This window comes from Megalobrama amblycephala, linkage group LG4, assembly GCF_018812025.1.
Source record: "Megalobrama amblycephala isolate DHTTF-2021 linkage group LG4, ASM1881202v1, whole genome shotgun sequence".
In the NCBI taxonomy this organism is placed as follows: Eukaryota; Metazoa; Chordata; class Actinopteri; order Cypriniformes; family Xenocyprididae; genus Megalobrama; species Megalobrama amblycephala.
Genome location: NC_063047.1, coordinates 31,320,982 through 31,443,481, shown reverse-complemented (window position 1 = coordinate 31,443,481; position 122,500 = coordinate 31,320,982). Strand labels below are relative to the sequence as shown.

The following is a 122,500-nucleotide window of genomic DNA, read 5'->3' as shown; positions in this document are numbered from 1 at the left end:
TCCCTATAAAATAATTGCAAAATATTATTTCAACCTATCCAAATGTATCTCTGCTTTGAAAAGAATTGGTATAATGTTAATAAATTACTCAAGAAGTTTTTTGTAATCTATTAATCATTTAACCTAAAACTAATGATAAATAGAAAGCTCAGTTTTTGTAGATGACACGTATTAAGGTCTTACCTAGTTGTTTCTCTTCCTGATTAAACAGGAGCTCTAATCGTGTCTCAGGATTGGTTAAGAGGGATTTTACATCATGACTCAGTCTTGTTAGTCTTCAGGTCTCCACATGTTTGATTACAGAGCCTTCAGATTGAAGTCACTCTGGAACACTGATCACGGACCAATTTTTCTGAGCTCTTTTCATCATCATCTTATGAGAAACTCTCTGAAACAGCTCCTATTTCAGGCCGACTGAGTTGAAGCTGGAAGTGTAGCATTTACATCCTGAGGCACGATGACACAACACTGCTCTAGTGGGCTGATTTTAGTCCAGATGAGTAATGGACAGGTGTGAGCGGAGGTTCAGACAGCCTAAGGGGTTAAAAAGACTTCAGTTAAGCTGAGCAGTTTTATATAATTTCAGCATGCTGTGTTTTTTTTTTTAAAGGCATTAAAAGGCTTCGAAATATTCTACAAGTTTATAACATTGTATTTCCCCCCTATTTATTATTACGGAGTGTCTATTTACACTAAGTGCAAATAGCATCCCTTGCTGGCAAATGTTATTTACACTAGCTCTGCCCACCAATGTCTGGTTGGGACACTCTTTTTAAAAAAGACGCGCAGAATTCATTGTCTTCAGTGGCGCAGCAGTAGCAAGTAAGGCTCACAGATATGGCTTTTAACGCGAGCTCGCATTTATTTTCAATAAAAATGAAAATAGTGTTCTAAAAGTGGAAATAAACTGTGAACGAGTGTTTAATAACATTAAAAGTGTTTATTGGGTAGAGTTAGGGGAAGATGTAGGTAGGGTTTTTATTCTCCCAATAAGGCAGCATCCATTTAATAATTTTAATAAATATAATCATTTACACTCTATGATATTATTGCACCATGTTAATGTACAAAAATATTGAGGTGCAAATAGTATCTGCCAATATAAAGTATAAATAGCATCTAATTACTATTTACTCTTATTGCAAAGAACTGATACTTTTACATAGTGTAAATAGAATCTATCCCTATTTTCACCTAGTGTGAATAGCATATCGCTAAAAATATGCTGCTAATGTCACTTAGTGTAAATAGAATATACTGCTATTTTCACTTTAGTGTAAATAGCATCGCTAAGAAAATGCTGCTATTGTCACTTAGTGTAAATAGAATATACTGCTATTTTCACTTTAGTGTAAATAGCATCACTAAGAAAATGCTGCTATTTTCACTTAGTGTAAATGGAATATACTGCTATTTTCACTTTAGTGTAAATAGAATATACTGCTATTTTCATTTAGTGTAAATAGCATCACTAAGAAAATGCTGCTATTTTCACTTAGTGTAAATGGAATATACTGCTATTTTCATTTAGTGTAAATAGCATCACTAAGAAAATGCTGCTATTTTCACTTAGTGTAAATAGAATATACTGCTATTTTCACTTTAGTGTAAATAGCATCACTAAGAAAATGCTGCTATTTTCACTTAGTGTAAATGGAATATACTGCTATTTTCATTTAGTGTAAATAGCATCGCTAAGAAAATGCTGCTATTGTCACTTAGTGTAAATAGAATATACTGCTATTTTCACTTTAGTGTAAATAGCATCACTAAGAAAATGCTGCTATTGTCACTTAGTGTAAATAGAATATACTGCTATTTTCATTTAGTGTAAATAGCATCACTAAGAAAATATGCTATTGTCACTTAGTGTAAATAATATACTGCTATTTTCACTTTAGTGTAAATAGCATCGCTAAGAAAATATGCTATTGTCACTTAGTGTAAATAGAATATACTGCTATTTTCACTTTAGTGTAAATAGCATCGCTAAGAAAATATGCTATTGTCACTTAGTGTAAATAGAATATACTGCTATTTTCACTTTAGTGTAAATAGCATCATTAAGAAAATGCTGCTATTGTCACTTAGTGTAAATAGAATATACTGCTATTTTCATTTAGTGTAAATAGCATCGCTAAGAAAATATGCTATTGTCACTTAGTGTAAATAGAATATACTGCTATTTTCACTTTAGTGTAAATAGCATCGCTAAGAAAATGCTGCTATTGTCACTTAGTGTAAATAGAATATACTGCTATTTTCATTTAGTGTAAATAGCATCGCTAAGAAAATGCTGCTATTGTCACTTAGTGTAAATAGAATATACTGCTATTTTCATTTAGTGTAAATAGCATCGCTAAGAAAATGCTGCTATTGTCACTTAGTGTAAATAGAATATACTGCTATTTTCACTTTAGTGTAAATAGCATCGCTAAGAAAATGCTGCTATTGTCACTTAGTGTAAATAGAATATACTGCTATTTTCATTTAGTGTAAATAGCATCGCTAAGAAAATGCTGCTATTGTCACTTAGTGTAAATAGAATATACTGCTATTTTCATTTAGTGTAAATAGCATCGCTAAGAAAATGCTGCTATTGTCACTTAGTGTAAATAGAATATACTGCTATTTTCATTTAGTGTAAATAGCATCGCTAAGAAAATATGCTATTGTCACTTAGTGTAAATAGAATATACTGCTATTTTCATTTAGTGTAAATAGCATCGCTAAGAAAATGCTGCTATTGTCACTTAGTGTAAATAGAATATACTGCTATTTTCACTTTAGTGTAAATAGCATCATTAAGAAAATGCTGCTATTGTCACTTAGTGTAAATAGAATATACTGCTATTTTCATTTAGTGTAAATAGCATCGCTAAGAAAATATGCTATTGTCACTTAGTGTAAATAGAATATACTGCTATTTTCATTTAGTGTAAATAGCATCGCTAAGAAAATGCTGCTATTGTCACTTAGTGTAAATAGAATATACTGCTATTTTCACTTTAGTGTAAATAGCATCATTAAGAAAATGCTGCTATTGTCACTTAGTGTAAATAGAATATACTGCTATTTTCATTTAGTGTAAATAGCATCGCTAAGAAAATATGCTATTGTCACTTAGTGTAAATAGAATATACTGCTATTTTCACTTTAGTGTAAATAGCATCGCTAAGAAAATATGCTATTGTCACTTAGTGTAAATAGAATATACTGCTATTTTCATTTAGTGTAAATAGCATCGCTAAGAAAATGCTGCTATTGTCACTTAGTGTAAATAGAATATACTGCTATTTTCACTTTAGTGTAAATAGCATCATTAAGAAAATGCTGCTATTGTCACTTAGTGTAAATAGAATATACTGCTATTTTCATTTAGTGTAAATAGCATCGCTAAGAAAATATGCTATTTTCACTTAGTGTAAATAGCATCTATCACTATTTGCACTTAGTGCAAAAAGCCGCTGCCTTATTATTATTTTATAGTCATATTGATATATACTCAGAAAATATATGGCCAAATTGTGTAGCCCTATAAACAAGCACAGTAAACCTGGAGCTTATTTTTTGTTTGTTTAAAAAATAGCACTTTAAATCACAATTTTTATCAGAAAAAATCGCAATTTGATTAGCCCCACTATGATATCTTAAAAATGGCGGTTTCTAAATGGTCTATTTTTGTAGCTTAACTTAAGTACATGGTCTGTGAAGTGGAGTGGACTAGTGAAGGAGTCTGTTTTGTCAATACAAGTATATGCTTACATAGTAGATTATAAGCTTTTAACTCTTTCCCCTCCAGTGTTTTTTTTTTTTTTTTTTTTTTTTTACAAAAATTGCCAGCCAGCGCCAGATATAATTTTCCCAAAACTTTCAAGCCCCCCAGGATATTTTGTTGTATGAATATCTGAACATACAACATATCAAAAAAAAAAAAAGAAAGAAGAGAGACTACCACCGGATTGGATTGAGAATGATAATATAAACATAGACCAAGTAGATCACTTCCATCAACACCACCAAAGCTTGCACAGTCATATACCTCTTCATGAGTCCAACATTTTATTCAGTAACGTTTGGCAGTTTTGATTTCATATGCTGTTTAATGTTTGATGACCGCGTTAGCTTACATATGCGTAAGCAACGCTTGTTTCTGCTTCTTCTTTGCTTGTTTTTGGATCGGGAGATTCTTTACTCTTTCAGAAGATGCATAATAGCGCCCCCTACCGTATAACAGTGAAAACATGGATTGCCGGAAAATTCCGTCAATGGTGGGGAAAGAGTTAAGAGCATGAAAAATCCAGTTTTTTCATGACATTTCTGCGTAAACAAAAATATTTTCTGATTTCAGTAGTGAAAACTGCTTAGTGTTCGTTTTTCGGTTCTAACATTTCGTCTGTTTTTGTCTGTTACAGGAGCATGCGTTTGAGAGCAGTCAGAAATACAAAGAAGGCAAGTTCATCATCGAGCTGGCTCATATGATCAAAGATAATGGCTGGGAGTGACCTCGGCCTACTTCCGCTCTGCTCAGTGACCTTTGGGCTGCTCTGTTGTGGACTTTGCCGAGTGACACCACCACACGCACACGTACACAAACAAAAATAAAACGCACAGACACGCGCGCACACACACGCCAACGTCAACCATGACACATCCAGACATCTCTACTGGGTCATCACAAAACTCAAAGGCAGAGTGACGGAAAGCGCATCAAAGACATCTACGGTCACTGAAAGACTCTCTAGGACCTTTTCGGAGATGTACATGTCAACACTTTGGGATCCGAACCTTCTCCCTTCCTGTTCGACTCAGTTTCCGCCCCATTAACTGGTTTCGGTGTGCTCGGGCCCCCTCATGTGTAACCGCTCCTCGTAAGCAGTATCCAGAAGACAGTCTCACTTTTTTTTCATTTAACACCCTCCACTCTTTTTGCGAATGAGCGGGAGGCGTGCGTTTTAGTGTGCGTACTTTCTTTTTGACGGGAATCTCGAGTCCTTTTCTGGCTGGACTGATGTTACTGGTTAGCATTGTTCTCCTTCTCCGAGTCCGGCCCTTTCCGACCGTCTTTCCGTTCACGTCGGGGTAGCGACCGACACGATCGACATACGTCATAGGAGGTGGGGTTGGTTACGGGGTTAGGCTATGTAGCAGTATATTTCGGATGGGGTCGGGCGTTCGGCATTGCAGTGGCATAGCGTTTTTGTATTTATGATCTCCCTTGCGTTTTAACCGTTTTATTTCCGAATCGAAATGTTTTTCTTCCTCGGATGACTTCACTGTGCAATTCGTGGGACACTCTGGTACAGCAGTAGCGTCTGACCCCTGCAGGAGCTTTAGTTGCCTCTGGTGCTTTTGGTGAGATTACGCAAACACCCGTCTTTGAGTTGGCATTTGTGGCAGGTTCCATTTTTGCAACCGCACTATAGGCGAGAGAAAAACACAAGACAAGCGACAGCCGGTTGGATGCACTGGACATTAGGGGAAAACTGAAACTAGTGTCCTCCTCTGAACAATGTTTGCATTACGTTTTCATCCCCCTTCACGCCAAATGATTTTACAAAACTATTGTTGTTGATATTACAATCATGTGTATGTTCATTGCTATGTGTAATTTATGTGTTAAACCACATGTTAGGACATGCACACGCATGTTAGCTCTGTGTGTTTTACGCATTATGTTTATGGCATACTTGAATGCAGTTACTTTGTTTGCACTTTGCAGAGGCCTTGTTCATGGGTTTAGAGGCAAAAGTCTGTCCATTGTATGGCCTTTTTTCATTGATAATAATGGAATGATTGTATTAGATGCTTGGAATGGTTTGCAAGGGTTGGGTGGTTGCTGGCTTGATCATCTCCCTCCAGTTTTAAACACACAAAATCTGCTGCTTTCGCTTTCTTCCGCAGGCTGGCAGACCTGTTCGCCACGCTCGTAATTCGTCCGATTGGATGCGCGCATCAGAAACAGGTCTCAAATTTTACAATCGGACACCGTTCAAAGTGGCGTTACGTGATTCTTTTGCTGCTAATAGAGAGAAATGCAATCCAGAGCTTTCACTTTTTAAACCTTCTGCACTTTACCCGGACTGTCTGAGAGCATGCGAGCCCATGCGTTCCTTTTGTAGCTTTTCTCCACATCTTTGCCTCTAAGCAGCATGAATCTTGTGCCTCTTCAAAAGATATATATATATATATAAAAAAAAAAACAAAAAAAATCTCCCTTCTCCTGTGTTGTGCGGCGCATGACTCTGAGAACCCAGCACATCTACTAGAAGCTCTGCGGGAGCTCGAAAACGACACAAACTTGGAAACGAACCTCACAGAACCTCTATCCACTCGAAAGTCTATACCGAAGCATAATATAATCCAGTATTTTTTCATAGTTCTATGTCAAAGCTAGAGATGTTATGAAACAGTGGTTGTATTCTGCAAAGTATATTATAAAAGGGGGCGGGGTGGTTAGAGCGGGAGGGGGCGGAGCTTGCTTCCTGTAGAAGTAAAGAGGGGCATTTAATGTAGATTTCTATCAAGTATAAATATATATTATGAATAAATATCGAGGTTTTGTCGTGCTTAAGGGCGGGTGGGACGGCGGGCAATAGTAGAACGAGTGGCGAACCAACCCTCAGTCGGAGTTCGTCAACGATAAGGTCAGTCAGGTCACGTGACCTTCGAATCAGTCAAAGACAATGCAAACAAAATAGTTGTAGAAATATCTTACTTGAAAGATGATACAGAGTTACAGACAATTCATTGTCCCTCTCACACAGTTTTGTACATAAAGTAACATATTTAAGGTTTTATACATATTTCTACTGGGTTAGTTTCTCTACTTCCCCGACTTGAAGCACTTTTGTTCACTGTACCTCTGGCTTTATATTTGTGTGCGAATCAATGACGACAGAGAGAGAGTGAGTTGTGTGTGTGTGTGTGTGTCTGGATGCATGTATGCGTGTTCCCTAATTTCCCTCACTTTATTTGTAGCTGTTTTTGCTGTTGTTCACTAGTTCCTCTGTGCTGTTTCCTTTACGACACTTCTTTTGCTGTCTCACAGCGTGTTTTGATGTGTGCTTTCTTAGCTTGATGATAATGAGCTTTGTATCTTTTGTTTTTTCTTTAATATTAAAGTTGATTTTCATCCTTCGCTAGTTTCCTGTTGAGAGCCTAATAGCGGAATGTCTGCTGGTCGTGTTTTAGCATCATGGTCAGCGGTGAGCTGGATTCACCTGCCGAAATTTCGCAACAGAAACATTGGCCCAGACCGTTTTACAAAAAAAAACAGCTTTCCCTAAGACTTTCAGAAGCAGAACTAGATCAAAGCCAGTGTCACTGTCGGTGTGCACCAAAAAAATATGACATCGCTCAAACGAAACCTTTCAGCGTTGTTTTTAACATGTGATACCGATCTGGAAATCTGGTCAAACCAAAAAGTGAGTTTGTGGCCTCTCTGAATACCAAGTGTTTTTTAGTTGTTATTTGTCGTTTACGGCAACATATTCATATTGGCGGTAGAATAGACTGTTTACTTTCCTTTTTTGCTGTTTCTTTTGGTGACACTGGTTTCAAACATTTCTAGAGCTGTTAATCTGAGATTTGTCATTCAAACGACATCTAGTTTAGGCGACAGTGGTATGCAAAGGAAACGATTGTATAAGTTTGCAGAGTTCTTTTCTTAGGACTGTTAAAATATAAGGTCTAAAGCATGTTGTGTTTATAATGGCTATATTAAATCGTGCCTGGTTTTCTTTCTTTTTTTTTTCTTCAATGCAAAAAAAAAAAGCTTTTTCTTCTTTTTACTTGATTACATTGCTTTGCATTCTGTCCTAGTAAAGAAAGTCACATTTGTCTGTTTTCACTGTATTGTAAACTATCAGATATCACAATAAAGCTTAAATGGTATTGTGGCTTTGTTGGATTTGTTTTTGTATATATTTATTTTTATATCTTTAATAAAAATCCTTCAGCTGTCCTTCATAAAAATGATCAAAACGCAGTTATTTCATTACATTTTCTAGTCTTTTACTAGTCTGTATCCATTTCTGTTGTAAGACTTAATTCTCCTGTTGATCAAACTTCTTTACTAGGCAGTTTTTGGTCTTTTTGACACTCACCCACTGTGCATGTTGGCTTAAAAATCAAAAGTTGGGCATCGTGAAAGCTATGCGTTGTCAGAAACGATAGCAAATGCTTTTATCACCTTTGACTATTGCTGACATAGTTTCTGTAATATCTGATATCACAAAGGTCTATATTTATATCATGATCTCTCTTGCAGGCTATTAAATAAAAAGCTTAAGTTTCTTTTAACTTGTAATATTCCATCAATAGCATAAATTAAGTTTATGAATGCATTTACAGGGTCTATGGGTGATTGTAGCTTCACTATACAGTGAATGGATTTAATGATTTTTTTTGTATTATTTTAAAAAATAAAAGTTTTTTTAAGTAAATTAGTGCTGTATGCATAGTTACGTCACTTATTGTAATACTTGCACAATTTAAGGGGAAAGTTTCCATGTTTAATAGATTTGTGTGTGTGTGTAATGGAATGAATTGAAGGACTGATTCTCATCAGTTCTCATAGTAACAAATGTTTTAGTGCTAGAAATCATTAATTAAAACTAAATCAATGATTGGAATCCATGTCGTTCCAAACCTGTAAGACCTTTGTTCATCTTCGGAACACAAATTAAGATATTTTTGATGAAATCCAAGAGGTTTTTTATCCCCCATAGAAAGCAACATAATTACCACATTCAAGGTCCAGAAAAGTAGTAAAGACAAGAGAAGAAATTGTTGAATAAAGTTATTTTTGTTTTGTTTTTGCGCACAAAATGTATTCTCATTGCTTCATAACATTAAGGTTAAACCACTGTAGTCAAACTGAATATTTTAACAATGTCTTCACTACTTTTCTGGACCTTGAATGTGGTAATTACGTTGCTTTCTATGGGGATTGCTTTCTATGAATGCCTCTCGGATTTCATCAAAAAGATCGTAATTTGTGTTCCGAAGATGAACGAAGGTCTTATGGTTTTGGAACAACATTAGGGTGAGTAATTAATGACAGAAATTTCATTTTTGGGTGAACTAACCCTTTAAGGTTTTCTTCTAAGAGTGTGTGGTTGTGCAGTATGAAAGTTTCATATTTTAAACATTTATTGTGATCAACCTATAGCAAAATGTATTTACTTTAAAATCTTTTCTGCTTTTATAAATTTTCGAAATTATTTTCTGTAGTAATCAACAGCATGCTTTTGTTGTTGATGGTTATATTGAACCCCTTTAATATTCCTTTAAAGGTGCCCTAGAATTAAAAATTGAATTTATCTTGGCATAGTTGAATAACAATTCAGTACATGGAAATGACATACAGTGAGTCTCAAACACCATTGTTTCCTCCTTCTTGTGTAAATCTCATTTGTTTAAAAGACCTCCGACCAACAGGCGAATCTCAACATAACACCGACTGTTACGTAACAGTCGGGATCATTAATATGTATGACCCCAATATTTGCATATGCCAGCCCATGTTCAAGGCATTAGAGGGGCAGCCAGTATTAACGTCTGGATCTTTGCACAGCTGAATCATCAGACTAGGTAAGCAAGCAAGGACAACAGTGAAAAATGGCAGATGGAGCAATAATAACTGACATGATCCTTGATATCATGATATTTTTAGTGATATTTGTAAATTGTCTTTCTAAATGTTTCGTTAGCATGTTGCTAATGTACTGTTAAATGTGGTTAAAGTTACCATCGTTTCTTACTGTATTCACGGAGACAAGACTGTCTTTATTTTCATTTTTTAAACACTTGCAGTCTGTATAATGCATAAACACAACTTCATTCTTTATAAATCTCTCCAACAGTGTGTAATGTTAGCTTTAGCCACGGAGCACTATCAAACTCGTTCAGAATCAAATGTAAACATCCAAATAAATACAATACTTACATGATTAGACATGATGAACACTTTGTAAAGATCCATTTTGAGGGTTATATTAGCTGTGTGAACTTTGTTTATGCTGTTTAAGGCAAGCGCAAGCTCGGGGGGCGGGGAGCGTGAGCATTTAAAGGGGCCGTAGCCTAAATCGGCTCATATTTAATGATGCCCCAAAATAGGCAGTTAAAAAAATTAATTTAAAAAAATCTATGGGGTATTTTGAGCTGAAACTTCACAGAAACATTCAGGGAACACCTTAGACTTATATTACATCTTTTAAAAAGACATTCTACGGCACCTTTAAAGTCAAAGCATCTATCAAATATCAAATATGTTCTAAAACACTAAGGAAAATAAAGTATTTAATGATGTTTAGTCTGACCAGTAAAGTAGTTTTTTTCATTCTCATCTTCGGTAAAGCCTTTGACCTGATTCATTGACCTGAAACACCAGTCAGTTAGTGTGGACCATACGTCTGTATTCACACTAGACCTGTTTAGACCTGCAGGCTAATATAATAAGCATGTGTGTAATGATTAAGCTTGAAATGTACAACCACTGAAGTGAATATCCTGTAATCAAGGGAATCCTCCACCACTAATGCCAAACCGAAACTCTTAAATGCAAACTTTAGGCCCTTGAGGGTCTATATCTTTGCATATACTTGCTGAAGCGATTTTTGTTCTTTTGCAACAGAAAAGAAAAAAAAATCAACAGATCACCTCTGAAGTGTGTTCACAATGGAAAACTGAAACAGATTGAGGCCTGTGGTGAGAGCAAATCATCCAAAACCACCCAAGTACATTTTGAGCCAGTATCAGTACTAAACATTCACACAACATTTGAAAGCAAGTGTGTTTTTTGATGCAGGGTTAATATCACTATATCAAATGAAAACAGAACTTCTCTCTTACTATGTGTTTTTCTCCTTTTATCTTCAAGAAACGTCTGCTCTGAAAGTTTGAGGTTGACTGAACATCAGATTTTAATGTTCGACACAATAATATTCATGTCTACTAACTTGTAAGATAAAACATGGCATGAGTTCAATCATTTGACAATGGATCCTTTACGTCATCAAGTGACTGATTCCATTTACTTCTTTCGGCCATGGAAAAAACTGGCTCGATCTGACATATTCAGTTAACAGCCGAACACAACAATCAAGTGTGTAAATATGGTCAACTGACACACTAATGGAGGTCGCCTTTGTCTTATCAACGGCTGGCATGACTCCAGATTGGGGAACAAAGAACAGCGATGGCCGTTGGATAAGGTGCCTGGTTAAACCAGATAAGATGTGATTTTCTCTCCCTCGCCACTGAGGATGTTCAACCTCTCACTCCCTTTTTTGTGCTAAGAATATTCTGTGGTTTCCTAGCGACCGGCGCTTTATTGCCGTGTGGCTTAGAGGCCGTTTAAGTGTTTTTAGTTACTGACTAACAGATTTGCCAGTCTTTAAATAAAGACAGGTGAAGAGTTGCATGGATAGCTTAATCAAAACAATGACTTAATGTAGTTTGTGCACTCGTTTTGTGGCTAAAATTAAGTAAATGTTCAGTATCCTTATGCATTGTGGGTAAAGAAAGGCCTGTTTTATAGTCTTAATATATGCCTGTTTACGTTGAATTTAAATATAGGCCATTCTGTGAGAGACTTTTGTGTCTCTATGTAGTACCATGTGTGACATGATCTCCCTGTTTCCAATTTCAGCTTTGAATGATTTATTTCCAGGACCATGTGCGAACACGCACGCATTAATATGCACTCTAATGCATAATTATTATGTGTCTATGGGAAAGACGCTTTTCCTGTTGCCAGCAAACAGAGCACAATAGAGTGAGGGTGAGAAGGTGGATTTAAAAAAAAATAAATAAATAAATAAAAATATATATATAGCAACTCTATAAAACATCATCAGAGATCATGATTTGATTAGTTCTAGTCTAGTGGTTGCATTAGCTACACTGGCTTATCATCGTGAAAAAGCAACCATTAGATTGTGTTGCCTTGCTACACAGGGTGCAGTTTCCATGGTAACCTTCAAAAACCAAAATAATGGCCAAAATTTTTTTAGGTAATCCAGAAGGGACTGCGTTTTTAGAGCTTCGGGGCAAAAAAACATTCACATAAGTTCATAACTGTGAAGAACTTGGCTGTCTCCATTTGTTGGAAAATAATAAAGGGATATTCTGAGTTAAAACCCCTGGCTGTGTATACTGAAATTTTGTCTTATCCCTAAACAAAAAAAAAATGTTTATCGTAAAATCATTTAGATGATTTAAATCAGGCACATGAAGCTCAAATGACACTTATTTAGTAAAAAAAAATTATTATTTGACTGCAAAATGATCTAATTCATCATTTTAGGTAGGGACTACTTTTCTTGGCAGGTTAATTTCTATAATGTAAGAGGAGTTTGCTTCATGTAAACTGTATTTTTTGGATAGCCAGTGTACATTCTCGCTAGTAGGCCTATTCCTGGACATATCTTGACTAACTTTGTCTGTGTAAAGTCATATTTTCATAATGATCTTTCATGTCATGACTATCTAAACTGGTATCACATAATGTGTGCAACCCCTAGCTCATTTAAAGTCATAAAAAATTCAAACAAGATACCTTATTCAGAGAAGCACATATGAAAGCGAGGCTGTGAGGGATAGACTTGGCTTGTTTTCAATTGCATCTGCTACTAAGATGTTTTTTCATTGTTTCATTAGCAGAACAATCCAAAAACCCATTAAATAACAGTAACCACTGAATAGATGTATGTCTATCTTTACAGCCTTGCTTTCATTCCCGTTAAAAATCAAGATGGCGCTGCTGCGAATAAGGTCTATACTCTATAGTAGGCCTACGACTTGGTTAAGGTAGGCCTAAAAGTTTTTATTTTTTAAATTTCTTCCTTGATTTCTCATTTCTTCTTTTATTTCTTTTACAATCATGGGCTACGTTATTGACACTGTTTTGGGATTGACAACAGCAGCTCAAACGACTATTCTTGCTCTAGCCATGAATATCACACCTGAAACCATAGTGACGGTGACTGAAGTAAATATTAAATTCAAAGTTGACACGACATGAGTCCAATCGAGGCAAGCGGTGCTCGCTGCTGAGCAAAAAGAAAATCTTAATTAAATAACAACAGCTTTTATACGTGACTGGAGAGCGAAGCGTGCACGCGCAGTCAGTGGCGGGAGCAGCTCTGGTGGAAGACTAAAATCTTCAGATGACGAACAGCTCATATCTCTGTCTCTGTGTGAGCTATGGACGCACGAAAGCACGCAACACACACTATATAAACGCGTGTTCAGCACAGAGCACACGCTTGTGATGAGTTGGGTTAAAATGATGCGGTTGTCACTTTTTTAATCATACGGAAGAGGATTAGGGCCAAGCAATAATAAAAAATTAAAACCATCTCGAGATTAAAGTTGTTAAATTTCGAGAAAAAACTCGTTAAATTTCAAGAAAAAAGTCGAGATAAAATGTTGAGAATAAAGTCGTAATTTAATGAGTTTATTCTCAACATTTTATCTCGAATTTTTCACAAAAGTTAACGACTTTTTTTTCTCGTAATTTAATGAGTTTATTCTCAACATTTTATCTCGACTTTGTTCACAAAATTTAACGACTTTTTTCTCGTAATTTAATGACTTTATTCTCAACATTTTATCTCGACTTTTTTCATCAAATTTAATGAGTTTTTTTTTCTCGTAATTTAACGAGTTTATTCTCAACATTTTATCTCGACTTTTTTCTCGAAATTTAACATTTTTCTCATAATTTAACGAATTTGTTCTCTTAATTTAACAATTTTTTTCTCGTAATTTAACGAGTTTATTCTCAACATTATATCTCGACGTTTTTTCTCGAAATTTAACGATTTTTTTCTCGTAATTTAATGAGTTTATTCTCAACATTTTATTTCGACTTTTTTCTCGAAATTTAACGAGTTTTTTCTCGAAATTTAACAACTTTAATCTCGAGATGGTTTTATTTTTTTATTATTGCTTGGCCCTAATCCTCTTCCGTATAATCATAACAATCATATTACCGTTTTTTTTATACTTTGAAATATTACATATGACTTTACACCAACAAGGTAAGAAATTATATCACTGTAAAACATTTTTAGCTGGTTAAACTTAGAAATGAAAGTTCACCTGCTGCATTAAAAATGTGAGTTAACTCAACTAAACATAAGTTAACTCAACTTGAAGATAACCTTTGTTTCAGTTCACAAATAGTCAAGACAATGCATTACTTTAAGTTTAATTTTTAACTTAAAGTAATGCTTTGTCTTGACTATTTTTGAGTTGAAACAAATGTTATCTTCAAGTTGAGTTAACTCACATTTTCAAGGCAGCAGGTGAATTTTAATTTCTAAGTTTAACCAGCTGAAAATGTTTTAGGCTACCACACCACTTAACACCTTTAGTTTTTAACATTTATTCCATTTCAATGCCTTGTCCAAGGTGTTTTTAAAAAAATTGTCAACTGAACCCCTTAGACATAACCTAAAATGCACGTTATCATCTACAATTCCCTCACAAACCCATGATTTAAAAACCTTTCTTACCCATTGACCACCAAAAGTTCATTCACCTAGAACATGTGGTTTCATTTCAAAAGCCCAGTTTAGAAGAAGTCATGTAAATGCTTGGACAAAAATACAAGGTTCACATTTCTGCCTTTAAAGCTGAGGGACGAGTTGAAATTATTTTCAGAGATAACTGACATCATATGTCACAAATCCTGTAAATGAAGTGATATTAAACCCAGAATATAATAACAAAACCAGAAAAAGACTACATGCAGTTTTGAAAGAGCCTTGAAACCTCATTCTTGCATATTTTGATGACACAGATGCATTAAAATATCCCCTTAGATGTCCTGTGATTAGACACGTGTCTCATTGTGTATTGCTCTGACGTCACTGTTTTTTCCGCTTTTCTCACAGTTCACTAAGAGCAAAGTGAGAATAGTTTTGTTTTTATAACACTGCCTGGTTTGTGTAATGGTCTGAGGGAGGACATAGTCACATTTATTATTGACTGACAAAATGTTCCCATCACATGCTCTATTCTTTATGATTTCCCCTTTGTCCCTTAACTGGAAAGGAAATTGTAATTTTTCTGGCAAAGCTCAGTTGGGTAACAAGACAGACAGAAGAAACATGACTATTTCCTTTTTTTTTTTTTTTTGGATTCCTATAGAAAAGATTCTCAGCTATTTCTTACAGCAGTGAGATACATGGAGATAATTAGCAGATCCAAGTCTTCTAAAGAGATCTGATTGCTTTCTGTGACAAACAGAAAAAAGAGAGCAAGTCATACAGGTTTTGAACAACATGAGGGTGACTAAATAATGACAAAATGTATATTTTGGGGTAAAATGTTTCTCAGAATTACTTTTACTGAAGATCTCACTATTCTCAATAATGTCTTAAATTATGCTCATATTTGCCAAGATACTAACTCTGCAAACAAAAGTCAAAGACTTCAATATCAACTCAGATATTTATCCTCAAATTCTTCCAAGACCAAATAATCTGAAATATGCAAGTCACAATTCAAGTTTCATTTGTATGTCTCCTGTACTTTTAATGAAACTACTGAGGATCACCAAGCATTAGTTCGCTTCAAAATTAAAATTTCCTGATAATTTACCCACCCCTATGTTATCCAAGATGTTTATGTCTTTCTTTAGGCAGAAGTACCGTTCCAGTGTCTACAAAGTGAATGTGCAAACGACCTTTACAAAAAAAGGTAAAACAATTACATCAGATGATTTTGAAGATGGAGTTTTTCGCCCTTCCGCGGTACTTCTGCCTACGTCACGCGTGATCTTTCCAACATGATTACGTAATGTGTGGCACATCGCAGAGCAGTGCAAGAAGAGCATTTGTTGTTAAAAAGTAAATAATTTTTTTTTTTTTTTTTTTTAATGACAGATCGTTTCGCTAGATAAGACTCGTATTCCTCGTCTGGGATCATGTAGAGCCCTTTGAAGCTGCACTGAAATTGCAATTTGGACCTTCAACCCATTGGTAGCCCTTGAAGTCCACTATATGGAGAAAAATCCTGGAATGTTTTCCTCAAAAACCATAATTTCTTTTCGACTGAAGAAAGAAAGACATAAACATCTTGGATGACATGGTGAACTAATCCTTTCAGTATTGAAAAAGGGTTTCTTGTGTGTTAGTGTAAGTGGGACTCATACAGGCCTGCAAGCACAAAGTCAGCACACAGAGCAGAAGGTCACTGCAAAAACAATCAATGAAACATTGTCCACCCATCAATACAGCATTGACAGTGTACATATACACTCATTACACACAACAGCAAAGACTGTCACATGAACACCACAGCATTGCGTCAAATGTCACGTTACTGTGAACAATAGAGCTGCTTCCTGAAAACCTATAGATTGTAGGTGTTGAAACACGAGCATGTGCAGGCCTCACACGTCTCTCTTACCTGTGTTTTTCAGAAATGCCTGCAGCTAAAAAATACCCTTTAAAGGGTTAGTTCACCCAAAAATGAAAATTCTGTCATTAATTACTCACCCTCAGTGCGTTCCAAACCTGTAAGACTTTTGTTCATCTTCGGAACACAAATTAAGATAATTGAAAAAAAATCGAAAACTGCCACTTTGACGCTTCAAAAAGTTCACAAAATTAATTCATATGAATTGAGTGGTTTAGTCCAAATTTTCTGAAGAGATTCGGTCACTTTATATGATGAACAGATCTTAAGAACTCTTCATGAACTTTTTGTGTTCCGAAGATGAACGAAAATCTTATGGGTTTGGAACAACATGATGGTGAGTGAATGATGTCAGAATTTTCATTTTTGGGTGATCTAACCCTTTAACTCAGGTGTGGGGTCGACATATGGCAACATACTTTTCCTTCATTTTCTTGCTATTAAGAAAAAACTACAACATTTTGCATTGTTGGAATTATAAGATATGTCAACCTATAATATGTCTTTAAGAGATCGACAAACATTTGACATTTTATTTTATCTCCATGAATTTTTTCACTCTTAAGACACACTGATACGCTCCTCAGTTGCAATAAACACATTAATTTGTTTTTACCTAAATCTGGATTTTCTCATGGCATGCATCTTGCAAAATATAAATAGATGTTTTTGTTCACAGATAAACTTGTCTTATGGCAACTCTTTATCACAGTGGAATGTCTTCATTGGAAATTTTATAGACTGTGGCATCAATTATATTACTGAAGTTATTTATTTATAAATGTGTTTATAGTAATATAGCTGCATTTATTAGTAAATTATGATTTATGATTTTAGGAAATTCATATTTCATACTTCTAAACACACACACATACTCCTTATTTCTTTTTATAATAATCTTTTTACATTTGTAAGTGTAGTAATAAAAAATTATATGTAAAAAATACTCCTTTGTTAAACCAAAGACTATAGAATAACACAAGACGTGTCACTCGTATTGTTTTGAATGGGAAAAAGTGTAACGCGCAATATGGCGGAATAAGTCCCGCCTTCAAAATAAGAGCCAATCGCCGACTGGTAAAGTCATCGCGTCACTGCAGCGGCCGTTAGAAGCACCGGTTTCTATAGAAACAGTCAGACGCGAGCCTCCGAAATGAGGCACAAGAGACGCGCATTTAGGTCTGCGCATGCGCATTAGCTTGATCCAGCCTAAAAAATACAGTTTTTTGTCATGATTCGAGCGTTTGGAAAAAAAATTATGAGACAGTTGTTGTCAGATTTCATTGGTGATTTCAAATATGAAATTTAATCGAAAGCTTGGCAAACAGCTTTGGAGAATTTGATGTTTCCCCATTCAAAGAGATTGCATGATGCCCAGGATGCCTGAGAGGCGTTTAAAAGATGGCCGCCGAGTGAAATGACTTGTCTTAAAGGGACTTTGGTTAAACCAATGTGTACTATAGAGGGTTAACAGCTCAACTAGATTACCTGTGTCACTGGCCCTAAATCATTTACCAAAGCCATGATCATCCTTTTTAAAAAGGTGGATGGAAGTCATTTTGACGTCCACCGAAAAATGATAATTTACCCATTAAAAATGATAATCCCACACACTGACATCAAATCCATTTTCTCACCTGAAGATATTATGAATGATGAAATCTGCATAAATGGCCATTCCAGATCCACTGGTGCTAAAACACACTTTTCTGGTAAATCATTAGTAAATGTCACGTACCATTAATGTAAAAGAAAATGGTTCCTTCTAGACCCAAGGGATCCATAATGGCATGCTTGCTTATTTACTTTTCTCCATCTTGAATGTTTTTTTCTTCCCCTAGCTTAGTGCATTTCTTCAAACGTTGTGTATGTGTGTTGTCCTCATAAAACTTGCCCTCTACATCCTCTCAGATTAAGATCTTAATTAGAGCCATGTATGTCTAAACCCGAGTGTGTGCCTCTATTGAAGGGACTGTTCTTGAGGACATGCGCTGAGAGGTTGTGTGTGTAGTGGTTTCTACACAGATGCTAATGAATGCAGATGTTCCAAATGTGCATGAAGGTCAAAAAGATGAATGGCTTACACACACAGACACACACACACACACACACACACACACACATACACACACAGTTACATCTAAAGGACATCTGGATACTCAGGACATTCATTGCTTTTATTTTTAATATTTTGTTAGTATTATTTAAATACAAGCTCTATACTTGGAAAATACATGCAATTTAGCCTGTCCTCAGCATGAGGTCACAATGTAAAATTGCCAAACAAAGTCTTTAAAAATGCAACAAATTAAAAAAAAATACTGATCTGAAATTACTGATCTGTAATATATCAAACAATACAAAAAGTAAGTAATATATTTTTCATAAAAAATGGCTATCAAAGTTGTGTCCTCATTTTGCGTCAACAAATATATGTTTAATATTAAAAAGGAGGTTAGAGAATTAAGGAATTTAGGAACTGGATTGTTCATAATAACTTTAACCCAAGAAAAAAAATTTGAGAATTTTTTTTTTTTTTTTGTTCACTTAGCTCCTTTACTGAACACCATTATTACATAATTGAAGACTTTACACTGCTGTTGGATGGATCAAATTTAAATATCATGCTTTTTAATTCATCAATTTAATTCATTAAGTTCCGAAGTGAATAAATACATTTTTAGAAAAAAATCTTTTTCGGAAAAACCTGTTCACTTACATGGTTCATTAGCTGAGACCTTTGTCTACAAATATTATTAAATAATAAAAACTAACTTCTAAAACATGTTTCGTTCCTTATCTCAAGAATCAGTGATATATATGTGCAGAAAAACCTTTTTGAGAGTGTTGTCAAAAAGCTGAGGTTATTAATTTGACATTAATAAAAATTAGACTGAGGTATATTCACATCCCATTCAATAGGATATCCTGTCATGAGGGCTTACGTAACATCTAATTTGCACAAACCATATTTTCATATTTTGGATATGCATATATTCAGTGTTTTGACAGCTGAAGTATCCAGATAACAACAGTAAAACAACTGAACAGTTTGAACTTCAATTCCCCAGCCTCATTTTCATTCTCTTCAAATTAAATACGCGTAGTCTAACTGAGGTCCATAGCTTGCCACTAACAACAGCACAGTTAAAGCTGTAGATTGAGGATGTGCATGATTGTAAGAGACAAAGTCAGAGAGGCAAGGAAAGCAGAGTTTAACATTAGAAGATTCTTCATTCACAGATCCAGTCAACCATGCCTCACTGACCCACTTCTGCAGCCGCACATCTTCACAGGAAATACAACAATGGCAAAAACATGAGAGAAACATTTAATGCAATGTACCCTTCCCTCACATATGAGTGAAACTGTCTGCTCCATTACTTGTATCCTAAGGTGCATTCACATTAACAGACATTTGCAGTGATAAGGCATCCAAAAGTCATTTATTTTCAGTGAGAACTACCGGTTTCATCTGAGATGATTACAGTGATGACACAATAGGGCATGGTCAGAAAAGTTTAGCTTTATGCAAATAATAAGTGTCAGTGAGACAGACAACACATCTCATTATTAGGCGATTTTGAACTTAATGCCAGTTCTATCACATTAGTGAAACCAGTAGCTCGAACGCTTCTCTGTTAGTGTGAAGGAGGTGGTCAAACAGACACACTCAAACTAGTACACACTGAGGACATGAGATGATGTCTTCACCTAGATTTGAAGAGTCCTGATGACATAATTACTTCCTCCACCATAGCAGCAGTCTGGACATTGTGTCCCTGCAGAACAACTGTGCCAGAGTATCAGGAAACCAATTATGCCGGACAGGGGACTGTTAGTTTACTATAACAAAAAACAGGAAGTGTAATACAGTATTGAGAACAGTCTCATCTTTTGTTATTGGGATTTGTTGATTAATAGAAAGACAAAGCAAAAAATATATGCCATTCAACTAGTATCAGGCTCACAATGTAATCACATGAACTGGGCTGTCTGGTGCATACAGTATTGAACAAAACTTACAGGCTTTCTCAAAACGACAAGCGTTAATCTGATTGATGCATTTGGATGTGAAGTTTCACTATAAATCTGATTTTGTTTGAGACACTCAGTAGTATGGAAGTGCGTTTCTGTCTAAAAAGTTAATAATTTGGCCTTTATATCTCACAATTTGACTTTAGATTTCACAGTTGCAAACTCACAATTAACTTTTTTTTTAAAGGTGCCATCGAATTGAAAATTGAATTTACCTCGGCATAGTTGAATAACAAGAGTTCAGTACATGTACATGATATACATTGAGTTTCAAACTCCATTGTTTCCTCCTTCTTATATAAATCTCATTTGTTTAAAAGACCTCCGAAGAACAGGCGAATCTCAACATAACACAGACTGTTACGTAACAGTCAGGATCATTAATATGTACGCCCCCAATATTTGCATGTGCCAGCCCATGTTCAAGGCATTACACAAGGGCAGCCAGTATTAATGTCTGTGATCTGTGCACAGCTGAATCATCAGACTAGGTAAGCAAGCAAGAACAATAGCGAAAAATGGCATGATCCATGATTACATGATATTTTTAGTGATATTTGTAAATTGTCTTTCTAAATGTTTTGTTAGCATGTTGCTAATGTACTGTTAAATGAGGTTAAAGTTACCGCCGTTTCTTACTGTATTCACGGACACAAGAGCCGTCGCTATTTTCATTTTTAAACACTTGCAGTCTGTATAATGCATAAACACAACTTCATTCTTTATAAATCTCTCCAACAGTGTGTAATGTTAGCTTTAGCCACGGAGCACCATCAAACTCATTCAGAATCAAATGTAAACATCCAAATAAATACTATATTTACGCTATTAGACATGCTGCATGACGAACACTTTGTAAAGATCCATTTTGAGGGTTATATTAGCTGTGTGAACTTTGTTTATGCAGTGATAGAGTCGTGAGCTCGGGAGGGGGCGGAGAGCACGAGCAATTAAAGGGGCCGCAGCCTGAATCGCCGCATTTCTAATTATGCCTCAAAATAGGCAGTTAAAAAAAATCAATAAAAAAAAAATCTATGGGGTATTTTGAGCAGCAACTTCACAGACACATTCAGGAGACACCTTAGACTTATATTACATCTTGTAAAAAAACATTTGATGGCACCTTTAACTAGCCTTCCAAACAGTAATGTATCCCTAAACTTCACATAAAAATGGGTCGATCAAAAGTGTAGTTGGTCACTTCACATGTCGATCAAGCAGTCTAATCAAGTGGTTCTTGGCTAGAGTGAACTGTAATCTGGAGCATTTTTTTATGATGGAAGTCTGGTTCATCTCATCTCATCCATTTCTCCCAATAAGGGGGATTTTACGAGTGCTCTTCCTGTTTTCTCTCACTCTCTTGAGTATTTATAGGATGCTGTTCTATCTGCTGTATAACTGTTTATCTACCCTGCTCTCTTACTCTATGATTTCATTCTCACTCTTCCTCTCTGGAGTGTTTAAACAGATGAAGTGTCCAGAGCGCTTGGCTCCAACTAGCTTTTAGTACCACGGCTATTCTGGGCTGTTGATGACATCATAGGGAGGCCCAGGCAACAAGCTTCAAGATGTCATGACTCATAACCTGACACACACACACACGCACTTTAAAACAATTAACATGACTTCATTGCCTGGCCACTGCCCTGGCAAATAAAAGATATATAGACACTGATAACTTCCTCTTTAAAGGAATACTGCCATGCAAAGGCAAACACTGCAGCTTACACTATAGGGCTTTTCACACTGCGCCTTAACCCCGAATAATCGTTGTTCTAAACACCGCTTTTAACCCGGGTAAAGGAGCATTTAATTTAGAAGCGGGGTTAGCACCGCTTTTTATACTTGGTGTTATGAAACCCTGCTCTGGAGCAGGGTTAGCACTGATTTTTCTATGCCAAACTTGTACAGTGTGAGAGGATGTGGTGTTAGAATGTTACAACTATGCTTAGCAACCAGCAACCAATCACGTGCCTTATATTCACGCGCTTTGGACAGACATGGAAACACCGCGTAATATATATTAACAGTCGTTTCTGCGTATGATAGGAAAAAATATCAAATGGAGATGGAAAATGCATCAATTGGAATGAAGAAGAGACGGTTTCGTTCTTACCTTTATAGTTCGAAAAGTTCACTCAGAAAAATGTATATTACAGTCAGCAATGTGTAATATGAGGACGCGCAATGCTAGAGCCTTTATGTAAACAGATCACGTGCTGCATTTGTTCAATCCGCAAATATTCAAATAAGGACTTTAACCCGGGGTTTAGGAATGTGCGGTGTGAAATGTCAGTTTATGAATACCCAGGATTAATTATTAACCCCGGGTAAATTATGAGTGGTGTGAAACGTGGTGCAAGATAACCCAGGATTATGTTTAAAATGACCCAGGGTTAACTATTTCAAGTGTGAAAAGCTCTTTTGTGTTGTTAAAATTACAACCAAAATCAAGTCTCTTTAGGGCTTTTCACACTTGAAATAGTTAACCCTGGGTCATTCTAAACCCCGGTAAACGGAATCCTGGGTTATCTTGCATCACGTTTCACACCACTCATAATTTACCCAGGGTTAACAGTTAATCCTGGGTATTCATAAACTGACGTTTCACATTGTACATTCCTAAACCCTGGGTTAATGTTCTTATTTGCATATTTGCATTTTCAATGTCATTGATTGGATAAAGGCAGAATATGCGACCTGTTAACATTTAAAGCTCTAGCATTTCACATCGTATTGACGACTATACTATCGAGTTTATACTAAATGGATATTTCGGATGGATATTTTATTCCACCATATTGCACGTTGCACTTTCTTCAAAACAATACAAGTGACGCGTCTTGTGTTATTCTATAGTCTTTGAGTAACTGTTGCGTGATTCGTTGTCTGTTGCTAAGCGTCAAGCTGTAACATTCTAACACTGGCTGAATCTTTTCACACTGTAACGTTACAAGTTTGGCACAGCAAAAGTGGTGCTAACCTGCTCTGGAACAGGGTTTCATAACCCCAGGTAAAAAGCGGTGTGAACCCGCTTATAAATAACAAGTGTGAATTGTTCCTTTACCCAGGATTAAAAGCGGTGTTTAGAACGATGATAACCCGGGGTTAAGCGCAGTGTGAAAAGCCCTTTTGACTATGATCTGTCCTGTGAAAGATAGATTTGGCTCAACTAAATTTAAATAAAATAAAAGCCATTTTCTGTTTCAATGATGGTGTTGTAGTTACTACAATTTTCCATTCCAAAATAAAATATATGGGTTATGGTAGGCCTATATACTCATAGTCACTGCATCATATCACTGCTCATTTGCATTCAGTTAAACTTTTCTCACCTGTCACATTGTTAAAGTGCCAGAAATAACCCATGTTCATTGAAAGTGAGTGACTTCTGGTTGCTTTATCAATCCAAATGGCTCTATATGTGATCGTTCCTTTACACACACACTACAATAAACGTTTGTATTTGTATAGAAAGAACAGAAAAGCACTAAAAAGCACATATTCCCTAAACATTACAACTGAATAGTCACTATTTAATAGCGTTTGCTCCATAATGTTCATATTATCTGTATGAATCTTTTTTATATAACCCATAAGAGCTACATAATGGTGATTAGACCTGTGTGTCATTGATTTCGACCTGTATTTGAACAGGAAGTTGTCTTCCCCTATGATGTCACCACACTTTAGAATCCTACGCACTTCAGTGGGTCCAGCACTCAACATCTATTGTTACCATGGTGACAGCACTGACACATGTACTTGTTCTGTCTCACGCACAAGTATTAAATGATACAGAAATTATCTCGATTCAAGCTTACTCTCTCAAGCACAGGACTACGGTTATTGTTCAGTGAAAAAAGAGGGACAGAAATACCTTGCGTAACTTTAATGTCGTTTAACACCGGGTTATGGGGTTATTGAATGAGAGGGAACAGAGGGAAAGCTGGTGTTATAACTGTGCAGGGAAAGTAAAGAGATCTTTCACTCTGAGAGCAGCTGGTGGCGTCTCTCCTCTCCTCTCATCCACCCACCTAGACAAACACACACACACATACACAAGAGAGAGAGATGAAGGAAACGGACAACACCTTCCACCGTGTCTTTTTTATTAAAGGATTAGTTTACTCAAGAATGAATGTTCTGTCATTATTAACTCACCATCATGTTGTTCCAAACCTGACTTACTTTCTCCACTGGAACACAAAAGATGAATTTTTGAGGAATATCCTGGTCACTCTTTTCTATGAATGTGAATTAGGACTGGGGCTGACAAGCTCCAAAATAACCAAACAGAAATAATATTATAAATGTAGTTCTGTCATGACAATTCTCGCAGTGTTTGGCACAGTAAAGGATATGACAATATTGATATGTTTGGTCTTGGTGGAATAGATCTGCTACACTGCTGCTGGTGCAGCAGAGCAAGTACGGGAATTGGTACTGCTAATCCATTCATAACACACTACTGTGAGCAAGTAAGACATGCTGCTGCTGTACAATATTTCATACATGAATTACCCATAGCAGATCTATACAGGTGGAGCTGGGGAAGGTGGAGGGTTTCTGAAAGCACCCTGCACTGCTACAGAAAATGCTGACCAACAGTAAGGTTGAGCAGCGAGTTCATTGGTTACTGAAACAGCAGGAACCAATCAGCTACGCACTATAGAGAATGATGTGATTGCAGGCAGATTGAGTTAAGGACCTATCAGCATGCGCCATCTAGAGTTTCATGACAGAACTACAGTATACTGCAGCCATACAGTGGCTTTCTGAGAGAGAAGGAAAACATTTTTTAATTTAAATAATTATTCACTGAATAATCATCCCCTTCAATGTGCTGTTAACCACTGTGAGAAGACTAAGTCAGTGAGTACCGAATCAGATCGATTCATGAATGGATCATTCAGACCGGTTTTGTGAACTGAAACTACCAACGCTATCTCACGAGCAATTCGTACGTATTTTACGAGGTGGCTAATTCGTACGACCTCACTCGTACAAATTCATACAATTTGTCTAAACCCCAGTGACGGGTAGGTTTAGGGGCGGGGTTAGGGGTAGGTCATTCATAAGAATTTTTAGCAACATTTTTTTAGCAGAATTTTAAGCAAAAAACGTACAAATTTGGACGAATTAGCCACCTTGTAAAATACGTACAAATTGCTGTGACGTTACGTAGGAAAATTGATTTATTGAAAAAGAATGTGTTGTTATTATTGCTAAAATTAGAAACTGTTTCAGTTAATTGAAATAAAGCTGAAATAAAAAGCGTAAAAGTGTAAATTAAAAAAACGTAAATTAAAAAAACTTGGCAACTAACTGAAATAAAATGTTAAAGTACTAAAATAACTGAAGATGAAAAAAATAAAGCTAAAGAGAAAAAGTAATAAAAATGACAAAAGCACATAATACAATGAAACTGAAAATGTAAAAAATCAAATCTAATTAAAAAATTATGATAATAGTATATTAAAGGTCCCGTTTTTCGTGTTTTTTTGAAGCTTTGATTGTGTTTATAGTGTGCATTATAACATGTGTTCATGTTTCGCGTGTAAAAAAACACAGTATTTTTCACATAATTTACTTATCTGTATACCGCTGTTTCCACTGTCATAAAAACGGGCTGATGACTTCCTTGTTCTATGAAGTCCCTCCTTCAGAAATACGTAACGAGTTCTGATTGTGCCAGCGGTTCCTGTGTTGTGATTCGACAGCAGCTTAGCGAATCTTCCCCGGAAAGGTCACGCCTCTTACCATAACGTGGAGATGCACGCGCTCAGTGTTATTGTAAACATGTCTTTAATTTTACCCTATCAATTTGAGCCAGAATCAGACCCGGTGATTGGACTGTGGGATGAAAATAACAGCGTTTCGACGACATGGCGACAAACACACTCTACAAACGCAACTCTTGTGTATTCCTGTGGGCGGAGGTTAGTCAAAAAACTGTTTTAGTGACGTCATTAAAGAAGGAAGTAGAGGGATGTAGTCCAAACTGGCCGTTCGATGTAGGTGACTTCTGTTAAATAAAATATCTCGCTTGGCATTGAACTTTGAGCTTTAAAATTTTACAGATTTTATTTATACTCTAAGAACAACATTACACACTAACTAAAGTTTGAAACATGGGATCACGAAGAACGGGACCTTTAATAAAATGAAGTATATAATAATAGTAAAAATCATAAAGGGTGGCCAGGATATTTTGTGTTCTAAAGAAGACAAAGTCCTACGAGTTTGAAACATCATGAGTGTGAGTAAATGACAGTATTTTTTAGTTTTTGGCTGATTATTTTCCTTTCTTTAGTCTCCCACTCTTCATATTCTTAACTAATCAGTCTCATCAAAGTCTTGTTAATCTTCTCTCTCTGCCCTTTTTCTGTCCCTCAATCTGTTGTTTTGCTGTTTCTGGTTTAAAGCTGTTGGTGTTTGCTTTTGAAAAATGTTTGAAGGCTTTTTACCATTTTATTGATAGCAAAACTATTGAGATAACACGAAATGATGGGAGAACGGAATTGGGACATGACAAGAAATCTGAAACCTGCATCTCTCAAATGAGCACCATGACTCTATGTGTACAGTTGCAAAACCACTAAGCAGTGGCTCCAACTTTTTGTTGTTGTTTTAAACATTGTGACTCAGTTGTTCTCTTTACCAAGAAACATAGTCCATGGTACTACCATGGTATTTTAGATATGTATTATGGTATTATACAGTTTTCTTGGAATACATATGGAGTACCATGTAAGTACCATGGCATATTTTAGAGTACCATAGCGTTACCATAGATACCAGCAAATCAGCATATTAGAATGATTTCTGAAGGATCATGTGACACTGAAGACTGGAGCAATGATGCTGAAAATTAATTTACAATTAAATTATTAAAAATAAATGAGTTAAAAATGATCTATAGTTATTTTGAATTGTAATAATATTATTGCTTGTACTGAACCCCTCAGATTCAGAAAGAAAACAGTCATACTCTCACACACTCCTCCCCCGTTTGCTTCAATGTCAGGACAGAGGCCTGTGATCCAGTCAAGCCAAGCTACTGGCGTTATTCCAGATTCACAACACACACACACACTGCATAAACCTTCACTGCATTAGCTGAGAGAGTGGGAGAGAGAGAGAGAAATGAAAGGGAGGAATAAAAACAAGTAGCTAAACATCCCTCTGCAGATCTGCATCATATGAAGTCAGGCTGGTGTCTCAATGCTGCATTAGTGATCCATTAGAAGTCACTGCCTCTGGGGTCAGCGCTAATGCTAAATTTAGCTGAGTGTTTATTTCAAGACCAGCATGTGGTCCGCACACACATGCGCACACATAAAAGCCATACTGTCTGGAGACTGGTCTCTGCTGTAGCGGTAAAGAAAATATATCATTTGGCTGTGTGACCGAGCCAACAGAGAGGGCCGTTGAGAGACCCTCCCACTGACTGTGTACATATACTGTCATACAGAGGAAACACAGTCCCAGAGGCCCTCAGGGCAGAACTCAAATCCAGCTGCAGATCTTATGGGCCTCATTGATTTCAGTCATGTCCACACTGTTTGCTTGGAGAAATTATTTTTAAAAGACAAGAAACAAAAATAGAAATAAAATGGTAGCACTTAAAGGTGCCCTGAACCAACAAACTAGGTAAGCAAGCAAGAACAACAGCGAAAAATGGCAGATGGAGCGATAATAACTGACATGATCCATGATATCATGATATTTTTAGTGATATTTGTAAATTGTCTTTCTAAATGTTTCGTTAGCATGTTGCTAATGTACTGTTAAATGTGGTTAAAGTTACCATCGTTTCTTACTGTATTCACGGAGACAAGAGCCGTCGCTATTTTCATTTTTAAACACTTGCAGTCTGTATAATGCATAAACACAACTTCATTCTTTATAAATCTCTCCAACAGTGTGTAATGTTAGCTTTAGCCACGCAGCATAGCCTCAAACTCATTCAGAATCAATGTAAACAATATAACAGTATACAATACTCACATAATCCGACGCATGCATGCCGCATGCATGACGAACACTTTGTAAAGATCGATTTTGAGGGTTATATTAGCTGTGTAAACTTTGTTAAGGCACTGTTTAAGGCAAGCGCGAGCTCTGTGGGCGGAGAGCACGGGATTTAAAGGGGCCACAGCATTAATCGGCGCGTTTATAATGATGCCCCAAAATAGGCAGTTAAAAAAATTAATAAAAAAAAATCTATAGGGTATTTTGAGCTGAAACTTCACAGACACATTCAGGGGACACCTTAGACTTATATTACATCTTTTAAAAACATAATCTAGGGAACCTTTAACACTTTGTAAACTATTAGTCAACTTAAACTAACAATGAACAATTCATTAATCTTAATTTCATAAAATTCTATCTGTTTACATTATTTAATGCATTTTGAACCAACATGAGATGATAAATGAAACCTTAATGTAAAGTGTTACTGAAAAATATGCAAAAGACCTATACTACCTTCTTTTGGTTGAACTGTAAGGCAAATGTAACCTTCAAAGGCAATCCTAGAATGCATTGCGATGATCTATGTAAATACTTTTTAAATAGATTTCTATTTTTACATTTCATATACAATTTTTAGTGATCTTTACAATTAAAGTGTATCTTTGTATTGTTACAGTGTTGGTAGTATATGTAAATGAACAATATTTACTCTTTCTCGGTGTTACCTGGACTGAGATATTCATGTGTATTTGTCGGCAAAAGCTTTGCATCAGCTAGTGGACTTTTGACAGCTCTGGGGCTTTCATGAAAACTACAGATTATGCTTCCGCGTTTTTGCTTCCTTGCCCACGGACAGTCGGATTGACAGAGGGTTATTAACAGAACCGTTATTGTAAGGGTAAGTTTATCACTGAAAATTTTATCGTGCTTTGCCTACTCTTTAAACAGGATTATAGTATCATAGAACACTATGGCAACAGCTTTCTTACATGTGCGCCACGACATTTTGCTTTGTGCGGAACTGATAGAACGGCAGTTTCTTTCAGTTTTTCCCCCTCTGTTTGGCATAAAACACTGTGTTTATGGTCATACAGTTTGAAATGTTGACCACAAACACAGGTTTTTCAGATTTTCTCCATATTAACGATTATTTGCAGCCTTTAGCCACTGCCTACAATGCGCCGGATCCTTCACTGGAAACTAAAAGTTTACTCTTTGAGTTCTTGCTACTGGGAACAATACAAGTCGACACCATTATGACTAAAAGTTTGCTAAGAAGTATTTTCTACTAAAGGAAGGCGTTATAGCAATCTGGTGGGAGTGGCCTTGGACAGCAACATGCCCAGTGCATTATGGGTGTTTAAGGCCCCTTTTACACTAGTGCGTTTTCGTTTTAAAACGCTTAAGTTTTGCCTGTCGTTTACACTATGCCAGCGTTTTTTAACCTCAAAAACTGAGACTTTCGAAAATGCTGCAGACCCTGTTTTAGTTTGAAAATGCCGGGGTTGCGTTTCAGTGTAAACGGACCAAACGGAGACTTTTGAAAATGATGGCATGTCTGCCCACGTTCACCCTCCGTATCCTTCACGACCGTGTAAACAATAACATGGAGACTGAACTGCAATCTTTGCTGGCTTTATTGTCATTTGTGCATGCACAAGAGGCAACTGTTTACACTTGAACGAGCATGCCAAGTGTGCATAAACGGTCATGTGACATGTGTTTTCGGCCGTCTAGTGTAGGCCGAGATCGTTTCTGAAATACTGTGGAAAAGCCAGTGTAGATGAGGATCGTTTTCATTTTAAAACGCCATTTTAAAACAAAACGGGGCCTAAGTTTTCCTGTTTGGCAAAAGGGAAGGCAACAGCCTTTTTTCCTCGGTTTTCTCTAGTCAAGTAGCACAGATTTAATTTGTATTTCATTTTTCTACTGAATAGGCAGCCAAGATTTATTGAAAGCCCATTTTGCCAGTGGTCAAGTACCCCTTTAATTAATAATTAAAAAAAATAATAAAAAAAACCTGTAAGGCTTGTTCACATCAAGAACTTGTACGTTCTGAAGCTCGCATGAGAAATGATGCAAAAGTAGAGGACTGTCACTTCTCAATGTGCTGACATTTAAATTAAGCGTGAACTTATGAACCCGCATATGACTGTTGGAAGGAAGTGATGGTTTACAATTAAAAAAGTTTCATTTCTGTCCTTGTGAACATCACTACCACTAAAATGTTGTCATTTTTATGTTGCCATCATGTTTTAAAAAATGTTGCTAAAAAGGAATTCTGGAGGTAAAGATGTCATGTATTTGCTTCTGTTATTCTACGAATATGCTTTTTGAGGAACCTGAAACCAGAGCAGTGATGCAGGACAAACCCTATGCTGGCAATACACAAAACTCAAGTATATTGAATGCATTGACCTCAGATCCTCTCCTGGGTTCTGTACAAAAAAAAAAAGCAGTGTCCTGGCAGTGATGCGGTCGGGTCTCTGATTTATATGTAGGGAAAGACACGTAAACAGGCAGGAAAGCAGGCAGACAGATAGTGACAGCACCAGGGGTGACTCATCCCTTCAGAAGGATAATAACAGCTGAAGGAGGGGAACATGCAACGAGCGTGAGTGCTTTAGAACATCATGTTCTATGGCTTTCCATTATTCCAAAGTCCTGTATTTTACTCATTCATCCTCATTACAACATGACACATTCGTGCTAGAGAATATGAGCTTGTGATAGGTCTAAACACATTAGTGTTGGTGACTTTGGATTAATGTGACCAGGAGGAGTGCTAAGGAGTGAGTTTGAGCTGCAAGACACAGAGATCACAATCCACATGACCACTAAAAGTGTACAGCTGTTATCAGAGATATATAAGTAGAACTACTTCACTACTGTACTTAAGTACTAAAAGGCGGTATCTGTACTTTACTAGAGTATTATTTTTTTTCTCCTACTTCCACTTTTACTTCAGTACATATTTTCAAAGAGTTTAATACTTTTACTCCGATATTTTTTTATGTGCTGCATCGTTACTCGTTACAATTATAAAAATGTTACGAATCATTCCATTCCAAACCCACATTACCACTGCCAGAACGGTGGATGGCAGGTTTGATTAATAAGCTGGCACATCGAGCGAATCAAGCGATTAAGAAGACTGCGCGTGCTCCCGTTCTGCCTTTTGATCAGCGAAAAAGATGGACGAACCAAAAACACCACCTTCATCCCATCAGTAAGTTAAGCCCTTTTGCTAACTAGCGACATGCTGCGGTGTTCACTAAACAATAACTAGCTGGCTATCATAAAGGCTGTCACGCAGCGCGTTGAATGGTATTTTTGACCCATCACTAATGTCAACTTTCTCTTATTTTATGACAGCCTACTGTTGCCAAAAATAAATCGTAGAGCATGTCTCCTTTGGTGCTGCTTAATCACACGCCCGTTTTTATAGTGTAGTAGTGTTTTATAGGTTAATGGTAGTATAGATTTACACTGACATAACTAATGCAGGAGTTTTCCTGCACCTGTTTTATTTGTTTGGTGAGTGATGTAGAATAGAATGCACTTGTCAGGGCGCATATAAGAACGAGCAGCGAGAGAGAGAGGGAGAGAGGGAGAGAGAGAGCGCCCCGGCCGCGCGCGCGCATTCACCGTCTTAAAACAACACGAGCGCTGTCTTGCTCTCAAATTGCTCTCTATTTGTTTACATAGTTAATGTGCACTGTGAAGTAACATATACAAACAATGAACAGCTGTATTTTTATTAACTAAGATTAACAAAGATTAATAAATACAGTAACGAATGTATTGACCATGGTTAGTTCATGTTGGTTATTAGTCTAATACATTAACTAATGTTAACAAATCAAACCATATTATAAAGTGTTACAAACAAAACATTTACTCAGAACACCTCTTGAAATGAGAATATAAGTGTGCTTACCCCATTTTTTTTTTAGTAAGAGTGGTTAGTAAGATTTAATCTTAATGAACTACAGTATTTTCAGGTTATTTATATGACAATGTGTAGAAAAATTACCTAAAAAATAATTTAGCCTAGTTTAGACTGGAGTGAGGTGAAAACAGAAAAAAAGTGCAAAGCAAGTTGTTGTTAGCTATATCGGTTAATTTTATTCAATTGTATATGGTAGAAAATTACACTATTAGTCAAAATAAACTTTTTGGTAATGAAATCAAAGTGCTGACAACAAACAAAGCATCTCAACTTGTCTGCATCTCAAGTGGTACTTAATCACACTTAATCTATTTGTTTACAAAAAGTTACAGTCAAAGGAATCGTGATTGTCCTTTAGGTTTATCATTTGAAATAATAAAAACAATATTGAACTTTTGACTACTTTCTTTAATAACTACATAACACAATACTTGTACTTTTACTTTCAGTACTTTAGTAAATTTTAAAATAAACTACTTGCAATACTTAAGTACAAAAAATGTTGAATACTTTAGTACTTCTACTTAAGTGTGGTGCTTAAAGAGCACTTCAACTTCTACTCAAGTCACTTTTTTGATAGAGCACTTGTACTTTTACTCAAGTCTCAGTCTCTAGTACTTTATACATCTCTGGCTGTTATCCTGTTACTCAGAGACAACATTAAATGTGTATTTGCAATGCATTAAACTTCCATAATGAGACACATGCTGTATATTTCAAATAGAATACTTATGCATAGTGGGGCTTGATTATAATGGGACTTTGGTACACTATAGGCCAGATAAGAAGATTTTGTGAGCGAGGAAATACAACTTTACTACTTAAAATTTCAAATCCGATTTAGCATATATCCTTAATCAACCAAGCAAAATTGCAACAGATCTTGGCAGGAAGTGATCATGCATTTTCATTATATGGAAAAGAGCAGCTTTAACACAGTTTACACAAAAATATTATGCAGCTAAATTGTTTTAACAGTAACAATAATGTTTCTGTAACATTTTATTTTAAGGGTCCATAATCATGTGGTAGTTAGCATTAACACACCAGTAGTTAATGATTAACTGAACATATAGTAAAGGAATATTAGCCATTATTTATGCTGTAGTTGCACAAGAAAGTGTCTTTGAGTACTACTGTATTACTGGCAACTTAGCCATAATTACTGGCTTATTGGCTTATTCTGGTGAATAAACTTGAACATCGAGTGCCATATAAATCAATAATGATCATGGATATAGCCTACTTCTCACTTTAGAACAGGGGGTCAAATTGTAGTAATTTATCACTCAAAAAACTGTAAAACCAACACTAATTAAACATAATGATTCATATTGTTTAGTTTACTTAAAGCTGCAGTCCGTAACTTTTTTTGGTTAAAAATGAAATTTTTGAATCAATTTTTCAAAAATCAATTTTTGAGCAAGTACATAACCAGCCAATGTTCAAAACCATCTCCTTACCTGAGCCCGATTCACAAGGGTAAGCTTGTAATAATGTTTTAAAATTCTGGTGGTACTGGTGGGTCTTTGCGTCACATCTGTAAACAGAAAGAACGAGTCCCAGCTAGTAGGCTATATAGCATGTGAGGTGGATCATTTATAGCCTTTTCTCACCACAGCTGCAATAATTAAACTTATCATTTTGATGGCGGATTGTATGGTATGACAGATTAACATTAGAGATTAGACTGTACAGAAACTGAAATCTACAGGTAACGTTAATACACACTAAATAGACATAGTCATGCAATGCTGATGCTGTTAACATTAACAATTTGAGAACAAAGTATAACAATACTAATAATTTGCACGGTTTGGCATGATCCGAGCAAAGCGATCGTTAGATTTAATCACCAATGGCAGCGCGATTTATTGTAATGCTTTTTTTTCTCAGTTGGCCAGAACAAAAGTGGTAGATATGTTACTTCTTACTTTGGTCATACTTCAAGACTACAGTCTGTGATTCCAAAGTACAGTATACACACTGACTGCAAACATTAGATCCATCCGCATTGAGGAGTTGTGCCGAGGCACAACTCGTGTAAAAATGACAATTCCACAAACAACTGCAATTGCAGGTTTCAAACAGAGATGGCGACAAAGAGGCAAAACTTAAGGAATGCAGCTTTAATAGACGGTAAATCACAGAAATACAAAATTATGCAAATCATTTACTACACACACAAAAGTTTAAGTTGTAAATAATGGTTAAAAGGGTTGTCACTTTATTTCAATAGTCAACTTTAGACATTTTACTAACTACAGGTAACTTTGCAACAACATGTCAACTAACTCTCATTAGTATGGAAGCTTGTTTCTGCCACTTAAATTAAAAAAGGTAGCCTAATTGCAACTTTTTTTTCCTCACAACTGTGAGTTTACATCATGCAATTCTGACTCCTCCGAATTTTGAGATACAAACTCGCAATTGCGAGTTATAATGTCAGAATTATGTGAAATAAAGTAAAAATTATGAGTTACAATGTCAGAATTGTGAGTTATAATGTCAGAATTGCGAGAAATAAAATCAGAAATGTGAGAAATAGTCACAATTGTGAGAAATAAAGTCAGAATTGCAAGTTATAAACAACTGCAAGTTATAAAATCACAATTCTGACTTTTTTCCTGCAATTGTGAGTTTATATCTCACAATTCTGACTTCTTTTCTCAGAATTGTGAGATATACAGTGGTAGCCAATAATTCTGACCACCACTGTAAAATCACAATCGCATCTTATAAAGTCCAATTCTGAAAAAAGACTGACAATAACTTACAATAAAGTCAGAATTACAAGATATAAACTCACAATTCTGAGAAAAAAGTCAGAATTGAGTTTATATCTTGCAATTCTGAGTTTATAACTTGCAATTGCGAGTTTGTATAATGCAATTCTGAGAAAAGAAGTCAGAATTGTGAGATAAAAAGTCACAATTACTTTGTTTCACAATTACGCAATTATTCTGCTAACACTTTGATGCTCCCCCAACAGACATACAAGTAACTTTGCAAGTACATGTCAACTTATTCTACTTACCCAAACCCTAACACCTAACCCTAATTAGAGTTAGATGACATGTAGTGGTAAAGTGGACTATCAGTATCTAAATCAGTAGTGGACTATCAAAATAAAGTGTAACCCTAAAAAGTATTTATTGTACATTTGGTTAACCATATTGGCTTATTTCTGCTTATTTATCCTTTAAATGTTTAATCCTTCAAATGTTTGTTAAGTTTTAAATAATGTTAATATGCCCTTAATATATGTTCAGTTAATTATTAATTACTAGTTTATTAAAGCTTAACTACTGCATAAATAACAGTTTATTTTGCCTTTACTATTTGTTCAGTTATTGTGCTTAACTACCACATAATTATAGACCCTTAAAATAAAGTGTTACCAATGTATCATACTAGCATGTTAGAATGATTTCTGAAGCATCATGTGACACTGAAGACTGGAATAATGATTCTGAAAATTCAGCTTTGTCATTACAGGAATAAATTACATTTTAAAACATTCAAATAGAAAACAGTCATCTTAAATTGTAAGTAATATTGTGAAATATTATGTTTTACTGATTGAATAAATGCCTTGGTGAGCCTAGGCCTAATACTAATGACCAATTATCCAAATTATTTTTTCTTTAAAAAATGAAAAACATGTACTGAAGAATCACACACAGTAAGAGAGGATTTTTTTAAAGGTTGCAATAAACGATTTTGTGCTACTTAGAATAATGACTGTTCCCAAACACTCCCACCATCTACCATTGTTCAGCAAAGAGACAGTCTCACCCCAAACTCAAGCTTCATAGTTTTCAGACTGACTTGCACATTTTTTTGTCTAGTCTAGAGTCTAGAGCTGTCACAGGAACAGGTGTGATTTCTCAGGACACCTATTTCAGTCATCTGTCAAGTAAGACATTTTATGCAGAAAGAAAATGCTTACAGCAGCTACTGTATAAGAAACTAAGGTCGGATTTGTTTTTAAATGGCCTATGAAGTATTACTACCACATATTACGATCAGTTTGGAGATGCTATGATTGTTAAAATGACTGAGACTTATATCAGTGAGAGACACAATATATATACACATTTTGTGCCTCAGGCATTTTTTACAGCTGACACCACAATGCCAGCTGAGGCTCAACAAACTGATTCTGCCTCACTCGTCTCTCTTCATCCATCTAACTATCCAACACACGCTCCCTCTCTGTATTTAATATAATGAGTACGTGAGCACAGTCAGTCCGTCAGGCCCCTCCCACCTCTGAATCATAGTCACCTTGTGAAACACGCTAGCTGTGTCTCCATGTGTCTTACATTTGGTAAGTCGATGAAGCCCCAAAACAGCAGGTTTTCTATTTGTTGTGCTTTACTTGCGCATATATATATATATACACACACACATACACACACACACCAAATATATACCATATATAGTAATATATATACCAAAATAAAAGATCTAATTATAAAAAAAATAAAAAAATATTGAAATAAAACATTTCTAAAATAAATATTAAACAAAAAAATCTAAATCTTTTAAAGTAAATTAATTGAAATAAAACAAAAATAAAATATCACAATAAAATAAAATAATAAAATATATATCATAAAATAATAAAATCATACAATAAAAATCACAAAAATAAAAAAATAAAATATTTATTAAATAAAAAGTAATAAATATAATATTCTTCAATAAAATACCATTTAAAGTAAATGAAATGAAATAAAATAAAATACTAAAATAAAAGATCTAATTATAAAAAAATTAAAAAAATAAAAATATTGAAATAAAACATTTCTAAAATAAATATTAAACAAAAAAATCTAAATCTTTTAAAGTAAATTAATTGAAATAAAACAAAAATAAAATATCACAATAAAATAAAATAATAAAATATATATCATAAAATAATAAAATCATACAATAAAAAATCACAAAAATAAAAGAATAAAATATTTATTAAATAAAAAGTAATAAATATAATATCCTCCAATAAAATACCATTTAAAGTAAATGAAATTAAATAAAATACTAAAATAAAATAAATGAAATATTAAAATAAAATATTTATAAAATAAAATACAAATTTATAAAACAAAGTGAAAGTAACAAGTAAAAACTACAATAATTAAAAATAGTAAGTTAATAAAATAAAATACAAAAACAAAATCAAATAATATTTAAAAAATAAAATCATATATGTATATCATAAAATAATAAAATCATGCAATAAAAAAATCACAAAAATAAAAAAATAAAATATTTATTAAATAAAAAGTAATAAATATAATATCCTCCAATAAAATACCATTTAAAGTAAATGAAATTAAATAAAATACTAAAATAAAACGAAATATTAAAATAAAATATTTATAAAATAAAATACAAATTTATAAAACAAAGTGAAAATAACAAGTAAAAACTACAATAAATAAAAATAGTAAGTTAATAAAATAAAATACAAAAACAAAATCAAATAATATTTAAAAAAATAAAATCATATATGTATATCATAAAATAATAAAATCATGCAATAAAAAAATCACAAAAATAAAAAAATAAAATATTTATTAAATAAAAGTAATAAATATAATATCCTCCAATAAAATACCATTTAAAGTAAATGAAATTAAATAAAATACTAAAATAAAACGAAATATTAAAATAAAATATTTATAAAATAAAATACAAATTTATAAAACAAAGTGAAAATAACAAGTAAAAACTACAATAAATAAAATAGTAAGTTAATAAAATAAAATACAAAAACAAAATCAAATAATATTTAAAAAATAAAATCATATATGTATATCATAAAATAATAAAATCATGCAATAAAAATCACAAAAATAAAAAAATAAAATATTTATTAAATAAAAAGTAATAAATATAATATCCTCCAATAAAATACCATTTAAAGTAAATGAAATTAAATAAAATACTAAAATAAAATGAAATATTAAAATAAAATACAAATTTATAAAACAAAGTGAAAACAAGTAAAAACTACAATAAATAAAAATAGTAAGTTAATAAAATAAAATACAAAAACAAAATCAAATAATATAAAAAAAAAATAAAATCATATATGTAATGAAAATACTATTTAAATTCAAATTAAATAAAAAAATTAATTTAATTAAACAAACAAATTCTCTCACATTCTCAGTGGTGTCGTAATGCCACCAACTTGTCAAACAAGAAATCTGAGCTTAAATACAAGATATCCCAGCAGCTCTCTTTCACACTTGTGTGCGCTCACAAACGCATGTAATCTGGAGCAGTGCTGATGGTCGGCACTGGTGGGGTGGCAGGGGACCAGAAAGGGCTGGAAAGTTCCCAACTGTCAGCAGCTGCTCCTGCCTTTGTCACCTATTCTGTCAGCAAAACTGCCTGTGAGAGGTACAAACACACACATACACACACAGATAGAGAGAGAGAGAAAGCAACTGAACCAATGCCCCATATCAGCTGATTCCCTGAACAGATCTGCCAGTCTTCTCCCTCAGAAACACACACATTAGTGACAACCGCTGATCATATTTCATTGAACGGCTGTATCATCGATCCACAGAGTGCATCTGCAGAAATGATTCAACTCGCTGTCGAACAAATTCAAACACGCTGATCTAATATAAACACACAGATGCCCGTGATGACATCATCACAACAGTGTGCTGACACATCCGAGCCACACAACACGCTTCAGGATCATAAAGAGTCAGCTCATCGATAAAAATAAAAATTATGCCATCATTTATTCAGCCTTTTAAAAGGAGATTGTTCTGGCTGCTCTTTTCCAAACAATGAAAATGAATGGGAATGGGTGCTGTTGAGCTCCAAAAATGACAAAAAGAGCAACAACTGACACTGTTTGTAATAATAATTATGATATCTTTAATGATTTTGAAAGAAGTCTCTTCTGCTCACTAAGGCTGCATTTATTTGATCAAAAATACAACAGTAATATTGTGAAATATTATTACAATTTAAAATAACCGATTTATAATTTAATATATTTTAAAATGCGATCACAGCTGAATTTTCAGCATCATTACTCCAGCCTTCAGTGTCACATGATCCTTCAGAAATCATTCTAACATGCTGATTTGCTGCACAAGAAACATTTCTTACAATTATCAATGTTGTAAACTGTTTTTGCTGCTTAATATTTTGTGGAAACAATGATAGACTACTATTCAAAAGTTTGGGGTAAGCAAATTTAATTCAGCAAGGGCACATTAATCTGATCAAAAAGGAGAGTAAAGACATTTATAATGTTACAATGGATTTCTATTTCAAATAAATGATTTTTATTGAACTCTTGTTCATCAAAGAATCTTGAAACAAAAATGAACAATTGAGCACGAATAATAATTTATAATATTTGAACACCAAATCAGTTATTTTAAATTGTACTGTTATTTGACAATATTACTGTTTTTACTGATATATGCAGCCTTGAAAGAAGTCTTTTAAAAGACTTTTCAAAAACATCAAAAAAAAAAAAAAAATTAATTACTCCAAACTTGCTAGACTGGTAGTGCATCAAGTCATCTGAAGCCTATGATGTCTTAGTAGCAACCTACAACACATAACATAATCTGCATTTACTGTAACATGCCAGTTCATGTAGACTGTATGATTGAAAACTTTAAGGAAGCTGCTCAGGCCTTAAATAAGTGAAATCATTTGTCTTAATGCCAAAGTCAAGTCACATGCCGTCCATCATCACAGTTTAAACATAATCCAAAGAGACTCTGGCATTCAGACATCAAAGAAATGGCACAAACCATGACATTTTCCTGGATACTCTGTAAGGAACAGATGGTTACTGCTTCACTGAAAGGGTCTTTTAGAAATGTACACGCAATAACAGAAATGAGAACTATCTGATACTCTTATAAATGCAGAAGAATTATATAACTCTGAAACAATGCAACCTTTATCCCTTTTAAGATTAATCTGTTTCGTCAGTATGATTTCCACTGAACTAAGGCTGCCTTAAAGATGAAATCATGACTTCGAAATACTTTTAAAATCTTAAACTGGTTTAAGAACCAATTTCAACCATGCATGCACTGTATAATTATGTTATTAAAATGCTTCAACAATTATGACAACGATGAATGAAAAGAATGAAAAGTTCTATCTGTCTATCTATCACAATTCGGAAAAACATAAATACAACAAATTGCACACTTTAAAAATATCAGCTATGTTTTTTAGGCCAAAAGACTTTTCATTTTCTCTCCATGAACATATTACTGGGGCCACCATTAAAGAAATGACACATGCTGAATCCTCAAATTGCTAATAAACACATTTAATACAATTCTTCTATTTCTGCATTTTACAGCAACATTTTAAATTGCTGCAACTTGATCAAACATGTTTTATAGTAAATTGAGAAAGTATATACCACAATGTGACTGCAGTAATGCATATAAATTAAATCACATATTTAGTTGGTTATAATCTTTGCATAAATTAACACACACACACACACACACAGTCGATATGCATATGTGTGTATATATATATATATATATATATATATATATATATATATATATATATATATATATATATATATATATATATATATATATATATATATATATACATATATATACAGTGGTGGTCAGAATTATTGGCACCCTTGGTAAATATGCTCAAAGATGACTAAAAATAAATCTACATTGTTTATCCTTTTGATCTTTAATTCATAAAATTAGCAAAAATCATCTAACCTTTCATTGAAGGAAAATAATTGAAAGTAGGGGGGAAAAAACGCATTATGAAATAAATGTTTTTCTCCAAAACATGTTGGCCACAATTACTGGCACCCTTTTATTCAATACTTTTTGCAACCTCCTTTTGCCAAGATAACCACTCTGAGTCTTCTTCTATAATGCCTGATGAGTTTGGAGAACACCTGACAAGAGATCAGAGATCAATCCTTCATACAGAATCTCTCCAGATCCTTCAGATTTCAGCTCCATGTTGGTGCTTCTTCTCTTCAGTTCACTTCACTCATTTTCTATTAGGGTTCAGGTCAGGGGACTGGGATGGCCATGGCAGAAGCTTCATTTTGTGCTGAGAGACACATTTTTGTGTTGGTTTTGATGTTTGTTTTGGATCATTGTCCTGATGGAAGATCCAACCCATTATTGGATTTCTAGCAGAAGCGGTCAGGTTTTGATTTATCTGTTAGTATTTGATAGAATCCATGATACCAGGATCCAGGACCTCCAGCAGTAAAAAAGGCCCACAACAATAAAGATACAGCAGTATATTTAACCGTGGACATGGGGTACTTTTTATCCATGTGTGCACCAAACCCATCTGGTGGGTTTGCTGCCAAAAAGCTTTTTTAGTTTCATCTGACCATAGAAGCCGGTCCTCGTGTCTGACAGCTGAATATGCTGGAGTTTGTTTCTGGATGAGAGCAGAGGCTTTTTCTTGAAACCCTCCCGAACAACTTGTGGGGATGTACGTGCTGTTTGATCTTTTTTTTTTTAGGCTTTCTGAGACTCAAGACTCAACTAATCTCTGCAATTCTCCAGCTGTGATCCTTGGAGAGTCTTATTAAATAAATATTTTAAAGAACTAAGTTTGTACAAACCTACACAAATAGTTTATGGGAAAATGAGAAATGCTTATGTCAGAACAGTGCATTATTTGAACATGAATCTGTTGGCAAGTTGCACTATTCGGTAAACACTGACAGATTTCTGTGTTGCACTGGCAACGGCTTTCCTCCTGCACTCTGACACTAAATAGAAGAGCCTGCCTAACTGCAGCAACACTGTAAACCCGCCATCTGTGCCATGAGAGACTGACTGATGCACATCACACAGAGAAAACATGTGCCTGATCACTTCTAAACACACAAGAGCTGGGCATCCAGAAGACAGATGCCGGCTTACGTAATGGCCGGAGGAAAGCACACCTGCTCTGAAAGATCCACAAGTTGTTTACCAGGACATGATCACATCACCTGCCCACACACCTGCCTGTATCACTTACACAGAAACCTCATCTGCACTTCAGTGTCCTGAAAGACACGGCACAAACCAGCTAGTTTGTGCTTCAATCTCATAACAATTGGGGGTCTGTTACATTTTATGTTTTTTTTAAAGAATTCTCATCAAAGTTGCATTTATTTAATCAAAAATACAGTAAAAACAGTATATTGTGAAATATTATTTAAAATACCTGTTTTCTGTTTGAATACATTTAAAAAAAAAGTTTATTCCTGTGATGCAAAGCTGAATTTTCAGCATCCATGTCTCCAGTCTACAGTGTCACATGATCTTTCAGAAACATTTAAGCTCAAGAAACATTTCTTATTATTGTCAAGGTTGAAAACATCATGCTATTTAATATCTCTGTGGAAACTGAAATTTTTTTTTTTTTTATTCTTTAATGATAGAAAGTTCAAAAGAATAGTATTTATTCGAAATATTAAACGTTTATAAATTATAATACTTTTAAAAAATGTCTTTACTGACAATTTTAAACAAATTAATGTGTCCTTGCTGAATAAATGTATTAATTTCTTTCTTTAAATGTTACTAACCCCAAATTTTTAAGCAGTAGTGTATATGAGTCATATTTCAGCTGAAATAAATAAATACATTTTAAACATTTTCATGACAAATTCACAATGTATTGCAGGTGTTTTTTTTTTTTTCCAATTCTCACTGGTGAGTCTTATAACGAAGTTATTTTTAATGTGAACATAATTAATTTTCATCACAACAGTCACAAAAATTTAAATATAATTTATTTTGATTTTGAGGTGAAGAGCTTCACCTGACAGGTTTTGTGAGATTCATCCTTACACGTCAACAGAAGAAAGTAAAAGGTGCAATGAATTTCAGAAAAAATAAGCTTCTGTAATTGGCCCCCAGGGCCGTATGAAACACGCTTGGGTCATAGCAGTAGCAAAAAAAAAATAAAACAAAATAATAATAAACAAAACCTACACAGTCAGCAAGAACAGTCAAGGGCAAAGCAAGCAAACACAGGAAACTCCCCTCCAGGAAAAGACATTTATAAAAAAAAAAAAAAAAAAAACTGCAGACGCAACAACCACTGCTCTATTGTGTGAACTATAAAGATTTTCCAACCATGCAACATTCTGGAACATCCCATTGGAGGACTCCTGCTAGCTACAAACACAATGCCACAATACCTGCACTCATGACCAAACACTACAGGTAGAAGAGGGACAGACTGACTCACTGGTTCAGTTAGAAAACGTCATTTTCTTTAATACTTCGGTACGATCCCTTATTCAATGAATGAGACGTTTTAAGGAATGCTCTCATTATCAGTGTTGGGGAAAGTTACTTTTAAAAGTGACGTGTTACAATATTGCGTTGCTCCCTAAAAAAAGACATTGGTTAATAAAGTGAGATTAAATACATAAAGTACATTTGTGTTATTTAACATATTTGATTATTGCAGGTTTGCATAATATTTTACGTTTTCATTTCACTGTTTTTATTCATTTTGAGGAATACTGATTTTGTTTTTGTGCAAGTGTGATGAGTAAATACATGCTCACATTTAGACTATAACTACAATAACCATCATGTTTACTCTGCACTTACTCCAGATTTCTCTCAACATAGGGACAGAAGAGGTGTCAGTCAAATATATTATATATATATATATATATATATATATATATATATATATATATATATATATATATATATATATATATATATATATATAAAAATACAGTTGTGCTCAAAAGTTTACATAACCCTTGCAGAATCTGCAAAAATGTTAATCGTTTTAACAAAATAAGAAGATCATGAAAATTGGATGTTATTTTTTATTTAGTACTGTCCCGAATAAAGTATTTCACATAACAGTTGTTTACATAAAGTCCAAAAGAGAAAAAAATGACCCCATCCAAAAGTTTACATACCCTTGATTCTCAATACTGTGTGTGGTTACCTGGACGATCTACGACTGTTTTTATGTTTTGTGATGGTTGTTCATGAGTCTCTTGTTTGTCCTGAGCAGTTAAACTGAGCTCTGTTCTTCAGAAAAATCCTCCAGCTCCTGCAAATTCTTCAGTTTTCCAGTGTCATTTGCATATTTGAACCCTTTCCAGCAGTGACTGAATGATTTCAAGATCCATCTTTTCACACTGAGGACAACTGAGGGACTCAAACTCAACTATTAAAAAAGGTTCAATCATTCACTGATGCTCCAGAAGGAAACACGATGCATTAAGAGCCGGGGGGTGAAAACTTTTTGAATTTGAATATCAAGATAAATTTAACATGATTTGTCTTCCAGGAAACATGCGAGTATCTTCTGTAGCTTCCGATGAGCAGTACTAAATGAAAAAATTAGATATTTAAACAAAATAAGACAAATTTGGAAATCATCTTGTTCAAAAGTTTTCACCCCTGGTTCTTAATGCATCATGTTTTCTTCTGGAGCATCAGTAAATGTTTGAACCTTTTTTAATAGTTGTGTTTGAGTCCCTCAGTTGTCCTCAGTGTGAAAAGATGGATCTCAAAATCATATAGTAACTGCTGGAAAGGGTTCAAATATAAAAACGACACTGGAAAACTGAAGAATCTGCAGGACCTGAAGGATTTTTCTGAAGAACAGAGCTCAGTTTAACTGCTCAGAACAAACAAGGGACTCATGAACAACCATCACTAAACATAAAAACAGTTGTGGATCATCCAGGTAACGACATCAAGGGTATGTAAATTTTTGAACGGGTCATTTTTATAAATTCAGCTATTTTTTGACTATATGTAAACATTTCTTATGCAAAATATCTTACTCAGAACAGTACTAAATAAAAAATAACACATTTTGCATGATCCCTCTTATTTTGTTAAAATAATTAACATTTTGCAGATTCTGCAAGGGGTATGTAAACTTTTGAGCACAACTATATATAAATATATATATATTTAAACTAAAATTAACATGTAAACTAAAAGTATAAAAATAAAAGCCAATTCAAAATATTAATACAACTATATTAAAATTAAAATAACACTGGACCATACCAAAAAAAGAAAAAGAAAGCAAAAAAAAAAAAAAACCACTGAATGACAAACTTTTAGCAAAATGCATTTATTAATGCCTAGATGCAATCATTTAATATGCAAAAAATAACAATGATTATTTACAGGGCTCAATAGAAAGAAAGACTTGAACAAAACAACCCCTGCCACATCAATTACCAAAAAATACAAAAACTTTCAAAAGAGAAAACATAAAGGGGAAAGACCAAGAGATTTCCAAACACTGCACAGAATAAGATCAGTCCATTATCGCATATTTTACCCAGAATCAGCTGTTTGTGAGGAGGGACGGTACGGTAGTTCTACCAGGAACTGAAGTCTCCAAAACCTGTTCTGCCTTTGGGTTTCTTGGCAGGAGCTTCACTGGTGGAGGGTTTGTCACTATCTGGGTGGGAATGTTTCCTGATGAAGAAGAGTGAATAAGACATTAAAGTTAATTAGGTTTGTGTAATTGATTCAGTAGTGATTATGCGAGCCCCACCTCAGCAGTTTGTTTGGCACGTTTCAGAGCACAATGTTTTGTGAATCTGTCACAATGTGAATGCAGACCTTAAATCAATGCTTCGTGAAGGGTGAAAAAATGGTTATTTGCATTTTTAAAAAATCATGTATTTTATTTATCCATTTATTATATCTTCCCTTTATCATTTTCTCCTTTCATCTTAAAGAATCTCATTTGCCAGTTCTTTGAATTATTTTGAGCTTATTTAATTATCTGAACCCTGTTTGTATAAGTGAGAAGTGATAAGCAATAATTCAAAACAAATAAGCATATCTGTCATAAAACGCAAGGCATCGTGTGAGAGGTAGAGCCTTTTCCATCAGGTAGCAGGTGTGTGCGTGTGTGTGAGAGATCCAGATCTCGGGTGTGATCAGCAGGTGTTCACATGGCTCTGTATGAACGTGTTTGTCTCTTTAACAGTCAGTCCGTGTGTGTGTGTGTGTGTGTGTATGTGAGAAACAGTGGGGTTGTGAGGGATAATTAGAATGATCTCCTGCCGTTCTCAGTAAACTTTTCTCATATCCTGAGCCCTGCTGTGGTGTGGGACAAACCCCTCACCAGTGACACCCACAAACACGCTAATTTGCCATGATACCACTTTAAGCTTTAGTATAATAATGATTCTGCCATTAGTGATCAATCTATCAATAAAAACAATTTACCATGGCAAATACTGGCAAAAATACCATTTTTGTACCCATCCATCCATCCATCCATCCATCCATCCACCCACCCACCCACCCACAAAGCCAGCCACCGACCCATCCATCCATCCATCAAGCCAGCCACCGACCCATCCATCCATCCATCAAGCCAGCCACCCACCCATAAAGCCAGCCACCAACCCATCCATCCATAAAGCCAGCCACCGACCCATCCATCCATCCATCCATAAAGCCAGCCACCGACCCATCCATCCATCCATCCACCCACCCATAAAAATACCATTTTTGTACCCATCCATCCATCCATCCACCCACAAAGCCAGCCACCGACCCATCCATCCATCCATCAAGCCAGCCACAGACCCATCCATCCATCCATCCACCCACCCATAAAGCCAGCCACCAACCCATCCATCCATAAAGCCAGCCACCGACCCATCCATCCATCCATCAAGCCAGCCACCGACCCATCCATCCATCCATCAAGCCAGCCACCGACCCATCCATCCATCCTTCAAGCCAGCCACCGACCCATCCATCCATCCATCCATCAAGCCAGCCACCCACCCATAAAGCCAGCCACCAACCCATCCATCCATAAAGCCAGCCACCGACCCATCCATCCATCCATCCATAAAGCCAGCCACCGACCCATCCATCCATCCATCCACCCACCCATAAAAATACCATTTTTGTACCCATCCATCCATCCATCCATCCATCCATCCATCCACCCACCCACAAAGCCAGCCACCGACCCATCCATCCATCCATCAAGCCAGCCACCGACCCATCCATCCATCCATCCACCCACCCATAAAGCCAGCCACCAACCCATCCATCCATAAAGCCAGCCACCGACCCATCCATCCATCCATCAAGCCAGCCACCGACCCATCCATCCATCCATCAAGCCAGCCACCGACCCATCCATCCATCCATCCACCCACCCATAAAGCCAGCCACCAACCCATCCATCCATCCATCCATCCATCCATCCACCCATAAAGCCAGCCACCGACCCATCCATCCATAAAGCCAGCTGACCCATCCATCCATAAAGCCAGCTGACCCATCCATCCATCCATCCATCCATCTACCCACCCATAAAGCCAGCCACCGACCCATCCATCCATCCATCAAGCCAGCCACCGACCCATCCATCCATCCATCCATCCACCCACCCATAAAGCCAGCCACCAACCCATCCATCCATAAAGCCAGCCACCGACCCATCCATCCATCCATCCATCCATCCATCCATCCATCCACCCATAAAGCCAGCCACCGACCCATCCATCCATCCATCCATCCATCCATCCATCCATCCATCCATCCATCCATCCATCCATCCATCCATCCATCCATCCATCCATCCATCCATCCATCCACCCACCCATCCATCCATAAAGCCAGCCACCGACCCATCCATCCATCCATCCATCCATCCATCCATCCACCCACCCATAAAGCCAGCCACCGACCCATCCATCCATCCATCCATCCATCCATCCATCCATCCACCCACCCATCCATAAAGCCAGCCACCGACCCATCCAACCATCCATCCATCCACCCATAAAGCCAGCCACCGACCCATCCATCCATCCACCCATAAAGCCAGCCACCGACCCATCCACCCATAAAGCCAGCCACCGACCCATCCGTCCATCCACCCATAAAGCCAGCCACCGACCCATCCATCCATAAAGCCAGCCACCGACCCATCCATCCATCCATCCACCCACCCATAAAGCCAGCCACCAACCCATCCATCCATAAAGCCAGCCACCGACCCATCCATCCATCCATCCATCCACCCATAAAGCCAGCCACCGACCCATCCATCCATCCATCCATCCATCCATCCACCCATAAAGCCAGCCACCGACCCATCCATCCATCCATCCATCCACCCATAAAGCCAGCCACCGACCCATCCATCCATCCATCCATCCACCCATAAAGCCAGCCACCGACCCATCCATCCATCCATCCATCCATCCATCCACCCATAAAGCCAGCCACCGACCCATCCATCCATCCATCCATCCACCCATAAAGCCAGCCACCGACCCATCCATCCATCCATCCACCCACCCATAAAGCCAGCCACCAACCCATCCATCCATCAAGCCAGCCACCAACCCATCCATCCATCCAGTCACCCACCCACCGACCCATCCATTCATCCATCTATCCATCCATCCATCCCATGGTAAATATTGGCCAAAATTTGTAACAAAAGACAGAACACAAAGTTCCTCATGTTGCCGCAGCTTGCAAGATTCTTTATACCAATTTGGGTTAAATATTTTTGCTTGATGTTAGCAGCGACGTGAAAACACTTTTGTAATCATATAACCTTTTGATAAATAACAACAAATAACTTTTATTTTTAGAAATCAAACAGTGAAATATTGCTTTTAATAAATAGCTGCTTGTTGTAAAGATGAGGATTAGCAGAGTAAATTTCAACAGACTTCATGTATTCTAAATGAATCACTTGTGTGCTCGCAGGAAAGGTTCTGGTATTGTAACTCATATTTATTACCTCAATAATGATCCTTATTGAGGTAATAAATATGAGTTACATTGCCAGAACTATTCCAGAACCTCCTCACTGTTGTGAGGAAAAAATGGTGTGGATTTTCAACTGAAATTAATCATTGCAATATCTTGCAAGATAAAAAGATCAAAAAAAATATTATAAGGTTTTCATATTCAGCAACTGTGCATCATCACAGATGTGTGTGAACTCACGTGGCAACCATGTTGATGTATTTGCCCACTCCTGGTTTGAAGATTTTAGGCTTGTCCTCTGTTTTTGCCTTGTTGACTGAAGCAGAAGTTTGCGCTCTCTCTTCCTCCTGTTTCTGTGCTTCCTTCTCTCGCTCGGCTGCAATCTAAACACACACAGCATCACATCGAATGCACAGCATGAAAACAACAAATACAACATTGACTACATACATGCACACAAATGCTGACCTGTGCATCGGCTTCCTCATACGGGTCCACAAACACTGTAGCGCTCAGCAACTTTATCTCAGACTGAGAATGTGAAACAGAAACAGAGATTCAGACTGAGAAAACACATATTAGCATGCTGTTACCATTTAAGAAATTAAAAGGAAAAAGAAAAAAAGGAAAAAAAAGTACTGAAGTGTCAAAAACTCTGCTGCCTCAAGCTAAAATACAGTTTTCATTTTGCATGAAGCAGACAAAAATGCTTGAAAATAAAAAGGGAAACAAGTGTAAAGAATAAATGTGTCTTTTTAAATTGGACTATTTTCTCTTTTGGCATTCTGGGATTTGACAGCAGGTGAAAAAATATAAACAAACAGAAGGTATCATGAGTCAACAAAGCACACACACCCTTACATACTGACATGCACTTCTGCAACAGAATCATACATTTCTGATGCTACAGAAAGGGAATAAATGGCTTCAGCACCTTGGGTTTGTCTGTCTTTGGATCACTTTCAACATTCTCCATCGCTGTGAGAGCCTCTAAACCACCAACCACTCTAAAAGAGAGCAAGAGAGGGACAGAAATCCCATTAAAATCCTGCTGCAAAGAGTAAATGAGGTATTATTCAGTGCCAAGTGGTGATAACATCTCTAATGAGACTGGATCAAACTCTTTCACTGTAGCCAACAAGTTTGAACATTTTCTTAAAGGAACAGCGCAGCCCAAAATGAAAATTATGCTACTAATTTACTCCCATATTGAGCTGTTATGTTCCAAGAAGGGCGAAAACAACTAACTGAAATTAACTAAAATGAAAACTGAAAATATAAAAGCAAATTCAAAATATTAATAAATCATAGTAAATAATACTAAAATAAAACTCACTTTTAACCTGGTTTTCAGTGAAAAATGACTTCAGTCACACAAAGGTATCAAATGGCTTCAAAAGATTTGGAAAATTGTGTAAAAGTTGGATGGACCGCATTTATGATCATTTCTTGCATTTTGTCCTTTTTGGAGGATGTGCACTTTTATTATATTCCTCCTCTTGCAATTCACAGAATAGTTACATAGGTTTGGAACAACATGAGGATGAGTAAACAATATAAGAGTATTCTCATTTTTGAATGAACTGTTTCTTTAAGAAGTAGATGTACTAAAAAAAAGTTATGATTCACTACCAAACTGTGACAATACCTCTAATGAGACTGGATCAAACTTGATCACACTTTTCTACACTTTGGAGGATAGCAAACAAATCTATAACATGCAAATGATCAGTAAATGATGCCCCATTTGTCTTGTTTGTGTGTTAGATCTATATGCACACGTTCTGTGTACTTTCTCTCTTTGCACAGCTGTTCCTGTGGGACATTTCCTCTTTAAAAGGGGCTCAGGTTTCTAGGTGCCCCATAGGCTGAGGGTCGAGGGGTGTATGTGTGCATTCTCACTGCACGTGCTCAGTAAGTACACAGACTTTCTGCTGCTGTGGGGTGAGGGCTGCATGTGAGTGTGCACAGCAGTTTAGCCCAGGCTTATGCTGACAAGCCTCTGAATTCCACAGCTAGAGTCCAAGGATTTCAACTCAATGCCAAATGGGCAAGACTTTACCTCAGAGTGAAAGTGTGTGTGTTGGAATGTTCTGATTCAACAGAAGACGAGCTTTCCCCTAGGAAAGACTTCACACACACACAGAAAGCAGACCAAATGAAAATTATACCAAAATGGTATCCCAAAATGGCTGTGTATGATGTTGAGATCCAGCATTACCAATCAGGAAGAGTGAGAAACGCAGGTATTATGAAAGCCATTGATGCACTCATGTCTGAGTGTCAAATCTATTACTGAAGACAAATAAAAAAATCCATAAATAAAGTTACCTTCCAAACACAGTGTGTTTCCTGTCCAGGTATGCGCACGAGCGGAATGTTATAAAGCTGAAAGGAAACAGGAAAAATATTCTCATGTGAACCTAGAGTTTTCATAACAGGGTAAATTCATGAGATTTCAGAGATATCAGATTTGTATTTAATTCTTCCCATTTGTCATTGCTGGTTATGGAGGGTCAATGCAAGAAAGACCAATCACAATTCAGTATGCAAATACCATAAGAAAGAAAATCAAATACCAGAACGACATCATAGGTGTTGGTTAGATTTAGAATGCAGAACATTCTATCAATTTTCAAAACTGAATCTTTCTCTAAAACAGGTTTATAAAAACCAAAAGAAGACATCAAGTTAAAGAGCTTATGATACATTTTGAAGATTTTTGGCTTTTCATAACGTGTTTTATCAGACTATAGTGGAAAGAAAACATCCAAAATACACTTTTAAATGTATCTTTTATAGCACTTTATCTATTTGCGTCTGTAGATTTCAATTACAGTACTTATCTCAAAATGAGTTTTTTCTCCTGCACTGAGCTTCAGCTTCAGTAGCACTTGTATATACCAAACTTTACAGTTTTATTCCTATCTATATTCTTAAGGTTTTTACAGAGGGGTTTGTTCATATATAATTTGCCTGATTTTATACAACACTTTATTCCTAAAAATTGTGAAAATTATTTTTTTCTGGCTGTTGACAGTATTTTTTTTGATATATGATAAAAAGAGGTATCCAAAATCCCCTCAGTAAAAACCTTTAACTCTAATATATCAACAAACTGAAACATTTCTAGAAATGTATGCAAATTAGTGCATATATAATTAGATAATGCCTCATTTGAACATTTCAGAAAACTTGTGATACAAAAAATGTTTGCAATTTGTAATGTAATCAATCAGCTGGGGAAGTATGGTGATATCTATTACTTAATTTTTTTACCCTATTCACCTGGGGTGTCTTGCCTTAAAGGGTTAGTTCACCCAAAAATGAACACTTTCCCATGATTTACTCACCCTCCAGCCATCCTAGGTGTATATGACTATATTTTTTCAGATGGACACAACTGGAGATATATTAAAAAATATCCTGGCTCTTCCCAGCTTTATAATGGTAGTGAATGGGGCTTGAGATTTTAAAGCCAAAAAAAGTGCATTTATCCATCATAAAAGTAATCCATACGGCTCCAGGGGGTTAATAAAAGCCTTCTGAAGTGAAGCAATTTTTTAAGAAAATTTTTAAGAAAAATATGCATATTTAAAACTTTATAAATTAGTAACTGGTTCCGTACACAAGTCTAGTTCTGGCGGAAGAGTGACCTCTGACACTTCAGAAAGCCTTTATTAACCCACTGGAGTTGTATGGATTACTTTTATGATGGATGATGTGCTTTTTGGGCTTCAAAATCTCAAGCCCCATTCACTACCACTATAAAGCCTGGATATCCAGGATATTTTTTAATATAACTCTGATTGTTTGCCCGAAAGAAGATAGTCATATACACCTATGATGGCTTGAGGGTGAGTAAATGATGGGATAATTTTCATTTTTGGGTGAACTAACCCTTAAGGGGTTTAGAACAAACTCTAACCAGAATGTTTGATATCAATACAGTGCTGCCTGACAATCACTGTAATGAGCAGATGAAATATTTACTTACAACTGGGATTTATTTGTGTTGGGTCCTGAGTTAGCCATGCTCAGAATACCACGACCCGTGTGAGACAGATTAGGCCTGAATTCATCCTTGAATGGCTTTCCCCAAAAAGACTCGCCTCCTGATACACATAATGACAGAAAGAGAATTGACAGGAGGGAAAAACTATGAATATTAAAGATTCGTATGAGATTAAGAGTAACACATCATGACGCCTGGCCAATAACAACCCTGCTATATGTGCAATCACGTCTGGCATAATTGCACTGGAAGAACAAATCCAGCACAACACAAAAACAACAACTACATTTACACACACAAGTGTCATTTCTATAACACTAGCGGCACAAAATGGGATTGCAAAAACATATTTTGGTTCCCAGATATGGCCCAGGTCCCTCATTCAATGTCTTTGGGATTTTGTCCTGCCAGCTGAGCACACCTCTTAAACAAAGCCAAGCAATTTGAGGATAAATTCATGCGCACAGCACAAATGATGTTGTGACAATTTACGAACTGAATTTAATCAAGTTTAGTGGTTTGTGAAAATCTCAAATACTAAGAATCAGCAATTTGTACAATTAAAGAAAAATATATAGAAATCAATTAGCTGTGGAAAACATACACTACTTCAAAAGTTTGGGGTCAGTAAGATTTTTCTGATTTTTTAAAAGAAATTAATACTTTATTCAGCAAAGATGCATTAAACTGATCAAAAGTGAAAGACATTTATAATGTTAAATATTTATAATGTTAAAAGTTAATATTCATCAAAGAATCTAAATAAAAAATGTATCACTGTTTTCACAAAAATATTAAGCAGCACAACTGTTTTCAACACTGATAATAATAAGAAAAATTTCTTCAGCATCAAATCAGCATATTAAAATGATGTCATGTGATGGATCATGTGACACTGAATGCTGAGTAATGATGCTGAAAAGTCAGCTTTGCCATCACAGGAATAAATCAAATTTTAAAATATATTAAAATAGAAAACAGCTATTTAAAATTGTACTAATATTTCACAATATTGCTGTTTGTACTGAATTAATCAAATAAATGCAGCCTTGGTGAGCATAATTGACTTCTTCCAAAAACATTTTATAGGACCCAATCTTTTGAACATTAGTGTATAATGCAGTCCTGAAGTAGAGTGACTCTTCATTTCTTCCCACAGATTATACACTGAAATATTAAAGCAGTTCAACTGAACTTGACCCAAATTGTCTTGTTGAATCACTTCAAATCATTTAGAAAATGACTAACCCAGTGCTCCATGCACAGACATCATACCTCGTCTTCTGCCACCATAAACAAACACCTCATGCCAAAGACCTCCAAATCAGGTACACTAATTAACGCTTCATCACGCTCAATCAAAAGCTCTGCTGGATGCAGCTCTCTCAGCGAGTGTTCGTGTGCGTGCAGAGGCTGACATGAGACTTCGCTCAACTGCAATATTTCTGTCACACCTGCACCTACTGAGTTCACAGAGTCATGCGAGTTTTAAAACCTTTCTTAATAAAAGAGTTGATTCTAGATGTAGCAGAGCAGAAAGGGGTTTTAACGTCCAGCAGCTGTTGTCTTTGCGAAACGATGGCTTTACAGCGCACCAATCTACCTCTGAAAAATTGCACACCCTAATAAACATTCCCCAGGTGACATTTCTACATAATTTATGCCCTTGCTGACATTTCCTACCCCCATGCCACTGACTTGATTAAATAGGAAGAAAAAAGGGTTATGGGAAGTGGATGAAAATCTACCGGACAGGATAACAAGGCTGACGTGATTAAAAACAATGGCAAGAAAAAGTGATTTATTTAATAATTCTGAGCACCTAAGGGGCGACATTCAAGAAATATTAAAATCCAAAAGGTCGATGGTTAAATCCAAGGTTAAAACCAATAATCTGTGACATGCTGATGATTATTAGCACAGAAAATTTAGACAGTGAAAACCCTCTTTTGGTGTTAAAAAACTGCTGTCAGGATTTACTAAAGGCATGCTGAAAAGGTGTAGACAGTTATTTTGCAGCTGACCTTATTGCATATGCATTTGAAGGAGTTTCCCTTTCACAAGAAAAATTTATGGGAGGAGAGTATTTAAATGAATCATGCAAGGTGATTTACTAAGGTTTGCACTAGTCAATTTACTGGTATTTGTGCCATTACTTAACCAGACGCTAACTTGCTCTGCTCTCGGTAGATTGTGTTGGTCATTATAGAAATTATCCGGCTGCGTCTGTGCTCTTTAATTTGCGTGTCGTCAGTAGATCAGAAGTTTTCCACTCCCATCGGCACTTTTTTTGGAATTGTGCTCTCATGCTAATCTGCCGTTTAATAAATCTGGCCCTTGAAGTCTATGGGGCAAACATTTGACAGCTGTTGCCCCATAGACTTCTACTGAAAGTGCATTTCTGAACATGAGCTATTATTAACTTGTTTTTACAAACCAAATAAATGAGAGCAATGTATTGAAACTATAATATTCCTTTAAATGATTTGAAGACAGAGCTATAAAAAAAATGCAATAAACAATGAATCATGTCCACTGACCCATACACATAAAATATATTTCATACAAAGGCAATTGAGTAATTCAAGCTTGAAGTACCACCTTAATGTCTGGAGTCTGCAGTGAGAAATTAAAAAAATGATTTAAGATGGAAATATGTAATTAATTGTGATTAATATGATTAATTAAGCTTCAATTCATGTAACTAAATTGATTATAAATGCAATTGTATGACTGCCATAATTTTAACAAAGCAACAGCAATTAGACACTTTGCAAATAAATACAGTACATCACAGTCGATGACAGCCACCAAACTAACTGGAACTGTCTTCAGAGTTTAAGTATATGCTTTAAAACTCTATATTCTATAATATTTCTATACTATATTCTTTGAAAGATTTTATGAGCTTTTCCTTATTTCCTTGCCTTTGTCATTCATGTATACCTTTATATCTACACATTCATGCATGCATCTAAAAACGTCTGTGTATGTCAACATGAGTTGTGATGTTTTCTGCCCTACTGATACCAAACTGCTGCATACAAAGTCTTGATTTAATTTTGTAGACGAATTCTGCAGAATCATAATCATTGCACATTCATTCACAGCCTAACAGGGCACCATTATTACATTATTACTTCAAAGGAACATTGTGTGATTTGTCACACTCATGACTTCTTGTTGCAGCATCCAAAACACATTTGGATAATTTGGTTAATATTATGCATTTTTCAACTAAATGGAAGAAAACAGGATGGCTGAACATCAAAGCCTTCAAAATAATTTAACTAAGCCACGTTACATTCTCAGAAAGAAAAAAAAAAAAAAAAAAAAAAAAAAGGTACAAAAGCTGTCAGTGGGGCGGTATACCTTTGTACCTTATTTACCTCTAAATGTGCATATTATTACCTAAAAACTGCATATTAATACCTTAATGGTACATTTATAAGTAACATTTGAAAGGGTACCACCCCAGAGACAAATGTTTTTAACTTTTTTTCTGAAAGTGTATTATGGTTTTGTATAACGTCAATATTTATTAGTACATATATTTGAATGGTTCATAATTAAAGGGATATTTAGGAATATAGAAATGTACTCACACTCATGTTGTTCTAAACCTTTACGACTCCTACTGAAGCACAAGTTTTAATAATGACCTGGTCATTCTTCTATGCAATTCAAACTTGAAATCACTTTAAAAGTATCATAGATGTGTTCATTTAAATTTTGCATGTCATACAACACTTTGTATGAAGAACAGACCGAATTTTAAGTTGTTATTTGAGGCGACTGAATGACTGAATCGGTCAGTTGAACTCAAGAGCCGAATCAGTGAGTAAATCACATAAACCGATTCATTAAGATTCAAATGATTCATTCCCAAATTGGACATCGCTTCTTTTCAAAGAGTAACTAGGATGGATTTTCAGTGTACAATAACTAAAGTTTATTACTTCAGAAAATAGCACACAAGACATATGGACTAACGTTAGGATGGATTTTTTTTTTTGTAATTTTGTCCTTATTTGCTTTCATTATATTGAAAAGAGTAGCCAGGAAATTTGTTGAAAATTCTCCTTTTGTGTTTTATAGAAGAAAGTCATACGGTTTTGGAACAACATGATGGTATGAGTAAATAATGACGATTTTCATTTTTGTGTGAACCATTTCCTTACAAAAATTTATTTGTAAAATCACTGCCATTCTGCTTTTGCAAATGCATCATGGAGTGTCACATATAGAGAGGGATTGAGGACACTGCAAACCTTCTCTAACATCCGTGAACATTCAAGTGACTAAAAGCACATATTATGGACAGGCAATCAACAGTTCGCTCTGATGCAAAATCTCTCTCTATTTGCAACCTATTTTTAGGTCCAATGCAATAGCAAATCTTGTCTCAATGTGCATGATAATAAACGAGTGAGAATGGCTGGAAGATAGAAGTTGCTTCTGACCTTCCAGTCTAATACTCAACACTTTCAATTCACTCTCTGTTCATGAAAAATCATTCGGTCTACTTCCCTCTTCCCCTATTGCTCTCAATCTTTCTCTCTACACAAGAGTCTCAGGTGAGGCTGGTGCATTTTTTATGGGATTGAATTTTAGATACGTACAAGAGCATTCAAGGGAATAGAGTGCACAAGCTCTTTACCCTTTCTGTTCCTCAGTTAGACCTGCATCTTCTAACACTCACGACCACAGGAAAACATCCCTCGCAAATGTGCACCAAAATGGCATTCAGAAAGCTGAGGTGATATCGTCTAGACAGCTCTAGAAAGTCTGAGAAAGAAATAACATTTTCACCTTATCAACTGAATATAAAAAAGAAACTCAACCTAATTTGTTAGAGACATTTTTTTTTTTTTCATTTTATGAAAGACTAAACTTCCTGAAATTGCTTCCATTAGAAAAACCTTCTTTGATCATTTTAAGGAGAATCATAAAAATGTGCACGAGTCAACCAGTTGACTTAGATGCGTAACTGAAACGATGCATTGAATATATATTTTGCACTTTGGTGAGGGTAGATGCCAAATGTAATTTGATGCGAGAGTCTGAAGAGAGTAACCAGGGAGGACCATGTTGCAGCTGTTATACACAAAATGACAAGTGATTCTGAACAAATGTTAAAATGATTACCTGTACCCGTCCCTGTAGGGTCTCCTCCTTGAATCTGAAAACAAAGAATAACAAAAAACATTAACATGACATTTTCCTTTATAAAAAAAATTCAAGCCAATTCTATAGCTTTAAATGGCTAGCAATCGATGGGCATTCCAATGCCATGTCTGTTTGATGGTTCAATACAGACAAGCATCATTTTTACAGAAACAGCTGACGTAAAATAAATGATCAGGCTTAGTATAGCTGTCACCGATCAGTTTTTAAAAAAAGCTTAAACGGCCCCCATACCGATCCTTGAGGCATCCATATAAATTAAATTAATACAATGTAATGTATAATCGTTATAAAGATTCATAGTTATTTAATGCTAGCAAACACACACACTTTCATACAAACCCGATTCCAAAAAAGTTGTGACACTGTACAAATTGTGAATAAAAACAGAATGCAATGATGTGGAAGTTTCAAATTTCAATATTTTATTCAGAATACAACACAGATGACATATCAAATGTTTAAACTGAGAAAAATGTATCATTTTAAGGGAAAAATAAGTTGATTTTAAATTTCATGGCATCAACACATCTCAAAAAAGTTGGGACAAGGCCATGTTTACCACTGTGTGGCATCCCCTCTTCTTTTTATAACAGTCTGCAAACGTCTGGGGACTGAGGAGACAAGGTGCTCAAGTTTAGGAATAGGAATGTTGTACCATTCTTGTCTAATACAGGCTTCTAGTTGCTCAACTGTCTTAGGTCTTCTTTGTCGCATCTTCCTCTTTATGATGCGCCAAATGTTTTCTATGGGTGAAAGATCTGGACTGCAGCCTGGCCATTTCAGTACCCGGATCCTTCTTCTACGCAGCCATGATGTTGTGATTGATGCAGTATGTGGTCTGGCATTGTCATGTTGGAAAATGCAAGGTCTTCCCTGAAAGAGACGACGTCTGGATGGGAGCATATGTTGTTCTAGAACTTGGATATACCTTTCAGCATTGATGGTGCCTTTCCAGATGTGTAAGCTGCCCATGCCACACGCACTCATGCAACCCCATACCATTAGAGATGCAGGCTTCTGAACTGAGTGCTGATAACAACTTGGGTTGTCCTTGTCCTCTTTAGTCCGGATGACATGGCGTCCCAGTTTTCCAAAAAGAACTTCAAATTTTGATTCGTCTAACCACAGAACAGTTTTCCACTTTGCCACAGTCCATTTTAAATGAGCCTTGGCCCAGAGAAAACGCCTGCGCTTCTGGATCATGTTTTGATATGGCTTCTTTTTTGACCTATAGAGTTTTAGCCGGCAACGGCGAATGGCACGGTGGATTGTGTTCACCGAAAATGTTTTCTGGATGTATTCCTGAGCCCATGTTGTGATTTCCATTACAGTAGCATTCCTGTATGTGATGCAGTGCCGTCTAAGGGCCCGAAGATCACGGGCATCCAGTATGGTTTTCCGGCCTTGACCCTTACGCACAGAGATTGTTCCAGATTCTCTGAATCTTTGGATGATATTATGCATTGTATATGATGATAACTTCAAACTCTTTGCAATTTTTCTCTGAGAAACTCCTTTCTGATATTGCTCCACTATTTTTCACCGCAGCATTGGGGGAATTGGTGATCCTCTGCCCATCTTGACTTCTGAGAGACACTGCCACTCTGAGAGGCTCTTTTTATACCCAATCATGTTGCCAATTGACCTAATAAGTTGCAAATTGGTCCTCCAGCTGTTCCTTATATGTACATTTAACTTTTCCGGACTCTGAAAAGTTTCCTGTCCCAACTTTTTTGGAATGTGTAGCTCTCATGAAATCCAAAATGAGCCAATATTTGGCATGACATTTCAAAATGTTTCACTTTCAACATTTGATATGTTATCTATATTCTATTGTGAATAAAATATAAGTTTATGAGATTTGTAAATTATTGCATTCCTTTTTTATTCACAATTTGTACAGTGTCCCAACTTTTTTGGAACCGGTTTGTACAAACACTGAGTATACTGCAGGAAAAGGTTACATTCAAGGTAACATCTTAAAGTAAATGAATTAAAGGCAACATTTTAGGATGAATGAAGAGAATTTTATTTACCATGAAATTTCGAATAGAGCGGTGGAATATTGTGCCATCATAATATCCTTTCTTACACAGTTTAATAAAATTTTCTCCAGCCTTGGGGACCTGCAAGGAAAAAAACAAATATCAGTTTTAATGTCGGGAAATTAGATTTATGAAAACTGTTTGTCATTATGAAGACACTTGCATAGCAGCCCGCTAAACTGATAAAGAGTGTGAAGAAATTTTTAGACATTTACAAATACATCTTTGTGGTTGTGGGACACAGGAAACCATAGTATCACAGGACAATCAATAAAGACACTCTTTTGAAGCTCCTTTGACTTGTAGATGAACCTACTGAATCTATGGGAACTAGGAAAAAAGAAAAAGCTCTTGAAGTGGGTAAATCTCATGAAACCAGTCAAGAACATGTCCGGGTCATACTTAACCCTAAAATTAAAAGTAAACAACAAATTAGAAAATATTAAAATAAATTAGAAATTTAAAATGAAAAAGAAATCTATATTAGACAATAAGGATTTTTTTCATTGAGACATTGACAATTAAGCACATTTCACCCCATTTTTCATAAACATAATAAAAAAAATAATCTCATTACTGTAATTCAAGAAAAATTATAAATTATTTAAATTAATTATTAAATATATAAAAGTATTTATACATCATGGAACAATTCATTGCACCAAAGAAAAAAAAAATGTCAGGGCACAAGGATTTTCCATATTATATTACAGAAAATTTGCCTTCAATAATCATGAAAATCTTAAGGATCCTTAAATAGGATTAATTTTCTTTATGAAAAATATGACTTATTTTTTCTTATGATATTGGGGTGAAATACATGATATTTCTCCATGAGATTCAACCAAATTAAAGGACTGCAAGTCATTCACATTAATGAAACTACAGCTTGCAACTATAAATGTGACCCTGGACCACAAAACCAGTCAAAAGTCACTCGGGTATATTTGTAGCAATAGCCAACAATACATTATATGGGTCAGAATTATCGATTTTTCTTTTATGCCAAAAATCATTAGGATATTAATTAAAGATCATGTTCCATGAAGATTGTATTTTTGTCCTATCCTAACAAACCATACATCAATGGAAATCTTATTTATTCAGCTTTCAGATGATGTATAAATATCAGTTTAAAAAAAACTGATGCTTATGACTGGTTTTGTGGTCCAGGCTCACAAATCACTTTAAAGGAATTAAAGGAAGTGTGTCCACTGTAAGTTCAGATGATGACTTAAAATAATTAAGTCATCATCTGAAGCCTCTCAATCCCTTGTGTGCTACCAAATGTCCCATCTGTGGGCTATAAAGGTCAATAAACAATTACGCTTGTTTGCAATACATCTGGCAGCTTTGAATGTATTTTAAATCTTCTACGTTATTCGGGAAGTGAAAGGCTTGCTTACGTAAGATGCTGTTAAAAAAAAAAAGCACTGAAAATTTAAGGAGTTACTTCCTCTCCCGCTGTGTAAATGTTTATTTTTTCGTTTCTATGACGATCAGACATCCCTCTTTTCAAATAAAACCTCTGTGAGTCAATAAACTGATTTTGTACTCAGGAAAGACGTTGTGTGCCTTATTGGGAGATGCAGAAGCAAATTCCACATTAAAGTTTTATAAGTTACCCTGTGAGGAGGTCAAGCATGTCAGGACTTAAAAAAAACAGTCAGATTTCAAAGTCACACACTCATGCATGAAAAGCACAAAGACACAGAAAACACCTACAAAAATAAGTTGTCAAGTGAGATCTCAATCATCTGCTCCATCTAGACCTGACATTGTTACATAACTGCCTACAACGACATTCCAATCTAAATGCCACTGAAAGAATAGCTGTAAACTGTAAATCCTTGACAAGAGGGCATTTATATATATATACATAAATGAAAATGAGAAAGTAAGAAATCATATTTTTCTTACATAAATGAAGCCTACTTTAGGAACATTACGTTTTTTGCATTGACTATTTTCAAAATAACTATGCACATTTTCCTCAAAATGCTCATTACCACAATGCCAAAAAATCCCATTCTTATTATAGTAATGCTAAATAAATATTACTTAAACTGTAGTGTATGTAGGCTACATGTGGTATTTTTTGTTTAATTTTAAGAAGTCACTAAAGTCATTATTATATTTCTAACTGTAATACATAATAGTGCTTAATTGTTATAAAAAAAAAAATTATAACTGTAATAGTGCTTAATTGTTATAAAAAGCAAAATAACTTAAAAATAGGTTTATTTTTTAAAAATGGCACCACAAATAGAATCATCACAAATGCTAGCAAACCACAGGAGGGAGGGAGTGGAGGAGAGGAAGAAAAAAGGAGGAGGGTAATTTTCTTATCAATGTGACCTCTTCTCTTTATCCTGATTTGACCAGCACACAGCCAATGAAAAGACACAAAAATAGCAGCTAGTTACTAGGACTATGAAGGCCAAGAAATGCTGTTTCTGTGTCCATTAGGCAGTGTTTACCTTGGTTCCCAAGTCACAGTGACACACACACACGCTCCTAAAGGGTGTGTCTTATAGTTGTCTCTAAATTAAGCTGAAATAGGACAAAGTCTTCAAGGTCTTCAGCTCTAAACTCACAGTGTGTTCCCGAAATGTTAGTTAAAAGTAAATTTCAAGGAATTTTCTAACCAAATTAAGTTTATCATGTGGAGGCTTAAAGGGATAGTATGAATTTCTTTCTTGTGCTAAACACAAAAAGATAATATTTTGAAGAACATGGGTAATCAAACAGTTGACAGAGCCATTGACTTATGGAAAAAACTACAATGGAAGTCAATGGGGTCCATCAACTGTTTGGTTATCGACATTCTTCAAAATATCTTCTTTTGTGTTCAGCAGAAGAAAGAAACTCATACAGGTTTGGAACAACTTTAGGGTGAGTAAATGATGACAGAATTTTTATTTTAGTGTGGACTAACCCTTTAATGAATCTACTGCTTGTGTGCAAGACTGAGCCAAAGTGTTCATGAAAGTGATCAAATAGTGCTAAAATGCAAAAATAAATGTACAGAAACTTTTATATGTCCTTAAAATCAGTAAAGACCAAGCTCACCAGTTTCTCTGTACCGTGTTAAAGTGAAACACTAAATGATAGATATAAAGTGATTCATGTGCAGCTTTGACCCAGGAGTGAGAGTCTGGCACACGCTCTCACATAAATAAGAAGAGGGACGCTGCATCTGCTCCGCTGAGGAGATAGAACTATGGGTACGTTTTACTGCCAGCACAAGGCCAGAACGAACACAATTTTTTAGAGGAAGTGTTTTATGGCAGGGATGAGTTTACAAGCTCAGTGAGATACAGAGCACATCAAGGAACAGAAATGAGTAGAGAGGAAACGCATTAGAAAAGGACACAAAGAATTAAGAAAAGAATCTGACTAACAGCAAAAACAAACTGAGCAAGGAAAGCAAGACAACATAAAAATGAGAAACACAGGAGAAAGAGAAAAATAGAGGGAGTCAATCTATATAGGTCAGCAGTTGCAGTGTGACACTCTGAATGGATGAATTATACATTATGTAAAGACAAGATGGCATGTAGACCTGTAGACTACACACACAGAGCAAGTACATTACACACACCTCAATCCATAAATATCTGGGCCAGTCTGTATTTTTTTTTTTTTTTTTAAGTGTCAGCAGTTAGTCTGAATTTGAGTTTAATTTATATAGCAAATTTCCTGCACTGACCAATAGAAAGCTACTTTGTACTGTGTGAGCTGTGCTTTGTGCATTACTGAAATACTGTAAAAATACAGTAAAAAAGTAATACTGCATATATAATACATATAATATGTATATGTAGTTTGTAACTCGGCCATGTACTGATTATAAAGAATATATAAACTCGCAATTCTGAGAAAAAAAAAGTCAGAATTGTGAGTTTATATCTTTATATTGCGAGTTTATATAAAAACTGGCAATTGCAAGAAAAAAGTCAGAATTTCGACTTCTAAATCGCAATGCTGACTTTATAACACGTAATTCTGACTATACCTCGCAATTGCAAGTTTAAAGGTGCCCTAGAATTAAAAATTGAATTTATCTTGGCATAGTTAAATAACAAGAGTTCAGTACATGGAAATGACATACAGTGAGTCTCAAACTCCATTGTTTCCTCCTTCTTATATAAATCTCATTTGTTTAAAAGACCTCCGAAGAACAGGCGAATCTCAACATAACACCGACTGTTACGTAACAGTCGGGATCATTAATATGTACGCCCCCAATATTTGCATATGCCAGCCCATGTTCAAGGCATTACACAAGGGCAGGACGTCTGGATCTGTGCACAGCTGAATCATCAGACTAGGTAAGCAAGCAAGAACAATAGCGAAAAATGGCAGATGGAGCAATAATAACTGACATGATCCATGATTACATGATATTTTTAGTGATATTTGTAAACTGTCTTTCTAAATGTTTTGTTAGCATGTTGCTAATGTACTGTTAAATTCGGTTAAAGTTACCATTGTTTCTTACTGTATTCACGGAAACAAGAGCCGTCGTTATTTTTATTATTAAACACTTGCAGTCTGTATAATGCATAAACAACTTCATTCTTTATAAATCTCTCCAACAGTGTAGCATTAGCCGTTAGCCATGGAGCACAGCCTCAAATTCATTCAGAATCAAATGTAAACATCCAAATAAATACCATACTCACATAATCCGACGCATGCATGTAGTATGCATGACGAACACTTTGTAAAGATCCATTTTGAAGGTTATATTAGCAGTGTAAACTTTGTTTATGCACTGTTTAAGGCAAGCACGAGCTACGTGGGCGGGGAGCGTGAGCATTTAAAGGGCCCGCAACATGAATCGGCGCATTTCTAATTATGCCCCAAAATTTGAGCTGAAACTTCACAGATACATTCAGGGGACACCTTAGACTTATATTACATCTTGTAAAAAAAACGTTCGATGGCACCTTAAATTCACAATTCTGAGGAAAAAAGTCAGAATTGTGAGATGCAAACTCAATTGCAAGAAAGTAAGTCAGAATTGTGAGATAAAAATTTGCAATTATCTTTTTTACTTTATTTGGTGGCGGAAACAAGCTTCCATAGTTGGCAGATGATATGTAATGTATTGAAATATGTGTGACTTAAGTATCTAAAAGTGGACCACTATATATAAGCTGGGTTGTTTGGGCATCACATTCTGTTTAATTCTTTTTTTCAAGGCTTCACTCTGTAATTAGTCAGCTGTGGCCTTGCTCTGATTAAGTGTGACAGCAAACAAGGTGTCAAATAAAGAGCCAGAAAAATCATATTTAAATGATGAGCACAAAAGATGACAAGCAAAACAATGTTTACAGAAATATAACACATCTGAAAAGAAACACTTGCAAAATTCTGCTTGGACTGCATAAAACATTTTTTAAATCCACCAACACATGCCCAACCAAGGTTTATTAGTGTCTGACCATTTCACATTGCATTACCTTATCACAGTGTAACTCCACATTCAGGTCTCCTTTATTTGTGTGTAGGCGCACGTAGCCTTTCTTCTTAACGTACTGGTAGCGAACGGCATCATCTGCAATAGCATCTGGAAACACAAAGACAAATATTTTCATTCTTTACATCTATGAATGACTCCCCTGCAGACAGTATTGACAACATTTTTGCATCATATTAGCCTTAAACTAGTCTGAAAGAGAATGAACAGGTATGCAGGACAGATATGACAGCTGCCAAATGGTTTCCTGAGGTATACTGAAGCCAGACTCGCTCAAAAATGAGCATAAAATACAAACCAGCACTAATACTTGGCAGGAGTTTTAGGTATTGCAATGATGCAATGTTATGAAATGCATGCAACTTCTTCCCAGCATAAACAAAAAGGGTAATGGTGTCATTTACTGTGTGCGTCACCAGTCATGATGACATTTACATTTGCACATTTAGAAGACGCTTCTAACCACAGCGACTTAGTGCAAGATATATGGGCATTACCAGCAGCAACATAACTTAATGGAGTCAATCAGAATCAAATGGGACAGTAACAAAGAGAAGGAACCATGAAAAGGGAAGTTTGTGACTTGGCCATTTTCTGATTAGTATCAACCTTGACCCTTGCATATTTCAAACAAAAACTGTCTGTTTTAATCGGATTTGTTTGGTATGAGTAAGCATTTCCATTACCTGCTTCATGGGTGGTGGCTGGAGCCATAGCTGTAGATGTGAAGGAGGCAGACACTCTTCCAGTGGAATAGTGAGCCTGGAGGAAGAAAGACAGACATGGTTTACAGATAAGACTCTCTAGATAAGACTAAATAAGCCCTAACACCTCCATCCGAAATGACTAAATGATCTTCACATGCATGACATCACTCTTATACCTCCTAATGTGTCTATTATACTTTATAATAGTGTTTATATGCATGACATCACTCTTACACCTCCTAACGTGTCTGTCACACTTAATAATAGAGTTTTATCACCCATTGTTTGTAAAAACAGACAGACAGAAGTATGTTTATTAATTCCTGTGTGGCATTCAGGTGTGTTTGGATGCATCTATGTGCAGATGTGTCTTCTCAACAGGTTAAATAGTGAAAACAATAGGCTTTTCTTTGCAATTTTCAGTATTTAATGGAATGAATTTAAAGTGAAAATACAGTAAAAAAACCCAAAACAAAACAGTAATATTATATATTACAATTTAAAATAATTGTTTCCTATTTTAATTAATGTTGTCAAACAATTAATCACTGTAATATATAAATATAATTTCTATAGGTTTATATATATATATATATATATATATATATATATATATATATTTTTTTTTTTTATATACATATTTTTTTTTTATATATATACAATATATGCATGCAATATATACTAACAGTTGCATGAAAAAGTATGGGAACCCCTTGCACAATCTGTGAAAATGTGAATAATTTTTAACAAAATAAGAGAGATCATACAAAATGCATGTTATTTTTGATTTAGTACCATCCTGAGTAAGATATTTTACATAAAATATGTTTACATATAGTCTACAAGACATAAAAACAGCTGACTTTATTAAAATAACCCTGCTCAGTTTGGGAACCCTTGCTTCTTAATACTGTGTGTGGTTACCTGGATGATCTACTTTTTGTTTTGTGATGGTTGTTCTTGAGTCCCTTGTTTGTTCTGAACAGTTAAACTGCCAAATTTTCTTCAGAAAAATTCTCCAGGTCCTGCAGATTCTTCATTTTTCAAGGATTTTTTGCATATTTGAACCCTTTCCAACAGTGACTGTGATTTTGAGATCCATCTTTTCACACTGAGGACAACTGAGGGACTCAAACACAACTATTAAAAAAGGTTCAAACATTCACTGATGCTCCAGAAGGAAACACGATGCATTAAGAACCAGGGGTGAAAACTTTTGAACAGGATGAAGATGTCCACATTTTTCTTATTTTGATGAAATATCTTTTTTTTTTTTTCCATTTAGTCCTGCACTTCTGAAGCAACAGAAGATACTTGCATGTTTCCCGGAAGACAAATTAAGTACAATATTCCTTGATCTTCAAAAAATTCAAAACATTTTGCTCCATTCTTCTCTTAATGCATCGTGTTTCCTTCTGGAGCATCAGTGAATGTTTGAACCTTTTTTAATAGTTGTGTTTGAGTCCCTCAATTGTCCTCAGTGTGAAAAGATGGATCTCAAAATCATATAGTCACTGCTGGAAAGGGTTCAAATATGCAAAAAATCCTTGAAAACGGATGAATCTGCAGGAGCTGGAGGGTTTTTCTGAAGAACAGAGCTCAGTTTAACTGCTCAGGACAAACAAGAGACTCATGAACAATCATCACAAAACATAAAAACAGTTGTAGATCATCAGGTAACCACACACAGTATTGAGAATCCATGGTTCACAAACTTTTGAACGGGCTTATTTTAATAAATTCAGCTATTTTTTTGTCTTGTGGACTATATGTAAACATATTATGTAAAATATCTTACTCAGGACAGTATCACTAATTATAATCACTAATTTTAATATATTTAAAAATGTTATTTATTCCTGTGATGTAAAAGCTGAATTTTCAGCATCATTACTCCAGTCTTCAGTGTCACATGATCCTTCAGAAATCATTCTAATATGCTTGTTACGTCTCGGTAGTTGTTTGTGCCTCTGTGTGTGTTTTCTCTCTCTATTTCTCTCCCTCCTCCTGTCAGTTTCTTAGGCACACCTACACGGGACGGTTACTAGTTCAGGAAGCGGTCAAGAGATTTGATGCTCAAGTGACATTTTCTATTATTATCAATGTTTAAAACAATTTTGATAGTTAATATTTGTGTGGAAAGAAACCTTGATACATTTTTTTTTTTAGAGAAAGATAAAAAGAACAGCAGTTATTTGAAATACATTTTTTTTAAACAATGCAAGTCTTTACTGTCATTTTTAATCAACTAAATGCATCTTCAATGAATAAAATTATTTAAATTCTTTCAAAAAATGTAATAGTGTGTATTCATAAATATAACGTCGGAACTAGATTTTTACTGAATAACAAATTACCTCCTCAATGCTACGGTGTTCTGAGTGGTTTTAGCATATTGCTATGTGGTTGTTAGAATTATTTGTTGAAAACTGAGTTATATTTGGGATATTATAGTTGCCTTAGTATGGTGTAGAAATAGCAAAGCTAAATCAGTAGGAGAGTGGGCCTGAATGCCAGTCTATTTCAGCGTCACAATACCAATCCAGCATGGCTAGGGCTGAAATAGACTGGCATTCATGCCAAAAGTCGAGCCAATTACACTCAATGCCTGTACTGTGAATGGGCTGAGCAAGCAAAGCTAATATAGCTGAAAGCACAGGGCAGACACACTTCAACCTGGGCTCAAAGAAGACTTGAGACAGAGCCACAAACACACTTAGAACCATCGCAGAGCAAGTATGGAAGAAAAACCTCTTGATTTAGATATCAGGTATTTGTGCAGTGGGGTCATTTCCCAGGAAGTGAGTAACTGGTATGATAATTTTAGAAAAATTGACATGACATTCAGAGAAACTTGTTGTGATTCTTGCTCTCAGTGTGTGTGTGGTCGGTTGAGGATTCTGCGAGGCATTTTCTTCTGCTCCAGTTGCTGTGTGATGGTGGTAGAGTCTGAGAGGCAAATCACCTCGTAATGCACAGACACTTTTACACACACACACACACACACACATACAGCAAGACACTCCACTGTGACCCAAACAGCACTGCACAGAACTGCTTTATCTGACCAAACACCTCGCAGGAGATTTTTAATGATTTTGAAAGAAGTCTCTAATGCTCACCAAGGCTGCATTTAATTGTTTAGAAATGTAGTAAAAACAGCAATATTGTGAAATATTATTTCAATTTAAAATAACTGTTTTCTATTTGAATATAAATTAAAATGTAATGTATTCCTGTAATGCAAAGCTGAATTTTCAGCATCATTACTCCAGTCTTCGGTGTCACATGATCCTTCAAAAATTATTCTAATATGCCGATTTGATATTCAAGAAAAATTCTGTCAATTCTGTCAAACAATGTACTAAAAAAGTTTTCCTTTGCGTTTTTTGCATACAGATGACTACGTTGTTAAAATGATCCCCATTCATACAGATCCACAAAAATGATTAAAAATGCTGTTTTATGCATGCCAGGCCAGTAGTTGGCAATGTCACTTTGTAAAGAAACACTACACATCTATAGACTGAACACGTAATACACATGCGCATGACGTCACCGTTTTCACAACTTTCGTTTTTGTGGTTGAGACAATACCGGTATCGTTTTCAACAAACTTACACTCGGTGTCCCTGCTGAATTAATATTAATATCAAGGTTCTTTGCACCAAAAACAACTGTAATTGTTAAATTACAGTGGTTATGTCAACCTTTTACAATTAAACAGGTTGTTTTTGCTATCATTTAGACTTCTACGTAAATTAGTTTGTTTGGATGACATAGTTATGATTTGATATAATTTTTGTTTTCTTCTGTATGAGAAACAGTTTTGGCTCTGTCTGTGTTTGGTCAACATTTGATGTCCAATGCGAAATCTGGGTTGTGAAGCACAGCCAGTCCAGAAAAGTATTAGTGTCTATGTTTTCAATGATATATAAGCACTTCAAAATGACGACAAATAAAAAAGAGAAATGAATCGATGAAGACAAAGAGAAAGGATAATCTGCCATCGACTATAGCTAGAAAGGCAATCTCTTAAAACACTTTGTCAAACACTCACAGCATTGAACTTGTCTGTTTTTTTGGTTTCTTTCTCTTTCATAGTGGAAGCCAACAGCTCATCTCCTTTATAGTCCCTATAGAGCTCCGCCAGGGTTTCTCGTGTCTCCAGGTTTGTGCTTTTCAGATGGTATGATGGGTCCTGTTTGGCTTTCTCTTCATCTGTTGGGGAAAGAAAAATAGACGGGCTCATAAAAGTGACACCTTCACAATACAACAGTCATCAGATTCTCAAGCCTTTATGTTAGATAGTGTTAAAAAGTTTGGGGTTTTATAATTTTAAATTAAATGTATCAAAACTCACAGTAAATACAAAATATTTCCATTTCAAATAAATTCTGTTCTTTTGAACTTTATATTCATCAAAAAATCCACAAAGATATTAAGCAGTGCAACTGTTTTCAACATTGACAATAATAAGAAATATTTCTTGAGAAGCAAATCAGCATATTAGAATAATTTCTGAAGGATCATGTGAATGAAGAGTGGAGTAATGATGCTGAAAATTCAGCTTTTACATCACAGGAATTCAGGAATATTATATTATATTATATTATATTATATATAATATATGTCATAAAATAGATTAAAATAGAAAACAATTTCAAATTGTAAATTTTGTATTTTTAATCAAATGAATGCAGCTGTGGTGAGTATAGGAGACTTTAAACAAAAACAAATGCATTAAACTATATAAAATGCATTAGACAATAACAAATGCATTAAACTCTCAGCTTGTAATCATAAACAGGTGGGTATTATAATGTATCATATGAACTGTGGTTACAATTATTTATATAAAAAAAGACAATGAATTACACTGTGTATTATATGACATTATGAATACCATTTTAATGCATAAAGAATATTATAATGCACTATACAGGATTCAATAAAAACTGCTTGTCCGGGTTTTTTAAAATTAAAATGTCTAAGCTACTCAGAGTAAATTGGCCACATCATGAGATCTGCTGTAACAACAGCGCAGACAGCGTTATGGGTCTCTCCAGCTAATTTAAGGCCGCTGGTCAGCGTCTACATTCTGCGATGACATACACACACATTATCTTGCATTCCTGTCGTGATGGTTATTTTTATGGCCTTTTGAGTATATAATGTTCATGGATTCAAGTGAATTCACAACATTTATACACTCCTTTAGTTAATTCATTATGCAATGTGAATCCTTAACGAATTGCACCAAGTTCTACCTCGTTAAACAATTAATTTACTAAAATCTTCACAGCTGGGCTAATTCAAGTAATATGGCTACATAATGAAATGTACAGAATGGGGACTGTAATGTGAAAATAGCACACCTGAGCCTGGAGCTAATTTATTCAACTCTCACAGGTAAAGTCTAACTGACTGACAGTTTTGTTTTTTTTTCCTTCAATTATTCATTTGCAATCTGTGTTACTGTGGAACACAGTACCCAGTAAGTATGCTCTGTTGTAAACTATGCATCAGTGTAATTTTAGTATTATTTATTCACTATTATCGTATTTATTAATGTTTTGAATTAACTTTTTTTTTTTCATTTTAATTTGGAGTTTACATTTTGTGGTGTAATTTTTTTTTTTTTTTTTCATATTTCTCTTTCATTTATTTATTCTTTCAGTTTTAGTTTTTTGCACTTGTATAAAAATATTAGAAGAAAAACTTAAAACTTTTTTATTTTTTCAATTAATAAAATATTTTTAATAGTTTAAGTGTTGGTTAACAATAACACTGCAACATAGAATCTGCACACTAAACATACTATATACAGCATATTACGAGTAAGAATAGTATGCTAACCCAAAAACAGTTCTTTGTACTGCATTTAAAACACTGAACTCACCAGGGTCGAGGACTTTCATATTGTTTTTCACATGGAAGAAGTTGGAGACATTGAATTTATCCAGATTTGTAGGATCCTGGGATATACAGTGACAAAATGAGATGTTATATGACAACTTCAGATCTGCTGACAAACTATGCACAGATCATTATATACACACACACACACACACACACACACACACACACACTGTTATAAAACAAATCATATCATATTTTCCCCTAAAAGAAAGACAAGTAAACACTCTTTAATGGATTTGTTTTGGCAATGTTTTATCAGTTTAGTGTAAATATTGCTGGCTGGACAGTTTGGGGACTTGTCCGCTGCAACACACACACACACACACACACACACAAACAAAAGAGAGTTCAGGACCTTCTCATCTCTCTCTCTCTCCTCCGCTCTATGCTTGAACCACTGTAGTATCCGTTCCAAATAGGTCAGAGAGTGAAACTGTACCTCAGCCCATTTCAGTCCTGCTATTTCAGCTAAACTCCCACTCCCAACAATCTCTCTCTTTTTAAAATACTTTCCCCCCATCCTTTTAAAACTCCCCCAGTTTTCTCATCTCACATGGCATCCAAAATAACTTCTGTGTCTGTCTCAAAAACTCTTTAACCCTTAAACCACATCGCCCGACACCTCCCTGACCTATCCTTCCTCGAGCTCCAGGGATAGACATGTCCAAAGCTCCCACTCTGAGCTATATGGCCGAATCTCACCCTAAAATAACTCCAAGTTATTTTCTTTTTCTCTGAACACCCCCATAACACCCATCAACTCTCTCCCTGACCCAAAATAAACCATGCAAGGACTTTCTATGAATACTAGATACTGTAGGTCACATGCACACACACAGAAAACACTGATTCAGCTTCCAGTTTCTTTCACACACACCCACGTTTCCCTGGCTATCTGAAGGAAGGCATACCATAGACTTCTATACTTATATAAGGGCTATCAATCAGTCATAATAATAGATTCTTTATTTCCATGTTACTGCATAAAAATGCACAGGAAATGCAAACATAAAACTCAATGCTAATCTGTATGGAGTCTGAACATACAACACTGTTTAAAGATTTGGGGTCAGTAAAAAATTATGTTTTTGGCTTCATGCATTTGATCAAAAACAACATAAAACAGTAATATTGTCAAATATTACTACATATATTTATTTTATATATATTTTAAATGTAATTTATTCCTGATTGCAAAGCTGAAATTTCAGCATCATTACTCCAGTCTTCAGTGTCACATGATCCTTTAGAAATCATTCTAATATGCTGATTTGCTGTTCAAGAAACATTTCTGATTAGTATCAAAGTTGAAAACAGTTGTGCTGCTTAATATTTTTGTGGAAACAATGACATTTTTTCAACGATTCTTCTGTGAATAGAAAGTTCAAATGAACACCATTTACAGTGAGTACAGAAAGTATTCAGACCCCCTTAAATTTTTCACTCTTTGTTATATTGCAGTACACACAGCACCCCATATTGACAGAAAAACACAGAATTGTTGACATTTTTGCAGATTTATTAAAAAAGAAAAACTGAAATATCACATGGTCCTAAGTATTCAGACCCTTTGCTCAGTATTTAGTAGAAGCACCCTTTTGATCTAATACAGCCATGAGTCTTTTTGGGAAAGATGCAACAAGTTTTTCACACCTGGATTTGGGGATCCTCTGCCATTTCCTTGCAGATCCTCTCCAGTTCTGTCAGGTTGGATGGTAAATGTTGGTGGACAGCCATTTTTAGGTCTCTCCAGAGATGCTGGGCCATTCAAGAACAGTCACGGAGTTGTTGTGAAGCCACTCCTTCGTTATTTTAGCTGTGTGCTAAGGGTCATTGTCTTGTTGGAAGGTAAACCTTCGGCCCAGTCTGAGGTCCTGAGCACTCTGGAGAAGGTTTTCGTCCAGGATATCCCTGTACTTGGCCGCATTCATCTTTCCCTCGATTGCAACCAGTCGTCCTGTCCCTGCAGCTGAAAAACACCCCCACAGCATGATGCTGCCACCACCATGCTTCACTGTTGGGACTGTATTGGACAGGTGATGAGCAGTGCCTGGTTTTCTCCACACATACCGCTTAGAATTAAGGCCAAAAAGTTCTATCTTGGTCTCATCAGACCAGAGAATCTTATTTCTCACCATCTTGGCAAACTCCATGTGGGCTTTCATGCCTTGCCAGAATTCTGTCTCTGAGCTCTTCAGGCAGTTCCTTTGACCTCATGATTCTCATTTGCTCTGACATGCACTGTGAGCTGTAAGGTCTTATATAGACAGGTGTGTGGCTTTCCTAATCAAGTCCAATCAGTATAATCAAGCACAGCTGGACTCAAATTAAGGTGTAGAACCATCTCAAGGATGATCAGAAGAAATGGACAGCACCTGAGTTAAATATATGTGTGTCACAGCAAAGGGTCTGAATACTTAGGACCATGTGATATTTCAGTTTTTCTTTTTTAATAAATCTGCAAACTGAATACTTTCCATACCCACTGTATTTGAAATAGAAATCTTTTATAACATTACAAATATCTTTACTGTCACTTTTGATCAATTTAATACATCCTTGCTGAATAAAAGTATTCATATTCTGTCAAAAAAATAAATAAATATCTTACTGACCCCAAACTATTGAATGTTAGTGTACATGACCTACTACACAGATGTAACATGCTAATACCATGTATAGATTTCTTGATAGAAATCTTACCCTGGTTACATAAGTTCTTTCTAACACTCAAACAGATTTACAGCGAAGCTTAACACAACTTTGGACAGTCGCCACATGCTGCTGTAATGTTTAATCCCATCTATTCAGAAACAGGCTGTGTTTGATTCATAAATTGTGCAGTTTCTCGATCAGTGCTTTATTGCCTTTTTCATTAACAAATTACAAAGCACAAACTCACATTGTGAAGGTTTTAAAGGTATCTTTGGGGCTGAGTAGAGTTTAGCTCTATTGATGGCACACTGTCAAAACTGCATAAAATAACTTAACCTTGATTTTTGTTTATTTTCACAAACTGAGGGACGTGTTTGAATTGAACAACTTACAATGGAAGTCAATGGGGCAAGACATTCCAGAAGGTTTCAAAGAAGAAATGTGCAGCTCATATTTTTGTTAAAGGGTTTATATTAATTTGTCCTTAAAATAATGTGTGTTATTTCAGCTTTAAAGCTGTCCAATCATCCTTTAGTGGTGAGATGCTACGGATGTCATTCCTGTGGGTGAATGTTTCTGTCACTTTCTGTAATTCTTTATGGGCTCATTAGTCAAGACAGGAGTTTAAAGATTCATTTAAAAACACAATCCTCATGTTAACATGTGGCTATTTTTGAACTGTGGGCATTTTAACATTTATCCCAGTTAAAAGATTTGCCCCAAAACATCCTCTGTATGTGCTTTAGTGTTTTACCTAGATAAAAAAACCCATTTAGGATATGAATAAATAGTATAAATAGTACAATAGCTGAGCAGATATTTATAATTGTGGCATGCAAACGATTCCTGTCTGTCTGTCAGTCATCAGGATCAGCCAGACTGTCTCTCTCTCTCGACAGCTGTTAAACACTGTAGTGTGAACTGGCTTCAACCTGACATTTCATAACACTGAAATCACACAGAAAGCACAGGGTTTTTGACACACAGCCACAGCCACATACAAACTACAAACGAACAGGGTAATTGCTATCTGAAACGGGAGTTTCTTGATACTAACTTGTGTATAGAAAAGCTGTATTAAATCACAGCACTCATGTGACACTGCTTAATTATCCCTTAACAGTCGTAAACACACACTCTCTGTCTCCGTCACCTGTAGTGTGATGAGATCCTGGCGGGTGAATGGTTCATCCGTCAGCAGGTCTTTATAACTCTTTGTCTTGATGTTGAGCTGATCTACTGCCTAAACGAAACACATTCACAGGATTTGTGTACACATTTATACAGTTTAAATAAAGTTAATGTCAGTATGATATTAAAGGGATCATGAACAACCTTGCTCTTTAGTGTAGACCTACATTTTCCACAATGAATGGAAACTGAACTGCAAAAATGGGTAATTCAGAAATCATGGATATGATGTCACAACCACATTAATGACTTAAATTTCGTTATATGGATTCAAAAGATTTGCAGTATAGTGCATGAGTCAAACAGACTACTTTTATGATCCTTTTATGGAAAATCTGAAATAACTTTCAGTCAACATGAGGGTGAATACATTAATTTACATTGTTAAATTGTTAAATTAAACTAAATTAAATTAAATTAACTTTAATATAATAATTTTTTATTTATATAACTAAACAATATACATTTAGAAATATTTATATAATTTATATTTAGGTAAACTATTAGTAGCAAAAAAGGCTGTTTAATTCAAAGGGTCAAAAAATGGGTTAAACTAAATGATGACTGTTTTGGGTCCAACAAACCTTGAAAAACATTATAAGTGGATTTCATGGGGGAAAAAATAAAATACTACAGACATGTAGATATGGTCCTTTAAGTTGCATATGAAAAGACCTTTAAAAACATTTAGGATGTAACATGTTTTACCTCATAAGAGAAAACATTCCCTGTGACTTTGTTGGCAACAATGTGGGAGTTGTTTGTGAACACTGTGTAGAGAACAGGACAGTGGTACTTCCCTAAAATACAAGAGAGAAAGACAGAATATGCACTGTAGAGGACTTCAATCCATTATCTCTTGTCATTAGCACATATTGTTGTTGACGCAGGTCAGGTAAGAGGATCAAGAGCGCGCACACACGCGCACACAAACATATTTACCTTCATTGTTTTTGCAGAAGTTAAGCTTGATGAGAGATTTAGCCTCAAGCTTCTAAAGACAGAAAGAGAGAGAGAGAGAAATACAGGAAGTTAGGGAGTTTGTGACTATATCTGCCAGATTTTGGCTCTCAGACACACCTATATTTTTCAATTATAATGTAATCACACCTTGTGAATGTAAAATTGTGTTTAATTATTTAGCACAAATTAGCTGATTCATATAGAACATGTTTGGGCGATGATAAAACACCAATGAATACCACTCATTTTAAACACCAACACACAATGCTGTGGATCTAGTATGGTTTTAGAGAAATGAAAAAAAAAAAAAAGAGAAAATTCCTGTCTAATGACATGTAGATGAGATAACAACATAGAAAGACTTCAGTTAATTGGCTAAAGTGCCAAAGGCCAGTTTTGTGTTTTTTGCATTAAAGCAAAACTGATAAAAAGATATTTAAAGATGATGTAACACCGTTAAAAAGTTTGTGGTCAGTAAGATTTTTAGTTTTAAAAGAAATGAATGCTTTTATCCAGGAAAGACATATTAAATTGATTAAACTGACAGTAAAGACATTAAATATGTTGCAAAAGATATCAATTTCTTTTGTAATTGCTGTTGTCAAAGAATCGTGCAAAAAAAATGTATCACCGTTTCAACAAAAATAAGCATCGCAACTGTTTTCAACATTAATAATGATAATAAGATGATGTTTCTTGAGCACCAAATCATTTTCTGAAGTATCATGTGATACAGGAGACTGGAGTAATGATGCTGAAAATTCAGCTTTGCCATTACAGGAATAAAAGATATTAAAATAGAAATTTTAGTTAATAATAATATAATAGTTATTTTAAATTCTAAAAACATTTTACTGTTTTTACTGCATGTTTGATAAAATGCAGCCTTGGTGAGAGACCAACTCCAAACTTTTGAACAGTAGTGTCATTTTTCAATGGTAATATAGCTTATTATTCAGTTAAACTGTAAGTAAACTATTCATGGTTGAATCTATTTGGTGTTGCTAGGGGTTTAAACTTGTTCTGCCTGTGGGATACATTTAAACTGACCACACTGTGATCCAGTGACACACTGATTCAGACTGTCTGGGAGACAGGTCATCATCCCCCAGGATTATTTGTCTTTAAGTCCCTCCCTCCCTGGTTAACCCAGTAGCTGGTGTGTGATGAAAACACTGGGCGTCTGACTACCAGTTTCCGCCTCAGACTACAGACTGTTTGCGGACCACCTGATGGATACTGGGCACAAAAATGGCAAGAAAGTTACTACTTGAAAGTTGCAATCAGCTTCGCTGAATGCATTTTTATCCATAAGGATTTAACTGGATCCTCATTGGCTTGATAGTATTGGCTAATATTGTTTTTCAGCCTTGCCTTAATCAGCAGAACAGCTGGAGAAATGCATTATATTCTGATAAATGATTATGAATAAAGTGCATTCATGGATTTTGCACCGTAAAAGGTCTTTTTATTAGACAAATAAATGAGGTCAATTGTGATTTCACTGTGCTGTGTCCTACTTTTTCACATTTAATCACTTGTTTATTCTTGTCTTTTCTTCTTATTCATTTCTGTAAATCAATGTTTATATTTTATCATTTATATTAATATGTTGTTAGTTTTTATTGTACATTTTATTTCTTAAACATCTGTTGTGATTATTTTGAAAACCATTTTATGTAAAGCACTTTGAATTACCATTATGTCTGAAATGTGCTATATAAATAAACTTGCCTTGCCTAACAAACACACTCTGGCATTTCAAAAATGCAATACATACAGTAGGACTGATACAACATAACATTTCTGATTACATGCCTCACTATTACCCATTTAAACACAAAACTACAGCAGAACATATGGGAAAATGATGTTTGCACAGGAGAACAAGTCCTGGCATGTCCTGAAGATCTCTGTAAAAGTCTCTAACTAACACACACACACACACACACACACACACACAGAGTCTGTTTTCACACAATCACCCCTCATCATCTCCAGCACTTACTCTCCTCCTCTCCATCTAGCAAGACAAATCAATCATGAATACTTCAGATAACACAGTCAAACTGTGTGTATGAACAGAAACACACACACACAATCACAGAGGCATGTCCAGACATGCACTCACTTACTCAGATGCATAGCTCTGAAGATGTAAAGACCAATTACAGAAGACAGCCATGTGCTTCAATTGACAACATGAATTTTGAAAGCAAGTAAATACAGGACATTCTGCATCACATCCAAGAAACACTCTCTGTAAATATTCACACAACTTTTGCTGATGCTGGTGCAAACCGATTATGTATGCAGCATGCACACGCAGAGATCCTATAACTCCTATTCCATAAATTAAGAGTGCAGCGATGTGCGTCCAGTGAACTGATTATACAGCAATTTACACCCACATCCACTCCTGGCACACTGAATGCTGTTAGCCACCATCAGCAGGCCTGTGAAATATCTTCATATAGTCTTAATAACGATTTCCAGATGGGTACAGTAATAGAGTATTTTGCCTCTAAGCGACACATAAGTGAATTTCTGAAGCTTGACTGTTCTCCAAAATATAAAATGAAACTCTCAAAGCAAAAAATATACCTACCGTTTGCCAAATATGCAATAAAATTCTGATTATGAAAGGCTTTTGGTTATGTTAACATTTTATTTACAATATCTTACCAAAGTAGCACAGAAGTACTTAACGTTGGCTGTACTGTGTTTTGAATGTTTTTAGAGCATTCCTATGTGGTTGCTAAGGTCTTCTGGGTTGTTGCTAGGTGGCTGGTTACGAGCAGTGTTTCTTTTTAGTATTATTTATATGCTATTATAGTATTCATTAATATTTTGAATTAGCTTCTATTTTTATATTACTTTAAAGGGTTAGTTCACCCAAAAATGAAAATTCTGTCATTAATTACTCACCCTCATGCCGTTCCACACCCGTAAGACCTTCGTTAATCTTCGGAACACAAATTAAGATATTTTAGTTGAAATCCAATGGCTCCATGAGGCCTCCATAGGGAGCAATGTCATTTCCTCTCTCAAGATCCATAAAGGTACTAAAAACACATCTAAATCGGTTCATGTGAGTACAGTGGTTCAATATTAATATTACAAAGCGACGAGAATATTTTTGTGCGCCAAAAAACCAAAATGACGACTTATTTAGTGATGGCCGATTTCAAAACACTGCTTCAGGAAGGTTCAGAGTGTTATGAATCAGTGTATTGAATCATGATTCGGATCGCGTGTCAAAGTACAAACGGCTGAAATCACTTGACTTTAGCGCTCCAAACAACTGATTCGACACAAAAGATTCATAATCTTGAATCTTTTGAATCTCTCCGATGCTTCACGAAGCAGTGTTTTGAAATCGGCCATCACTAAATAAGTAATTTTTTTTTTTTTTTTGGCGCACCAAAAATATTTTCGTCGCTTTATAATATTAATATTGAACCACTGTACTCACATGAACTGATTTAAATATGTTTTTAGTACATTAATGGATCTTGAGAGAGGAAATGTCATTGCTCCCTATGCAGGCCTCACGGAGCCATCGGATTTCAACAAAAATATCTTAATTTGCATTCCGAAGATTAACAAAGGTCTTACGGGTTTGGAACAACATGAGGGTGAGTAATAAATGACAGAATTTTCATTTTTGGGTGAACTAACCCTTTAAATTGACCAAATGAATGAATGACTATGACTGACTCATTAAGACAGCGACTTGCCGCCACCTACTGGCAGTGTTAGTTTGATATTTTTTGCCATAATTTCATATTTCTCTGCTGAACAATTTTTATTTAAAACATTATCTAACACATTATTTATGCCATTGTAATTGCATTCTTGCCACCTCTAAGCAGCATTAAACAGTGTGTAAATGCATCTAGATGCAGCTTGTGCCATTACAGTGCAAAGATGGCTATTGATGATACTGATTTCATTTGATTGGAATGATTGATTTAGTTTAATTTATTGCTTATTGCTTTTATAATTAATAATTAAACTAATGGAATTTTAAGAATTTGACATAAAACATGAGACCTATAATTAATAAGGTTTGAATAACCTTGCATTTATAAAGGTAAGAAATGCACCTGAAAATCAGTTTTAGGGGGCAAATATTGTCCCTTAATGGAAAAGGTGTGCCGGCAGTCTAAGTGGAAGAGAGGGGGTACGCAGAAGGATGTTAAATGCCTCAGGGGGTACGCCGCTCCCGCTCTAAAAAGTTTGGGAACCACTGCCTTAGAAAACACTACTAAATATGTTTCTTCTTTTAAATACACTCGCAGTGCTCTTTATAACATGTATACAACAAGAGATTCTGGTTTGTAGCTTTGTATTCTCCAGGATGAACATGCAAGTGCACTGATAGCATCATCTGGAGTTGATGTTGCAGTTTAATTGGTGTCATTACTGTTTGCCTTTGCTGAAGCGCTGGGCTTCTCCTCAAATGGAGTCTGACGCCCTCTAGTGGTTTAATCCATGCAGGATATTTGATAATAAGCTTTCACCTCCAAAGATTTTGAAAAGTCTATTGGTCAGCATCAAATAAATAAGTTGGAATAACTGAAATACCTCTCCAGTTATGGGGTTGGTACCAAACTTCTTAATCCAAGGCACTATGCTCCTAAAGAGAAAACAAACGGTAATCATTTTCTGGCATCATCACGCCACTTAAAGGTGCTAAAGAGGATGATTTGTTTTATACATTTTTGCAATATTACTTGAAACTGTCTTTACTAACTGATAAAAGACTATTTATTAGGTGCACTGAAAGGAATAATATTAATATACATCATCTGTGCACGAGGTAGGGCCTTAAAAACATCAGCCAATCGTTTACACGATCATTGCGTAAACGATTGGCCCTCTGGCTTGTCAATCACTGCCGTGACGTTCCTTGTGAGAGACGAGCGCGGCTGCGTGCTCCAGTAACTCTCCACACTCCACAGGCGCTGCATGCAATGTTTTTGTCAGGAGACAGGAGTAACAACTGCAGATTATGAGTTACCTGCAGTGAGTCCGACATAATGAATCCACTAACACGACATAGCGAATGCCGGTGGTAAACACTCGTGTTCCAATACGAGTGTTTACGAGTTTTGGGAGGCGTTCCTTCGAAGGAGGGGGGTTGTTCTTACGCATGCGCTCATTTCAAAAACTCAGTAACAGTCTTTGGTTTCTCAGTCAACGAAAAGATCCTCTTTATCACCTTTAAGATATGTACAACACTGTTCAAAAGTTTGGAGTTGGTAAGATTTTTTTAAATGTTTTTGAAAGAAGTCTCTTATGCTCACCAAGTCTGCATTTATTTGATCAAAATTACAATAAAAACAGTAATATTGTGATATATTATAATTATTTTTTTAAATAACTTTTATATTTTAATATATCTTATTTTATATTTTAAAAAGTAATGTATTCCTGTGAATTTTCAGTCTTCAGTGTCACTTGATCCTTCAGACATAATTCTAATACGCTGATTTGGTTGATTGGACAGGAATAGAATCAGAATTTTTTTTATAGCACCTAAATGTAAATGTCTTTCCTGACACTTTTGATCAGTTTAATGTAATGCGTCCTTGCTAATTAAAAGTATTAATTTCTCACCTCAAACTTTTGAACAGTAGTCTATGTAGTAATAAATATAAGGTACTATAAATAAGTATATTATTAATAGATGTTTGCTACTATAAAATCATGAATGATTCATAAATGACTCAATTTGATATACTCACATTAGGTCAAAAACCACACCATCCACTGTGCACATAGGATACTCGAAGGGCTGAAGAGACAAACTATGTGAGGGATAAAAGATGAACATTAAAGACTCATAAACTCATATATATATATATATATATATATATATATATATATATATATATATATATATATATATATATATATATATAAGCATAAAACTAAAGCTGCTGTCATTTTTGAGCCCCCAAAAGGTTTCCAAATAGTTTTATGAACTTCTCATCTTCCACTGAAAAAACGAAAAGCCCTGCCCCATAACTTTTTTTTTGTTGTTCCAACAAACAGATCAATGTTTTAAAAGCACAATTTAAGTAAAATAAGTTCAACCTACTTACTAATGATTGTCTCTGCATATTACATTGGAATAGGAGAAAAGTATTTTAAAGTCACCATGTAATCAAAATTGACAATTCTTATTTTTTATGGAATATTGCAGCATTTATTATAAATGATTTATCTGTGCACACATTATTATTTTCTTAAATTCATGTGCCCTCGTAATCTTTAATCAAAATAACTTCCTCTTGAGCAACATCTCATCTCTTCTCTGATGACATGTTTACTGGCGCGAGGGCAGGACAACCTGTCACTCTCGAGATCAACCAATAGCAAACCACAACCATGTTTTACTTAAATTTATGTCACAATAGGAAAGCCTATCTCAACTTCTGATTCAAGCAGACTTTAAGAGTTTTTTGGGAAAAAATGACAAACAACAGCTTTACCTCAAATAAAAGCAATGACAGTATTATTTTGAAACCCCAGATCAGCAGTTATGAAAGCAGGATCTATTGTACTAGACCTAAATTATGGAAAAGAAGAAACACAAAGGACTTTTTCTATCAAACATGAAAGAAGCGTTATGCATTTCTAAACTCACCTGCAATGATCAAAGGGCAGACGTCTGAAATTGTCTCGTGGGATTTCTATAAACAAGACAACAAAGGGGGAAAAGCATCAGCAATATCAAATCTAAAGTGCACAAATAAGTCTTTATGTGGTGCAATCAATCAAACAACACAGTGAGAGACAAGAAAACCAACAGCATTACATACACTATTTTATTTTACATAAAATATATATTTTTGTAGAAATCATGATACATTTAATTTTCAAGATTCTGTGACAAATGGAAAGTTCAAAAGAACAGCATTTATTTGAAATAGAAATATTTTGTAACATTATAAATCTATTTACTGTTATTTTTGATCAATTTAATGCATCTTTACTGAATAAAAAGTATAGAATTCTTTCAAAAAAGAAAATATTACTGAACCCAAACTTTTGAATGGTAGTGTACAACAAGTACAAGAACATGATTTATTTATTCATTAAGGCCTGGAAATATTTTTCCAAGACTGTGGAAACCCTGAAATTTTAAGTCTAACAATCTGTAATGTGCCTATTTTTCTCACACGATACAGCATAATACATCTTAAACCAAGGTAAACTAAAGGTATCATTTGTTTTACTCATATTGTAATATGTATCCAACAATGCTTTGTGTTTACTATCAAGTACTGTATTTTGTACATATTGTGTTAATATCATACAAACCAACAAACCGCACAATGTAATTTTAGTTTCATGCACTTATAAGTAGAACACCATTTGGTTACTCCATTTACACACAGATGCTTTCTTAATAGTACAAGTACCTGATTTCTTCCCTCCATAAAACTGGGTGTATTCTGCACATGTGATGTACCTGAAACAGATAAAGAATACTATTATTACACTTATTGAAGAATCTATATAATGTAATACTATATTATTACAACGCTAAAACATAAATAACTACAAAATAAAATACAGCAGTTGCAATTAGACGCAAGAATGACAGCTGGGTTTGTAAACAGTTTTAAGACAAATACATTATAAACATCAGATAACAAAAAAACACGCTGCCATTGTAATAAATTATATTTTTATTTTGCTTTGCTTCAGTGAAATAATCAGAAAAGACAATATAATAAATGCTCGATAGTTAGTGTTGAGTCAAACGTGTCAAATTTTACTCGCGTTATATTTCATTTCAACTTACATCTTATCTTTTTGATGCTGTCGTTTCCCCATTTTTGTAGACGAAGAGGCAGAGGTAAATAAAAGAATAAAAGTTTATAAACGCATAAACAATCAACACAAAACCTCCGACTGTTTAAAACACACACACTTCCGGATAGCGTTCAGCGCGACAGTAAAATGTGTCCGATGTGAAACGGAAGAACGTTTTTATTTTGCCTCCTCGGTACGGAATCCCAGCAGCTCCTCGCTGCAGTACACCAGGGGGCGAGGTTCGACTGAGACAATATTATATCTGTAACAGCAGTCTGTTTGTGATGGATATTACATATTAATAATTATCAATAATGATATTTAATTTAGATGAAAAAAAAAAAATTAATGAACCTGAAGTGAAAGTGAATCTGAAGAAAGCCCTGGGTCTGCATTAAAGGTGCAATATGTAAGAATTTTGCAGTAAATTATCCAAAAACCACCAGGCCAGTGTTACATATTTTGTTCACTTGAGTCCTTACAATATCCCAAATGTTTCCAACTATTTGTAAATCGTGAGAAAATTTTAAATTTTAACAAAGGCTCCGGGCAAGGGCGTAGATTTGCTTTCAACATTGGGGGGGTTGAGCGTTGGTATGCTGCCTGTTATTATTTTTTTATGTGTAGCGTTATTGGATAATTTATTCCTTCTCTCTCTCTCTCTCTCTCTCTCTCTCTCTATCTATCTATCTATCTATCTATCTATCTATCATAACTTTATGAAATTTATGTATAATCATTCATCAAATTCTAACATAACGGAGCGATTCTAATAAGAAAGAAATTATGTTAAATATTGAAACCGCCAGTAGGTGGCAGCGATTCGACATTTTAATGGGTGAGCTACTTAAATCGTTCATTCAGCCAATTCGTTCAAAAGTCAGATTAGTTTAGGAAGGAAACAAACACCGATGTGAATACTTTTGTCATTGACTATTGAAAAATTAACTAACAAAACAGATGGCTGTTTTGGTAACTGGTTACGGCTAAATTGCAATAGATTAGCTAGCTAAAATATATGTGGAGTGTACCTAGCTATTACAATGTTTTCATACCTCCTTCTCAGTACATGCTTTATTCTTTTTAACGTCCCTCTTTGAACAGAAGTTCAATATAGTCGACTGGGCAACGGTTCTCTTTATTTTTGGTGCTACCCACTCTCTTTCATTCAAACAGTAGAGCTTACCAATCGGTTAAATGGAGGGGGTATTTTTATGACTAATTTATTGACAAACTCATATTTGATTAGAAACCAAAATTATTGTTACAAAATAAATTAATTATACATATTGTAGTATAGATCTACTGTGATTTTCTGTTAAAATATTGGGGGGGGGGGGGGGTGTTGTAACTGATGGATTTGAATATTGGGGGGTTACCTCCCCCCCATCCCCCCCGCAAACTACACCCCTGGCTCCGGGACGTGTGAGGAGTCGCCTGTCAATTGCGTCAAACCCGCGTTACCCTCGGTTTTTACTTTGTAGAAACCATGGAAACACCAAAGTTGCTTTAATATTTACATGTTTTAATAGAACAACTGTTTTGATATATTTATGGACAGAAAACTAATTATTGTTATATAGCTCAACACGTTTAGTCTTATTGTTTAAATCTAATTTTCTTGATTTTTTGCGAGCATCATGCTTTACCATGCCTCAAAAAAAAAAATATATATATATATTTTGTTTAAGTAGCAAACATAGCATAATCAGATGCAGCTTTATTTTTAGTAACAGTAATACAGAATTTTCTCCATCATACAATACGTTTTAAAATTAATTGCATGCCATTTATCAACACAAGACATCCAGTATTTAATATGATCGATCTATCTTACTGCAGTGTGTAACAAAGTCTCACAGCAGCCACCTAGCGAACGCACAAATCAACATTATAACATCGTTTTCAACACACTCAAATGTATCTAATATGATAAACAGAGCTGCATTACCTCATACTCCGGAAAAGCGGAAGCGGCGCCAGCGACTGTGGCATAATAAAAGTTCCGCTGCTTGCGGCGTGTTGCGCAATCACTCCAGCGGCCTCGTTTGTCTCCCACAACACTCGGTCCTGCTCCGCTTCATACTACAGTAACATTAATAATAATCACATCCATGGACATGATTTCTTCCCGCATCCTATCCCTATTCTTTTCCGGCTGTTGAGGTGAAGACCACATGTCCCAAGATTCCACTCTCAAACTTGGCGGCATCAAGCTACGCATTTGTTTTGAATAGGTCTCTAGCAGACAGAAATCTTACATACTGCACAAAGCTGAATAGCCTTTATTGCCTAATATATAAAGTATGCATACATATTTGTCTATTTAGTTATTTGTTTGCTTGTTTTTCTGGTTAACTAATACTATAAAATATTGTGTGCTTGTTAACTGGAAAATTCAAATGTGTTGGTCAAGTATGTGAAAGATTATTGTGCTGGTTATCTTTGCTTTTGCCTATATTACATTCCTTTTGAGGATTAGCTAGGGTTGTTATTGTTAACTAAAACTAATTCCTTACCCTTGAAATGCCCAAATGGTCCTTCTTATAGGCTTACTGGCAAGATGCACATGATATATTCTCCTGGGTAAAAAAAAAAAAAAAAAAATTGGGCCAAGCCAAAATATTTAGTGGTCTTTTAATGGTCTTAACCATTTTAATCACAAATCATTGGTCAGGAAATTAGCATGAATTGCACAAATATGTTCACATGCAATATAAACAAAAGAAATCAATGTGTTTATTCATTTATCCATTCTGTACTCTGAAAGACTGGATTTGTGTAAGTATGCGATGATGAAACATGAACGAGACACATGTATGTTACATAAAGTTTTTATTTTGTCATCTTTTGAGCTGCTCAGAGGCCTCTTCCACAGGAAGCCCAATGCGTCATCACATTTCAGCTTAAAATCACTTTTCCACTCAACATTCTAGCCGGAGTTACTCATCATTCAAGTGATGATAACAGTAAAGCTCTGAATGAGTCTAATCAAGTTTAAGAAATAAGAAAATTATTGCTATGGCCATTGGCACCAACAATAAGAGCTTCAAAGAATGAGGTCATGTAACAAGCGTAGTTGATTCACTTTTATGATTGATTCAAGCACCCACACACTACGTAATACATCCGGGGTGTCCAAACACGGTCCTGGCCACTGTCCTGCAGAGTTTAGCTTGCCACAACAACACACCTGCTTGGAAGTTTCTAGTATGCCAAGTGAGACCTTGATTAGCTGGTTCAGGTGTGTTGAATTGGGGTTGGAGCTGAACTCTGCAGGACAGTGGCCCTCCAGGAGCAGGATTGGACACCCCTGTAACACATAGTGGTGGCTTAAGTCCCGTTCACACCAAGGACAATAACTATAAAGATATAGTTTTAAAAATCATTTTATATTTAAAAGAATAGCACTGTCCACACCACAACTATATGCTGTATATTGATAGTCTAACAAATTCATTGGAATCAATTCCAATCAGAATCCATTCTGCTTTAAAGAGCTCAAGTATTTTAAATCACCATGAAATCAAAATGGACATTTCTTGTTTTTTATGGATTATTGCACTATTTATTATAAATAATTATTTATTTTAAAATTCATGTGCACTCGTAAACTGTAATCAAATTAACTTCGTCTCCCTTTTGCAGCAACATCTCGTCTCTTCTTTGACAATGTGTTTTTCAGCACGAAGGCAGGACAACCTGTCACTCACTTGAGATCGATTCAATTCCCAATGGACAAAATCAAATCCCGCCCTACATTTTTTCTTTTTCAAGAAGCCGTTTCACTCGGATATACATCACAATAAGGAAGAAAAGACTAATGCAACTTCAGTTTTGTGCAAATTTTAAACAGTTAGTTCAACCAAAAATGAAAATTCTGTCTGAGAGCTTTCTGTCCCTCCATTGACAGTCTACACAACTACCACTTTCAAGGCCCAGAAATGTAGTAAAGACATTGTTAAAATAGTCCATGTGACTCCAGTGATTTAACCTCAATTTAAGAAGCAACACGAGTGCTTTGTTTGTGCAAAGCATAATTTATCACTTTATTTATAAAATATTAATTTCCAAGGCGTTCACGCAGCAATGGCTGCTCTCACGTCAACACAACACACATTAATATTTTGTATATAAAGTGGTCAGTTATGTTTATTTGCACAAACAAAGTACTCGCGTCGCTTCATAAAATTGAGGTTAAACTATTTGGGTCCCATCTGGGGCTTGAAAGTGGTAGTTGCGTCGCCTGTCAATGGAGGAACAGAAAGCTCTCAGATTTCATTAAAAATGTCTTAATTTGTGTTCCAAAGATGAACAAAAGTCTTACTGGTTTGGAACGACTTGAGGGTGAGTAAATGATAAACTGTTTTCATTTTTGGGTGAACAAACCCTTTAAAACAGCAGAAGACATTACTGCAGGACACGCCTATAATAAACAAAGTTATCGTGCATTTGGTGTGGATGCTAATAAAGATATCATTATAGTTATCGTTCTTGCCGTCAAAGGGCCTTTACAGTACATTTATAAACAAAACTAACATGTTAAATATGTGACTGTCACCACTTATTTAGGTGAGATTCATATAAATATGAAAATGTTTTATTCAGTCATGCCTTTTAATGTTTTTATTTCTTTCTGACACAGAAAAACAGGTTTTAGGTCTGTTGCATACAAGTCAGTGCTGACCTTTCACCTAAGCAAAACATTTCCTCTGATCTACCAGTGAAGGATCTCTCGAATGTGACCCCACAGTCTCGTTATCCACAGGTTGACGCCCATATCGGTGAGATACTGCAGCTCTGGTGTGAGCATCTTCCTGCAGAGCTTTCGGTGTGCTTTGTCGACATTCTTTTTCAGATTGTATCCCATAATCGACTTCTCACCGAAGGGTTGCCATGGCTGCATGGAAGTCTCCACGATGCTTCCTGCGTCAACAGCGTGGCCTCCTTCAATGCAAATGGAAGCCATTTCTGCATTTCTGCGCTGCAGCTCTGCGACATCTCTCGCCATGCGCTCACGGCCGTAAGCGTCCACTTTATGCCAGAAGGTGGCGTTGAAATACTGGTAAAGCTTCCAATCAATGGCGTTCCACTCCAGCGCCTTGGCCCTGAGCTCTGGAGTCAGTTTCGAAATGGTTGAACCTTTCCGGGCATTGAGTTTGAAGAAAAGCAAGTCCTCCATGTCCCAGCAGAGGCTGTCTTTGAGCAGGATGAGCGACTCTTCAAAATACTCCACAAGCATTACCAATTGGAAGCGCTTGGCGATTGCACGAATGGCCTCATCCACCTTCGGGTCATCTGGATGTAAGTTATTATCCTGTCCAAAGTCAAAGAAAAGCAAGTTTTTGAGATAGAACGAATTGAATCCTTCTGGGTCGTAGTAAAGCTTTGGATCTGTCAGGAATTCTCTCAGCTTATCGTCCCCAGAAAGCTTCCATGTGAGAGGTACAACACGTCCAAAATAGTGGAACGAGGACTCAGCGAGATCAGCCGGGTCCCGGAGGATTGTGATGTACGAGGTGTCTGCTGGAAGCACTTTGGCCACTTCAGCAGCGTTGAAACGCATGTGATTACAGATGATGTTAAAACACATTCCAGGCCTGTAGTCCTTCACTTGGGAGCGATGGAAAGGTGAGGGGTAAAAGAAGTCATTGCGGCTGTTGGGGAAAGCAAATTTAAGGTGGTGTTTTTCGCCAAAGCGAAAGAGAATGTTGAGAAAAGTGCTACTAGCTGTTTTATGGGTTTTCATAAACATGATGTCCACTTTTGGAGTGCAGATTCCCTGCCCAGAGGCATGATGGGAGTCGTTTGAGATTGTTGAGGAGTGGGCGGCAGAAGGGCGATGAGCACATGAGTAAGGCACTGGGACCCTGTAAACAAAAATGGACAAAAATACTGTCATTTGAATTTATTTTAGATATATTTTTATCATCTTTATAATTTGAGTTGTTAAAATCAATAAAAATAAAAATAAGATCAATAAACCCTACCAAAAATATGTTGCTTTGAGAACATCTATATCCATATTTTACCCCAAGGTTAAAAGAAGAAGAATTAAGGAAATTATATTTAAAAAATAATATGAAAACAGATTATTCTAAAACTTTTTGCTTGGTGACATTATTTTCATGACAATTGGTCAAGATCTTGTATTGACAATGCAAGATGTGAGCACTCTGTAAAGTCTCCTCCAGCACATCCCAAAGACATTCAATGAAATTAAGGTCTGGACTGAAAATGATTCTTCATGCTTTCATTCTTTCACAGTTTGAGCCTGATGAATCTTGACATTGTCATCCTGGAATATGGCCATGATATATCTTCCTACATGGTTGTTTAAGAAATGAAAAGCTACACACTCCATTTGTTAGGGTTAAAAGAAGCGTTGCCAACATAATAATCACTGTAATAACGATCCATTCATAGATTCTTAAGTATTTGCCTATTAAAATCCAAACAGCAACTTTTTTTTGTCCGGGCAGTGTATATATAGTAGTCAACATTTGAAGTGGATCAAAACCTTTCATCAAAGTTGTCCTAAAACCTTCTTCTTAGGACAACTTAGTTCTTAGGACAACTTTGATGAGCTTTTTTGATCCACTTTAAAATGTTGACTACTGTATGTATGTATATATATATATATATATATATATATATATATATATATATATATATATATACATACATATACTTATACCATTTGGCTATGGTTTGGGTCAGTAATACTTTTATTCTGTATGGAAGCATGAAATTGATTAAAAGTTAAAATAAAGATATTTATGTTACAAAAGAATTTATATAAATTTTATTTGTATCATGGTTTCCACAAAAAGTCTGTTTCCAACATTGAAAATAATAAGAAATGTTTCTTGAGCACCAAATCAGCATATTAGAATGATTTCTGAATGATTTTTTTTACTGCATTTAAATAAAATTATAATTTAAAAAAAAAATGTTTCCTGTCAGGATAGAATGGAACACGAATTTGGGGAGAAATAAAATCACAATGCAGAACAGGCATCATTTTCTTAATGAGGTTCATGGCAAAATGATGCTATAATCCAATGAAACTTTGACTTGTTCAAAGTACATGAAGGGACTCACTCTTGCAGGCCATATTGGACCTCTGGGGCCGACAGGCAGTACAAAAGAATCATGCAGGTGGTCAGCAGCGCACCCAGGATCAGTCCCTTACAGATGGACCTCCACTGCCTGACTGGCTTTCCAACCATCATAGCTGCCTGGTTGGATCCTGTAAGAAAACCCTGAAACAAAGAGGAAGAATCTTCAGTAATAATATGATGGTAATGAGTGCAACTCTAATTGATTTGTTGTTCACTTTGCATCATTAAAGGCCCTTTTACATATTGTGTAAATGTGCTGCGGTATGTACTTTGCTTACGTATGCAGAGTCCTCTAGAGCTGCATAAAGCATTTCTAGTGTGTTAAGAGACATTCGTCACCATTTCCTCAAGTGCCCAATTATTTAGGTACACTGCTGCTCGCTCAATTGCTTTTCTCCCATGAGTTCAGCCATTTGATCTACATCTGCTCAACATGTGCTTATGAGGGGATTTGCAGTAGCATTGCAGCTAATTCAGCTGTGGGATTAAAATCTTTTCTTTTTAGGTCATGTGACAGGTCACTGTTTGTTTTAAGATATAATATATAAGTATCTAACAGGTTAACGTCCCCATTTTTAACCCAAAGCCAAGAAATGGCATAAACAAATTAAAATAGATAGCTAGTTCATGAAGCCTTTAGGCTACAAGCATAGTTGTGGTCTTGCTTGAAAGAGGACACTTGGCAGTTTGTTGTCATCAAGTCAGAATTAATCACAATAATAAAAAGTGTTTATGCATTGTAAAGATTATCGAAAATTATTTTCATGACATATTTTTATGACAAAACAATCTAAATTGTGTTTTAGTCGTCTTTCTTTGTTTAAACTCCTCACTTCACCTTCTTTGCCTTTATGTTAAAATGGCCTTAAAAAGAAAATCGAAGAAAAAACAGAAATGGGTCACCAGTAAAATATTTTTTTTATAAATATTTAATCTAATCTCTCTGTTCATCAAAGGTCATATAGCTGCAAGTATAACATAATAAATATAATAAGTATAATTCAAGAACAATGACCGTCTGACCTATAGAGGGTATGCATCGACGTCACTTTCCCGCCGGAACGCGCTCCCTCAGCTGGACTGAGTGGCAAAAGAACCTGCTGCGCAGGGGCGGATCTAGAAAATTATTTATAGGGTGGCAAGGGGGTGGCATGAGGTCTATGAGGGGTGGCAACACCAAAGTAAGCGCCCATGCATAGTTTTTGGAGATTTATGGCCTGACATACACAATTGTGTTCACAAACATTGCATTACCAAAATAAATAACAAGATTTCAATATCCATCATGGCACCAAGTAAAGGCACTATATGAAAAAAACATCAACAGCTTTAAAATGAGTCTGACCTTGTATCACTAAAGGAGATGAGCAGTTTTATTAATATTACACAGGTTACTTCGATGGCATAAATCACATGTTTTAGAGCAAGTTAAAGAACAACAAAAACTTGTTTTTTGCAAACAATTTTTGAGCTTCTGTTATTAACAGAGGTGGGAATGTCTGTGTGTGTTCACCCAGAACACCCTATCAACTACATACTCTAGCAACACCCCAGCAATTGCAGCAAGAGCCTAGCAACCACCCAGAATCTCCTAGCAACACTTTAGCAATCACCCAGAACATCTATATTCTGGCCTAACTGACCAAAATATTTATTTATGTTTTTTAAACGAGACTTTAAGTTGGCTTTATGACAAGCCAGCATAAATTTGTCTTTTAAACTTTTAATCTAGTTGAAATGAAACAATTCAACATTTTCTTACAACTATAAACACAATCTCAAAACTATGCACCAACTTGTACAAACCTCAAACTTCCAGGTCAAAATAAAATGTTCTAGTCAAAAACTTATTCTTGTCTGACAAAATCAAACTTTGGTATCAGATGACACACAAAACTTAACAAATACACAGACTACTGCACTGCCCAGTGAACACTAGTGAGATCAATTCATATAACACTGTAACAAAAATACCGCTTACTGGGATTCAGGAATTATTTTGCAGCTCACTGTCTACTACACTATACAAAAATAAATTTACAGATACAGTAAAATACAGCAGTGATTTTTTTCTTTCTTTTTTTCATTTTACTATTGTAAATTGATCTGGCATTAGATATGTATGAACTTGGTATGCAGTGCACCACAATACAGTACTGTCAATTACAGTAAAACTAAATTCAGCATCCTCTGCACATTTGGCCAAATTTTATTACAGAATAAAAGGTACTATAGCAGTGTATTGGTCTTCTAGCACAAGACAGTCATTTCTCAGTTCTGCAAAATACAGTATAACAAATGGCTACAGAGAAAGTTGACAATCACAAGTTTGATGGTGTACAGCGTGCTACAGTTTACTGTACATAGTTAAATTTCCCTCATCTAAAGTACTGGTGTGTAAGTTTAAAACCCCTGTAAAGTATTCATTCAGCTCTCTCTCAGATTTTGACTAGTGTGTCATCAGTTTTGCTATACCTAATGTAGTCATTGTTCAACGTTTTGAGAAATGTATCTTTGTTTTGAGAACTGAACGAATGGTTTGGGAAACTGGGCCAACTGAATCACTTATAATGTGTTAGCGATCGAGAAAAGCTAAAATACATTTAGATTCTTACCTAACTAGTTTCTGTGATAAGGATCTTCTTATTGATTTCATGTTACCGTTTCGTCGGATAGTAAAAAGACCTTTATCCATGACGAAATTGAAGCGGGCGGTCGGTGAATCAGCTCGCAAAAAATTACGAAAATTCGAGGACTTCTGAGTTAGCCGAGAGGCAGTCATTTTCCGATTCACGAACAAATGGAAAACAATTCGTAGGTGAACTTGGCTGCGCTGTGTTTTTGACTGCCAAAGAACCGGTTCATAAGAGTCATTTGTTAATGAAGCTGATTACATTGAGCGCGCTGCGTGCGCGTGCAACCGTCATGCAGCTTATTGAAAGACGTGTTTTCTTGCCATTATTTTGCAATACGCTGTCTTTTTTATGTCATCAGATTGAAGCGCCGCTGCTGAAAAGCAGTAGTACTTGAAACACTGCTAACATTTATATTTTATTCTCTGATAATTTTGGGGTGGCAGATGGGGTGGCAAAGCTTTTTCTTAGGGTGGCACTTGCCACCCCGTGCCACCCCGGTAGATCCGCCCCTGCTGCTGCGTGACTGGATTTAATAGAGGAAACTGCGAAAACACGAGTAAAACTAACGAATTACACTAAAGGTTGGAATTGAATTTGTTCCTTACAACTTGTCAAATAAACCTAATCCATGGATATTGACATGCAGCCAGGAGTCGTGTTTCCTGATATTTATATGTGCCTGATTTGACGCCGGGGAAATACATCAAGCAAATCTGCCAATGAATATTTTATATAACTGCAATATAGGTAGGTTTAAATCCGAGTAATCACTTATATCAATGTTAAATCATCATTTTGTCCAGCCCTAAAACATATATAGTTTTATAGTATATATTTTGTCAGTGTTGTTTATTGAAAAACACCCAATTATGCAGAATATAAGATGGAACATATTTAGGGTAGACCAGGTACAGTTGGTACACTTTTTGCTTTCACCGTTACCACACCAAAATTATGGGACTGAAAAGAAGTGAAACGAAGTGATTTTTCATATGACATTTCTTTTACTTGTCTACTAAAATATTATTAATTATTAACATCCATAAGTAGGTCATATTTTTCACAATTAGCTCATAAACACAAGAAGCTTTTTTGTTCCAACTGTACCCATGTCGAAAACAGTCAAGTACAGTTGAAACAGTACCCTAGTACAGTTGAGACACCCATCCGGAATGCTGTAAAGCTGCCTAACCAATTCACTACAAATGTAAAATACCTTTAAAAATGAGAATTTTACCGTTTTTATTTCCATTTAGTATTTTATTTTATTATTTTGTTTAGTTAAAAGTAGTCCATTTGTAAAACATTGTACAGTAATGGCAAACAGTGATACAATATTTAATTTTAGGCCATACATTTAATATTAACAGTTGAAAAGTTGAGTAAGAGTAAAAAACATTGAACAATTGCAAACAGCAATAATAAAACAGATGAAATCTATTAATTTTAATAGATTAATAGATCTTGAACTTACATCGTGCAACTAAACTGCATGGGCCGCAATAGGATTCTATGGTGTGGGTATGTGTCTCAACTGTACCCCGCTGACAACCTCGAACATTTCTCTTGATTTTACGATGACCTGTGACACAAAGTCATGCAATATGTCAGTGTTTAGAGCACAAAATAAGATTTACGAAAATGTAAGTTAACTTTAACAGTCATGTAAGGATGAGAAGCTATTCAATGTGGAAGCGACGTGGTGAAGTGAAAAAATTACCTTAGAAAAAAACTTTCGCCGATATCTTCGGACTGGAGAAGCGCATGTACTTTTGATGTACGATTGAAGTGGGCGCTAATATGCATGTGCTAAGAAAATTTCACAGATCAGACTTGTTGCGAACGCAAGTTATTTAAGGTGTTTCAACTGTACCCTATAACCAACTGTACCTGGTCTACCCTAATTGTTTAGTTGTCAACGTAATATATAATAATACAATATATACAGTATGATTTTACCTCAAAATCCATTGTTTCGACACAAAATGATAACTGCAAATCCATGTTTCTCTGCTGGAGTCCAGCTGTTTCTGTGGATTGCAGTGATCATTTGCTTTTTTCTGTAGCTTTCCGGCAGTTTTTAAATATATAACGTTACCTCAGGTTTTGTGTCAAAGCTATATTTGTACAGTCAGTCACAAAGCTCTTTCCCGTTTTGCGTTTTGTGTGTTTTTCGCGGCATTCATGCTGAAAACCAATTCTGCCGCTCAATCTTTTGCCACTCAGTGGGCGTGACCGCAGTCCTAACGGTCGACGGTGACGTCACGTGCATACCCTCTATAGACCTTATGTAGCCCCGCCCCTTTTCAGCGTTGCGCTCGTTGTCTTTTGACTTCCGGTTTGTATTTCCACAGCGATATTACATTTATGAATGAACTGCTCGTTTTAAAATCTCCCCGACCTACTGACATTTGTTAAGACATCTGCTTTAAACATAACAATGCTCATGATAACTTTCATTAACTCTACAACAAGTAAATCCACTTAACCAACTAATTATTCTTTGACAGCGATGCCATAGAAATGTACAGAGCTACCGCAAAACGGAAGTTCAAAGACAATTTTATAAAGATGGCGGCGCGCTTGTTTCTCTGGTAAATAAGGTCTATAGGCCTATCTCGCTGACTAGGTAAATACCGGTAAATACATGCTCATTAACATTTTAAGTTAATTTAAATTAACTTAGAATTTTAACTGTACATTATCTTGAAGTACACGCGAAGAAAAACAGTCCATATAATGTAAAAACAATTAGCCCATCAACACCTGCGCCTCAAAGTTCAACTACAATCGATAACTGAGACTATAGGTGGCGCGAGTTGCCTTGGTTTCAAAACGAGAGCTCGAGAGTCCGAGATATGTGATACGAAGGGTGTAATAGGCTATTAAAAAAGTATACGTAATTATATATGCCGGTTGAAGTTACTCAAATTAGCCGATGTACAGCGTTCAGAGCGTTTCCATGGACGACAGCGAATATTAGGAAATTGACCAATCAAAATAATCACCATGAAATGGGCCTATATGAAATATATTATTCCGGAAAGGAGTTCAATAATCACTTATATAGCCTATTTAAGGAAAAAATATATAATTTATATATATATAGTGCTGCATGGCATGCTTGACATGTCTTGTAAACCCACAAAACACAGAACCTCATAAGTTGAAAGAATATTAAAAAGCAACTAAAAATAGCCTATATTTGATATTCTGATCCTAAAATGAATGAAGGTTGCTGAAACTGTGCTACTGCGGGGTTCATTATGAGGGCCAGATGTCCAGCGAATGAATTATGCATTCAAAGGAAAAGTGACACTGTCCGCATCTCTTCATGCCCCATAGACCAGTATCAGATATCTGCGGTGCAGGGCCACAGGTGGAAAACTTAATACTAACATGTTAGAAGCACTGACTGCGACAGCCATATGCTGCTGAGCACTGTCACCAAAAGATAGATGGAGAGACCGATGGAACAAAGCACCAGCAGTGACTGGAAATCTTGAAAGGACAGAATAAGTCTGAAGGAACCCATTGTTCTTATTTGCAGCAGTCTCTAACCCTGCATTTTTCAAAGTCATCCTTTGTTGACAGCAAAAACACTAACAACATCATCATTGTTATGCTGATGGTCACGAATAATGAGGATTTTACAGAACCACAAAGAACTGCTACATGCAGCTGCAGCTCCTAATTTAGGATAAAACGCATAAATGCATCCATCACAAAACAGTTTCGTTTTTGTGTTTTGTTTTTTTTTGTATTTGTGAGCTATCAGTACAGTGTATAAAAGTCTTTGGAGATGATGAAAGTTGTATTTACTCATGGGTTTTTAGAAAATTGGACCAGAAAACTGGGAGATCGTATAGGAATTTCTGCATAAAATCTGTTTTAACACAGAAAAGTGCTGCTGGAAAATTCATAACAGACAAGAAGTCACTGTAATGAAGTTTAATGATGGGATACAAATAGATTAAAGGTTTCTTTTACTTTGCCACAAGAAAGCAGTCAGATTAAACAGTCTGATTAGAGTGGAACGTTTAGGAATGAAACAGATAGTGTTTCTTTATAGATCAAGCATTGTGAGGGTTTATATATTCCATCAGCAAATTAGTTTATCTTCATAATAAAATTAAATTAAATACATATAAAATAAAAAGATTTTTTCCAGTAAAAATATCTAAGCATCCATAAACAAGCAAAATACTTGAGAATCAAAACTGCATTCAGAAAATATCTGAATTTAAATGAAATTTTCTTACCAGAATGGTCAGTTGTTACATTTGTGTTTCAGTAAATATAATATAATTTAATGAGGTTTATGTTTAAATCACAAAAACATGATTTTGAACTTAATTTAATAAATGTATTCTGAAAAAAAATTGAATAATTAAAAATATGAATACTGATTTTTGCAGCGAGTTAACAGACAATGATATGAATATAATGAATATATTCTCCCAATATAACTTATATTAAGGATTAAAAGCATTGGTATCTTACCAAAACATGTAGATATCCCTCTCACAGCTTTATTGGCAGAAAAAAAGCAATGACTCTGTAAAGATTTTGTTAAGAAAGATGCATTGTCAAGACTGGAAAAACATTGATTCCTTTGCAGTTAACTGTCCAGACATGCTGTCCAAGGTTAGCAGTATCCCTCTTATCTTCTGTGAAATATCCAGGCGATCATTCACCCTGCACACACACACACACACACACACACTCTGCGCACCTGATGATTTTGAAGCCCCCGCCTCTCCTCTCATCCTCCACCGTCTGCACACTGTACAGCTGAGCTGGCTAAACTGCATACAAAAGAGGCTCGGCTTGTGCTCCTGTGACGCAAAACCAGTGTCTGGGGATCTTCACTTGTCACTCTGTGTGTCTGTTTGCATATATGAATGAAACTACAGCAGAGTAGAGTGGAAGAAGAAGTGAGGAAGAGAAAGACATAAAGAGATAGGATAGGAGAGGAGAGGAAGAGATTGAATCAGGGTTAGTGAGAGAAACTGAGTAAGAGGAAGGGAAAGGAAAGGAACAAAAGAAAGGAGGAGGGATCTATTCAAGGTGGAAATAGAGAGCTATTGAGAACAGGTTGCTGGTTTGAAGTAAAAAAGTAGCTAGAAAGGGTAGTTAAATGCATGAGAGGGGCCAATACTAAATTCCAGGTACGGCTGTATACACACAGTTCCAAACTGAACCAGTTTGTTTAGCTATCCATGTCCAAGTAACAAAAACACATTCTTAGCATGGATCAGGTGAATCGGCACAAATATCAGTGACACGGAGAAACACATTAAACTCATTAATGCCCAGATGATTCCTAAAGACGTATTAGAATTGTTTGTATTTGAATATATTTTACAGTCAAGTGTATTTTTTGCATGATTGGTTAGTGATAGTTTCATGTGAACTCTTGTGACCTGTGCACATGTCTCTATATAGAAACTCCCTAACTAGTACAGTTTTTAAAGGGGACATAATGCCCCTTTTACAAGATGGTGTCCCCAGAATGTGTCTGTGAAGTTTCAGCTCAAAATACCCCACAGATCATTTATTATAGCTTGCAAATTTGCCCCTATTTGGGTGTGAGCAAAAACACGCAGTTTTTTGTGTGTCTCTCTTTAAATGCACATGAGCTGCTACTCCCAAGAAGAGGGTGGAGTTTTAACAGCTCACGCTTCGGTTGCTCAACAACAACAAAACTGGAGAATCTCAAGCAGCCAAAATGAGGATTGTCAGTAACGGTGTTCAGCCTTACATTGAGAGACTCAGGAAGAAGTTACAACTTTTAGAATGAAACTGGACGTTTCTGAATGGTTAGTGGATAAAGTTATGTAGTTGCTGTGGAGTTGATTCAACTCATCGACTAGCATGTGCCGTCATGTTCATCTTTTGTGCAAATCCAGCATTGAATTGACCCTCGTTTGTAAAGCAGTCTGGCGTAAAATGACGGCATGGCAAAAACACTCTATTACAACAACTCTTCCTCTTCTCTAAACAGCCCAACATGGCCTCGCCCCCTTTTTCGCGCGTTCCTGGGGGTAGGGTTTATGTAAATTTTGGGGTTTGTGATGTCACCAACCCGAGAAGAAGCTCAGTGTAGTCCAGCTAAAGGCGATTTCTGTAAAAGAAAATATCTTCCTTTGCATTGAACTTTGAGAGTCGTAACTTTGCAGATGTTGTTTATACTCAAACAGCAACATTACACACCAAATAAAATTAAAAAAGTGAAATCATAATCAAGGACCCCTTGAAGTATTTAGACCACTTCTATTATTGATTGCTATCCAAATGGGAAGAGAGTTTCAACCAAAAATATTTTCTATGCCCTACCTTCAATTTAAAATAAAATTAAAATTTCATGAGCATGAGCATGTATTTATTTATCTATTTGGTCAATAGGCCTAGTTTGAATTTTTTTTTTTTTTTTTTTTTTTTTTTTTTTGAGGATCCTTGTCTTTGTGTTTTAAAATAAAGTTACAAATCTTTACAAAAAATTAATTTATGAATGTGTATACACTTCATGTTGACATCTGTGCTGAAAAATGTTATTTTAGTTTTATGTACTACTATTATAGTAATTATGAATATTTGAATTCATTTTAATTTAAGTTTTAGCAATTTTATTAGCAATTTCTCATTTTGCAATTTCAAATTAGTCATTTATTTTATATTATTTAGCATTTGTTTTTAGTAATACTTCTAATACTTGCACTTAAACTTATTTTATTTCAGTTAGTTAAAAGTTTTTCTTTTTAATATTAGTACTTTGTTTTAGATTTATTTCAATTAACGATTTTTTTTTTCTTTTCAATTTAGGTAACAATAACAACACAGGTGCTGCTCAGTTGTGTTCATAACAATTATTTGTAATATTAATAATATTTGACATGATTCAAGTGGAGCTGAGAAAAGACAGTTTAAGGTAAGAGGAAGTGAAATGAAACCCACACTGTAAAATGAGATCCAGCTCCTGTTCACATTCACTAGAGTTGCAATTTCACGTGGAAAAAGAGTGACCCTATAGACCCTAGAGTACATTTAGTCAGCCACAGGGTTGAATGATTTGAGGTGTCTGTTTTTGAAATGTATTGATTATCATATGTAAATATGTCATGTTTATTGATGCTTTGACATAACTTTCTTTATTGAATAAAGATGTTAGAGAGACAGAAGAACAGCATTTATTTGAAATAGAAATATTTTGTAACATTATAAATGTATTTACTGTCACTTTAGATCAATTTAATGCATCCTTGCTGAAAATAAACATAATAAAAAAGCCTTCCTGACCCCAAACTTTTGAACAGGAGTGTACATATTTTCAAATAATATGATCTTCCCCTCCCTCTTGCAGTGACATCTCTTCTCTGATGAAGTGTTTACTGGCGCGAGGAGCGGGACAACCTGTCACTCACGTGAGATCCACCAATAGCAAACCACAGCCAGCCAATCAATTCGTGATGGACAAAATCAAGTCCCGCCCTACATTTTTTCTTGTTCGAGAAGCAGTTTTACTCTGATATACGTCACAATATAGAAGAAAAGACTTCAAATACATTTCTCTCTCCTCTCTTGAAACATTACTTTACATTCCTCTTGAGTGACATCACTCAATCCATTCTCTTTATTTTGCTCACTTCTCAATGTCTCTTACTGTTTAGCACAAGATATTCTGTTCATCCGAATCTCCTTTTGACTGGCCTTAAACACTCAGCTCATTGTCTACATCCACACACACGGACACACAGAATGTCATGCCAGTGCCAGGCAGTGCAAGAGCAACATGGCTGGAATGCAGATGGCTAACGTGGGAAACACTGCATGCTTGTGTGCGTGAACGTGAATTAGTAATAAAAGGCCATGAGTCGCCTGGCCTAAAGCCCACAGGGGTTACGCAGCGGCGAGGAGAACACCAACGTCATAACTTCCCACCACAAATACAAGGAAAGCGCAAATATACAAAGCTGCTACCAAGGGTGTAAGGCTTCACTGATAACAAACACCACAGACAATAAAAACACATTTGAATGGTTCTCTGGGTGTGACACACAAAGGAATAGACTGTGTCACGGGTTATACACATGCTTACAAAATAAAAGAGTGGATTACTTTTGAAATCTTCAAAGAAATTCAGATTTATATAATGCCTGCCCTTGATAGTTCTTGGCAGTAAAACCTAGCATAATCAAATTCTGTCTCAAAAGACTGAAATGGACACTGGAGAACCATTCAGAGCTAAATAATTCAGCTTGCCATCCTAAACCAGGAGAATCTGACTCCATTCACTACTTGGAAAATTCACAATGAGGAATTCAATCTGAAATGATCATTTTCTCATATCAACCTTCATTCTCAGTGGATCTGAAAATCGTTAAAACTTAAATTACATTTCCCAATTTTATCCATTAAAAGTTACACTTTAAATGGATAAAATCAGATTTATGAATTCTATAAAAAAGATTTATGTTTTGTTACAAAGAAGTTAGTTTTTACAGTTTATACTTACATATAATTATTACATAAAATAGAAATACTGTGACATAATTAACAATAAATATAACATACAACATATACGTCCTATATACAGAGTTGGGAAAAGTTCCTTTTGAAAAGTAATGCCTAATAATATTGCATTTCTCACTAAAACTTTGACAACTTTCAATCTGGTTTCCGACCGCATCACAGCACAGAGACAGCACTCATAAAGATAATAAATGATATTCGCCTTAACACAGATTCAGGTAAATTATCAGTGCTGGTTCTACTCGACCTCAGTGCTGCGTTTGACACTGTCGATCACAACATTCTTCTTGACAGGCTGGAAAACTGGGTTGGGCTTTCTGGGATGGTCCTTAAATGGTTCAGATCATACTTAGAAGGGAGAGGTTATTATGTGAGTATCGGTGACCATAAGTGGACATCCATGACATGCGGAGTCCCTTAAGGTTCAATTCTTGCACCCCTCCTGTTCAACCTATATATGCTGCCACTGAGCCAAATAATGAGAAAGAACCAAATTGCATATCACAGCTATGCAGATGACACCCAGATTTACCTAGCCCTATCACCTAACGACTACAACCCCATTGACTCCCTGTGCCAATGCATTGATGAAATTAAAGATTGGATGTGTCTAAACTTCCTTCAGTTAAACAAAGACAAAACTGAAGTCATTGTGTTTGGAAACAAAGATGAAATTCTCAAAGTGAACATGTACCTTCACTCTAGGGGTCAAACAACTAAAAATCAAGTCAGGAATCTTGGTGTGATTTTGGAGTCAGACCTGAGTTTCAGTAGCCATGTAAAGACAATAACTAAATCAGCATATTATCATCTCAAAAATATTGCAAGAATTAGATGCTTTGTCTCCAGTCAAGACTTAGAGAAACTTGTTCATGCTTTAATCACCAGCCGGGTGGATTATTGTAATGGGCTCCTCACTGGCCTTCCCAAAAAGACCATAAGAGAGCTGCAGCTCGTACAGAACGCTGCTGCCAGGATTCTGAGCAGAACCAGAAAACATGAACACATCACACCAGTCCTCAGGTCCTTGCACTGGCTTCCAGTTGCATTTAGAATTGATTTTAAAGTACTGTTACTTGTTTATAAATCACTCAATGGTCTAGGACCTCAATACATTGCAGATATGCTCATAGAATATAAACCTAACAGATCACTCAGATCATCAGGATCAAGTCATTTAGAAATACCAAGGGTTCACTCATAGCAAGGAGAGTCTGCTTTTAGCTGTTACGCCAGCCGCAACTGGAACCAGCTTCCAGAAGAGATCAGGTGTGCTCCAACAGTAGCCACATTCAAATCCAGACTCAAAACACATCTTTTTATCTATGCATTTGCTGATTGAGCACTGTGCTATGTCCGAACTGTTTGCACTTTATTTTATATGTATTATCTTTTTATTCTTTTAATTCATTTTCCTGTTTTTATTTCATTTTTAATGTATTTTATATCTTTTATGTATCATTTTGTTATTCTGACTTTTAATGCATTTTAAATATTGCTGTCTGGTTGAAAGAGCTGGGAGAATTAGGAAGAAAGTGATTAGGTTAAAATTTGGTAAATTTGGATAAGGGGACAAACCATGGGGAAGTTTAAGATGTAGTGCATGGTTAAGATATCTCTGGATTACAGTCAGGACACTTTCCAAAGGGGAAATTTGAACTGCGTTGCATAGATAAGATATCTCTGGAAGGGGGATTAGGGCTGTGTGGTGCAGTTTGAGGTGTCTTGGCAAAAGGGGAGATTGAAACTGTGTTTATCAGTTTGAAGTGCCTTAACAGGTAGCAGTCCTGTCGTGTGAGGAAGATCCATTCTGATCCGCTCTGATGGATAGATCCGTTTAGATCCACTCTGATGGACAACAACAACAACAACAACAAACTCCCTAAGACTTCCTAGCTCTTCCATCCAGATAGCAAAATTCTCTGTTTTTACTGTTATTTCTATTCCTTATGCTCTTTTTTTATTATTCTTTTTTATGTAAAGCACTTTGAATTACCATTGTGTATGAAATGTGCTATACAAATAAAATTGCCTTGCCTTGCCTAAAAAAGTAACTAATGATGTTACTTTTTATGGAAAGTAATGTTACAGTACATTATTTTTGAGTTACATATATATATATGAAATATGAAACAAATGTGATGTTTAGCTAAAGTCATTTTTGCTTATTAGTATGATTGAATCAAAGGTCAGCAGTAAAGACATTGGTAAATAAAGTTCAATTCACATTTATTTGTATAACACTTTTCACAATACATATCGCTTCAAAGCAGCTTCACAGGGAGCGCATGTCAGCATTACAATTAATCAGTTATCAGAGTTGACTAAAAGTGAGATTAAATACATAAAGTGTGTTATATAACATTTTATTATTGCAGGTTTGCATAATATTATGCGATTGCATCTCATTTTTTATTCACTGAAATACTGAATCTGTTTTTGAGCAAGTGAGACGAGTAAATGCATGATTTAACTACAATAACCATCATGTTCACCTCTACATGCCTCTACAACTTTACTCGCGATTTCTCTCAGCATGGGGACAGGAGACGTGCCAGTCAATAAATGGGAAAACAAAGATATTTTGTTGTAAATTTTAAAGTAACACATTACATTAGTTACTTGAAAAAGTAATCTGATTACATAACTCACATTACTTGAAATACGCTATATGATAACAGATTGAAGAGATGACCTTCATTTTGTTAGTGCAGATCTAGCAGAAATAACTTTTACTCATGCTGTCCCAGTCTGTCTTGGTTTAGGAAAGGTGAAGGAGGGGAGAGTGGATTAGGGGTAAATTGCACCATCTGTAAACTGACCATCTATGAATCTGAATCAAAACCATGTGAAATTTTAAAGATAACTTACCTCTTTTAAAAACTAATTAACTAATAAAATTTCCTTTCATAAGTAGTCATATTTCCTTAAACTAATATAAAGCTGCAGCGCGGGTTATATTTCGTCGTATTCGTGTTTGAGGGAAAAATCAAAATGCCAAAGATGATAGGTTTAAATAAGCCCAACTGATACGCAACAGCGAGACAAGCCATTATTTAAACTGAATACACAGGATTAATTGCAAAAATTGTACAGTGTTTTTATAATAACTTGGGATAATGTTAAGGGATATTCAATCTTGCTTAGTTACATCAAAGACTTTGGATACATTCATAGACCGAGTGACTCTCCACACCCCAGTGAGCCAAACTTTCTTCCCACAAGGTTACAGGTTTTAACGGCTGGTACTCTGAACCCAGTGATATGAGTAAAAATTCTCAGAGGACCTTGCTAGACTTCAACGGCAATATGCGCAGGGAACAATCAGAAGAACATTTCAGTAGCAGAGAGCCTAAAACTCTCATGTCGAAAGCCGCTTTATGTTGTGATGTCTTATAGTAGAGTCCTTAGGGAAGGGAGTGTCACTGGTTGTTTTGTTTTTTATTTCAGGAATTTGACAATGTGAGTGCTCCCGGGAACCTGTAATACATACTAAACTTGTTTGCCCCTTGGGTATCAAATCCTATTTATACCTGAAACTAAACAATTAAGTCAGACAAAGGGTTTATAAAGCAAAAAAAAAAAAAAAAAAAAAAAAACACATTTTAATGCATAACACAAACAATTTGATTCCAAAGAGGTCACTCACCTTAATGCAAAATACAATGTCAGCTAATGCAAATTTTACTTGCTTTGAAAAATATAATCCGAGAACAGAATAAACCTCCCTTCAACTCACTAATCAAAATGCAAGCCATCTGATGTGATTTGCAAGCACCATACACTACTGTGTTGTACTGCTGGCCAATTAAGAACAGGGATACCATGGTCCTTAAACCAGGTACTGGTAGCTTTGGCACTGTGTGCAGGTGCCAAGTGCTGTTGGAAAATGAACTCTGCATCTCCATAAAGTTGGTCAGCAGCAGGAAGTATGAAGTGCTCTAAAACTTCCTAGTATATGCTGCGTTGATCTTGGACCTCAGAAAACACAGTGGACCAACACCAGCAGATGACATGGCACCCCAAACCATCACTGACTGTGGAAACTTTACACTGGACCTCAAGCAACGTGGATTGTGTGCCTCTCCTCTCTTCCTCCAGACTCTGGGACCCTGATTTCCAAAAGAAATGCAAAATTTACTTTCATCAGAGAACATAACTTTGGACCACTCAGCAGCAGTCCAGTCCTTTTTGTCTTTAGCCCAGGCGAGACGCTTCTGACACTGTCTGTTGTTCAAGAGTGGCTTGACACAAGGAATGCGACAGCTGAAACCCATATCTTGCATTTGCTATGCGTAGTGGTTCTTGAAGCACTGACTCCAGCTGCAGTCCACTCTTTGTGAATCTCCCCCACATTTTTAATGGATTTTGATTCACAATCCTCTCCAGGGTGCGGTTATCCCTATTGCTTGTATACTTTTTTCTACCACATCTTTTCCTTCCCATCGCCTCTCTATTAATGTGCTTGGACACAGAGCTCTGTGAACAGCCAGGCTCTTTTGCAATGACCTTTTGTGTCTTGCCCTCCTTGTGCAAGGTGTCAACGGTCATCTTTTGGACAACTGTAAAGTCAGCAGTCTTCCCCATGATTGTGTAGCCTACAGAACTAGAATGAGAGACCATTTAAAGGCCTTTGCAGGTTTTGAGTTTATTAGCTGATTAGAGTATGGCACCAGGTGTCTTCAATATTGAACCTTTTCACAATATTCTAATTTTCTGAGATACTGAATTTGGGATTTTCCTTAGTTGTCAGTTATAATCATCAAAATTAAAAGAAATACTGATTTAAAATATATCAGTCTGTGTGTAATGAATGAATATAATATACAAGTTTCACTTTTTGAATGGAATTAGTGAAATAAATCAACTTTTTGATGATATTCTAATTATATGACCAACAACTGTATGTTAAAATAAAGGTTTTTCTTTTTTTTGATGCCGAAGCTGAATTTTCAGCATCATTACTCCAGTCCTCAGTCACATGATCCTTCAGAAATCATTCTTATATGCTGATTCAGTGCTTAAGAAATATTTCTTATTATCAGTGTTAAAAAAGTGCTGCTGCTTAACATTTTTATGGAAACAGTTAAAATATTTTAGGATTGTTTGATAGAAAAAGAACAGCATTTAATTAAAAATGAAATCCTTTGTAATATGATTGTCTTCACTGTCAATATTAAAATTGCACTGACCCCAAACTTTTGAATTAATGATTTATTATAGTAATAGTATAAATCTCACCAACCCCAAAGTTTTGAACTTATATTTCATTATACTACAGGATAGTAAATAACCATTTCATAACTTATGCCATGGCTATTAAAAGAAAGTCAGCGCAGTAACTATTATTGCAGTTTTTTTCCTCACATTTTTTTTTATTTTTATCCCAGCTAGTACATTAAAAATTTCCCATGAAACATGCACATAAAAAAAGAAATGAAACTCTGTTTCATTAAAGATATGAACTATCTTCTTTTGTTTATTAGAAATGTGTCAAACAAAGTTAGGCCTGATACACAAAGACAGACAAGAAATGCAGAATGAAAGCTCGGTAGTCATTGAAAACCAGTTTGTGAAAACTAAAATGACACCGAGTTCAATGAATCATGTGCAATCCCCATTAAATGATGCAATGAGCTGAAACGAGAGAAGAAGCATTCCTCCAAGTCTCTTAACAGAGGGGAAAATGCCACAAGAAGCACTTTAATACATATAAAAATCAGTCCTTCAGCACTTTTTCTTTTTCTTCTTCTTGTCTGCTTTGCTGGCGTCATCATGGGCTTTCCTCTTAGCAGCTAGCTTGTTAGCCTGTTGGAAAGTGTGCATTAGATTCATGAACAAAGTCGATCAAGGTCACTGGAGCTTAAATAATGAGCCAAAGGTAGGTCAAGCACCTTTTAAAGGGCTTTAACAGCCACCGTGCCAGCTCTGAATTACTACTACGTTTACTCGTTTAACCATTAACCAAAGCACACATCATAAAAAATTTTATCTAACAGCATAAAATAATTAAAACAAACATAAAGCTCATTATTCTGGTTAGATGGGTCTGGTTTTATACAATTTTATTTCAAATTTACAAAAGAGAGAATATGGTTGTGAAATGGTACCGGACACATCCATTTCTAAACAGGCTTACCTCTCTGACGTTCCTCTTCTTGCCAAACATGATCTTGTCATAGAGGTATTTCTCTCTCTTCTTCATCATCATGATGGCCAGCCTCTTCTCCTCTGCTTTCTCCTCCTCTGCAGTTCGCTTACGGTTCTCTGCTTTGACTTTACCAGGAGTCACCTTTACTGACAATTTCTGAGGGAGAACCAGCACATGACAATATATAAGTATTTTACATATTGAAAAAAATATTTCTAAAAAAAAAATTTCTCTTCTAATTTTTTTTCTTCTAAAAATATTTTAATTTAAAGTTCATTAAAAAAACAAAAAAAAACAGAGGTGTAAAGTATTTGAGTAAATGTAATTAGTTACTGTACTTGAGTATCATTTTGGCAGTTTTATCAAAGATATTAGCAACTTTTACTCTTTACTTGATTACATTTTGTAATCTTTAATCCACTACATTTGCGATGAGCAATGCAATTACACATTAGATTTTGCATGGCACCAAACTTTTTCTGCAGCAGTTTCTTTTGTGGCAGAAATAAGTAATATTGCCATCTACAGGGCACTAAATACTACATCTTGTTTATGCGTGGTTACATAAATGACCTTCGCGTACATGTAAAAAGTGAAGTATACTTTGGCATTAAGACTTTTACTCAAGTTGTTTTGGAATTGGTGACTTGTAACTTGTAATGGAGTCATATTTACTATAAGGTATCTGTACTTTTACGCCAGTATGGTTTTCAGGTACTCTTTACACCTCTGCTAAAAAAGGATTCCATCCCAAAAATAATCCATATTTAGAATCAAGTTGTTTTTTTTGTTTTAACCCTTTAAAACCTGACATACAAAAGAAAAATGTAATGTTTTGAAATGGAAGCTTATTGAACAGCTTTGAACAAAAAAGTTAGCATGTGTTTTTTGTTGAGTATCATATTTCATTAGCCTCATAGCATAATTGCCCAGATCATATTTCAAAGGAAGATATCACAATTTGGCCAAAAAATGACTTAGGCAATTATGCTATGAGGCTAACGATTTGATACATCAGGCTTTTATGTCTCATATAGTATGACCTCAATTTTATTCAGAGGCCCAAACTAAGCCAAAATGTTCAATTTGGTGCAGTTGCAGATATGTACTATATGTTCAAAAAGTAAAATGAAATTCTTATAGGTAATTTCTTCCGAACAGTAAAGCAGACTACTTGCATAATGCATATAAATATCAGTTGTCATTCAAATATCTCCCAATAATGTCTTAGTAGGATATTTAAATGCAGTAACTTTACAATAAGGTTCACTAGTTAAACATTAGTTAATGTATTAACTAACATGAACTAACATGAGCAATACATTCGTTACTGTATTTACTAATCTTCGTTAACGTTAGTTCATGAAAATACAGTTGTTCATTGTTTGTTCACAGTGCATTAACTAATGTTAATGATTTTAATAATGTAATAGTAATTCATTATTAGTTCATGTTAACTAATGTAGTTAACTAATGTTAACTAATGAACCTTATTGTAAAGTGTTACCTTAAATGCTTAGTTTTATGATCAAAGCTCTATCATATTTGATACTCACATTTTAACATGAATTTAAAAAAAAAAAAAAAAAAAAAGATGTATGGATAACCAAGTAAACCTAAGTAGCTTCAGTCCATTAAATGTTCATCTGGAAATATTACTAACAATATAAGTTATTTGTATGTTTATTTAATAAAAATCTGTAGATTTCACATCAAAAAGATGAACCACAACCTCAAGGTGGACATTTTTACAATTATACTAAAAGGCCCTTTTACTTGCTAAAAAAGTATAACCTATCAATCAGAGGATAGAAGGCATGTAGAAGATTGTGAGCAACAGAGGTCAAATATGATACAACATATCAAATATGATACAGTAGACTTCATAAATGCTGTTACTTATTGTAATAATTTTTGCGTCAATGGCATCAAAAATGGCATCTTACCTTTCCCCGAGACCTCTTCTCCTCCATTTCAGCTAGATTTGCTTCATCTTCAGCCTCATCTTCTTCCTCACTTTGATCATCTTCCTCCTCATCATCTTCATCCTCTTCCTCCTCCTCATCTCCCTCCTCTTCTTCTTCCTCTTCTTCCATTTCTGTAAAGAGTCAATTTTTGAAGTCAACAATCACTCAGCATTCACACATACATTCACACATCAAAATCAGTATGCAAAACAATATGGGAAAACCCTCACGTGGCTTCTCTCCTCTCTGCAGGGCCATGAGCTTGAGTTTCTCAGGAGGCACATAATCTCCCTCAGTCTCCTCCACGAACGGTGACAGATGGGGCGGCAGTGTAACTCCCAGGAAGTATTCCTCTACGGGTAACAGAATCTTACCGTTGACAGAGTCATACACCCACTGCGGCTGGATGTAGTACCTGTATATACATTACATAAGTCATTACATAAGTACAAGAATATATATTAATATACATCATGTATACAATCAGTGAGAGTTGGTATCGGACCTGTTGATATACTGTTTGTCAACGCTGGGTCTGTCCACAATGTGATGTGTGATCGTTTCATCTGTGGCATCATATGTGCTGCCGATGCACAGCGATTTATCCCAGGACACCTGTCCACCGAAACACCTGCACAATGCAAGACATTCTTATACACAGACAAAAACGTAACTTTTGGTTAAGTAAAACTACATACACAAACTGTAGCCTTGGAAAAACACACATCTATGAACAGTTACTTGTATGCAAATCACTGCAGAGTAAAACCAAACACACTGTAAACTTATGGCACTTTCCACAAATCGGGCTTTTTGTAAAAACAAAGCAACATAAAAAAAAAGAAAAAAGCAGTAATTAAAATGGTGTTTGTTCCCCTCAGGTGGTCAAACTAAATATTATGAGTGGTTTTATTTTATATTTGTTTTATACAAGGTCTGCAATTTTAAAACCTAATTTTATATATATATATATATATACACACACACACAATAAAATATTGCCTACATTAACCTAGTTTGGTACCAAATGGTTTTGTGTAGTTACTTTTTATTGATAAAATTATATTTTCAATAATTTAAAGAAGAAATATTGATGAGAACTTTATTTGATTACAATAACATTGATTAAAGGGTTGAATAGTTGAGCTTTACGAATTAAGTTGAGAAAATTAAATTATTCCTTTGTGTTCCTACCATTCTGTACAAATGATGTCACTTCCTGCATGTCACACTATTAGAGAATGTTGCATTTAAAAAAAAAAAGGAATTATCTATGCAGTAACAGGGTGTGAGAAACAGCTAAACATACGTTATTTGTTAAAATTAGATAATTAATAAGAATAATTCTACAGTGACGTGAATATCAATTAAACAGTCACAATTATGACATTCTCGCATGATCTCTATTGCTGCATACAGTTGAGAAGGTGAAAACCAATGAGATGGGAAAAACGCAATTATTTTTTTATGTTGATTTTATGTAAAAACATAGATTATCAAACAATTTTAATAGTTTTACCTCTAAAGAACATGGGATTTGTGCCTTAAAAAGAAAAGCACACCAATCTGTCCCCTATTTAAGGAAAGCACCATAGATAGAATGATGTGTGATAAAAATTAAGCTGGTGTGTCACACTCCTTCACCTGATTACAAAAGCCAGTGATTCCCTGGGAACTTCTCTGTTTAGGAAAAACTTCAGGCCCTCAAAGAGCTTCTTCTGTGTGTTCTGCTCCTGCTCCATCTTCTCTCTCACCTCCATCTTTTCCAGGTCGTCCTGTAATTAAAAGTGCATATATAAATAAAGCTCTATAAAAGCTGCGTTTAATAATGAGGATAAAGTTCACCTGCAGTCACGCTGGTTTCATCAGAATGTTTTTTTAACACCTTCACCGTGTAACCATAGTAACAGTCTCCCTCAGTGAACATGAAACATGAGGATGTGAGGTCCGTCCAAAACAACAATTAATCAAACCACGGGTTAAATGCTTCACTAACGTTTTATGATGTGTGACTAAATAACAAGTGTCTTGTGACACTTTCTTTTTAGTGAACTTGAAGTGTGGAAAGTTATTGTGGAGTCATATATTTGCATTAATTACAGAGATCACAAGTGCTTCAGCAAGCATAGAGGAATCTGACAGCTTTGAGTTTGCTACAATACAGCTCTGCCAAATATTTTTTATATTCTGACCTGTGAGCTGCATTTTATAGGTGCTCTACAAATAAACTTATTAGTTACTAAATTTAAACTTTGAACTTTGTATCATGTTTTAATTGTCAATTTTTTTGCTATTTTTTCCCATATTGTTTTTATAGCCCTACAAAAAACTACTGTTGTACTGTGATTGTAATACCATGGTAATTTGATATATAAACAGTACCACGATACCAAAGGATTACCATATTTATATAAAAAAAACATTATTATTACTATTATTATTATTATTATTAATTGCATTACCATGTCCAAACAACCATGGTAATAATAATAATAATAATAATAAATAAATAAATAATAATAATAATAATAAATAACTGACTATTTGGATGTGGTAATATAATTTATAATAATTTATAAAAAAAATATTATTAGAATTTATAATAATTTTTAATGATTATTATTATTAATGATTATTATTATTATTATATATTTTAATAATATTTTTAATAAATTATATTACCATGTTCAACTGTTGTTATTTAGACATGGTAATAGATTAATAATAATAATTATTCAATTATCATGTCTAAATAACAACATTTGTTATTAATATAAATTCTATTTCCTTGTCCAAATAATCAAGGGTTAATTATTATTTTTTTAGTAAGTGTACAGGCTTTAAAAGGGCAAAATGTTGGCAAAATGGGCATTTAATAACTTTGCTGCCTATGCGGTAGAAAGGCAAAAAAAAAAAAAAAAAAAAAACTTTAATCAGTGCTACCTGACTAGAGAAAAAATGCTGTTGTCTCCCCTTTTGCTAATTGGGTAGGAAAACTTAAACACCCACAATGCACTGGGCATGTTGCTGTCCAAGGCCACTCCCACCAGACCAGAGTAGAGCCTTGTTGAGTAGGAAATAATTCTTAGCAAACTTTTAGTCATAACGGTATCGCACTGTTCCCGGGTGCAAGAATTCAAAGCGTAAACGTTTAGCGGTGTTAAGAGTTGCTTTCGGTCACCAGTGAAGGATCCAGCACGATGTAGGCAGTGGCTAAAGGCTGCAAAGAATCGTAAATATGGAGAGAACGCCACGTTTGTAGTCACCAATTTAAATTGTATGACTACGAACAGTGTTTTAAGCCAAAATAATTTTTGTAAGCCACTGTAGGCATTCACAATAAATAGGCTTGCTGTTATCATACTCGCCCACTGCAGCACCACCATCACTGCCCTTTTGCTTTTTTATAGAAATGAAAAACATTTAGTTCAGTTGGACAACGGATGCTACAATCATAACCTGAAAGCAAGAGCTGAAGAGCCACAGTACAGTGCATCAGGAGTCAGATTTCACTTCACTTATCACGTGAAGAAAGGAGAGATGACTGACAAGACGATAGCAGAGGATTTGGAGTGCAACAGATCCTGAGCATCATTGAGCATCATTATCTCGTAAAATATGGGGTCAGTACGGCTCCCTATACACAGTACATGTAATTGCGAATTCGAAAGTGAAAAGCGAGCGTGCATTCAAAAGCAATTTCAATACCTAGCATATTGATAGCGGCTCCCTGACGACGGCAAATTATATGCAATAACCCCCACAACCCCTCACCACGACATCCCTAACAATAAAGACAGCTGTCACTCGCTCACCCCTTCAGTAGGGAAATGGTCCAGTTGTGTCTCCTCCTCCTCCACTGTTGGGACCATACGGGCCAGACTGGCACTCAACGCTGACAGTTTCTGGAGGGAGATTTGAAGGGCAAGTCTTTAAACACACTGTAACATTTGGCACAAGATAATGTTGATATAAAAAGAGAAAATGAATTAAGTCTTGTACCTCAGTATAGCTTTCTGAGTCCAGGGCATAATCTTCTTCAAACTCTGATTTGAGACTGATCTCTCCCTGTCCATCAAGCTAACACGCACACGAAAAAAAAAAAAAAGAACAGATTCAATTTACAATTGGAACGAATTGGAATTCTGCTACTACATATTAATGCATTTAAAGCAAGCACATTCACATGTTCTGTGTGTGATACCTTGGGTGGGTAGACAAGGTTGAGAGTCTGGTAAAGACGGAAGTTGACAAAGCCAAGCAGCGTTGTGTAGAATTCGGTAAATGTGGCCATGACTCTGTAGTCCACATCTGTAGGGTGCTGAGGAAAGCAAGGATGTATGTTATATTAAACAGTCATCATAAAATAATCTATAGGAAGACCTCAGCATCCAAAATACTGCATCATACTAAGAACACTGATCCATGTGATCAATGATTTTAACATGGGTAACAACAGCAATATGATGACACTAATGTTTCCAATTCCTTAAAAATAATTACAACAATAATACAAATCACAAAATTTCTTCCATTAAAGTCGTTCATTAGCCTATTTAACTCTGAAAACCTTCACCTACACCTCTCACACCTCCCAAAAATGCAAACTTGCTAAAACAGTTACAACATACACTACTGTTCAAAAGTTTGGGTTTAGCAAGATTTTTATTTTTTTTTTTTTGAAAGAAGTCCTATACTCAACAAGACTGCATTTATTTGATCAAAAATATGGTTAAAATAGTAATATTAATATATAATATAATAAAATATTATATATAAAAAATTTTTTATTTATTCCTGTGATGCAAAGCTGAATTTTCAGCATCATTACTCCAGTCTTCAGTGTCACATGATCCTTCAGAAATCATTCTAATATGCTGATCTGCTGCTCAAGAAACATTTAATGTGTACAATTGTACAAAATATTTGTGTACAATATTTTTTTTCAGGATTATTTGATGAATAGAAAGTTCAAAAGAACAGTGTTTATCTGAAATCTAATCTTTTGTAACATTATAAATGTCTTTACTGCCACTTTTGATTGATTTAATGCATCCTTGCTGAATAAAAGTATTCATTTCTTTAATTTCTTTTCAAAAAAATTAAAATAAAAATTCTTACTGACCCCAAACTTTTGAACGGTAGTGTATAATGCTACAGAAGCTTTGTATTTCAGATAAATGCTGTTCTTTTGAACTTTCTATTCATCAAGGAATCATGAAAAACTGTACACAACTGTTTTCAACATTGAAAATAATCATAAATGTTTATTGAGCAGCAAATCAGCATATTAGAATGATTTCTGAAGGATCATGTGACACTGAAGACTGGAGTAACGATGCTGAAAATTCAGCTTTGCATCACAGGAATAAATTACTTTGTCAAATATATTTAAATAGTACACAGTTATTTTAAATTGTAATAATATTTTATAATATTACGGTTTTTTACTGCATTTTTAATTAAATAAATGTAGCCTTGGTGAGCAGACGAAACTTCTTTTAAAAACATTAAAAATCTTAGTGGTTCCAAACTTTTGGACTGTATATATATATATATATATATATATATATATATATATACACACACACACACACACACACACACACACACTGAACAAGCCTCAAGAGTGCAAGATATATTTTATACTCACATCATGGGCAAACTGATATGGTATGATCCATGTGATGGTTTGCCCCAGGACCTCTGCCTGGTAGTAAATGCCCTTTATGGAAAGAAAAACCTGAAGGAAAAATAATCATAAAGTCAGAGAAGTGGTTGATAATACACTTGCTGTAACACTCGTGAATCATTTAAAATCATTTTAAAGATTTACACTTTTCACTCTTTGGACATGCAATACCTTTTTCAGGGAACGTGAGGAGATAATGTAGTTCATCCACTCAACGCTGAGTCTCCGGCAGAGCTGAATTGTCTGAACGTGGCATTTTCCCGTGCGAGCGAACGTAGAGAACAGGAAACACATAGAGAGGGCATCATCTACATCTCGAAGAGCATCAATGAACGTGGGATATCTGAAAAAATAAACTTATTTTATATACAGTACACAAGGAGATGACAGACCACTCATAGAAAAATAGAGGAAGAAAGTTGGTCAATGTGGCGGCTGAACGAAACATTTCAGCAAAATTTGAGATAAAGAAGCTAAATATCGTGGCAGACTTTATAGGTGACTTCTAAGGAGATCACATTCTAAATTCAAAATCCAAAACCCAAAACCTGCTGATGTAAACAAAGGCAGATGGACGGATGAAGAGACAGACAGTGAGTCGAGCCAAGATAATTAAAGTATCATATTCTAGTGACTTTTTGGATTTCTCATAACTGATCTGTTTTGTGGACAGAGACTGAGACTCTGCCCAGACTCACAACAGTGTTTGGACACAAATAGGTGCTTATCACATAACACTGTCTGGACACACAGAAACGTCTTTCACAGCATGTTGTTCTTGAGCCAGAGAGCTGAAGTGCGTCCTCTGCAGGCCACAGACAGCACTGCATTTACTCTCACCTCTCCTTGATGATGTGGTCCAGTTTGTACGAAGGCTTGTTCTCTTTCAGTCTCTCCACTCCGCTCCAATTAGCCTTGCCATATGCTTTCCGCAGTTTCCGCACAAAAATCTATAATCAAGGAATATACAGTGAGCTCACAGACTGCCTCACAGAGGTTGTGCAAATAATACTGACCTACTACTAGAGATGCGCTTATATCAGCCGTTCAAATGAAATTCAATGCCATACTGGCCATAAGAATGAAAATTTAACAATGATGATTTATTAATAATCAACTGGGTACATTTTTTGTGTCCGTTTTTAAGGCATGTTGGATGTCTCTTGTATGCATTAGACAGGCTCTGTTGGCGAAACAACTTGCACATTTTCTACTTAAACATAAATTGTAAAATTTTTCCATCAGAATTTCATGTGGCAACTATGTGATATATTGCTTGCATTAAAGGGTTAGTTCACGCAAAAATGAAAATTCTGTCATTAATTACTCACCCTCATGCCGTTCCACACCCGTAAAACCTTCGTTAATCTTCGGAACACAAATTAAGATATTTCTGTTGAAATCCGATGGCTCAGTGAGGCCTCCATAGGGAGCAATGACATTTCGTCTCTCAAGATCCATAAGGGTACTAAAAACATTTAAATCGGTTCATGTGAGTACAGTGGTTCAATATTAATATTATAAAGCGACGAGAATATTTTTGGAGCTCCAAAAAAACAAAAACAAAATAACGACTTATTTAGTGATGGCCGATTTCAAAACACTGCTTCAGGAAGATGCGGAGCACAATGAATCAGCGTATCGAATCTGCTTTTCGGAGCGCCAAAGTCACATGATTTCAGCCGTTGGCAGTTTGACATGCGATCTGAATCATGATTCGACACACTGATTCATTAATGCTCCGATGCTTCATGAAGCAGTGTTTTGAAATCGGCCATCACTAAATAAGTCGTTATTTTGTTTTTTTTTGGCGCTCCAAAAATATTCTCGTCGCTTTATAATATTAATATTGAACCACTGTACTCACATGAACCGATTTAAATATGTTTTTAGTACCTTTATGGATCTTGAGAGAGGAAGTGTCATTGCTCCCTATGGAGGCCTCACGGAGCCATCGGATTTAAACTAAAATATCTTAATTTGTGTTCTGAAGATTAACGAAGGTCTTACAGGTGTGGAACGGCATGAGGGTGAGTAATAAATGACAGAATTTTCATTTTTGGGTGAACTAACCCTTTAAGCCAATGAATCAAGTGTATAAATGTTTTTGTGAGAGATTTCACAAAGAGGCTGGCTAGAGTGACACAATGCCACCATTTCCTGCAAATATGCGAGAACAAACAGCTAAATAATTCAATATAGGGGCCAAAAAGCTTATATTTTTTAGTACAAACAATGCAAAATACAATTTCAAGAAAAGAAAAAAAATATTTACAGCCAATAAAATCACACCCATTCACTCATTATTTTCATAAGTGGCAAAAAAAGTACTTTTTTTTTTACACTGTCTGCGATGTCTCATCATAGACAATAAAACAGACTGTGAAAAGAAAAAAAAAGTTTTTGTAAAGCATGTTTTAAAAGGAAACTCAGCCTCTCAGTAATTTCTGACTTTTTGTAACGTTATCACAACTGATAAAAAGAGGCTTCTTACTTTCAATGTGCCTGTCATATATCAAAGGAACACACACAATAGAATAATGCTGAGTGGAAATGACTCAATATTAAAAGGTGCAGTAAGCGATTTCTGTGAAACTCTTTATATTTGAAATCAACCCAAACAAACACACTCCTCCCTTCATTGTTCCACCCCGAAAATTCACGAACCCACAATGCAAGAGTAGATGTCTCTTCATCATAGATGAAGTAAAACAAAATAATGCGAAGACTAGAATTAGAATAGAAGAACGCTAGCTCGGCTCAGTCTCAGCTAGTCAAAACGCAATCATATGTACGTACATAGAACGAGTGCATTTAGCCCAGAACACAACATTGTTTTGGATGTTCAGTAAGTTTCATTGCAAAATATGTTTTTGTTTAATCTTTAGGTTCAGTCTTAAAAATGACAGTGTGAACGTTAAGCGAATCAGGACTAAATTAATTATTTTCATTACCAAGAGAACCCAATTAAAAGTGTGAACACACCCTAAAATAACTGACTAAAATGTCTAAATTGTAGTTAATACATAACTGAAGTACTGAAGAAAAGCATTTAGCTTTTCCACAGTTCTTACCTTGTACTCTCTGAACTTGCCAACGATGGGCTCATGCAGGAGGAAGCGGATGTCTTTCAGCAGGTAGAAGGTTCTAGGGGCTGTCGAGCCCTTGTTGACCTTCTTTTTGTGTTTGGGCTCATGAGGATAGATTCCTTTCAATATACATAATCGCCTATAAAATGAGATGCATGTATCAATACACAATGAATTTTATTAAATGCATAAATATGAAACAAAGCAGGTTACAGAACATACATCTGTGGTTCACAAACAACACCAGGGAAGAAATACTTAAGTAATGATAAAGCGCAACTAATAACTAATAATTAATATACTTATTTTACACTAAAAATAAGAAAGTATATTTTTAGTAAAATTTTTTATGCATTTCTCAGAAATATACAAAAAATTACACTTAAGCACACTTGACTTATACTAAAAAAAAAAGGTCTAAGTATATTTGGCCCATACTTGTACCCAATCTTTTGATCGAGATATACTTAAAAATATAATTAAGCAAGTATACTTGGCTTGTAGTTGTGTTTAATCTTTTGATTGAGTAGCCAATGAAATACTTTTTTCACAAAGGTTTACATACTGTCTTATAAATAAAATATTGATTTATAAAGAAAACAGATTTGTTCCTAATTCTGAGTATGTGAATTTTTGTGTAGTCCACTGGTAGTGTACATAGGAATTTACTTAAAGGTGCAGTATGTAATAATTCTGTCCACTAAAGGCCTATTCAAAACAAAGGCTTGATGATGGCAAGTTTGAGCGGGGAATCTTGGGACATGTGGTCTTCACCTAAACAGACAGCGCAAAAGAATAGGGGTTGGACTTGGGAAGAAATCATGTTCATGAATGCGATTATTAACGTTATTGTAGTATGAAGCAGAGCAGGACCGAGTGTTGTTGGAGCTGAACGAGGCCGCTGGAGCGATTGCGCAACACACGCCTCACGAGCAGCCGAACTTTTATTATGACACAATCGCCGGCGGCGCCTCCGCTTTTCCGGTCATGAGTATGAGGTAACGCAGCTCTGTTTATCATATTAGATACATTTGAGAGTGTTGAAAATGATGTTATAACGTTACTCTGTGCGTTCACTCGGTGGCTGCTGTGAGACACTTGTTGCACACTGCGGTAAGATAGATCGATTTTAGAATATCATATTAAATGCTGGATGGCTTGTGTTGATAAATGGCATGCAATTAATTTTAAAATGTATGGTATGATGGAGAAAAAAAGACTATACGTGTTGAGCTATATAAAAATAATTCGTTTTCTGTCTATAAATATATCAAAACAGTTGTTCCCTTGTCTATTAAAACATGTAATATATTAAAGCGTCTTTGGTGGTTTCTTCAAAATAAAACCAGAAACTGGGTAACGCGGGTATGATGCAATTGACAGGCGACTCCTCACACGTGCCGGAGCCTTTGTTAAAATTGCAATTTTCTCACGATTTACAAATAGTTGGAAACATTTGGGATATTGTAAACACTTGCCTAGTGGTTTTCGGATATTTTACCGCAAAAATATTACATATTGCAGCTTTAAAGTACACTTAAAAGTATATTTAAAATATAAAAATTAGTACCTAAATAGGAATAAAGTAGTAGGCCTATATTTAAAGTGCAAAAATTATATATAAATAGTAAACTACTAGTATGACATTAAGTTAACTTACAAGTATAGTTGCAGAAAACTACTAAACCAGTAGTTTACTGTGAATATACTTCAAAGTGCACTTTCATAAACTAAAAAATGTGCTACAAGTATGTTACAAGTAAACTATCAGTATACTGTACTTATAAGTCCACTTGTAGTTGCAGTACAAGTGAAAAAACAGTTAAAACTAAACTAGTTGTGTAACTACTGTTACACTGAAAAGTATATTTTATACACTAAAAAGTAGGCCAGTTTAGTCCCATAGAATAGTAGACTTATATTAATATACTTACTACATAAAGAATACTTAAAACTTTACTTTAATTTTAAGTATACTTAATCAAGTTCATTTTTGTAAGCGTACATAATTGAGATGATAAATTGCTTTTTTTTAAAGTAACTTTTAAATACCCCTTGATAACCCTTATGTCACATGTCCAATCTAACTCTAAAGTATGGCAG

General features: G+C 35.4%; 4 protein-coding genes across 14 annotated transcripts in view; 1 reads left to right on the top strand and 3 right to left on the bottom strand.

Annotated features, from left to right (window-relative positions):
• The window catches only part of ypel1 (yippee-like 1), a 29,148-nt gene extending 21,252 nt beyond the window's left edge, over window positions 1-7,896 (top strand). For all 5 annotated transcript variants that reach the window (XM_048188868.1, XM_048188865.1, XM_048188866.1 and 2 more), the window contains one exon: window positions 4,416-7,896. In XM_048188868.1, the coding sequence (XP_048044825.1) occupies window positions 4,416-4,505 (90 nt within the window). In that variant the 3' untranslated portion in view covers window positions 4,506-7,896. The remainder of the gene's footprint in view (window positions 1-4,415) is intronic.
• A 37,644-nt stretch (window positions 7,897-45,540) lies between these two features.
• ppil2 (peptidylprolyl isomerase (cyclophilin)-like 2) lies at window positions 45,541-85,362 on the bottom strand. The gene is made up of 20 exons (XM_048188862.1): window positions 85,196-85,362; window positions 84,810-84,859; window positions 84,032-84,077; window positions 83,127-83,189; window positions 81,964-82,015; window positions 77,353-77,404; window positions 77,119-77,210; window positions 76,373-76,462; window positions 72,545-72,620; window positions 70,703-70,863; window positions 66,622-66,697; window positions 65,919-66,025; window positions 60,439-60,528; window positions 58,361-58,394; window positions 53,195-53,312; window positions 51,529-51,585; window positions 50,132-50,204; window positions 49,666-49,728; window positions 49,438-49,580; window positions 45,541-45,909 (listed from the first exon to the last, which is right to left on the bottom strand). Exons 1-20 carry the CDS (start codon window positions 85,225-85,227, stop codon window positions 45,810-45,812), a joined length of 1,575 nt encoding a protein of 524 aa, XP_048044819.1. The 5' UTR covers window positions 85,228-85,362; the 3' UTR covers window positions 45,541-45,809.
• A 4,116-nt stretch (window positions 85,363-89,478) lies between these two features.
• Window positions 89,479-100,267, bottom strand: gal3st1a (galactose-3-O-sulfotransferase 1a). 7 transcript variants are annotated; one of them, XM_048188859.1, is made up of 5 exons: window positions 99,702-100,266; window positions 99,470-99,524; window positions 96,441-96,548; window positions 92,311-92,471; window positions 89,479-91,076 (listed from the first exon to the last, which is right to left on the bottom strand). In XM_048188859.1, the coding sequence occupies exons 4-5, from the start codon at window positions 92,439-92,441 to the stop codon at window positions 89,924-89,926; spliced, it is 1,284 nt and encodes a 427-aa protein (XP_048044816.1). In that variant the 5' UTR covers window positions 92,442-92,471; window positions 96,441-96,548; window positions 99,470-99,524; window positions 99,702-100,266; the 3' UTR covers window positions 89,479-89,923. The 7 variants fall into 7 exon arrangements, with proteins under 7 accessions (XP_048044816.1, XP_048044818.1, XP_048044817.1 ...); XM_048188861.1 differs by lacking the exon at window positions 96,441-96,548 and having other exon boundaries at window positions 99,702-100,267; XM_048188860.1 differs by lacking the exon at window positions 99,470-99,524.
• An 8,678-nt stretch (window positions 100,268-108,945) lies between these two features.
• pes (pescadillo) overlaps window positions 108,946-122,500 on the bottom strand; it is a 14,360-nt gene continuing 805 nt past the window's right edge. Inside the window, exons 3-15 of the mRNA XM_048188854.1 lie at window positions 120,383-120,536; window positions 118,149-118,258; window positions 117,480-117,651; window positions 117,270-117,359; window positions 115,821-115,937; window positions 115,619-115,696; window positions 115,432-115,521; window positions 113,261-113,391; window positions 112,122-112,247; window positions 111,847-112,031; window positions 111,596-111,747; window positions 109,638-109,805; window positions 108,946-109,306 (exon numbers count right to left, since the gene is read on the bottom strand). Coding sequence (XP_048044811.1) covers window positions 109,226-109,306; window positions 109,638-109,805; window positions 111,596-111,747; window positions 111,847-112,031; window positions 112,122-112,247; window positions 113,261-113,391; window positions 115,432-115,521; window positions 115,619-115,696; window positions 115,821-115,937; window positions 117,270-117,359; window positions 117,480-117,651; window positions 118,149-118,258; window positions 120,383-120,536 — 1,654 coding nt within the window. The 3' untranslated portion in view covers window positions 108,946-109,225. The remainder of the gene's footprint in view (window positions 109,307-109,637; window positions 109,806-111,595; window positions 111,748-111,846; window positions 112,032-112,121; window positions 112,248-113,260; window positions 113,392-115,431; window positions 115,522-115,618; window positions 115,697-115,820; window positions 115,938-117,269; window positions 117,360-117,479; window positions 117,652-118,148; window positions 118,259-120,382; window positions 120,537-122,500) is intronic.

Excerpts from the sequence above, each read along its gene's own strand:
- ppil2 (XM_048188862.1), bottom strand. The coding sequence starts at position 85,227 with ATGGGGAAACGACAGCATCAAAAAGATAAGAT. Across the intron at positions 72,621-76,372 it reads AGGATCTCATCACACTACAG|GATCCTACAAATCTGGATAA; the intron begins GTGACGGAGACA and ends TGTATATCCCAG. Across the intron at positions 50,205-51,528 it reads AAACACACTGTGTTTGGAAG|AGTGGTTGGTGGTTTAGAGG; the intron begins GTAACTTTATTT and ends GCTCTCTTTTAG.
- gal3st1a (XM_048188861.1), bottom strand. The coding sequence starts at position 92,441 with ATGATGGTTGGAAAGCCAGTCAGGCAGTGGAGGTCCATCTGTAAGGGA. Across the intron at positions 91,077-92,310 it reads GTCCAATATGGCCTGCAAGA|GGTCCCAGTGCCTTACTCAT; the intron begins GTGAGTCCCTTC and ends TTTTGTTTACAG.